Below are 144,179 nucleotides of genomic sequence, written 5' to 3'. Positions count from 1 at the left end.
ACATCCCAGAGCAGTAACACATTCCAAACCTGGAAACTAGAGACCAGGATCCAAGAGGTACTTTTAGAAGAGAATTTCTAATAAATAAAGGGATAGTCAGGAACCCATTTAGGAATAGGTTGCACTTATCTGTTCTTTGTTTATGTTTCATTAGGCACCAGTTTCTACAGAAGTCAGAAAGGGCCGCAGATTTGTGCAGCACTTCAACAGTGGAAACGCAAGAACGGTGTTGTCTCTCTTTTTTATTTTATCCACTTCCCCCCTTCCCTTGAGCTTCTGTTCTTAGTGCACTGTTTTAAAAACTAGTGTGCTGGAACAAGCAGTTTCAGGGTGGGGTCGGATTGTCTTCAACCTCCATCAGAACTTAACAAGAACTCAGGTGAGCTGGGCTTTGACACTGACTACACGAGCTACTACGTTTAAACAAAACCCAGGACAGAGGTATTTGGAACAACCATTCAAGTCACAGATACTGGCTGCTGTAGTTTGGCCACGTGGCAATTTAATGTTTGACTTTCCCATGAACTCAGTGCCACTGGACATTTACAACACCGCAGAATTGGAAGAAGAATGCTGTTCCCATTTCAAGTTGCAACATATGAATCTAAAAAAGGACTATTTCTGGGATTTAAAATGTCTAATGCGTTCCTCTTGCATTACTTTATGGATTACTACTTTATAGTTCATGAGTCCAAGCTTCCACTAGACAAAAGTACATTCTCGCTCCAAAAAGAACATAAATCAGCAGACTTATTTTGACATTTTTACATGCTATGCACTTTGTGATTTGCCTAGTACATGTTCTTTTCAGCAGGCACATTAACCCTCTGCACTACCTTATGATGACTCCAAGCTTCCACTAGACAAAAATAGACTCTCTCTAGAAAGAACATTAATCACCAGTTATTGTTACATTTTTACAATATATGCACTCTGATCTGCTAGGTACACGTTTTGTGTAGCAGACCCATTAACCATGTGTGCTACCTTATGATAAATCCAAGCTTCAACTAGCCAAAAGAATGTTCTCTCTCCAAAAAGAACATTATTCATTAGAGTTTTTTTGACATTTTTATATTATATACACTCTGTGATGTTTTTTGCAGCAGACATATTAACCCTCTGTGGTCCCTTATAACAAGTCCAAGCTTCCGCTAGATAAAACTATGTTCTCTCTACAAAAAGAACATTAACCCCTTCGCTGCCAGGCCTTTTCCATTTCTCAAACAGATGTCTTTTTTACACACTGTCTTACATTTGGAAGGAAAAAATATGGAGAAAGACAAGGAGTGTCACGGTGTTTTTTCCTCGGGATCTGCACGCTGCTGAACAAGAAGGCCCACCTCCTGGCGCCACCAACTCAGAAAGCTTTAACAGCAAAGAGTTATGATGAAACCAGGCGGGGGGAAGGGAATTATGGTAGGGAACAGCTGCAAGAGAGATCTGAAAAGAAAAAGGTTAGAACAAACATGCATATACTCATTAATGACAATCTAATTCACCATTAGACCCTTTGCATAAATGCATCTCCATAACACCAGATTGAAACTCTTTGTGATTGGGCAATAGCCCCTTCTGTAAATCACAACACCAGAATGAACTGAGACCTCAGAGTCCCAAGAAGACCAGAGTTTTAGACCTTGGACACTCTTAAATATCAGTCATAGAACCACTTATGCATTGATAAAACTCTAAACATTAAATCTCAGTTTAGAAAATTCGTAAACACTTAAAGAGGTCTTTTCACATAATATAAAACACCTTAATATGTATCTCACATATTATGCATCCTAAAACAATGAAACTGTGATTTCTTTATCTTTTAAACCCTTTTTCTTAAAATATTCTCCTGTACATGAAAAGCGCTTTAAGTATTGAGCCAATGGTGCTTTACTTTCTGTGAACTGAAGTGCTTTCAAATATTGTGTCCAAAGCACCTTTTTCTCCTCTGGAACTGAAGTGTTATGCCAATGCGCATTTATTCCTTTTGAGTGGAGCGCTATGTCAATGAGCATTATTATTATGAACTCAAGCGCTTTACTGAGCGCGTAGCTGCCGTGAACTGAATCGCTTTACTGAGCGCGTTGCTGCCATGAACTGAAGCGCTTTACTGAGCGCGTTGCTGCTGTGAACAGAAGCGCTTTACTGAGCTTGTTGCTGCCGTGAACTGAAGCGCTAAAATCAAATTGCCTAAAACGCCATGCTCCCTAGGCTAGGGGAATGCTGAAAGTTAGGGAGAAACAACTCCCTTCTGACTTGGGCTCTTCAGGACCTTACCGCTCACGCGTACGACCTACTCGTGTCTGAATTCCAAATGAAATAACAGGAACCTTTGAGTTTCTGCCAAGCTGCCTTTAAAAAAATTCTGCTTTGCTCCAGAGGAAGGTCCCTTGAGGTCTGACTGCATCAAAGTCTTAAAAATAGTGAGCCACGAGCTTGGGTGTGGCTGGGCTTTATAGCCAGCCACAACCCAAGATGGCAGCTGCCTCTAAAAACATGGGGAATGTAGTCCCTTCATAGAATAGCACTGATAAGTGCATCTTGACCACCAATGGCCTGAACCTGCAGCTATGTGAGCTTTACCACAGGGCAAACGACGCTGCTGGCCATTCTTGGAACAAGCGGGGATGACCAGTGGTGCGCATAAAGCTCTGCAAATCCGAACAGCGGACCTTCGGGTGGAACCTGGACCGCGCACATCCTTGATCCTGACATTACACCCCTCTCCCAAGTGCGGTCCAGGGCCTGGTTTTTCAAGATGGAGGAGATTAAATCGCCACACCAAACGTGGTTCATGGACATTTTTTGCAGGTTCCCAAGAGTCATTTTCCGGTCCGTATCCTTTCCAGGACACCAGGTACCAAAGAGAAGACCCCCGATATTTGGAGTCTAAGATAGCTTGCACTTCATATTGCCAGTGCCCTTGGACTAAGAAAGGAGCAGGTTGTGTGACACTTGAGGGAGAAGCTAGTTTAAGAAGTGAAGTGTGAAATACTGGGTGAATTTTCAAAGACAATGGTAACTTCAGTTTATATGTTACTGGATTCACTTGTCGTAAAACTTCATAGGGCCCTATGAATTTTGGATGGAACATATTTTTATTTTTGAACACAAAGGCCCTCATTACAACCCTGGTGGTAAATCCAGTTTTCTGCTGTGCTGAAGACCGCCAACATAGCGTTGCGGCGGCGGAATTCCGCTACAGGTATTACGACTCACAGCTCAGAATCTGCCACAATGCAGACAGCCACACAAGTCCTCCACACAAAAGGTCAGTGATAAACTGGCGATACCAAAACCCACACCGTTACGTCAACAAGAATACGCCCACACTAGCACGACCCACAAATCAATGCAGCGGTCATTCAACCACGGTAATCCATTGGCGGTACACACTGCTGCGCTCAAAATACACACACATTTTCAAAACACAACCACATTGAACAATTTGAAATACACACACCTGATACACATACACACACACACACACACAATTCAATATAAAGAACACACCCACAACACCCACAAACCCTTACAACCTAAAATTTGAAAGAAGACCAGAGAGAGATTAGCAAACACAACACCAGCATCCAGAGACACATAACACCATCACTCATACAACATCCACGCACCTCAAACAATACACACCAACATATCCCCTCAGACAGCAGCTCACACATCACGCACACCACATCATGGCACCTCAAAGACACCCCAGGCTTTCGGAGGAGGAGCTCAGGGTCATGGTGGAGGAAATCATCCAGGTAGAGCCACAGCTATTCGGATCACAGGTGCAGCAGACATCCATTGCTAGGAAGATGGAGCTATGGCAGAGAATCGTGGACAGGGTCAACGCAGTGGGACAACATCCATGAACATGGGATGACATCAGGAAGAGGTGGAACGACCTACGGGGGAAGGTACGTTCCGTGGTCTCCAGACAGCAGATTTCTGTACAGAGGACTGGCGGTGGACCCCCACCTCTTCCCCCACAACTAACAACATGGGAGGAGCAAGTCTTGGTGATCATGCATTCTGAAGGCCTCGCAGGAGTAGCAGGAGGACTGGACTCTCGTAAGTCATATCTTTACTACTATATCCCCCCCACCTGCATGTCATCACATACTCCCACCCTCAACCTCACACCCATCACCCCAACACCCGACTATCACAACCCACACATCCCAAAGCCAAGCCCTGCATGTAACACCAATGCATGGACACCCATCATCAAAGGATGTCCAGTAGAGAGACTCACTCATGCCCCATAATCACCAATCACACAAGGACCACAGCAATAATGCAAACACAGGAGTAGAGGTTAACTCACCCATTGCACAAGATGGCACACACAGATACTAAGATTGTGCATTCACACCCCAACAGGACACATACCCAATGTCACCGGACAGGGGGTGCCAGACATATCCAGTCCCCCCACAGAAGAGGCCCACAGTGATGACAGCAGCTCTGCATGCCTGGATCAAGATGACCAGCCTGGCCCATCAGGGACCTCGGGACAGTCGGTTCCCCTGACACAATCACAAACCACCACAGAGCCTCCCCCTCAGGAAACACCAGCACAGCATCCACCCAGCAAGCCCATCCCTCTGTCCCCAGGTCACGTCAATCAGCAGTCTGTCCACCACTACAGGGAACCCAGGCAAACCCACCAACCCAAGAAAATCAGGGACCTGGGATCAGTGGCAGTGGGCACAAGGTTCAGGGGACAGAGGCACAGGATTACAGGGAAGCTGGGAGGACTGCTGTGTGACAGAGGGGAGGACAGGCCCAGGGAACCGACACTCCACAAGGCACTATCCAACATCATGGGAGCTTAACACCATTCCCAGGATGGGCACGGTACTGGCCAAGTTTCAGGAGACCCAGCGGCTGCAGGAGGAACACTACCTGGGGATCAGGGAGGACTTGAAGTCAATTAACACCACCCTGGTCACCATTGCAGGGGTGCTGGCAGACCCTGTCAACATCATGAGGGACACAGTGGCCCCTGACACTAGCCTGGATGATGAACAACCATCCACCTCTGCCGGGGCTAGTGGACATGAGGCACTGCCACAGGAACACCAGTCCACCAGCACCCCACCCGCTGCAGAAGGAGAACCAGCCCGCAAACAGTCCCTGATATCCAGGAACAAGACAGAGAACATTGCCAAGACCCCAGCCAGGAAATGAGACCCCCCTGAATGTCACCCGTCTGTCCCACTTTGACACCATGTCCATCCTTAAACTGCCATTGCTCCACTTCCTATGCCCCTTTGGACAATGCACCTGTGAAACAAATAGACGGGACTCTGCCATGGGCATTCCTCCACCTTCCCCCCAGCCCATTTTATAATCCCCTCTACTTATGTGCACAGGAATAAACACACTTCAATCACAAAACAATCAGTCTGTGCTTTCACAAATGTGTAATTGCAATAACTATGGAATATAGCACTGTCAATTTACTTGTTCAATACCAATGTAACACAGCTGTAGGCCAGCAGTAAACATAGCAGAGGGCACAAAGTGGGACCCAAATCGGTGAAACGGAAAGTCAAAGTGACAAGTCAGGTTCCATACACTAAACGAAAATGACACACTTATGCTAGTTCCAACAATCGAATGAGATGTGGGAAGCAGTGGCATCTTCCTAACTGTGTCTCACTGGAAGTATTGCATAATGATGTTGTTTTGGTTGTCGATATCCTCTTCTTCTCCCTCCTCTTCTTCACTGTCCACAGGCTCCACAGCTGCCACAAGACCACCATCTGGCCCATCCTCCTGCAGAAAAGGCACCTGGCGTCGCAAAGCCAGGTTGTGCAGCACACGGCAGGCCACGATTATCTGGCACACCTTCTTCGGTGAGTAGTATAGGGAGCCACCTGTCAGATGGAGGCCGAAGGTGCGTTCGATCACCCTCCCAGATCACCCATGGGCCTCATTGTAGTGTTCCTCTGCCCTTGTCCAGGGATTCCTCACTGGGGTCAGTAGCCATGACAGGTTGGGGTAACCAGTCACCTGCAAATGTTGAGGGACAACTGTTAGACACACACTAACCCTTAGGAAATGTAGACACTCTATCTGGGTTCCATATCAATGATGTGCCTGACTTAGTAGAAATTGGGAAGTTGAGTTGTGTAGATGATGCCAGTAATGATACAGGTAAAGATAACAACATTTTGACTGATATGGGATTTGTTACAAATCAGACCACTGCCAGTATGTTAAAACCCTCCAGCAGATTCAATCCCCAATTACCGACGGGTAATATGATTGATATGTTCTATGAATTGGTTGTTGATGATATTGATCATTTTCGAAATAATTGGAAAAGCATCAAAATGAAAAAAGCTCAGAGAGTTAATTTTTCAGCCTCAGATTGGAAAGATCTAAATGAGCTTAAATCCAACAATACAATTGTCATCAAACCCTCCGATAAAGGAGGGAATATTGTTATTATGGACATTAATAGCTATATGAAGGAGGCTAATTATCAACTTTCCAATAAACAGCATTATCAAAAATTAACTACCAATCCTTCCAATGAATATCAAATCATCTACTGGGAGATGCTCGATAGCTGGCACACCAATGATCTAATTGACCAAAATGAATACCTTTATCTCAAAGTCATGTTTCCTAGAACTCCCTGTATTTATTTTCTACCAAAAATTCATAAAAATACAAAACATCCCCCTGGTCGACCTATAGTCAGCATGAATTCATCCCTATTAGAAAATACTTCCCGTTTTTTGGACCTCTTCTTATGTCCCTTTGTCACTGAATTGCCCTCCTATCTTCGAGATACCAATGATTTTTTAGCTAAGATCCATAATGTTCCATGGCAATCCAATTATTTATTGGTAACCATGGATGTGACTGCACTCTATACCTCTATCAAGCATGAGTATGGTATCCAAGCATGTTGTCATTTTTTGGGCACTCGTAAAATTGAATTCCTTCAACACACCAACATGCTAGTTAGCATGCTAAGATTCTGTCTCACCCACAATGCCTTTCTATTTGACAACCAACATTATTTGCAGAAACAAGGGACTGCGATGGGAGCTTCATTTGCTCCTACGTACGCTAACCTTTATATGGGCTGGTGGGAGAAGGAGATAGCTTGGTCTGACTCCACTAGTAAATATATGGAACAAGTGGTACTATGGGTCAGATATATTGATGATCTCTTTCTCATTTGGGATGGTGATGAAGGTTCCCTCAAACAATATGTTAATATCTTGAATAACAACGAGTTTAATATTCATTTAGATTTAAAACATAGGGCCTGATTATGACCCTGGCGGACGGCGGAGGCCGTCCGCCAAGGTACTGCCGCTGAATGACCGCACCGCGGTCAAAATACCGCGGCGGCCATTTAGACATTTCCTCTGGGCCGGCGGGTGCTCTCCAAAAGAGCGCCCGCCGGCCCAGAGGAAATGCCCCTGCAATGAGGACGCCGGCTCAGAATTGAGCCGGCGGAGTTGCAGGGGTGCGACGGGTGCAGTTGCACCCGTCGCGTATTTCAGTGTCTGCTTTAGCAGACACTGAAATACTTTGTGGGGCCCTCTTACGGGGGCCCTTGCCGTGCCCATGCCATCGGCATGGGCACGGCCGGGGCCCCCAGGGGCCCCGCGGCACCCCCTACCGCCATCCTGTTCCTGGCGGGCGAACCGCCAGGAACAGGATGGCGGTAGGGGGTGTCAGAATCCCCCATGGCGGCGCAGCAAGCTGCGCCGCCATGGGGGATTCTAAGGGCAGCGGTAAACCGGCGGGAGACCGCCGGTTTGCCTCTTCTGACCGCGGCCGAACCGCCGCGGTCAGAATGCCCTGCGGGGCACCGCCGGCCTGTCGGCGGTGCTCCCGCCGACCTTGGCCCCGGCGGTCAGAATGACCCCCATAGTGCCCAAACTATAGATTTCTTGATGTCCAGATTTCTGTACAAAAGGACAGTTTACAGACAACTATCTTCCGCAAACCAACAGCCTGTAATTCAATTCTGCATGGTAATAGCGGCCATCCAAAAGCTTTGAAATGGAGCATTCCATATAGTAAATTTTTACGGGCTCGTAGAATTTGTTCTAACGATGAATGCTTTAATACTGAAATTGTTAATATGACACAGAGATTTCTGGAGAGAGGGTACCCCTTAAAGATTCTCAAAGATGCCCATTTGAGGGTCTTGAATATGTCCAGAGAAAAACTGCTTTTTAAATCTGGTAGCATCAATAATCAAGATCAAAATGATGGATCTTCAACTAGACTGTTTCTGGAATTCAATTCCCAACATTCACATCTAAATAACATCAGACAAAAAAATTGGCATGTTTTGAGACATGACTCTGCTATAGAGGACAGTATAGGTCCTCATCCACATATCACATATCGTAAAACTCAATCATTGGGTGACCATCTCACCAGAAGCCTATTCCAAAGTTCCAAAGCTAATTTGTCTTGGCTAGCTAAGAAAAGTCTTGGTTTTTGGAAATGTGGACATTGCAAATCCTGTTTATATGCACAAAATACTCACACATATACTACTTTTGAAGGGAAAATCTGTGATATAACAGATCGTATCACATGTGAAACTGAATACGTCGTATATGTGATTGAATGTGGTTGTCATAAAAAATATGTAGGCAGTACCATTCATAAATTGAAAGTCAGGTTCTTACAACATCTCAGAGCTATCAAGAATCATGATCCATCTTACCCCTTAGCTAAACACTTTTGGGACGTACATGAAGGCAATTGCAGCTCTTTAACATTTTATGGTGTTAAAACCATTGCTGCCCATCCCCGGGGAGGGAACAGAACTGCGCATCTGAGACAAACTGAGTCTAAAATGATTTTACTTCTAGGCACAGAAAACCCCTGGGGTCATAACTTGGATGCAGAGCTTCATGTCCATTTGTGAGATTTTAGATTTCTTTTCATACATATATATATATATATTTATATTTTTATATATATATTTTTCCCAGTAGAAAACATGAAATTCATTTGACATTTAAAAATATTGCTTTTAGGATCCTTTATTGGTTAATGAAATTTCCGGATTGAAATTTAGTTCATTTTGTTATTTTATTTATCACATATTAATTCACTTTAGGGTGTTACACTCATCTAATTTACCTTTGTACTGTAATATATGCCCTTAGGGAGAGTCTAGCGGTGTGTATATATATATTCCTGTTGCTGAATTTGTTGGGTCTTGTTTGCAATTTCAAAATTAATGATAGATTTGCCTGTGATATGGATATAATAATTTTTTCCTTTTTAGAGTATATTAATATTCAGAGGATCAGGATAATTTTATGAATTGTATTATGATCTATTTAAAATGGGATTTGATATTGTTATTAAGAGTAATTGAGATATTTATATAAATTGTATAGAATTTTGGTTATTAACATCCATTTATATATTTGTCCGTCTTAGATATAACTTTTATTGGTATCTCTTTCTTAGAATCGATTGGATTTATTCTATTTATTTAGTCATTTATTTATAGCTTGTATATAGATTGATTGTATTGTAATTAATTTATCGTACATATATTTATATATTTATTTATTTATATATCAGGCTTTTAAAACTATTAAGTAAAAAGTGGATAATATGTCGATATTAAGAGTGAAAGGAAAAAGGAAGAGAAAGAGATAAAAAACCTTATACATGGGGCTTTGCTTTCCCTGCATTTAACAATTATCAGTTGTGATTATATATTATTCATGCATTTACAGGCGACCAGATCATATATGTGATATTGCAGTATAACATGAAAGAAACATACAATGTTATATTTGAAGTTTTTATCTCATCAAAGCACAGGATTATTAGTCTCTAACTTTCAAACTTAGAATTGCTACGTACCAAATAGGCCGCTCTGTTTGCACTTCCCTCGAGCTATGCAGTCAACAACAAAGAAGGACTATATGGTTTAAATAGTTGGGTGTAAAAATGTCTGCCAATGTCCTGTTGAAGGCTTCTGCTGAAACGCGTTGACATCTGGTTGGGACAGCGCGTGTTTGTTTATGGTGGGCACATTATTGATTTCCTTTTTGTGCTTTTTTAACATTTTATGCGGGTCGAATTTACCTGCATTTAAACCCTTTTCAATAAATAGCAGCCGATGAAATTATTCATAAGTGGTTTTTGACTCTACTATTTTACGAGCCCATTTTGGATGATGTGCAGCCCTTGGTGTGCGATTATAATGCACCAGTTTTCTTGAATATATAATATATATATATATATATATATATATATATATATATATATATATATATATACATATAAATCTACAATATGCGCAATTTGTGTTGAAACATTTTAAGAGTACACAGAAGATTAGAGTGTCTAGATGCAATGTTGTATGGTCCTAGTATGCATTCTCAAAAAAGGATTTATATGACTGGTTTAAAATTTAGTCAGAATGTTTTTCAGATTCTTATGTAAAGGAAAGTACTTGAATAGGAAAGTTTTCATTTAATCCATCTTGATTCCCTTACAGGTATCCGGCCATCTTGAAACTTAGTCATTTTAAACTTAATTCTTAGATTGTTCATCTTTTCAGAATGACTATGCTTAGAATCATAGTCTAGTATTGATTTCAGGAGATATAATTTTCATATTGTGTGTTCTAACCTTTTTCTTACTGCAGGTCTCCTTCCCAGCTGTTACCCTTCCTAACCCCCTCTTGAACTCTCTTAGCCTCTGTGATTTATCTATCAGAGTCTTGGACCTGTTCAGTGGTGGACGTGTTGGGAACATGCGCAGACCCAGAGGATCTGGTGACTTTGACAGTATGTGACCAGGATTTGTCTCTCTTCTATTGTCGACAGGTCCACCAGGGGTCTGTACACCGAAGGATGCCGCCATCTCATCACCTGCCCCAGCGGACGTGCCCTATGGAGGAGAACAGCGAGCAGAGAGTCATCCAACACTGATGTATCACAATGTCTTATTTTCAGAAACGTTATTAATCCGCATTGTGCTGGTATCTGTCTATATTCCCAGCCTAGATAGGTGTGACGCAGTTAAGATCCATCCCATGTGGCCTCCTGAAATGGCGCCTGCCTGACCTGTAAGGTGGGACAAGGGGATATGAGGTAATTGCGCTGGCATTCTACACCGTCCAGGTGTCCAGCAATTGGTTTTAGGCCTCGTACTCCATGGTCAGCTGAAATTTCTAGGAACTGTTAGTGCATGGCGTAGTGCAGAGGGCTGCTCCATGTGTGTTGTGTCCACCAAAGGTGGTGGTGTTGCATGCACTGAACATGTCTTTCTTCTGTCTTTCCTCCCCTTTTTGTGGTCTCCCTGTTCATGTGTGCAATAGCATCATCAGGCGGAGGAGCATTGGCACTGGAGCAGGAGGAAGCTGCAACCCACTTGGCCCTGGAGGGCGAAACAACAGAGTCTGAAGCCACCAGTGGGACGGAGGGCTAGGGGAGCTCCGCGGCGGGCACAGGAGCAGACAGCAGTGACAGCGACTCCTCCTCTGATGGGAGCTCCCTTGCGGTGGCGGTCACCTCTGTGCCCACCGCATCAACAGGTACAGCCACCATCCCCACTACCAGCACCGCCCTCCCAGCAGCCCCTCAGCGTGTGTCCCGTGCCCGCTCAGCCAGGAGGGTGGGCATCTCCTTTGCCCCAGGCACCTCAGGCCCTGCCCCGGTCAGCCCTGCTGCCCTCAGTGTGGAGGCTATTGACCTCCTGAGATCCCTCACTGTTGGGCAATCTACCATTGTGAATGCCATCCAGGGTGTAGAGAGGCATTTGCAACAAACAAATGCATACCAGGGGGGCATTCATTCTGGCCAGGCTGCCCAACAGAGAGCATTTCAGGCTCTGGCTTCAGCACTGATGGCAGCCATTGTCCCTGTGTCCAGCCTCCCTCCTCCAACTTCCTCCACCCAGACCCAATCCCCTGTACCTCAGCCTATCCCAAGCACACCATCAGACCAGCATGCACACTCATCAACACACAAGAGTGGCTCAGGCAAACATAAGCACCACACATCCCACAGTCACTCACACAAACACCATCCCCATGCAAACACAGCAACATCCACTGCCTCCACGGTGTCCCCCTCCTTCATGTCTTCCTCCTCCCTCCCTGTCTCGTCTCCAGTCACATCTGCATGCACTACATCCTCAGCCACTGCCTCCATCACCAGCACGCCCATCACCACACACCGCTCACGTGCACTCACCACCCCCACTACCATGCACATATACCCAGTGTCCTCTCCCAGTGTGTCTGTGATCCCTCCTGCCAAAGTACACAATCGCAGGCACACACCCACCCAACAGCCATCCACCTCACAACAGCCTCCGGCCCATGCACCTTCACCCAAATTCAGCAGACGTACACCCCCTACAACCACTACCTCTACCTCCACTCCCAAAACCCCTCCATCTTCCCATGACAGTGTGTCTAAGAATCTCTTCCTGGCTAACATTGACCTCTTCCCTACAACTCCCCCCCCTCCTTCCCCTAGGGCCAGGCTTTCCAGGTCCCAGCCCAGGACCTCAGCCACCAAATCCCTGGGCACAGTGGTGCCAGCAACTGCTGGGTCATGGAGTGCACCAGCCATCAGGGCTGCCAGTGTGCCACGTAGCAAGGGCAAGGACATTCCGCCACCTGCCAAGGTGAAGAAGGTGCCCATATCCCAGAGGGAGAAGTCGAAAGTACCAGCCACCAAGGGCTCAGCAAAAACCAAAGGGGATAGTGGCAAGACAACTGCTGCACCATCAAAGCTGGGGAAGGGCCAAAAGCTGAAGAGCAGGTCTGGAGAGGGCATGGTGGCACCGACTGTGGGACCAGTGTCACACTTTCTGTCCACGACCACGCCAACCTGTACGGTGGCGAACACCGCTAGCTGCTCCGCCACCACAACCGCCCCCACAACCGCCACCTGCACTGCCCCCAGCACCTCTACAGCCTAAGCGACAGTCCCCAGCCTCTTCCCCAGTGGGCAGCCATCCGGGGCTGCAGGAAACGTCCTGAGGTGTCCTTATGCAGGTGCTGATCCATGCACCGCCACCAGCACCGCCGCAAGCACCGCTACAACAGACACTGCCGGAAGCACCACTGCGACAGACACCGCCGCAAGCACCGCCACCTGCAATGCCCCCGGCACGTCTACAGCCTCAGCGACAGTCCCCAGCCTCTTCCTCAGTGGGCAGCCGTCCGAGGCTGCAAGAAACGTCCTACTGTATCCCTTTGCAGGTGCTGACCCATGCACCACCGTGAGCACCGCCGCAAGCACCGCCACAACAGACACTGCCGCAAGCACCGCTGCGACAGACACCGCCACAAGACCGCCACTGGGCCACGGCGTCCTTGGACACAGGCACCACCGCTGACATTGCTACCATCCCCAGTGGTCAGTCGTCTGAGGCTGGAGGAGAGTTCCTGGACCCTGGGCAGCTTTCATGAGTCATTTCTTCCATCACTGTTTACACCTGCAGGTGGAAGGAGCAGCCGCAGCAGTGTGGGGTATGTCGCTGCCTCCGTGGTGTATCATGATACCTGAACTTCGCAAATCTTATGGCACGCACACCCAGGTGAGTGAATTGTACCAGTCACACTGCACGTGGAGATCTCTGGGCACCAGGCCCCCTCCAGAACCAGTGGAGAATCACATCCACTACTCAGTCCTTGGCAGGATGAAGCACTTTGGGCACCATGCCCCCTCTACATCAAGTGGAGAATGACATCCACTACCTCAGTCCTTGGCAGAATGAAGCACTCTGGGCACAAAGCCCCCTCCAGAACCAGTGGAGAATGACATCCACTACATCAGTCCTTGGCAGGATGAAGCACTCTGGGCATCAGGCCCCCTCCAGAACCAGTGGAGACTGTTATCCACTTGAGAGACTGTGGCTTAGCACTCCCCTGGATAAAGCAGTGGGCAAACCACCCACTGGAGAGACTTGAGAGACTGTGGCTTTGCACTCCCCAGGATAAAGCACTGGGCAACCCACCCACTGGAGAGACTTGAGAGACTGTGTCTTTGCACTCCCCATGATAAAGCAGTGGGCAACCCACCCACTGGAGAGACTTGAGAGACAGTGGATTAGCACTCCCCAGGACCATGCAGTGGGCAAACCACCCACTGGAGAGACTTGAGAGACTGTGGCTTTCAACTTCCCAAGATAAAGCAGTGGGCAAAGCACCCACTGGAGAGGCTTGAGAGACTGTGGCTTTGTACTCCCCGGGATACATCAGTGGGCATGGAGCCCCCTCGTGCAGCAGTGGCGTTGTGCGTTCATCAGGCTGAGGTGCCCTCCTCCCCCTCCCGCTGAGGTGCCTGTATATTTTCAATCTGATACCCCAGCAGTGTTCTCTCCGTTTCGAGTCAGGTATCATGTGTGGGCCTCGCCCATGCATTTTGGGCCCAGTGGTCCACAGACAATGATTAGTACACTATCCGGAATTGTGTAGTTGATGTACATATTTGTATATGCTCTATATGACTTTTGAATAATGGATTTTTCTTGATTACAATCGTTACAATCATTTCCTTTTGTCCTTGCGTTCTTCCGGGGGAGGGGTGGATGTATATGTAATGTTGCTGCATGTATTTGTGTGTATGTTTTTGTGTGTGAGGGTGAGAGTGGGGGTGTTGCGTGTGTGTGTCACTCTGTTTCCTTCGCCCTCCCCTGTGTTGTAGGTGCAGTACTCACCGTGGTCGCCGCTGCCACCATTCGTACTCCTGGTAGAAGAGGAGGTAAACCAACATGGGCAGTACGTGTAGTTCAGGCTCCAAGGCGTCCTGGTTCCTCATTGGGTGTCGAGAGGTGAGTGCTTTCCCTTCTGTGTACTGTTTCTGCCGTGCTTTTGATAACGTTGGTTCCACCCCGGAAAAGGTGGCAAATAGGCCTCTTGTAATAGGGTGGCCGGTACTTTGTCTCCCACCTGTCTGTTGGCGGTGACCGCCACGCTGCTTGTTTCTACCGCCATGGCGGTCGGAGTGTTAAAGTGGCTGTCTATGTTGGCAGTTTCCGCCACGGTCGTAGTTCCATTTTGTTTCCGCCAGCCTGTTTGCGGTTTTACCGCCCCTTTAACACCGACCGCCAGGGTTGTAAAGAGGGCCAATGTCTCCCACAGCAACATCGGATGCGTCAGCTTCCACTATGAATGGTTTCTCCACATGGGGGTGAGCTAGGATGGGAGCTGTAGTAAAGGTCTTTTTAAATTCTTGAAATGCTTCCTCAGTTTCTTGGGACCAGTTGAAGATGGTCTTTTTTCTTAGCAATTTAAAGATTGGTGCCACCTTTTGGGAAAAATAATGGATGAAGTGTTGATAAAAATGTGCAAATCCCAAAAAGCATTGAACATCACGTACTGATTTTGGTGTGGGCCATTCAGATACTGCTTGAATCTTTCTTTCAGTCAGTTGCATTCCATTTGTTGTTAGAATGACTCCTAGAAATTCAACTTCTTTGGAATGAAATTCACATTTATTTAATTCACAGAATAAATTGTGCTTTTGCAGGGTTTGTAATACCTTTTTCACATGTTCTTCATGTATTACCTCTGAGTCTGAATAAATCAATGTATCGTCTATATAAACGATAACAAAGATGTCCAAATACACTCTCAGAACATCATTTAGAAAGTATTGCAAGGCTGCTGGAGCATTACATAGACCAAACAGCATCACTAGATACTCGAAGAGGCCATAACTAGTTTTGAAAGCCATTTTCCACTCATCTCCCTCTCAAATTCGAACTAAGTGATAAGCACCTCGTAAGTCAAGTTTGGTATAGATAATGGTGGATTTTACTTGGTCTAACAAGACTGAAATAAGAGGCAGTGGATAATTGTTTTTGACTATGATCCTATTGATTGCTCTAAAGTCAACACAAGGCCTCAAATCACCATTAGCTTTGGGTACGAAGAATAGAGGAGAAGCTGCTGGAGACCATGATGGCCGAATCAACTTGTTGGCCAAACACTGATCAATATATTCTTGTAGGACTTGATATTCTTTCTCATATAAAGCATAGATTCTACAATTTGGTATATTAGCGCTAGGTGCTAAGTCGATCTGACAATCGTACGGTCTGTGAGGTGGTAAGGAACTTGCTTTCTTCTCTCTGAAAACGTCAGAATATTCTGAGTATTGGGATGGCAGGTCAACTTCCTTTTTGGCTGCACTAGCAATGGAATGTTGAAACTCTTCTTCTTTGTTTCTCTTCATTTCAAAACATCTTTTTGCACAAGAGGAAGAAGCAAAACATAAAACCTGGTTGCGCCAGTCTATGCATGGATTATGTAACATTAACCACAGCATTCCAAGGATAAAACCATACTGGGGTGATTGTATTATATCGAAGCAAGTGATTTCACAATGGTTCTGGTTTTCATTAGCTTTACAAATCATTTGGATTCTTGAAGTTTGCTTAGTAACTGGGCCTCCTGCCATTTCGCTACCATCAACTTCATAAACAACTTCGGGAATCTTTTTCCTGACACTGGGTATCTGTAAGTCTAGTGCAGTCTGTTGATCCACAAAATTTCCTGTTGCCCCTGAATCAATTATAACTTGTACTTTATGTTTTTTTTCCTTGCACAGTCATTGGTACTAGAATTCGGAAATGTTTGACATAACAGTTTGTGCATGAGCACACTGAAGGGATTGTTCATTTGCCCAAGAGGTCCTCTTCATTTTTTCTTGGGCATTTTAGTTTTCCTGTGAGTCTTCCAAAGCAATAGATATCTTTTTCTTTGTTTCGAAAGTTGGGTTCATTTTACCTGTGAGTTTCTTTTGGCATTCCTTTATAAAATGACCCTTTTTTCCACAATATAAGCACTGACCATTTTTTCGTAGTTTGTCCATTTCCTCTTTGGTCAATGATGGGCGGACAGTTCGGATATCCATTGGTTCAATCATTGAATCTGAGGACGCTTGAAGATGTCTGGCCTTACCAGACACCAATTAGTTTTTTCCCATCTTCTCCTTACTCCTTTTCTTTCAGAGAGTCTATGATCTAACCGTAGAGTTAGATTAATCAAATCAGAGCAAGTTTCTGGCTGTGGTTCAACTTGGGCCAATACATCTTTCAGTTCGTCTTTTAACCCCTGATAAAATACTGCTGACCTTTTTTCCTCAAGCCAAGCAGTTTCCACAACTAGCTGGTTGAAATGGGACAAATACGTTATCAAATCTTTATTTCCTTGGCGCAATTCTAGCACCTCTTTGTCTGCAGACATAGTTATTGCGCGCCTATCAAATACTTTTTCAAATTCTTCCACAAAACGACACCAATTATACAACAAGGGATTGTCTATTCAAACTAAAGGCACAGCCCAAATAGCTGCATCACCACTCAGATACGATATCAGAAATGCAATTCTAGATTGTGCGTCCGGAAAAGCACTGGGACGACATGTAAAATGTAACCCCACCTGTGTGAGAAAATTTTTAACCTTATTGGGGTCGCCTCAAAATCATTCTGGTGCAGCTAAAGGAATCTGTGGTGGAACGTTCACAGCTATGTTAGTAGGTGTGGCAACCATGGGGCAAGTAGTAGAATCAGAACCATCCACCTTACTCTGTCACTTAGTTACTTTGCTAACCAAATTAGCTGTGACATTTTTTGAGTCTGTCAAATCTTTTTGCATCTGAGCTACTGCTTGCATAAGGGTGTCTAATGTGGCCATTCTTGTGCAGCTAACCTACAGACCAAGAGGAAAGTATTAAATCGTGGGCTCACTATTCTGTCACGGTGTCTTTTCCTGGGGATCTGCACACTGCTGAACAAGAAGGTCCACCTCCCGGCGTCACCAACTCAGAAAGCTTTAATAGCACAGAGTTATGATGAAGCCAGGCGGGGGAAGGGAAATAGGGTAGGGAACAGCTGCGACAGAGATCTGAAAAGGAAAAGGTTAGAACAAACATGCATATACTCATTAATGACAATCTGATTCACCATTAGATCCTTTGCATACATGCATCTCCATAACACCAGATTGAAACTCTTTGTGATTTGGCAATAGCCCCTTCTGTAAATCACAACACCAGAATGAACTGAGACCTCAGAGTCCCAAGAAGACCAGAGTTTTAGACCATGGACACTCTTTTAAATATCAATCATAGAACCACTTATGCATTGATAAACTCTAAACATTAAATCTTAGTTTAGAAGATTCGTAAACATTTAAAGAGGTCTTTTCACATAATATAAAACACCTTAATATGTATCTCACATATCATGCATCCTAAAACAATGAAACTGTGATTTCTTTATCTTTGAAACCCTTTTTCGATAAATGTTCTCCTGTACATGAAAAGTGCTTTAAGTATTGAGCCAAGGGCGCTTTACTTTCTGTGAACTGAAGTGCTTTAAAATATTGTAGCCAAAGCTCCTTTTTCTCCTCTGGAACTGAAGCGCTATGCCAATGCACGTTCATTCCTTTTGATTGGAGAGCTATGTCAATGCGCGTTATTATTATGAACTGAAGCATTTTACTGAGCGTGTTGCTGCCGTGAACTGAAGCACTTTAATGAGCGCGTTGCTGCCGTGAACTGAGGTACTTTACTGAGCGCATTGCTGCCGTGGACTGAAGCGCTTTACTGAGCGTATTGCTGCCGTGAACTAAAGCGCTTACTGAGTGCGTTGCTGCTGTGAACTGAAGCGCAAAAATCAAATGGCTTAAAACGCCATGCTCGTTCGGCTAGGGGAATGCTGAAAGTTAGGGAGAAACAACTCCCTTCTGACTTGGGCTCTTCACGACCTTACCGCCCACAAGTACGACCTACTCGTGTCTGAATTCCAAATGGAAAAACAGGAACCTTTGAGTTTCTGCCAACCTGCGTTTGCAGAAATTCTGCTTTGCTCAAGATGAAGGTCCCTTAAGGTCTGACTGCATCGAAGTCTTCAAAATAGTGAGCCACGAGCTTGGGTGTGGCTGGGCTTTATAGGCCAGCCACACCCCAAGATGGATGCTGCCTCTAAAAACATGGGAAATGTAGTCCCTTCATAGACTAGCACTGATAAGTTCATCTTTCCCACCAATGGCCTGAACCTGCAGCTATGTGAGCTTTATCACAGGGCATCAACGCGGCTGGCCATTCTTGGAACAAGTGGGGATGACCAGTGGTGCGCATAAAGCGTCGCAAATCCGTGCAGCGGACCTTCGGGTGGAACCTGGATCGCGCACAGCATTGATCCCGACAAGGAGCAATAACACTTGTTCTTCTATTCTGTGTTCCCTCAAGTCTCCCGATAAAAATTGCACCTCACTTGCGTGGGTAGGCCTAATGCCTGCGAGAGGAAACGCAACATGGACACATCAAACTTTTACATTGAAAGCTGACTTGTTTTTTGGAAAGTGCCTTGCTGTGGATTTTGGCCTCTAGCACCTAGGGAAATCTAGCAAACCTGTGCATTTTTTTAAAACTAGACAGCTAGGAGAACCCAGGGTGGGGTGACTTGTGGCACTCTCTCCAGGTTCTGTTACCCAGAATCCTTTGCAAACCTCAAAATGTGTCACAGAAAACTCTTTTTTCTCACATTTCGATGACAGAAAGTTCTGGAATCTGAGAGGAGCCACAGATTTCCTTCCATCCAGCATTTCCCGAAGTCTACCAATAAAAATAGTACCTCACTTGTATGGGTAGGCCTAGTGCCCGCAATAGGAAATGCCCCAAAACACTATGGGCCTGATTATGACCCTGGCGGACGGCAGAGGCCGTCCGCCAAGGTACCGCCGCTGAATGACCGCATCGCGGTCAAAAGACCGCGGCGGCCATTTAGACATTTCCTCTGGGCTGGCGGGCGCTCTCCAAAAGAGCGCCCGCCGGCCCAGAGGAAATGCCCCTGCAACGAGGACGCCGGCTCAGAATTGAGCCGGCGGAGTTGCAGGGGTGCGACGGGTGCAGTTGCACCCGTCGCGTATTTCAGTGTCTGCTTAGCAGACACTGAAATACTTTGCGGGGCCCTCTTACGGGGGCCCCGCGGCACCCCCTACCGCCATCCTGTTCCTGGCGGGCGAACCGCCAGGAACAGGATGGCGGTAGGGGGTGTCAGAATCCCCCATGGCGGCGCAGCAAGCTGCGCCGCCATGGGGGATTCTAAGGGCAGCGGTAAACCGGCGGGAGACCGCCGGTTTGCCTCTTCTGACCGCGGCCGAACCGCCGCGGTCAGAATGCCCTGCGGGGCACCGCCGGCCTGTCGGCGGTGCTCCCGCCGACCCTGGCCCCGGCGGTCTTAGACCACCGGGGTCAGAATGACCCCCTATGTGGACACATAAAAATTATCAAATGCAAAACTACCTGTTTTTGGGGGGGGGGGGGTGCAACTGGGTATTTTTTGGTCCCGGGCTCAGCAGCCATATAGGGAATCCTACCAAACTCAAACATTCCTGAAAACTAGACAGCCGAGGGAGTCCAGGGAGGTGTGACTTGCGTGAATCCCCCAGTGTTTTCTTACCCAGATTCCTCAACAAACCTCAAATTTAGCTAAAAAATCTAATTTTTCCCACATTTCAGTGTGAGAACACTGCACCAGGACAAGTTTACTACCACCCAACATTCCCCTCAGTCTCCCGGTAAAAATGATACCTCACTTGTGTAGGTGGGCCAAGTGCCTGTGACAGGGAAGAGCCAAAAACCTGTCGAAATTGAGGGGGATTCAAAGCGGGTCCAAAAGGGCAGTTTGAAAAAAAACATTTTTAGGCTGACAAGTGGGGCAGAATGTTTATCGGTATAGATACAACAATGCTGGGTGGTAGGAATTTTGTAGATTCCGGAAGGTTCCATCACAAAAGTGTGGGAAAATTGTAGCAAAGTTAGAGGTTTGCAGGGCATTTTGGGTACGGAAATGGGGCAGGGTGCATGTGAAGAGCACCACCCTGGACCCACCCAGATGTTTAGTTTTCAGATGTGTCTAGGTCTTGTAGATTTTTCTACATGGCAGCATCCCAAAATGCAAAAAGTGCAGCCCTCTCCATTCCAAGTGGGATGATTTTGGGAGTTAGACAAGCTCTCCTAGCCCAAATGTAAAACCAAAACCCAATATAATCAAATGTCCTCGTGCTTGCCTTGGGACAACATTTTTTAGTGTGCAGGGGAGAGCTGAAAGACTGTTACTCCCTTCAGATGGGGTGGGAGCATAACCATGCCCATACTGGTTGTAAGCAGCCACCCCACTATTTTTTTTTTTATAGTTCCCTGGCATCTAGGACGCTTTTTGCCCCCCGCCCCGCAGAGTGTATCGGAGGTAACTGCCCCATTTGCACACTGGTGGGCAGAACAACTTTGGTCCCCTTCCATTTCTGCCCATGGGACAGTGCTTCCCCCGTGGGCCGGTACTAGGACGAGTTGGTTACGTCTCTGGCGCCTGAGCACCACGGCAGGGAACGTAACCACGTTGTCCAAGGCACCCAAGCGGTTAATCACCAGAGTTATTTTTACATTTTTACATTACATGCACTTTGTGGTCTGCCTAGTACTCGTTCTTTGCAGTAGGCACATTAACCTTGTGTGCTACCTTATGATGAATCCAAGCATCTCCTAAACAAAAGTATGTTCGATCTCCAAAAAGAACATTAATCACCAGAATTATTTTTGCATTTTCACATTATATGCACTCTGTGTGATTTTTTGCAGCAGGCATAGTAACCCTCTGCATTACCTTATAATGAGTCCAAGGCTCCACTAAGTAAAAACTATGCGGATCATTACAACATTGGCAGTAAAATCCGCTTACCGCTGTGCAGAAGACCGCCAACACACTGCCGCGGCCACGGAATTCCACCACGGTCATTATGACCCAAAGGCCGGAATTCGCCAAAATCTAGACACCCACATAAGTCTGCCACACCAAAGGTCAGTGATAAACTGGCGATAAGAAATCCTCCACCATCACGCCAACAGGAATACGCCCACACTATCACGACCCACGAATCCACACGGCGTTCTTTCAACCGCGGCATTCAATTGGCAGTACACACCGCCGCGCTCAAAATACACACACATTTACAAAACACATCCACATTGGACAATTCGAAATACACACACCTGATACACATACATACACCACTCCCACACACCCAATACAATATAAAACACACACACATATCACCCACAAACCCTTACGACCAGAATTGCGACTGAAGGCCACAGAGAGACACCACCATCTACAAACGAGCATCCACAGGCACTCAGCACCATCACCCACATAACATCCAAGCACCTCACACAACACACCTCTAAATATCACCCCACACATCACAGCACACACCACCCCACACATCACCCACACCACCCAATGGCACTCCAAAGACACCCCAGGTTCTCTGAGGAAGAGCTCAGGGTCATGGTGGAGGAAATCATCCGGGTAGAGCCACAGCTATTCGGATCACAGGTGCAGCACACCTCCATAGCTAGGAAGATGGAGCTATGGCGAAGAATCGTGGACAGGGTCAACGCAGTGGGACAGCACCCAAGAAATAGGGATGACATCAGGAAGAGGTGGAACGACCTACGGGGGAAGGTGCGTTCCGTTGTCTCAAGACACCATATTGCGGTACAGAGGACTGGCGGCGGACCCCCACCTCTTCCCCCACAACTAACAACATGGGAGGAGCAGGTCTTGGCTATTCTGCATCCTGAGGGCCTCCCAGGAGTAGCTGGAGGAATGGACTCTGGTAAGTCAACTCTTTCATTACTTCATCCCCCACCCACCTGCATGCTATCACATACCCCCACCCTCGCCCTCACCCCCATCACTCCAACTCCTCACACATGTCCCAATATCACAAACCACCCATCCCATCACCAAGCCCTGCATGTAACACCAAACCATGGACACCCATCACCAAAGCATGGCCACTGCACATACCCATACATGCCCCCTAAACCATCATCACACAAGGTCCTACACAGGAATGCAAGCACTGGGGTGCACGGTCACCCACCCATTGCACACCATGGCACACAAAGATGCAATAATCATGCTTTTACACCCCTGCAGGACCCCTACCCAACGGTACCGGACTAGAAGGTCCAGACATGTCCACTCCACCAACAGAAGAGGCCCACAGTGATGACAGCAGCTCTGTCCAACTGGATGTAGATGACCAGCCCGGCCCATCTGGAACCTCGGGACAGTCGGTTCCCCTCACACTGGCACAGGCCACTACAATGCTTCCCCCCTCTGGAAACACCAGCACAGCACCCACCCAGCGGGCCCATACCTCTGTCCCCAGGACACATCAAGCAGCAGTGTGTCCACCACTACAGGGAACCCAGGATAACCCACCACCCCAACAACACCAGGGACCTGGGGGCAGTGGTAGTGGGCACACAGTTCAGGGGACAGAGGCTCAGGAACACAGGGGAACTGGGAGGGCTTCTGTGTGACAGGGGGAGGACAGGCCCAGGGAACCCACTCTCCACGAGGCCCTCTCCAACATCATGGGAGCCTACCACCATTCCCAGGAGACGATGGCAACGGTACTGGCCAAGTTTCAGGAGACCCAGCGGCTGCAGGAGTAACTGTATTTGGACTTCAGGGAGGAACTCAAATCCATCAATTCCACCCTGGACACCATTGTAGGGGTGCTGAAGGAACTCCTCAACACCAGGAGGGACACTGTGGCACAACAAGGGGCCCCTGACACTAGCCTGGACGATGAAATGCCCACCACCTCCGCCGGCGCTAGTGGACAGGAGGCACCGCCACAGGACCACCACACCAGCACCCCACCCCCTGCAGAGGGAGAACCACCCGCAAATGGTCCCTGAGATCCAGGACAAAGACAGCGAACGATGCCAAGACCCCCCCAAGAAATGAGACCACCCTGATTGTCATCCATGTGTCCCACCTTGTCACCCTGTCCATACTTAAACTGCCCCAGCTCCACTTCCTATGCACCTTTGGACAATGCACCTGTGAGACTAATAGACTGGACTCGGCCATGGACATTCCTCCACAATCACCCCTCACCATTTTACAACCCCCTCCAATATTGAGCACTTAAATAAACTCCCTTAAAGCACAAAACAATCTGGAGTCTGTCTGTGATTTTGAAATAGTATATTAGCAATTACAGTGCCAAAATGCTCTTTCAAATGTAATGTCAACATACCTATGTCACACAGCTCTAGTCCACGAGGAAACAAAGCAGATGTCACACAGTGGGACCCACATCTGTGAAATTGTAAGGGAAAGTGTCAACTCAGTGACCATACACTGGGTGAAAATGACAGACAGTAGAGAGGTAGTCGATTTAAATTAGATGTAGCAGGCAGGTTTGTCTCCTTACCTGTGTCTCACTGGAAGTATTGCAGGATCACCGTGTTCCTGTTGTCGATGTCCTCTTCTGATTCCTTGTCTTCACTGTCCACAGGCTCCACAGCTGCCACAACACCTCCGTCTGGACCATCCTCCTGCAGAAAAGGCACCTGTTGCCGCAAAGCCAAGTTGTGAAGCATACAGCAGGCCACGATGATCTGGCACACCTCCTTTGGTGAGTAGTATAGGGAACCAACCGTCATATGGAGGCACCTGAACCTGGCCTTCAGGAGGCCGAAGGTCCGCTCTATAATCCTCCTAGTTCGCCCATGTGCCTCATTGTATCGTTCCTCTGCCCTTGTCCTTGGATTCCTCACTGGGGTCAGTAGCCATGACAGGTTGGGGTAACCAGAGTCACCTGCAAATGGCGAGTGACAACTGTTAGACACACAGTAACTCATAGGGACATCCACAGACCCAGACAACTATTCCCACTGATTTGGGTCCAGGTGCTCACCTAATAGCCACTGTAGTTGCCCCATCACGTAAGCGATGCTGCTATTCCCCAGGATGTAAGTGTCATGCACTGAGCCAGGGAATTTTGCATTAACATGGGAGATGTACTGGTATGCCAAACACACCATCTGCACATTCATCGAATGGTACCTTTTCCGGTTTTGTACACCTGTTCACTCCTGCGGGGGGTACTAAGGCCACATGTGTCCCATCAATTGCACCTATGATTTTGGGGACATGTCCCAGGGCATAGAAGTCACCTTTCACTGTAGGCAATTCCTCCACCTGAGGGAAAACGATGTGGCTCTGCATGTGTTTCAGCAGGGCAGACAACACTCTGGACAACACGTTGGAAAACATAGGCTGGGACATCCCTGATGCTATGGCCACTGTTGTTTGAAAAAACCCACTTGCTAGGAAATGGAGTACTGACAGCACCTGCACTTGAGGGGGAATTCCTGTGGGATGGTGGATAGCTGACATCAGGACTGGCTCCAACTGGTCTCACAGTTCCTGGATTGTGGCACGATCAAGCCTGTAGGTGATGATCACATGTCTTTCCTCCATTGTCGATAGGTCCACCAGCGGTCTGTACACCGGAGGATGTCGCCATCTCCTCACATGCCCCAGCGGATGGTGCCTATGGAGGAGAACATTGAGCTCAGAGTCAACCAACTCTGAGGTACGTAAACACAGCTTACTCTGAACATATTCATAAATTGAAATTTGCCTGTATGAGTGATTAGGCAAGGCCTAGGTATGTGTGACACAGTCAAAAATAAAGCCATGTGGGCCCCTGAAATGGCGGCTGCCTGACCTGTAAGGTGGGACAAGGGGATATGAGGTAACTGTGCTGGCATTGTACACCGTTACGGTAGGCAGTCGAAGACCGCGGCGCAATTCTGCATTGGTTAACATTGGACGCTATGGGTCCCAGGAGCCAATGACGATGTACGCCGGCGGTGACGTTACGCACCGCCGAGGACGGGACCGCCATTTTCTCTCTGTTCAATCACTCGATATCTGATCTTCGACAGGAGAGGACCTACACTGCAAGTGCTGCTGTGACCTCAGTCTGGAAGAGACAATGGCTCGTGTGTCTGGGGAAAGGGCCCCTGCTTTCAGCACAGAGGAGTTGGAGAAACTCGTGGATGGGGTACTTCCCCAGTTCACGCTACTCTACGGTCCTCCAGACAAACAGGTAAGTACACTGTGAGCATGCTGTATGGGCAATGCCTGTGTGGAGTGGGGTGGATGAAAGATAGGGGGGGCGAAAATGAGGCATGCATGAAACGACGGTGAGTGCATGTGCGTCATGGCAAGGGTAGGGATGCAAGCCAATGACTGTGTCGGTGCAGTTGGTAATTACTTCTCTTTTCCCCTGTACAATTCCTGTAGGTCAGCGCCCACCAGAAGAAGGACATCTGGCGTGTCATCGCCAAGGAAGTCCAGACCCTGGGGGTCTACCACAGATGGAGCACCCACAGCCGGAAAAGATGGGAGGACATTCGCCGCTGGAGCAAGAAGATGGCGGAGGCCCAGCTGTGGATGGCCTCCCAACGTGGAAGGGGTGCCCGTCACACCATGACCCCCCTGATGTTCAGAATCCTGGCAGTGGCGTATACGGACTTGGATGGGCGCTTGAGGGCATCACAGCAGCCACAAGGGGGTGAGTACATTCTCATTCTGTTGATTCAGCACGCATTTTAGGTGTCTGGGTGGGGGAGGTGGTCTGTGGGTTCCCCTAGGCCCAGGCGAATTTGCTAGTTAAGTTCCCTTCTTCAGACAGGCCATGTGGCACCCCACCTGTGCACAGTGCCAACTAGACCTAGTCAGGCTCCTGTGGCATCCATGTGTGCAGATGTCGGCCATAGCCTTGTAGGCCATTTCCCAGGAATTGAACAGTGGACCCCAAGAGCGCGGCGTAGTGCAGGGGGCTTCTGTGTCTGTTGTGTCTGCCAACGGTAGCGGTATTGCATGCACTCAACATGTCTTTTTTCTGTCTCTCCCCTCCTTTTTGTGGTCTCCCTGTACTTATGTGCATTAGCATCATCAGGTGGAGGAGCAGTGGCACCGGAGCATGAGGGAGCTGCATCCCACATGGCCCTGTAGGGCGACACTACGGACTCCGAATTCACCAGTGGGACGGAGGGCGAGGGGAGCTCCACGGCGGGGACAGGAGCTGACACCAGCGATATGGACTCCTCCTCTGATGGGAGCTACCTTGCGCTGGCGGCCCCATCTGTGCCCCCCGCAACTACAGGTACTGCCGCCACCCCCCTTCCAGCACCGCCCTCCCAGCAGCCCCTCAGCCTTTGCCCCATGCCCGCTCACCCAGGAGGGTGGGCATTACCTTCGACCCAGGCACCTCAGCCCCAGCCCCTGTCACCCCTGCTGCCCTCAGTGAGTAGGCCATTGACCTCCTCAGGTCCCTCACTGTTGGGCAGTCTACCATTTTGAATGCCATCCAGGGTGTTGAAAGTCAGTTGCAACAGACGAATGCATTCCTGGAGGGTATTCATTCTGGTCCGGCAGCCCTTCATCGAGCTTTTCAGACTCTGGCCTCATCACTGATGGCAGCCATTGTCCCTGTCTCTAGCCTCCCCCCTCCAACTTCCTCCACCCAGACCCACACCCCTCTACCTCAGCCTATCCCAAGCACACCATCAGACCAGCATGCACACACCTCAACACACAAGGGAAGCTCTAGCAAACATAAGCACCACACATCCCACAGGCACTCAGGCAAGCATCACACACATGCGGAAACACCAACATCCACTGCCTCCACTGTGTCCCCCTCCTCCTCATCTCCCTTCTCCCTCCCTGTCTCGTCTCCACTCACACCTGCATGCACTACGTCTTCAGCCACTACGTCCATCACCAGCACACCCACCACCACACCCCGCTCACGTGCAGTCACCACCCCCACTACCATTCACGCGTCCCTTGTGTCCTCTCCCAGTGTGTCTGTGAGGTCACCTCCCAAGGTACACAAGCGCAGCCACACACCCACCCAACAGCCATCCACCTCACAACAGCCTCCAGTCCATGCACCTTCACTCAAAGTCAGCAAACGTGCACCTCCTACAACCACAACCTCTTCCTCCACTCCCAAACCCCCTCCAGCTACCCGTCCCAGTGTTCCTAAGAAACTTTTCCTGGCCAGCCTTGACCTCTTTCCCTCACCTCCCCCACCCCGTCAGTCTCCTAGGGCCCGACTCTCCAGGTCCCAAGCTAGCACCTCAGCCACAACAGCAGCAGGACCAGTGGTGCCAGTAGTCACCGGATTATGGAGTGCACCAGGCAGCAGGGCAGCCAGTGTGGCAAGGAGCCAGAGCACGGACAGTCCCCCACTTGTCAAGCATCAAAAGTTGGCCAGTGCCCGGTGGGAGAGAGGAAAGAAACCAGCCACAAAAGCCGATCCCAGGGGTACAGTTGGGAGTGTGGAGACAGCTGCGACACTATCCACGGTGGGAAAGGGGCACAGTAAAACCGTCAAGTCTGGAAAGATCAGCACGGTGGATAAGACCGCCTGCAGCCACACTGCCCAGGAGAAGATCGCCAGCAGCAGCCCCGCTGCCCAGGAAGCAACTGCCAGCAGCCCTGCTGCCACAGACAAGACCGCCAGCAGCAGCCCCGCTGCCCAGGAAGTGACCACCAGCAGCCCCGCTGCCACAGACAAGACCGCCAGCAGCAGCCTCGCTGCCCAGGAAGCGACCGCCAGCAGCCCCGCTGCCACAGAGAGGACCGCCAGCAGCAGCCCCTCTGCCCAGGAAGCGACTGCCAGCAGCCCCGCTGCCACAGACAAGACCACCAGCAGCAGCCCCGTTGCCCAGGAAGCGACCGCCAGCAGCTTCGCTGCCACAGACAGGACTGCCAGCAGCAGCCTCGCTGCCCAGGAAGCGACCGCCAGCAGCCCCGCTGCCACAGACAAAACCGCCAGCAGCAGCCCCGCTGCCCAGGACAACGCCGCCACCAGCTGAACCGCTGCCCAGGACACCACCGCCAGCAGCCCTGCAGGCCAGGACAAGACCGCCACCAGCTGAACCGCTGCCCATGACACCACCGCCAGCAGCCCCGCAGGCCGGTTAGCGCCAATGATTCTGACACTACTGAGTCCGCCACGGGCAGGATGATGCACTCTGGGCACAAGGCCCCCTCCAGAACCAGTGGAGTATCACATCCACTACCTCAGTCCTTGGCAGGATGAAGCACTCTGGGCACAAGGCCCCTCCAGAACCAGTGGAGAATGACATCCACTACCTCAGTCTTTGGCAGGATGAAGCACTCTGGGCACAAGACCCCTCCAGAACCAGTGGACAATGACATCCACTACCTCAGTCCTTGGCTGGATGAAGCACTCTGGGCACAAGGCCCCCTCCAGAACCAGTGGAGTGTCACATCCACTACCTCAGTCCTTGGCAGGATGAAGCACTCTGGGCACAAGGCCCCCTCCAGAAACCAGTGGAGACTGTTATCCACTTGAGAGGCTGTGGCTTGCCACTCCCCAGGATTGAACAGTGGGCAACCCACCCACTGTAGAGACTTGAGAGACTGTGGCTTTGCACTCCCCAGGATTGCACAGTGGGCAACCCACCCACTGTAGAGACTTGAGAGACTGGGCTTTGCACTCCCCAGGATTGCACAGTGGGCAAACCAACCACTATAGAGACTTGAGAGACTGTGTCTATGCACTCCCCCGGATTGAACAGTGGGCAAACCAACCACTGTAGAGACTTGAGAGACTGTGGCTTTGCACTCCCCAGGATTGCACAGTGGGCAAACCACCCACTGTTGAGAATTGAGAGTCTCTGGCTTTGCACTCCCCAGGATTGCACAGTGGGCAACCCACCCACTGTAGAGACTTGAGAGACTGTGGCTTTGCACTCCCCAGGATTGAACAGTGGGCATGGAGCCCCCTTGTGGCTCTGGCGTCGTGCACTCAACCGGCTGAGGTGCCTACCCCTTCCCCCTGAGGTGCCTGTTTTATTTCTATCTGATGCCCCTGCAGTGTTCTCTCCGTTTTGATCGGGTATTGAGTGTGGGCCTTGCCCATGCCTTTTGGGCCCAATGATCCACGGACTATGATGGTGGAATCCCTTGGACTTGTGTTCTTGGTGTATATAATTGTATATAGTATAAATGTATGTATTTGTAAATATTTTTGATGTATGTAATTGAATATATCACAATTATTCGACTCATTTAATTTTGTCCTTGCATTCTTCCAGGGGGGGTTGGAGGGTGTAATTGTTATGTATCAATATGTATTAGCGTGTGTGTTGTAGTGGGTGAGGGTGTGGGTGAGGGTGGGGGTGTTGCATGTGTCTGTCACTGTTTTGTCCCTCTCCTGTGTCGTAGGTGCAGTACTCACCGTTGTCTTTGCCACCGGTGTTCGTGCTCCTGGTAGAGGAGCAGGAAGATAAAGGCTGGCAGGATCTGGAGCTCGGGATCCATGGTGTCCTGATTCCTCGTGGGCTGTGTAGTGGTGAGTGTTTTCCTTCGAAGTCCTGTTTCCGTCGTGTTTTTGTTCGCATGGAATCCACCCCGGAAAAGGTGGCGGATTGGTGGGTTGTTGTAGGAAGTTGGCTCTGTATGTGCTATTTCAAAGTAAGGAATAGCATGCACAGAGTCCAAGGGTTCCCCTTAGAGGTAAAATAGTGGTAAAAATAGATAATACTAATGCTCTATTTTGTGGTAGTGTGGTCGAGCAGTAGGCTTATCCAAGGATTAGTGTTAAGCATTTGTTGTACATACACATAGACAATAAATGAGGTACACACACTCAGAGACAAATCCAGCCAATAGGTTTTGTATAGAAAAATATATTTTCTTAGTTTATTTTAAGAACCACAGGTTCAAATTTAACATGTAATATCTTGTTTGAAAGGTATTGCAGGTAAGTACATTAGGAACTTTGAATCATTTCAATTGCATGTATACTTTTCAAGTTATTCACAAATAGCTATTTCCAAAGTGGACACAGTGCAATTTTCACAGTTCCTGGGGGAGGTAAGTTTTTGTTAGTTTTACCAGGTAAGTAAGACACTTACAGGGTTCAGTTCTTGGTCCAAGGTAGCCCACCGTTGGGGGTTCAGAGCAACCCCAAAGTTACCACACCAGCAGCTCAGGGCCGGTCAGGTGCAGAGTTCAAAGTGGTGCCCAAAACGCATAGGCTATAATGGAGAGAAGGGGGTGCCCCGGTTCCGGTCTGCTTGCAGGTAAGTACCCGCGTCTTTGGAGGGCAGACCAGGGGGGTTTTGTAGGGCACCGGGGGGGACACAAGCCCACACAGAAATTTCACCCTCAGCGGCGCGGGGGCGGCCGGGTGCAGTGTTAGAACAAGCGTCGGGTTCACAATGTAAGTCAATGAGAGATCAAGGGATCTCTTCAGCGCTGCAGGCAGGCAAGGGGGGGCTTCCTCGGGGAAACCTCCACTTGGGCAAGGGAGAGGGACTCCTGGGGGTCACTTCTGCAGTGAAAGTCCGGTCCTTCAGGTCCTGGGGGCTGCGGGTGCAGGGTCTTTTCCAGGCGTCGGGACTTAGGTTTCAGAGAGTCGCGGTCAGGGGAAGCATCGGGATTCCCTCTGCAGGCGGCGCTGTGGGGGCTCAGGGGGGACAGGTTTTGGTACTCACAGTCGGAGAGTAGTCCGGGGGTCCTCCCTGAGGTGTTGGTTCTCCACCAGCCGAGTCGGGGTCGCCGGGTGCAGTGTTGCAAGTCTCACGCTTCTTGCGGGGAGTTGCAGGGTTCTTTAAAGCTGCTTCTTGAAACAAAGTTGCAGTCTTTTTGGAGCAGGTCCGCTGTCCTCGGGAGTTTCTTGTCGTCGTCGAAGCAGGGCAGTCCTCAGAGGATTCAGAGGTCGCTGGTCCCTTTGGAAGGCGTCGCTGGAGCAGAGTTCTTTGGAAGGCAGGAGACAGGCCGGTGAGTTTCTGGAGCCAAGGCAGTTGTTGTCTTCTGGTCTTCCTCTGCAGGGGTTTTCAGCTGGGCAGTCCTTCTTCTTGTTGTTGCAGGAATCTAGTTTCTAGGTTCAGGGAGAGCCCTTAAATACTAAATTTAAGGGCGTGTTTAGGTCTGGGGGGTTAGTAGCCAATGGCTACTAGCCCTGAGGGTGAGTACACCCTCTTTGTGCCTCCTCCCAAGGGGAGGGGGTCACATCCCTAATCCTATTGGGGAAATCCTCCATCTGCAAGATGGAGGATTTCTAAAAGTTAGAGTCACCTCAGCTCAGGACACCTTAGGGGCTGTCCTGACTGGCCAGTGACTCCTCCTTGTTATTTTCTTTGTTTCCTCCAGCCTTGCCGCCAAAAGTGGGGGCTGTGGCCGGAGGGGGCGGGCAACTCCACTAAGCTGGAGTGCCCTGCTGGGCTGTGACAAAGGGGTGAGCCTTTGAGGCTCACCGCCAGGTGTTACAGTTCCTGCCTGGGGGAGGTGTTAGCATCTCCACCCAGTGCAGGCTTTGTTACTGGCCTCAGAGTGACAAAGGCACTCTCCCCATGGGGCCAGCAACATGTCTCTAGTGTGGCAGGCTGCTGGAACTAGTCAGCCTACACAGATAGTCGGTTAAGTTTCAGGGGGCACCTCTAAGGTGCCCTCTGGGGTGTATTTTGCAATAAAATGTACACTGGCATCAGTGTGCATTTATTGTGCTGAGAAGTTTGATACCAAACTTCTCAGTTTTCAGTGTAGCCATTATGGTGCTGTGGAGTTCGTGTAAAACAGACTCCCAGACCATATACTCTTATGGCTACCCTGCACTTACAATGTCTAAGGTTTTGCTTAGACATTGTAGGGGCACAGTGCTCATGCACTGGTACCCTCACCTATGGTATAGTGCACCCTGCCTTAGGGCTGTAAGGCCTGCTAGAGGGGTGTCTTACCTATACTGCATAGGCAGTGAGAGGCTGGCATGGCACCCTGAGGGGAGTGTCATGTCGACTTACTCATTTTGTTCTCACTAGCACACACAAGCTGGTAAGCAGTGGGTCTGTGCTGAGTGAGGGGTCTCTAGGGTGGCATAATACATGCTGCAGCCCTTAGAGACCTTCCCTGGCATCAGGGCCCTTGGTACCAGAGGTACCAGTTACAAGGGACTTATCTGGATGCCAGGGTGTGCCAATTGTGGGATCAATGGTACATTTTAGGTGAAAGAACACTGGTGCTGGGGCCTGGTTAGCAGGGTCCCAGCACACTTCTCAGTCAAGTCAGCATCAGTATCAGGCAAAAAGTGGGGGGTAACTGCAACAGGGAGCCATTTCTTTACAGTTGTTATAGTGTGGGCGGTACATTGTCCTCTGCCTGTCTGTTGGCGGTTACCGCCGCGGTGCTTGTTTGTACCACCGTGGCGGTCAGAGTGTTAAAGTGGCTGTCTTTGTTGGCGGTTTCCTCCACGGTCGTAATTCCATTTTTTTTCCCTCCGGCCTGTTGGCGGTTTTACCACCGCTTTAACACCGCCCGCCAGGGTTGTAATGACCACCTATGTTTTTTCTCCAGAAAGAACATTAATCAACAGAGTTATTTTGACATATTTGCATTATATACACTCTGTGATCTGCCTAGTGCACATTCTTTGCAGCAGGCACATTAAACCTCCACGCTACAAATAGCCCGAACTAGCTTAAAACTTACGTTGCCTCAGTATTTAGTGCTTTAACATTTATGTGCAGCAGCCGTGTTACTGCATAGCGCTCTAAAGCTTTTTTTCTGATTTTAAGACAGTTGTGTATTTTGGGCCTCCAGGAATAATGAGTTATTGGTTTGAGTGCAATATTACAACATTACTGAACTCCTTAATAAATACCTTTGAAATTTGTGCACTCGGGCTGCTTCCAAACCCTATGCAGGCAGCCATTCCTAGGTCATGAGCTGTAGCTGTAGTCCGTGATGAAAACAGTCAGGTAAGGTGCTGAAATTGTGGCTTTGCCATGTTTTCACTGTGATACACTACTATTCAAGAGGGCATTCAAACTGTAATATCGTAAAGTTGGAAGCCAGCCCTTGGAATTGTCCAGCTCCTCAGTTCAAAACGTGAGTCGCTCATCTAGTTTATGTTTCTGCTTTGCATTCTGGGGCTCATAGTTTTATTTTTATAATGTGATACAAGCTGGAAACCAACCCTTGGGCTAGTATTAGTAGAGTTGTCCAGCTCCCTAGTTTGATGTGTGATTCAATCATTTAGTTTATGTTTCTGCTTTGCAATCTGGGACTTGTAGTTTTATTTTTTTATTTTTATAAAGTGATACAAGCTGTGAATACAAAGCAGAAACCTTACTAGATGAACTGCACATATTTGAGTCTGTAAAACCTGAGCTGCGTGTGCATGTATTTATAAAACTGACCTTGAGGAGAGGTTACAGTTGATTATGGTGTACAATGGTCTTTATTTTAAAGCTAGTACTTCACTTCTAGACTGACTGAGGATTATTAATATCATGTGTAATGGCTCTCCTCAAGCATGTGAAAAATCCTGTTTATTTTGTTCGACTCCCAAGACTGCAATAAAGGGACGGTGATCCATTCTTGAAGAACTATTAGTTATTCATTGCCTAGCAGGAAATGTCGCCTCCTTCAACTGCCAAGTAAATATGTTTTGCACCTGGGAGTAGTTTGTGTTTTAAGGGCCTTGATTAAAAAAATATTCCATTAGTCCTACTAGCCCTTTAGATCTATGCAGGGCCACTGGAATTATGTGGCAGAAAGGACCAAAATATGCGGCAGGTTGACTAATTAATGTGGCAAAAAAGTCCAGTTACGCATTTACAATGCCAACAGCTCCCAACTCAAGTAAATGCGAGACCTATTGCATTGTAAATGCTTTTTGGCTGTTTGTTGGCCTATTTAATGGTTTGCTGGGCAGGTTTTTACTTTAAAATTTCCTGATATTAAAACAGACATTGCCTGCAGGAAGCTCAAATCCACGCAGTTTTCCATTCCTTGCAAACCAAGTATACAGTGTGTCTTTACAAGTTCACAACTTCCCCAATTTGCATACATGGGCCAATGATTTTTAACTAATTCGCAAAGGAGGGCCACTTTTATTTTGGGTTCTGGGCCTATTTTCTGTCCCAGTCCCCGGACAGTCTGCTACTGTTAATCTACACGATACTTCTGGTCCTCCTGTGCGAGGACTCAGCCTTTCCCCAGCACTAACACAATACAATCATACATGCTCGCTAGTTAGCTATTTAGGAAACATTTTAAAATCTTACAACAGATTTTGCAATGAGTCTGCAGGGTAGGTACCTGGGACCCCGTGCGGTGAGCTGGTAAAATAGCTCAATAGGTTAATGCATCTTCCGCATATGTGGGTAACTCGGAGGTTATTACATTTATATCCTGGGAAAACTGCCACTGTATCTTAATGTCGTTTGAAAAAGGGAGATTGGGTTGAGAAGTATTAACATGTGGTTATAGGTTTAAAAGACAAGGTTTGGTTGTGTAAGGAGACAAGTTAATCAAGACTTTGTCCCCTTACATTGTCTTGACTGTGGTAGGTGTCTATCACAAGACGGGTTCCCACAAACAAAGGGCAGCCTCTGTGGACATAAGGTAAACAAACACTTTTTAAGACAATGTAGCCGGTCAGCCCATCATTGTGAAATGCATGCTATCTCTGCACCGGTGACCGGCCCTCCTTCACCAAAGAAGAGCCATGAGATTAGAATCAAAGTCCCAAACCAGGAATTTCCGCGTTTTCCCGCTCAGCGTTCTCCATAAATAGAGCACTGCGGGAGCTAGTGCTGAGTTTAGAGCTGGTAGCCCTGGGTCCCTGGGTGCCGGTGCGCCTGGACTCTGCTGCAGTCAGCCAACTCTGCAGCATCCCTGCATCTCGGCAGAGACATCCGCGTGCGCAGACGTTCTTCCTCCAGTGACAGGCGTGAGTATCCCGCAGAAGGGTGTGGACTAAAGCGGGAACACCAGAGGGGTATTCTAAGAGTCATGGTCCAGTGAAGTCCAGGGAAGGCACATCAGAGGGGCATTCTAGGGGTGATGGTTGGGTGCAGATCAAAGAGGGCACCCCAGGGATTCATTGTCCAATCGAGTGTCCAGTTCAGACCACTAAAAATATGCCTTTGTGGCATTCAAGTGGGGTTGTTAACATCAAGACAGGATGCACTGGAGGGGCATCATATGGCTGATTGTCCATTGATGACAAAATAAAACAACCACGAGGGGCATTCTAGGGGTAGTGGTCAAGTGTAGACCAGAGAAGACACATACGTGGCTAGAATACTACTGTAGAAGTGATGCTCCTGAACAGGCATGCCATAGGAGCACTCCGTGGGTGATGCGTCTGTGAATTCCATCTAGGGCACGAAAGGGGCATTCTCGGGGTGATGTCTAGAGATGCCAGAGAGAGCACAGTAGAGGCGCATTCTGTGGGTGACTGCTGGTATAGGACAGAGAGGGTCACCAGAGGGGCATGCATATGAATTGGCATTCTGGTACTGGCTACAGAGGACACACGAGGGCAACATTCTACGAGTGATGGGTAGTGCTGGGTAGGTGGGCATTCTGTGATGGTCCATTTTATGACATTTTCATGTTAGAGTGTGTTTTGAAGGTAGTGGAATTATTTGCAGTAGTCTGAACACACACCAGGGGATTCCAAGGAAAAAGTACCCTTTTCTGAGACACTAAACTAACACAAATGTGTGGCCACTATGTTGATATTCATTCAGGTAAATTGTGACAGTCTGCAATAGACAAACTTTAACAACTATGCAGTAAGTCTCTTAAAACGCACGGTGCCCAGTCTTCGTTTCTTGTCATATGGCTTTTTCCTGTGAATGACAATGAATTAGTTTGCCCATTCCACCCACTTTGAGGTGGTTCTTTAGTAAATCATCACTAGACAAATGCGATAGCTCTGTCACTCTGGGGTCGACGTTATCCCTTTTGGCATTATTAAAAAGGAGGGATCCTCATTGCCGACTAACTGCCTACTGCACAACAAAGTGCTTAATAGTGATGGTTCAGCAACAAATGAGGTAAGGCAGACTTAATGAAGGACTTATCTACTCAGAAGGGTGGTGTGTTTACTCATGCATCTCTGCATCAACAAACAGAAAAAACCCATGTGCATTAAATGATTTTTGTGTGAATTGCACAAGCATTCTGATTATTTTTGTGAATACGCATAAAAGTTGTAGTTAAAGCAGCCTGTATTGATTCTTCTGCATAAAAACAAATAGCCCCTTCCTTCAATAAAATCCTGTCTCACTCCTTTGATCTCTTTCATCTTTTGTTCCCTTATTATTTTCCTTACCTCTCATATCCATCGATTCCTCAATTCTGCCCTTCATGCATTTCCCCCTTTATGGTCACAGTTCCACTCATCTCCTCTCTATTCTTCTTTTCTTTGACTCACCCTTCTCTTCTCTACCCAACATTTCCTTACTCCTTTCCCCCTTTTCCTCTTACACCTTGTTTCCTAGGCTGTTCTTTGCCGTCTTCTCTTCACTCCATTCACCCTGATCATTCCATCCAGAGCTGTCATTATTTGATTTCATGAATCAGATACACCTTTCAGTTCTTTTTGTTCCTTAAAATCTCTTTTTAATAATTTCCTTATTTTCTAGACACATCTTCAGAATAACCCGCTGTCCAGGATGGGGGCTTTCGCTGTGTTGTTCCTGATGTTCCTCTGCATCCTTTACACTCAGCCAGCATCCAGCTCAGGTAAGATGTATGTATGTGGTATATGTGTAGCAAACACCTTACCAGAATGCACCAGAGGACTGTACAGGGCCAAAAGCAAGCTTACAGTGAACAAGTGACAGGAGAGGCAGCTGGTTTCTGGTAGCAGCAGACTTCTGCATTGTGATGTGATGTTCTTTAAAGACAGATGTACTCAGAATGGGCAATCTCAATATTACCTTTCCAAAATGAACTTTTGTGGTCACGCTGTAATGTGGGATGACATTCTTACCTATAAACAATTTATGACACGTATTTATTAAGAGAAACAAGTAGGACATGACCCTATAAAATTACAAATATAAGATATAAATGCCATAATGCAGATGGGTTTCTTTCAGACATCACAGTGTGTATTCACTTAATCAATTGAAGATTGGAAATGTAGTTATTCACCAAGGAAACACAATCCTGTTTGTTATTAATACAAAAGAAGTCTAGTTACAGCAACCTAGCTACTTGTCGCATAGTTGGGGGTGAAGGGGTATAGAGCGAAAACAGATGGAATAACAGAACATGCTGTAAGAGACTCTAAAAAGGAAAAGGGAATGAACAAGAGTGCACAAGGAAGGAAAAGAGAAAATAGAAACAAAAGAGTAGGGTGTAGAAGAATAGGAGACAGTAGGCATAAATTAGATGACAGAGCCCAAGTGCCCAGGGGGCACCGAGCTCCAACATGGCCCCATGTAATCATCCCAAAGCCCAGATCTATTGACAAGAAAGGAGCACAGATTAATTCAAAGATTCGTAGTAGGTTATTCAAACAAGGGATTAGCCTTTAAAGAAATGTCATCAACATCTGTCAATTCAGGCTGCTGCATCACTGAACCCTCTCATAATAGACCAAGCATAGTTAGTTAGTTAGTTTACTCGGTATAGGGCCAGATGACATGAGGTGTGTCAGAGTCAGGTTGCCAACATCTCCTGCAAGAAAAGAAATAGGGCTAAGCCCTACTGAGTTTAACCAGGACCATCACATATACCATTAGTGTAGTGTTTGAAAGATGCTGCACTTCAGATGGGACTCTTTCATGCTCTTGTTGTGCAGGAGAATCAGAGCGGACAAGGTATCTTCAGATTATGGTATGACATGATTGAGAAAGTCTGTCCTGCCAACAGGAGTGCAGCCTTTCTGGGTTTGTAGAATATCTCATTAATCAGGATAGTGCAGAGGACACTGTGATCCCCCTGTGCTGTCCTCGTAAATTCAGTTCCGCTAGACTGGCAGAGCAAAAGAAGTCATTCCCAGGTGGGATCCTCAAGCAGCTTGTAAGCTGAAGATTTCTCTATTATTGTGAGCATGTGCAACAGGATGCTCGTTAAGTCTTAGAAAAGCCTGACATGACCACAATGCAGAAAGTCCTAAGCAAATGATAGCACTCAATTAAATTATCATTTGTCAAGAATTTGCTCATGGACCCTCCAAATGGGGACTTCCAATTCATGCAACATGGCAGCTTTGTGCAGGCATCATAAAAATATTTCTGTTGCATTTTACTAACCATCTTGTTTGGCAAGATGACAAGTTGGTGGGCAGAACTGATGGAGTTTCGTTCAGTGGAATTCCGCGGAGTAACAAAAAAACTCTGCAAGATTCTGTGGAGTTCCACCAACAAGTGGAAAATATGAAGCTCATGCTGCAATTTAGCACCAGTAGCACGAACAGTGCTGAAAATCAGCGTGAACGGCACCATGCATTGCACAAGAGTGCACTGCTATTCAAGTTGATTTTGCTGCTGCTTGAGGAGAAAATCTACTCGAGTGACAGCAAATCTACTTGAATGGCAGCCCTCTAACTGCGATAGTTCACAACCACCCAGGACCCCCTGTGACTGGCCGAATTAGCAAAACATGCTAGGGGGAGGCAAATCTCACTCACCAGCTCGCATTTTCTGGAGCCTCACAAGATAAAACTTCAGCCACACAACAATTTGAAGAATTTGGCCAAATTCTGCATTAAAGAGTATCGTGGAGTGACCAAAATTCATCCATTCCAGGGGCAGAACGAAATGTTATCTCTCACCTCTACATATTATATTCTTATAGCTAAGCACAGTTACCTTTGAATGGGGATGATCTCTGAGAATGAGAAAAAAAACAGTCATGAGTCCTTATAAAGGCATGGTGTGAGCTAAAAATCACAATGATTGGTCTGCCTGAACACCAAGAGTGCAGAGAGGGCTGGAAATGTTTATTGTGAATATTATTATGTTTTTAAAGCACATGGGGCCAGATGTACTAACTGGGCATGTGTAGCTGCTAAAATGCTTTACTGTACACACTAATCCAATTTTAGGAATTGGAAAAGATCTTCTGGGATCCTGAATGAATACTAATGTGGTATCTGGGCGAGAGTTGTAGGCATCCCTTCCAAATATCAAATCAGTATCTTATCTATCAATATTCTGAGACTTAAATCCATTTACAAAACACTGAAATGTTACAGAAACCTCAAAGGAGGTGGTATAGCATTTGCAGAATGGAAGAGTTCCCCTAGGGAATATAAAAGATGGTGTCCAATTATAATGTCACAATTTGTGACCCACCTTATTAATATGTATCAGGTAGGTCAGAACAAACCAATTAGTACAATTATTAAAAACAATTAATAAAATCATTTACTGGTCAGAAAAATACTTGTTACAAACTGCAACCAGTACTTTGCAACCAGTAACTAGAACATCTGGCTGTTAGTCTCTATTTACGTAGCACTTGGATCTTAGTAACAAAGGGAGATACAGCTGACAACATTGAATGAAGAAGGTTCTTCCAAAGAACATGCCTTCCCCTTGAGTGGTCCAACATTGAGGTGGTCTTGTGAGTGTAGTGCATTCTCATTTTATGCTTGTGGACTTTTATCTTAATATGCATGATTGCCAACAATGGTCTGGCCTTGTATGGAATTAAAACGTAGGAAAGGAAAATTCTGTCTGTGGAAGGACAAGTGCCATTTCAACAGTGAACTGTGCCTTCAAGTGCAGTAAGTCAGGAGCTGGTAAGATATGAGCTTTGCAAATGCCAAATGGCTGCACTTTTGGGCTATCAGAGTGTCATGATGGTGTACTTGATGAAGGTCATATGGATGCACTTGAACAGTCATCTCACAAAAGAATCTAGTTCTGTGACACCATGCGTTCTTCGGGGAATAGCAAGATGATTCTGTCATTCCTTAAATAGAACTGATATTTACGGAACTAAAGTCTGTTGGGTGTGATAGAAATCTCTTAAGGTCTTTAGCCTTACAGCTAGAACCGGACTGGTTCCAAGATTGAGAGGCTAGACATTGTTGGTCCGGAGTTGAGAATGAGAAACAAAGACTTTTGTTGAGGTTCATCTTTAAAAAACTGTAACACATCCGGCTAGGGTGTCCTCAGTCAAGCTGTTGAAAGCTCTGGTCGACCGGTGCCTTGCCTGCCCACCTTAGACAGATTTAGGTGTCAACAGCATAGCTGCAGAATTCTAGGAATCACTGATGGGTGTATCCTATGCAGAGCGGGAAAGAGAGAATAGCCTGATGCCACTGGATTATGTGCCCAGAGCAGCATGGTTCCCTGAGGGTGGTTTTACTAGACAAATTAAACTTGCTTTTTGAGTAATTAACAAGATAATTAAGTTAAAGGACTGTGATTCATATAGTTGAAGTATATTTAGGTGAAGTGAGAGTTGCCAGTCATGGCAGACTAGATAGATTTACTCCAAAGGGCCACTAAATACCCTCCTGTAGTCGATGAAATGATAACGCTGTCAGAAAGCGTTACTTGCACAACCATTTATTCTTCATTAAAATACATTTGGTTGCGAAGCCCATCTGCTGACTTCCATTGAGCGCACATTCCAGTCATCAAGTGATCTTCCGTCAGAGATCTGAAATTCGAACGCCCGCGTACTGACGAGAAATTACAAATGCATCATCTAAAAACTATCATAATAAATACAGTTACAAAGACATAACACCTCCTCATCCTGGGGTGGTTAAAAACACCTCCATCCCCCGTACAAGTATTATTCTCAGTGTTTGTGCATTATCTCATGCTTATGCACAGCTACCCCTTTGGCACACAGTGATTATAGCACGACTCCAGGCCTCAAGCACTTTATTCACTCCATCCACGAGTTACCGCATTCATGGACGTTTTTCAGCCGACTCGTCATGAGGGTCTATGGCCCATATTTATACTTTTTGACGCAAAACTGCGCCAACGCAGTTTTGCGTCAAAAACATTTGCGCCGGCTAACGCCATTCTGAAGCGCCATGCGGGCGCCGTATTTATTGAATGACGTTAGCCGGCGTTAGCCGGCGGCGCTGTCTGGTGTGCGTTAAAAAAAACGACGTACACCAGGCAGCGCCGGCGTAGGGGGAAAATGGCGTATGGGCGTCCAGAAATGGTGCAAGTCAGGCTGAGGCAAAAAAATCGCCACAACCCGATTTGCGCCATTTTTTTACGACGCCCATCCCCCATTGAAATGACTCCTGTCTTAGCAAAGACAGGAGTCATGCCCCCTTGCCCAATGGCCATGCCCAGGGGACTTCTGTCCCCTGGGCATGGTCATTGGGCATAGTGGCATGTAGGGGGGCACAAATCAGGCCCCCCTATGCCACAAAAAAAAATACTTACCTGGACTTACCTTAATGTCCCTGGGGTGGGTCCCTCCATCCTTGGGTGTCCTCCTGGGGTGGGCAAGTGTGGCAGGGGGGGTCCCTGGGGGCAGGGGAGGGCACCTCTGGGCTCATTCTGAGCCCACAGGTCCCTTAACGCCTGCCCTGACCCAGGCGCTAAAATCCGGCGCAAATGCGGTTTTTTTTAGTCCCGCCCACTCCCGGGCGTCATTTTTGCCCGGGAGTATAAATACGACGCATATGCATCGCAGTCATTTTTTAAGACGGGAACGCCTACCTTGCATATCATTAACGCAAGGTAGGTGTTCACGCAAAAAAATGACGCTAACTCCATGAACTTTGGCGCTAGACGTGTCTAACGCCAAAGTATAAATATGGAGTTAGTTTTGCGTCGAATTTGCGTCGAAAAAAACGACGCAAATTCGGCGCAAACGGAGTATAAATATGCCCCTATGTCTTTCTCTAAACTAGCCCTGGACCTACATTTATTTAAAACACTTTCCCACAAACTTTAATCTAACTAGCATTCTAACTAGCATTTACCCCCACCCTACCCTTTTTGCTCCTACCCCTTCGCTAACCCTTCTACCTATGGTAACATTAACCCAAACATTGCCTCGCTCCTCCATGACATTTTCTCAGGAATGTTTTTGCAAATCGGTCTTTATATTCGCAGTTCATTTAAGTCGAGCAGAGCAGCTACCCAGACGCCCTAACATTTCTAAGTAAAATATGTAAAAAGTAGGTATGACTTCTCATAAAAGCTAGTTGACCTATGAGTCAATAGTAGTGGCGAATCTAAGAGCACAGCTCTGTCACGCGCCAAGCAACAAGTGCGATTTCTAAATGCTTTGTGACAGCACAACACTGTAAAATGTTCACCTTTGCACTTACCACTTTTCCAGTGACCCTGCTCCATTGTTAGAACCTGTGTAACAGAATAGCTAATTATCAGTGTGATATAGCGATTAGTAAATCCCTTATGGCAATACAAAAATAATCTAATTGATGATGGTAATCAGCCAGTGAACTTTAACTATAGTCACAGCAAAGGAGTGTATTAGTGGAACTTCTACCCATCAGGAGATAGGTCAGAGTCTGTGCTTGTTTTCTCATACAGTACTTGTGGGGAGCGTGGATCGTTTCACAGTACCCTTCACTGTTGCACTGCCCCTAGACTAGGTGGATAGTTATTTCTGCACACAATAAAGATTTGGAGAAATAAAATAGACAAATGGAGAGGCATGTTAGTCTACATTGTCAGTGAACTCTCTCTTTCCCATTTTCTGACTGTGTCCACGGAGGATGGAGGACCACCACTGTGGAGAGCATAATGTGATGCATTGCAGACTTTTGTTAACAATGTCTTGAATCATTGACAGTGTATGTTGACCTGCATTAAATCTGTTGATAGAATCTGTTTCTGATGTATTGTCTTATTGTTATGATGCAGATAAACTGGTCTATGCCTACACCACCCAATTTGAGGAGATCTGGAATGACAGGGAAAGCGGGGCAAAGAATGACGTGTCCATTTGGAGACCAGTGGCTTTTCAAGCAGGTAAGAAAGAGCCAGTCTAACTAGAGATATTTATACTAACTAGGTACAGCTGAGACTCAAGTGGGCAGAAAACGGTTTACATGGAACCTTTGATATCCGCTCCAAAGTGAATAAATGTTGGCAACAAGCTGGCAATTTGGCCTCTGCCTAAGGCAAACACTCAACTTTCTGTCTCTTTCATTCAAAGCCCTTATTCCTTAAATGTCCTGCTAGCTGTTCATAAAGGGCATCAATTGCAATACTCCCTTTTAATTAGATACCAACAAAATTGTCAACATCAGATACAATCCAATTGGTCCAGTTGGGTGCTATCTTATTGGAAATGTGTTTCCATCTCAACGGCAAGCTATGTGCAAGGCCAGATCAACAGACTGAAACAGATATTTAAATGACAGGGTAAGTGGCATGAACAAAACTGGCACTGCTCTGAACTGGAATCTGATCCATTTTTTGAAAAAATACATTTTATGTATGAAAACAGGCAAGGGGTCCGATTTAATGTTTGGCAGATGGGTTACTCCATCACAAATGTGGCAGATATCCTGTTTACTATCTTACAATTTCTATAGGATATAATGTAATTGTAATACAATAGACTGGATATCCGTCATGTTTGTTTCGGAGTATCCCCCCCCTCAAACTCTAAATCAGGCCAGGAGTTATCCCAAAACTGTGTCTTGGGATAAGTCAATAGAAACTTTGTTTATGTTCAGATTTTTACTAATATTGTGACAACACATTTCTTGTTATTATTGTGTTACTTATCGAAGTTGCAGAACAATGGTTTGATTGCCTTTTTAGGGGACTTTCCCAGCCATAGCCTGCTAGAGCTTATCTTTTCCTAATGATGTACTGCAAATTTATATTGTTCTGGATTTGCAATTTATATTAAGCACCAAATGTTATTTTGTAAATTGTGTGCAAGTTTCAATCAGATCACCAGCCACCTTTCTCATTTGATCTTAAAAGATCTTCTGAGGATTTTCACTGTGGTACATGGATGTAGACATAGAGAGGGTTATAGGTTTAGGAGGTTAATGACACATATAACATTAATAATAGTTCTCAAATAGGTGACAGTGCACATTTAAAATACACAACTGCACATAGGGTTGTTACATTACATTATTCTGAAGTCTAGTTTCAAGATAAAGAGTATATTCAAGAAGGGCAGTCAATCCAATACTTTTTTGGCCAACTAGTGGACCTAAGACACAAGAGTAAGGGCATCCAGACATATAGTATTTTCTTTCTTTGGCCAAAAACTGCCCATCACTGTGGAGCCTCCACCAGTCATGATTATGCTCCCCTGCCATACGTGAGGTCAAGTAAGAAGAAACAGTCATGTCATGGATGTAGCAGATTCATGTACCTCATCTCTGCAGGTCCAGGCAGACTCCCTGACCATTAATATCACTATGGTTAAGGGTTTGACTTTTCGATGTTGATCAAAGGCATTGTTTTGGTGTCTTTGGATGGGTAGTTGACTATTTTTCCTACCAATATGGCCACTGCTACAAGGAGCAATGCAGAGTATCAGTCTTACTGATTGTAGCTTTTTACAAACATCTTGATATTAGCGTAGTTCAGTTGAAATATATCATCTGCTGAAAGTGGACCAAGCATAGGAGCTAATGCTTCCTAATCCCAAGGGTACTCCTATAGGTCATTAGTCCATTGAAGACTACTGATGTGGACCCCGTGTCTCTACTTGTAAGGCAACGAATGGGGGAAGGTGCAGGGACAGCCTCACCACAGGTGTGGGTAAGCAGCAGAAGCAAAATAGAGCTAACAACACAGCTCCCTGAAGAGATCCACAACACAACCGTGACTAGAACACAACTCCCTTTGAGAAGCCTCTACCTTGAGAAATGTAGTCATGGTGAACCCCAAAATATACCATGCCAAACGTAGAGGTAACAGCTTGAGGACTAAGCTCAAGAGCTCTAGATGATTATGTGTGGCAGGAGAATATCTGGAGAAATGGCTAGCCCAGTATGCATGAAATGCATGAAGACAGCAAGCACCCAGCATAGGTGGTGGTGTAGTTGGTCAGGTGGAGAGGGTCTCTAGATAGCCTCCTGTAGGTGGTGGTGTAGTTGGTCTGGTGGAGGGGGTATCTAGATAGCATCCTGTGTCTTCAGATTGGAGCCCAGACAGGGAACTCCACTCCTCCCTATGAAAGGTCTGTTTTTCATTGTGAAACTTGTGAGTCTTATGGTGAGTGAAACAGGATTTATTACTCAAGATTTTATGGAATTCAGATGTTGCATCCCTTTCTGGGAACCACAGGCAAGCAGGTGCTATTGAACCTTAGTTGTGGGCTGGGGTCGCTTACCTATGATTTACCAGAATCTGTCCTACTATGGGTCTGCGAACAGGGTGAAAGAGGTCTCCTGATTTGGCATCCATCTTCTTAAGGTATGACTAGATGCTCATTAGGGACCCCCTTCCAGGCACCACTAGAGCTGTGTGTTTCTACTGCAAACTGCCAGCATGTCCATGCGAGGAGGAAATTGTTTATGGATAGGTACAGCTTGGAAGGAGATCTGTAACACAAAAGGTGATGTGGCTACTATGCTTCACTGAACCTCTTTCCTAATAGCAGAGAAATCAATGGCCAAATTTACAAGGCTTTAGGACCTCTTAGTGCCACCCTAGCCTCATTTTATCGACGCTAATGCGGTGTTAAGGAGGCCATTCTCCTTCGGCAAATTTACAAATTGGCACAATGCATGCATTGAGCCACTATGTAACCCCTTGTGCCACACTATGCCTGTGCCAGGCATAATGTATGCAAGGGGGTGTTCCCAAGCACCAAGGCCAGTAAAAATGCTGCAGTGAAATTTACATTTCACTGCACACTTTTTAGCGTCATTTTTAATGCCTGCCTAAGGCAGGCATCAAAATGAGGCGCCCATTACTTTCCATAGGCCTTCCTTTACTTTGCAGGGTTAGCTCCACAATTTATGGCGCTACTCCTCTAAAGTACCATAATTCCGTCATAAATTATGATGCTAGTGTCCTAACGTGCTCCATGGTGTGCCGTGTTGTAAATATGGGGCACACATGGCGACCTTAGTGGGCGCAGGAGGGTGCAAGAAATGCGGTGCCTAAAAGCTGATGTGCCACTTTCTTGAAAATCTGGCACCAATTGCCTTGGGTTACCTTGCATTCATGTGAACAACCCTGGCAGCTGTTGACAGTTTCTGGTCTGGCTAACGTAGTCAAAAATAGTTTATTTTGGGGTGTGATTGATTCTCTGAGGAGAATATAATGCAGATAAGGTTATACAGAACATAAAAAAGTGGTTTTTTTTTAACAATAATCTTACCATGCACTGCATGGAAATTAGGTAACACACCATCCTGGCATACTCAAACAAAATAAAAGTTGTCTCTCAATAAATAAGGGTCTATTTTTCTTCTTTGTGATCCATTGGTCCAAACTTTTTTGAAGTCACAAGTTTGTCTTTTCCATTATCAACTGGCTCTTTGTGCTGCACAAATACTCAAGGAAAGGGTTAACTTGGTGTTTGATATTTGCAAACTAGGATTAGTCTTCTTATAGCTATTTGTTCAAAAGTTTTGGAAGGATCATTAACAGCATGGCTAGTACACAAAACAAGACTTCTTGAGGAATGTTCACTTTTATAAATAAACAAACAACCAACTGACCTGACTGAATTGTTCTTTGACTTTGTGTGAAACTCCTTGCTGTCTGTAATCCCATGGAGAGCGAGTTTCTAAGATCTGTTTCAAAGAACCATGAACTGCGGTACTGCTGAGTAGGAAATTTTGTTACCACTTGTGCTGGTTTCTCTTTAAACTGAGCACATTTCAGTGCGTGTGGTTTCTTAATGCTGGTCCTCTCCCAAGATGTCCAACGCATTGGAATCCTGGGATATGTATCCCCTATCTAAGAAGCATCAAAACAAAGCACAACACCAACAGGAGTCATCCAAAGAATTACTAAGCCCCACCTGAATATCACCATAGCCTATAGTGCACAAACAGCACTTCAAACTGCACAGCGTTGTCTCTCTGGGAGAGAAGTCATGAAGTGTCGAGAGCAGTGCTAGAATGTCAGCAATGCACTCCCTCTGCATGTGAAAACAACCTCACCTCCATCATGTGCACATGACGAGGATAAGAGCATCCCATGCAAAAGGAATTCTGCAGTCCTTCCCTTCTCTACATTACCTGTATAAACACTGTATGCACTACATAGCCCACACACTTGGGATGTTAGCACAAGAATCTAGGTTAGTGCATAGAAGCAGAACTTTACAACAGTGGACCAAAAGGCCTTCACTCCATTGACACAGATAAAAAGATCTGTTCATAACCTCAACTACTGATTCATGTAACACAGTTTCACTTGCTAAATCCATGGAAGGAACTATATTACACGGTCAGTTAAATGAGGGCAGGTTTAGTTCATCACTCAGGAAAGAGATCCTCACTCATGTGAAAGTGAGACTGGGTATATAATAAAAAACAAGGATATCAGATACTTCCACTTGGGCATTCAGAGCAGTGTCACATGACTGTATACTGTGCAGTGAGACTGACTTTGTGACTGAAGCTTCACTGGTATTCAACACACCAGGTAGTTTTCTACCCAGTGTTGGTCCTTTTATGCAGAGTCAAAATTAATTTCTGACTAACGCTTTTCTGGCATTTAAAGCAGTAGTATCATTTTTGCCCAGTGTGTGTGATCGTATGGCAAGTGAGGCAACCAAAGTTTTTCTGACATTCAGATCACTCGTAAGGTTTCAACCCAGTGTGTGTTTCTCTCAATTTAAGTGAGTTTTCTTCTGTGGCTGAAATGTTTCTGGCAGCTGGAACAGTGATAAGGTGTTTCTCCAGGGTGACTCCTCTCATGGAAATTAAGATTTACTTCACGATTGAAGTTTTTCTGGCATTCAGAGCACTGACAAGGTTTTCAAGTGAAACTGGATTTTTGACGAAAGATCATCTGGCACTTAGAGCATTGAATTTTTCTCCAGTTTTCTGTTCTCTTGTGTTCCACATGTCTGACCTTAAGGCTGATGTTCTCTGTGGCAAAGCTCCGATAAGTTTTCCCACATGGGGGTTCCCTCATGTTGAGTGAAATGAGCGCTCTCTCTGATGCTTTTCTGACATTCAGAGCTTCAATTAAGTTTCTGTCCCATGTGGGTCTTCTCACACAGCACCAGAATGAACTTACTATCAAAGCTTTTCTGGCATTCAGAGCACTGACAGGGTTTCTCCCTAGTGAGGGTTCTCTCTTTTTGAATGAGACTGAGTTTAACACTGTATCTTTTCTGTCCTTCAGAACACTGATAAAGTGTTTCCCAGTATGTTTTCTCTCAGGTTGATTCTGATGGGATTTACAACTAGGTCTGTTTTCACATTCAGTGCACTCATAAGACTTTAATCTGAAGTTAACACCTCCAAAGTGGAGTTTGCCTTAAATATATCCCATGATAAGATTGAACCTTGTTTCTGAGAAAGAACATGTAATGTAATGCAAGGTAATGTTCAGCATTAAGTTTTCAGATACTCCATGGGTGCTATTCATAATGCTTGTGTTAAGTTAATGCCACTTCTGTTGTGTGGTCACCTCTACAAGAAGACTGTTATAAATGGGCTTTCTGGTTGGCTAGGGTATGCACCTAAACCAGTCAGAACTAACCACTCTAGTCAGGGCAAGTCAGTTACACACCAAAGATAATCTGTGCACACCCGCTGGTAGCTTGGTGCAGAGAAGACAGGCTTATCTTCAGAGGCAACGTGTAAGGCATTTGCACAACCTCACACAGCAACACAATGAATACAACACAAAAAGAGATTCCACACAGTGGTATATAAAAATATGCTTTCTACATTATTTATATTAAAGACCAAAACAGAAAGAGTAACATAAGTAAGGCAATTAATACAGGGTTAAAATGTCCCAGTATATACAGAAAATCACCATTGCATAACTAATACTTTACATGTGGGTCACATATGCAATTTCCCCCAGTGCAGAGTATCTTTTAGAAACAGTCACGTATATTGCAGGAAAAGCATGGGCACATGCGCAACTGCACTCTTTTTAGCAGTTATATGCTAATTTCTGTGTTGTCATAAACATAAGATAAAGACAATAAAAGTATCATACAAGTACTGTTCTAGTTATCACAATAAATGCCTGAAGGGCACACAGTGTTTACATGTGCATTCACTTCCTTAAGAGACATTACAACCTCATTAAATGTAACAAATACTCAACAAGCTCCGAAGCACCTTCCCTCCTACCTCGTCATTTATTGTTACTAATCGGAGGGGGGACAATGATCCCCATTAGGGATTAATCAAATCACTTCTTAAGGTGAGAGTGGGCAAATCAGCACCCAGCCAAGCCCTAATGATGGCACCTGTTGCCTCAACTGAGTGGCAGACAATGCTTAGCCCAAGGGGCCTCCCGGGATGGACACCATAGGCCAATGGAGCCAAGTATGCTCCACAGAGTCCTCCACCCCCAAGTGTATGAAGCAACCCTCCATTGGGATCAGGGAACTTAGGATAGCTCTGCCACCCTCAAGTGCTTATGGCGGCGAGCAGGCCCTGGAAGTTCAATGCCAAACACAGTACCTTTCTTGATGCAGATTCCCTTTCAGCAGCCTGTGCATGCACCACTGCTTCAATTTGTACATGGTACCTTTCCGGGTGTGATCCGGGTGACTGCACACTGCTGCTGGGGCCGGAACAAAGCGGCTTAGCTCAGTGAGAGGTTGGCGCAGCCGCACCACAATGGATTATGGGGCATATTTATACTCCGTTTGCGCCGAATTTGCGTCGTTTATTTCGACGCAAATTCGACGCAAAACTAACTCCATATTTATACTTTGGCATTAGACGCGTCCAGCGCCAAAGTTCATGGAGTTAGCGTCATTTTTTTGCGTGAACACCTTCCTTGCGTTAATGATATGCAAGGTAGGCGTTCCCGTCTTAAAAAATGACTGCGATGCATATGCGTCGTATTTATACTCCCGGGCAAAAATGACGCCCGGGAGTGGGCGGGACTAAAAAACCAGCATTTGCGCCGGATTTTAGCGCCTGGGTCAGGGCAGGCGTTAAGGGACCTGTGGGCACAGAATGAGCCCAGAGGTGCCCTCCCAAGCCCCCAGGGACACCCCCTGCCACCCTTGCCCACCCCAGGAGGACACCCAAGGATGGAGGGACCCATCCCAGGGAAGAAAAGGTAAGTTGTGGTAAGTATTTTTTTCAATTTTTTGTTTGGCATAGGGGGGCCTGATTTTTGCCCCCCTACATGCCACTATGCCCAATGACCATGCCCAGGGGACAGAAGTCCCCTGGGCATGGTCATTGGGCAAGGGGGCATGACTCCTGTCTTTGCTAAGACAGGAGTCATGTTAATGGCGTCTGGGCGCACACAAAAAATGGCGCAAATCGGGTTAAGACGATTTTTTTGCCTCAGCCTGACTTGCCCCATTTTTGGACGCCCAAACGCCATTTTTCCCTACGCCGGCGCTGCCTGGTGTACGTGTTTTTTTTTCACGCACACCAGGCAGCGCCGGTCGGCTAACGCCGGCTAACGCCATTCAATAAATACAGCGCCCGCATGGCGCTTCAGAATGGCGTTAGCCGGCGCAAATTTTTTTGGCGCAAAACTGCGTTAGCGCAGTTTTGCGTCAAAAAGTATAAATATGGGCCTATGTTTTCTGGGAGGCAGGCAAGGTAGAGATAGCGCTGACATCTCCTGAGCCCCCATGTTGCCTAGGCAACATGGCTCTTACTAGAATGCGGCTTGCCGGCTCAGCGTTTGCATTCAAAGCAGAGCAAGTCATAAAGGTGACATGCCCGTCTCAGGGGCCACACTTCATTCTTTAGAATGCTTGGGAGTGGCTCAGCAGGCCAGTACACAAAGCAAATAGTCCAAATGGCAGTTCCTCCTGGCAGCGCAAGAGTCCTATGGCAATGTGCAGTTTGTAGAGTCAGCAGCATCTGATTACATGTCCAATGCAGTCTCTAAAAACATGGGGTGAAAGCCCCAATACTTATACTCAAAAATCTCTTTGATGAAGGGATGACTTCAAAGGAACCCTTAGAAGTGCACAACAGTCCCTTTCAGCCCAGCTCTGCCTCCATATGATCAGAAAGAGGTAAATCAGCCCTTTGTGTGAGGGCAGGACACAACCTATACAAATGTAAAGTGTGAACAACCTCTCCCTCTCCCAGTCCAGGAAGACTATCAGTGTGCAGATCAATGCAGATGACTCACTTTTACACCCATCCCTTCCTGTGTTGTGGCTGCCTAGAGAGTATGCACAAAGTGTAGCTATCACCCAGGCCAGCCTTGGTTTGGAGACGGCCTGCAAAGCACACAGAGTTATAAGTACAGAGAAATGCTTCTTTTCTAAAAGTGGCAATTTCTAAAATAGTAATGTAAAGTCCAACTATACACCAGTACGTAGGTCGTATCATTACCATTCCAAAAATATAAATAATGACAAAGCTACTCCTTTCTCATCAGGAATTATCACTTAAATGTGTATAAGTGAATTCCCAAAGATAACCTATGAGAGGAGCAGACCTCACAGTAGTGAAAAACAAATACTCTGTTTGTCACTACTAGAACATGCAAAACATAAAAGTACATGTCCTACCTTTTACTTACACAGCACCCTGCCCATAGGGTTACCTAGGCCCTACCTAAGGGGTGACATATGTTTAACAAAAGGGGTGTTTAAGGCTATTCAAGTAGTTTTAAATGCCAAGACGAAGTGCCCATAGGCTGCTCACATAAGCACTGCAATGGCTGGCCTAAGACAGGTTTGAAAGGCTACTTCTGTGGGTGACACAATCACTGCTGTAGGCCCACTAGTAGCATTTAATTTACAGGCCCTGGATCTATGGTATACCACTTTACAAGGGACCTACAAGTAAATCAAATCTGCCAAAAAGTTGTAAGCCATTCATGCCATGTTTAGAGGAGAGAGCACATGCACTTTGGCACTCATTAGCGGTGGCAAAGTTCCCAGAGTCCTAAAGCCAACAAAAAGAAGGTCAGAAAAATAGGTGGAAGGAATGTAAAACGTTTGGAGTAACCCTGAAAAAAGGGCAAGGTCCATCAAAAACTATCTCAGTTGTCCTAAGAATGAACTTTAAGCAGTCCCTCTCGTCCATGAGGACTACCTAAGATCTCTTAAGATCTTTCTGTAAGCTTTCCCTTGCACCCAAGAGGACCACTGGCATGGAGTTATTATCTTTGTGTTATATTCATCTAGTTTCTCACATGCAGAGTTAGGATCATTTTGTGATTTAAGATTTACTTATTTTTTTAATAAACAGCTTGTAAAGAACAAATTACCTGAGTTTGGGTTTAGGGTTTACCTTTTTGTCTCATATGAGAATTGAGGGCAATTCAGCTCTTTTCACATTTACTTGCCCCATATCACAAAAAAGGGAGGAATGTAGGTGAAATACCCTTGCAAAAGAACAATTCCTCCTTCAGGACAAGAAATGATGAATTCTTGTGAGACCCAGAACTTTCAGTGGCATGCTTTTATAATGTAATGGTAATTACATTAAGTTGTTTCCAGTCTTTGGCCGCTGACAGTCCTCTCCAAAGAAACGTTCCCACCACGGGAGTTTGTGTGTGATGCCTGCCTACCAGGAGGAGCCTGCAGGGAGGCATTATACACATACTTCCCTTCTGGTGAAATAGTTTTGAAATGCATTATCAATGGTCCAGGCAATGTATTTATCTTAATGCAACTTGCATTAAGGGATTGTAATACCCGTTTCGTCAGGCCACTGCTTGGGTTTTACAATGTCTCCTGAGTTTGATCTTAAAATGAGTTTTGGTAATATGTGCTTCTGCTGATTATATCCCTCCTGTTTTACCACTTTATAGGTTTCTTTCCAGTGGGCGACACTGCTGTGAACAACTATTCGCCACCTCCAAACGCTGCCATCATAGTGAAGGATGTTGGGAATGGGTTTGTCAGACCACCTTCCAGTTTCAGGTATTATCCTTTTCCTTTTGAACACCATAAATTACACTTTACAAGCGGTAAACTTTGGTCTCTAAAGATTAAGATGTTGTCACATGTGGATCAACACTTAAGCTGTGAAATTGGAAATAAGTGCAAGTCCCAAGAGCCTTCTGCAGGTGCTGCCTGACAAATGCCGAAGGCGCTGAACCCCAAGGTTACCCTGTCTTAAACCCGCTTCAAGCCCCTGTTTTCCAAAGCCCTCCACTTCATGTTTCTCATTCTCAGATTTTCATCTCTGCTTTCTCCCATTGTTAGTTTTCTTGTCTTTCTCTATATCTTCATTCGCTATATCCTCATTTCTCCCATTCCCTCTCAAGCTCTGGCTCAAATTCTGATGATGAATATTAAGCCCCGGTTTCAAAAAGTGTGCCAGTGCCAGCCACCTGCAACCATCCGCATAAACGAGGCAATGGCAAGCACGAAGAATAGTGACGGCTTGTCTGTGCAGATCAGCCTCGTCATGGAAAAGTTCTTTGCTCCATTTTACTTTGGGGTCAACGAGGTCAATACTTAGACAGGCAGTCTTCTGTGAAACAACCCGTTTGGAGCAGTCAGCTTGCAAGAAATGCGATATAATAGGAATACGTTTAAAAACTGAAAAAAACACCTTTATACCACCGGCATCAGTCGGTAAGCAATTCATTTTCATGTTGTTTATGCGTTATTTTCAACAATGCATCTTTAATAATAGATTTCTTGATCTATTTTATCAGTTGCCATGACGCTCACCTTGCTCTGAGATTTGTCTGAATTGTTTCATTTACATTTTTTGGATTGACATGAAAATGCTGGAAAGCCACATTAAAATATTACGTCACACTTAATGTTGTTAGTTGTGTTATAAATTTACTCCAATACATCCAGCTTCCTATGTTTTACAAGGTGATGCATGGCTCACCACTCTAGGTCAATCTGCCACTCTAGGTCAATCCGCCACTCTAGGTCAATCCTTTAGCAGATCCCCACCAATAGGTTGATGAAGTCACTGGTCCATAGGGTTAACATATTCTTGTGTCTGCCATGATTAATTTGTACTGACTACAATGGTTCCTTTAGATTTCATTGATAACGAGGAGGTTTGATAATTCAGAGGTTTGTAAAACATTAGTGTTTAGAGCTGAGGATGCCCCTACCATCGGATTCTATGAATAAAAAAATTGAGGGCGCAGTTAAGCGTTGGTATACTACCTCTAATTTTGTGGTTCATGCTAACGCTTACACTACATACATGGTTCAGTCTCTTTTAAAGAGCTTTGTCTGTTGGCTGACCACGTGAATGAAGGAATTGGTGGCCATTCATAGGGCTCTGGTTCACTTCCTGCCCCTCATTCAGAGTCACCATATTTGCATTCAACCTGACAATCTAGTGGCATGGTTTTATGTCAATCAATAGGAGGGTAAGGGCCCTCAGAGCTATTGGGCAGAGATTCATCTCCTTTCTCTCAGGGCGGTTTATCTTCCAGGGTAGGAGAATGGGACTGCGGAATGCCTGAGTCATTACTTAACATCCTTTGTGATGATGTGCCTTTGTCTTTATTGGTTTCTTCAGATTCCAAAGAGATTTGGGACTCCAAATTGTGTATCTCTTTCCTACCAGAGAAAATTCTTAGCTCCCTGTATTTTGCAGACCACTTCAATCTCAAGGAGCCTCAGAAACCAATGCCTTTTCAATTCCCTTTACGCATTCCTTTCTTTCCAGTTGATTCCTAAGGTGATGAGAAAGATTCTGGAAGATCAGGCAGAAGTCCGACTGTTGGTTCCAGGATGTTTGTGGAGACCGTGGTATTTGCTTCTCCTACAGTTGTCCCTTTATCCCCTCTGGCTAATTCCCCTGTCTCCTCCTCCTTTTTGGCTTCCCCAGCTTTCCCTGGCCGTTCAAAAGAGGTTTAACCTGGGGGTTTGGAATTTCAAAGGTCAGCTATAATTTCTCATGGATTTTTCAGTGGAGGTCGGAGAGTCCATCCAGCATTCTAGGAGACAGTCTTCTCTCAAGCCATACTGTAGAAACTGGAAGAATTTTGAGGCCCAAGAAATGTTTCCCTTTATTCTTATGATCCTCATTGGTTTCTTGATTTCTTGAGGGATGGATTTATTTTGAGGTTAGCAGTGTTGACTTTGAGAAGTCAGTGGGATGCCATTCCAGCTCTTCAGCATTCAGACAATTCTTTGGCTGCACCTTTGGCTTCTTGCCTCTTGAAAAGTTTTTTTCTCTGGGGTCCGGTTATTCATTCTCCAGTTCCTGCCCTGGGCCTTCCCTTAGAGCTTTGAGCTCTGCAAGGGGAGTTTTTTGAACCTCTGTCCACAATGCATTTCCAGTTTTTGTCAGCCAAGGGATTTTTTCTGGTGACCATTTACTCAAGTTGAAGAATTGATGAGATCGGTGTTCTGCTGGCCTCTGCTCACTTTGTGAGACTCTTTCCTACCAAGGTAATTCTTCATCCCAGTCCTTCTTTTCACCGTTCTGAAGACATTGTGATACCTGTCTTTATCCTCATCCTCAGTTTTCAGAGGAATCTGATTTGCACACGCTAGATGTTCACAGAGCCTTGTGCATTTATTTGGCTTAAACTGCTTTTTGTAAATCTGACACCTTTACTGTTGGTCCTGAGGGAAAAGGTGTGAATTCTTCTTCTACAATTTCCCAATGGATAAAGTTGACAATTTCTACTGCCTATCAGTTGGCTGGTCGGGTTTCCCTCTTCTGCTCAGGGTAGGTCAATTTGGGCTGTTTCTTCTTCCTGGGCAGCGTTTAAGGTCATCAGTCTTACGGATGTATGTTGCACTGCGACTTGGAAAACACCTCATACTTCACATTATTGTCTCCAACTGGGTGGGGGAACAACACCAGAGTTTGGTATCCGTGTATTATCTTCAGCAACATCTGTTTGATTTGGAAATTTTGTGGCCATCTTGGAGGTAGGAATTTTGTCTGTGCTAGATAGCAATGTCTGTGGATCCAGAACAGATACTCATTCAGTAAGGACTGTGAAAAAGATGACTAGGACTCAGAATAATGAAGGTTCATTCACAGCCACTACTGTGTTTTTAAACAAACTTGTATTGAACTGTTTCTAATATCTTTTTGCAATAAATATCTAACATGTTTTTGATGTGTTTAGTTTTGCATTGTAGGTTCTATTTTATTTCTTCATGTTTGCAAATAAGGTCACTCTTGCATATAAAAGAGCAATGCACCAAGGTTTTAAGTGGTTTGTGGGAAAGGTGATGGTGTGACCATGTATTATTTGGGATAATGTACACCCGCCCTACATAATAAGGATATTGCAAGTCACCTCAGAGTTTCATAACCTTACAAAATAACTCATCCTCTGGCCTCGTTCCTCTATATGGTTATGGAACTCCGAGGTGACTTGCAATATCCTTATAATGTATGGCAGGGTATACTTTATTCCTCATGTAATCTGCGAATTGCGAATTGCGATGCACCTTGCCTCCAATAATAAAGAAAAGATGTCAGAAGTCAAGTGTAATACCTTATCACAGTTGAGTTCTGATGTCACGATGCCTGCTGTCAGAGCCAACAGCCAGGTGAAAGGCAGGTCATGGAGCATAATCAAAGCAGCTGTTTCAAGCAACAAATATGAAAGTTGCTTTTCTTTTTTCACCTCTATTTTTCTAGTTTACACTGAGAAGCAGAAAGTACGTGTTTATTTTTTGCACTCCTTAGATGATTATAGAAAAGTTAGAATCTTTCTGTCTGTTTCTACCCATTCGGCACTACTGCAGCTGTTTTCAAAAAGTAAAAATTGACTTGTATTGAACTAATTGTAATATGTTTTTTGCAACAGAAATCTAACAGGTTTGATGTGTTTAACTTTGCACTAGAGCAGGAATCCTGAATCTTTTCTTCAGTAAGAGCTACTTGTGTTCAATGAAAATCATTCTGAGATACTATTATTAGTTATGTATTACTGACCACATGAAACAAGATTACATTACTGACCACCCTATGCAAGTTTTACCAGAAGTAAACACATTGGTACATCAGACAGGGCTTTCAGCAGCAATGTAAAAAAGGCTTTGCGAATTTACAATGTCTCGTTATGAGTAATGCATAAAAGCCATAGCTGCAGTGTCTCTGGCACTGAGGTAATAATGTTAGTAATAAGTCTCCCCAATGCCACATAATTTATCAATCAATATCATATTTATATATATTTTGGAAATGTAACATTTCTCCAAACATCTGCTTATGAGTTCTGAAATGACACGTTTTTGTCTCAAATACACTCTTTTCAATTTTAGTATACATATATTAATTGATCCAAGCAAATGCTGATGGTTTATTAGGCTGGCTGCCCAGTGGAAAGCTACTTACAGGTATCTAGAGAGCTACCAGTAGCTCACAAGCTACTTTTTGGAGAAGCCGGCACTAGAAGTTTTATTTTTAGTCTTCATGTTATATGGGATAAAGTACCCCCTACCCTACATGATGATAATATTGCAAGTCACCTCAGAGTTGCACAACCTTACAAAGTAAGTTGGCATTCGGCCCCATTCTTCTATATATTTATGGAGCACTTTTGTGACTTTAAATGTCCTTATCATGTACGGCAGAGTGTACTTTATCCTTTATATTCTCAGCCAGTCTTTGACATCAATGTTGTATCATTCACATTTTTATTCTGGAGCCTACAGAATGGTTCAGTGGGTTAGCCCACTTCACCTGTTAACTAACTTCACTGTGAGTAATGACGTTCTTCCCTTTCACAATGAGCACATCCATGGACAAAGTGTTTCTGACAAAACCAGAGACTGCTGTGGTGATTTGTGCATTGTGTGCCAAAACAATTGTTTCATTTAGCTAATGTTTGTATTCGTGAGGGCCCAGCAGCTCCCCAAAAATAAAGTGTTACAAAAATCTTGACAAAGTAAAAGAAGCATGGGCAAAACCACAATTGTGTCAGCTAGACCTATTGGCTTTGGCAATACTTGCTTTAATGTACATGGCCAATATAATATTAATCATTGAGACTTCCACTGCATGGGAGAATTCAGCAGCTGTGCTGACGGTGATGACACTTACATCTACCATTATTTTGATGCTTATCTTTCGAAAAATCTAGTTAACTTTCAGGTGCTCTGTCCATGCCAAAAAATAGCTGCACAAGCACCACTACAAAATCTAGTTCTTATGCATGTTTCAACCTACAGCGGTCTACCATTTTGAATATCCATCAGGTGCCAGACTGGATCTAGAACAGTTTCCCTTAGCTCACCACTACCTCTGCGTTGCATCAAAGGACTCCAAGTGTGGCTGCATCAATCGTGGATTTGACACCATCAACCATTCAGCATTTGATACCTGTCAAGGACACCCAGGGTGCAGAGTGTGGGATCGAAACCTGATTTTGTTCTGCTGCCTGACACTCCTGCTTTTTAAGTCTGTCAAAGATCATAAAGCAAATAAGTTTTTGTCTCAGACCCTCAAGGAAATGTTTAAACAGTCCTTTTCCACTTCTTCAAGGAAGTCTTGAGAAAGTAAGCCGTCCCTCCAAAGGGACCTTCTGTAAAAGGCATTACACATCTCTGATGCCAGACTAAATCCAGAAATGTTTTCTAGTTTAATAGCTCTCTTGGACCACCAGGGGCTTCTAAGTGACACCAACTGAAATTCTGTCTAACCGCGATGTGACAACCTCTTTTAGGGCACGCTGGTAACAAATTTGAAGGCGCTGCTCAGCAAATAACCATTAGGATGCCCCTAGCAAGTGCAATAGAGCTGAACATCCAATCAATCTTGTTTAATTTAGTTGTGTAGCTGCTTCTCTTCATTTCATAGTGAGTAAGAGGAAGGGAGGATGTAAAAGTGATAGGAACTTGCTGATGTGTACAATGCGGACACACTTTTTGAATAAATTAAGAATGATCACGCAGAAGCATCTTTTCTGTTTTGAAACAGTAATTTGAGGTCAGGCGGACATGCCTGCTACTCCCCAAACTTGTGTGCTGAAGTGTTCAACATCAGTAAAACAGTATTAAGGTTTAAATATGAAAGGTGAACAGATGAGTTGAACAACAAAGCAACGTATTTAGGGTAGAGGCTGCTTGTGTATGTGCTAGCTCATACGTCTCGCTTGCGAGACTCTATTGTGTACAGTAAAGGGCTTGGAGCCTGCCTGTCACTTACCATTTGTTGCTTTGCTTGGCATTCTTCTTTACAGCCTTGTAATTCACCAAAACAGGCCTGGCATAATTACCGTTTTTAAGTTTGGAGCAGGGACCAAGCACTGATTGATTCAACCTAATTAGTGCCTGTCCACTGCTCTCAATGTGATCGAGGTACTATTTTGTTCTTTTTAAATTGTAGTGCCCAGCAAACAGAAGACTTGCGACTGGCAAAAATGTGCCCAGCAGGACAAAGAGAAGTGTTTTTCTTTTTTTTTTTAAACCAAGTTTCTTTTATTGTGCCAATTCACCTTTTATCAATTTCCACTCATGGTTTTTGGTTTGTTTTTGCTTGTGGGAACTCTTCTCAAAAGATGATGATTAACTCATTCAAAATATTGCAAAGCAATGTTGTTTCTTTATTATGTGTAATTTCTGAAGTGATACTTTAACACATTATCATGCAGTACACCCCAATCCACCCATTCCAACCTCCCCACTCCAATCCACCCCACTTTATCCCACAGCAATACACCCCACTCCAATCCAAACCACTCACACCAATACAACTCACTACAACCCACCCCACTCAAATCCTCCCAACCCACCACAATCTAATCTGAGTCACTCCAATTTGCCCCACTCTAATTAAGAACAATCTGCACCACTACAAAAAAATCTCCCCCACTCCAGTCAAAAACAATATGTCCACTGCCATCTACCCCACTCCAATGTGCCCCACTGCAATCCACAACAATCAGCCCACTCCAGTCCACTTCACTCCAATGAGCGCCACTTTAATCCAAAATAATCTGCCTCACTCCAATACCACCCCACTCCCATCTGCCCCACTTCAATCCAAAACAATCTGTCCCACTCGAATCCCCCTCACACCAGTCTGCCCCACTCCAATCCAAAACAATGTACCTCACTCCAATCCACCCCCACTCCAGTCTGCTGACTCCAATCCAAAACAATCTCCCCAACTCCAGCCCACCTCACTCCAATGTGCTCCACTTTAATGCAAAACAATCAGCTCCACTGCAATCCTGTTCCACCCCCATCTGCCCCATTTCAATCCAAAACGCTCTGCCCTATTCAAATCCACCTCACTCCAATCTGACTCACTCCAATCCAAAACTATCAACCCCATTCGATTCTGCCCAGTCCAGACCAAAACAATGTGTCCACCCCAATCTGTTCACTCCAATCCAAAACACTAGGACACCTGAGGGTATCCATGAGCTCTACAAGTGCTCTTTTATGGTATCAAATCCAACTTACCACAGTTCAAGCCATCCCACTCCATCCCAATTCACCCCACTCCAACCCACCCCACTCCAATCCACCCCACCCACTGCAATCCAAACCAATCTGACCCACTCCAGTTTGCCTGACTCCAATCCAAAACAATCTGTCCCACTCCAATCCGCCCAACTCCAATCTGCCCCACTCCAGTCCAAAGCAATATGCACCACTCCAATCAAAAACAATCTGCCCCACTTCAGTCCAAAACAACCTGCCCACTCCAATCCCAAACAACCCACTCTAGTCCAAAACAATTTGCCCCACTCAAATCCAATCCACCTCACCTCACCCCAATCCAAACCATTTTACTCAGCCCAATTCACCCACTCCTAGCCATCACAATCCACCCCACTACAATTTAGTCCACCCCACACCAATCCAATCCATCCCACTCCAGTCCATTCTACCCCACTCCAATCAATACACGTCACCCCAATCCAATCCATCCCAATCCACTCCAGTACAATACAGCCCACTCCAGTTAAATCCACCCCACTCCAGTCCAATCCACCCCACTCCTATCCATCCCAGCCCATCCCACTCAAATCTATCCAACCCCACTCCAATATACCCACCCAACTTCAAATAAACCCACTCAAATCTAATCCACCCACACCACAAATGTCCTCTGCTACTCAATCCACCTCAGTCCAAACCGATCCACCCCACCGCAATACAATCCGCTTTAACTGACCCCACTCTATTCCAATCCAGTCTACAATAATCCACGGTGCTCCAGTCCAATCCACCACACTCTAAACCACCATAATCGACCTCATTTCAATCTAACACACCCCTCTCCAGTCAATCAACCCATACCCATCAAATCCACCCCACCCCACACCAATCTAATCTAACCCAATCTAATCCAGCAGTCCAATCCACCACAATCCAATGCACCCCACCCACTCAATCCATCCCAACCCAATCCCATCCACCACACTCTATCCAGCCACCTTACCCCACCCTAATCCACCACACTTGTTCCAATCATCACACCCTAATCCACACCACTCAACCCAATCTACCCCATTCAATCAATCCACCTCACTCTAATCCACTCCACCCCACCCCATTCCAGTCTGATACACCCCAATCCAATCCACCTCACTCCAGTCCACCCCACTCTAGTCCAATTCACACCATGCCAATAAGTCCAATTCACCTCAATGCAATCCACCTAACCTCAATGCAATCCACCCCACTCCAATCCACCCCATCCCAATCCAAACCATCCTCTCCAGACCACCCCACCCCACCTCATTTCAATCCACTCCACCCCACTCCAATCTACTCCACTCTAATCCACACACTCTATCCCAATCCCAGTCCAGTCCACTGCATTACAATCCTATCCACCCAGTTTACCCCACTCCAATCCAATCCACCCCACTCCAATTCACCCCAATCCAAACCACACGACCCCAGTTCAGTCCACCCTACTCCAGTCCAATACATCCAACCCACTACACTCTAATCTACCCACTCCAATCCACTTGAATCCATTCCAATACACACCAATCCAACGCACCACACCCCACTCCAATTCAATTCAATTCACCCACTCCACTCCATTCTAATCCATCCCACTTCAGACCACCACACCCCAATCCAATCCATCCCTCTCTAATCCAGTGTACCCCACTTCAGTCTACCCCACCCCAATCCACCCCACTAACCCCAATCCACCAAACTCTACTACAATCTACACACTCTATTCCAATCCAGTTCACCCACCTCATCCCAGTTCAGTCCACCCCACTCCAATCTACTCCATCGAGCCCTCCCCACTCTAATCTATCGAGACCACTCCAATCCACCCCACTCCAATCCAATCCAGTCTGCCCACTCCAAGCCACCCCACTCCAATCCAGTTCACCCCACTCCAGTCCAATCCTCACGATTCAAGTCAAATCTAATCCAGCCACTCCAGTCCAATCTAATCCACCCCAGTCCAGTCCAGTCCATCCCAATCCAATCCACCTCATTCCAGCCCTATCACTCCAATCCAAACCAATCACCCCAATTCGATCTAATCCACCCCACTGCAATCCACCCAAATGCTATCCCCCTCAGCTCATTTCAATTCACCCCACTCCAATCCAATCAACCCCACACCAATCCACCGAACTCTACCTCAATCCAATCCACCCCACTCTACTCCAATCCAATCACTACCTCAATCCACTCCAATCCACTCCACCCTGTTCCACCCCACTCCACTCCATGGCACTCTCTGCCACTGAACCACGAAACTCTACTTTCCTTTACCCCACTCTGCGACACTCTACTCCCCATTTAACGTCATTCACTTTTAGCCATGCAGAACAGCAGCCACACGAGTGCACAACAAGGCAAAACGCCAAAACGCATTGCCAAAACCAATAGCTCTTGTATAGGCGAGACCCTTTGGCTTTGCCAATGCTTGTTTAATTGTAATGATTTTAGATGAATCTGACTATAAGGTGAGGAGTCTGGGGAAGATAATAGAAACTGCTAGAAACATTGCTACCAAAAGTATATAACGTGGTCATCTGGGAACACCTTTTATTTATTTATGTTTTTTAAAATCATTTGTGCCAGTCCAGAATTAATGGTGGAAAACCAAGCTGTTCTCTATGCCAGATCTATGTGATTCTAGAGAAAAGACAACTCTGTGGAACAATCTCTGATGAGCTCCTTCTGTCAAACCTGTTTCCTAAAAATTTTAAAATGAATATCCATCACCAAAACGACTACCCCAACTTGTTCATCTTGAACTGTTAAGGAAATACTTTGTGTCTTTAGGATTTCATATTCCCTTTTCCTGCTTCCTCTTGTCTTGTCCCTGCTTGCATTTAGCACCCTCAGTCTCTTCATTTTTCCCCTGTTCTTTTCTGGGTGTTTGGTGTTTTTGGTTAGCTGCCTATAAGGCATAACTGTGTGATATTATACCCAGTGCTATAGTTAGTCTAGCATGTTCTGCCGAAACTTGTTTTTTCAGTGGCAAGATAAAGTAAAAACAGAGCAAGTCTTCCAGTGAAGAAAGGATCAAGTAGCGAGCATTTATTTAAGTTAAAACAAGGAGTACATATTGTAGTGCACTACTTGCCTTGTCGTGTGAGGAGCGGGTAGACGGTGTGATTGTTGTGTAATATTCTGATACCCATATGTACCAGACATCAATACAGCTCTCATCCTTGTGTAACCCTGCAATGTTTGGGGCAGGCAGTGCCTCATCCCTGTGTGATCCTGCAATGTTTGGGGCAAGCAGTGCAGCCCTGGGTTGTGACAGGAGTGGCATTGGGTGGGTTAACATAACCAAGTGGGCGGAGCAATAGAGGAACTCACAGGGGAACAATTGACAGGTGAGTAGACAGGATTATTGGGAATCGTTAAGAGTGCGCCTGGTCCTTAATAAGTAAACTTACAAGGGGACGCGCATAGGCCGATTAACCTTTTGATTCGCATGGAGTATTTTAGCTATGATGTAACCAATACTCTCAGTTTTCAATACACAAAGTTCAATAATCATTAAACAGGTCATTAATCAATAATCAATAAACATCACACCATGACCTTTCAGTCATGAATAACCACAACTCGGTATACATTTTAGTAATTTTATTTCCCTATTAGTTAAAATACTAAGGGGGTTATTCTAACTTTGGAGGAGGTGTTAATCCGTCCCAAAAGTGACGGAAAAGTGACGGATTTACCACCAGCCGTATTACGAGTCCATTATATCCTATGGAACTCGTAATACGGCTGGTGGTATATCCGTCACTTTACCGTCACTTTTGGGACGGATTAACACTCCTCCAAAGTTAGAATAACCCCCTAAGTCATGAGGTTAATTCAACTCAATTCAATTCAATCAAAACTGGCAATAATTCATTACAAGGCACCAAAAACATAACCTAATCAAAATTTTGCATCAGAGTATATTCTAAAGCATTAGCATAAGTCAACAAATGAATCCAAGGCAATCAGTAAATTTGTGTCATGGAGTTCAGCAATTTAGTCCGTCAACCATTTGTCTCTGTAGTCTGTCAACCCTCATGGAAGAAAAACCCTCACCTAACCCAGATTAGCATCAGCATGTGGGTCTTCATGCAAAACAATTTAGAACAAGAATTTTGAAAACATCTAACTGAGAATAATACTACAACAGCGCAGTTGGTACCTAGTAAGGAAAAGCACAAGAATACAGTTCAGTCACCTTGTCATATCTACCTATCCACGGAATGGAACAGCAACAGAGTCAGTCTTCGTCCTCAGGTCATCAGTCGATCAGCTTCACATCAGGCTCTCAGTCAGATAGTATGAGCCCAATGACAGAATCTCAAATCTCTTCTCCCCAATATCACCTCAAAACTTTGGTGAGTGGCCTGCTCCCCTAACATCTGCTTCTCTTCCCTCTGTCACGTTATTGTATAAAAGTCACCCAGACTATCCCCCAATTTCCATTTGGTCATTAATCACCAGTTATGACTCTACCCAATAGTTGTACTATTCCAAATCTATGGTGGTCATTCTGACCTCGGCGGTAAAAGGCGCCTACCGCCGGTCGAAATCCTCCATAATTCCGCCGCGGTCGCGGTAATCCGCCACGGTCATTCTGACCCGCAGCAGCCAAACCTCCGAAAATCCGACAGCCACAACAGACCGCCAGACCAGCGGTCGGCGGAAAAGTGGAGGTGACCAAACCTCCACCGTCACGCCAACAGAAATACGCCCATGCCATTACGACCCACGAATCCACGCGACGGTCTTTCAAACGCGGTTTTCCATTGGCGGTACACACCGCCGCGGTCAGAATACACACAAACGAACAAAACTCAGCCACATTGGACGATTTGAATTCCACACACCTGATACACATACACACACCACTCCCACACACACAATACAATATAAAACACACACCCACATCACCCACAAACCCCTTCGACCAAAATCCAAAAAGAAGCACTGAGAGACACAGCAGCGATCACAGAACACCATCACACAGAGGCACACTACACCATCACCCACACAATATCCACACACAAAACAACACACACCACCACACTCAACACACTTAACTACACATACTCCACCCCACACATCATACACACCACTCCATGGCACCCCAAAGACACCCCCGCTTCTCAGACGAAGAACTCAGGGTCATGGTGGAGGAAATCGTTCGGGTAGAGACCCAGCTCTTCGGCACACAGGTCCAATACACCAGCATTGCCCGGAGGACGGAGCTATGGCAGAGGATTGTCGACAGGGTCAACGCTGTGGGACAGCACCCCAGAAATCGGGAAGACATCAGGAAGCGATGGAACGACCTACGGGGGAAGGTGCGTTCCATGGTATCCAGGCACAACATCGCCGTGCAGAAGACTGGCGGAGGACCCCCACCTCAACCCCCACAATTTACAACATGGGAGGAGGAAGTCTTGAACATCCTGCATCCTGACGGCCTCGCAGGAGTCGGCGGAGGAATGGATTCTGGTAAGTTGAAGCTTCAATACTGCTTCCCCCCCACCTGCATGCCAAATCATACCCCAACCCTCACCCCCATCCTCGAACCCCACCCTCACCCCCACCCCCATCCTCACCCCCACCCTCACCCCCACCACCATCCTCACCCCCACCACCATCCTCACCCCCACCCCCAGCACACCTATTCCCTGCCAATGTCTCACCATCACAACCCACACATCCCAAAACCTAGGCCTGCATGCGTCCACTAAGCATGGACACCCTTCACCAAAGCATGCCCAATGCATATACACATCCCCCCCACAAGCCACCCTCACCAAAGCCCCCACACACGAATGCCAGCACTTGGGGACACGGGAACCCACAGATACACCCATATGGCACACATTGAAACTATAACCATACCTCTATACCCCTGCAGGACCCGACCGCCAACACACCGCCACGGAGGGCCCAGAATTCTCCACACCCCCCACCCAAGATGCCGTCAGCGATGACAGCAGCTCTGTCGACCTGGACACTGATGACCAGCCCGGACCATCGGGGACCTCTGGACAGTCGGTTCCCCTCAGACAGCCACAGGCCACTACAGACCCAAACCCCTCTGGGAACACCAGCACAGCTCCCACCCAGCGGGCCCATGCCTCTGTCTCCAGGGCGCGTCAATCAGCGGTGTGTCTACCACTACAGGGCACCCAGGATAACCCACCACCCCAACAACAACAGGGACCTGGGGGCAGTGGTAGTGGGCACACCGGCCAGGGGGCAGAGGCCCAGGGAAACAGGGGAACTGGGAGAGCAGCTGTGCGACAGGGGGGGGACGGGCCCAGGGAACCCACTCTCCATGAGGCCCTCACCACCATCATGGGAGCATACAACCGCTCCCAGGAGACGATGGCGACAGTACTGGCCAGGTTCCAGGAGATCCAGGTACTGCAGGAGGAACACTATCGGGGGTACAGGGAGGACATCAGAGCCCTCACCTCCACCCTGGTTACCATGGTAGGGCTGCTGCAGGAACTCATCAACACCAGGACGGACACTCAACAACAACAAAGGGCCCCTGCCACTAGCCTGGACCAAGAACAGCCAACCACCTCCGCCGGCGCTAGTGGACAGGAGGCCCCCGCACAACAGCAGCCCACCAGACCCCCACCTCCTGCAGGAGAAGAACCACCCCGCAAGAGGGCCCTGAGATCTCGCAAGAAGACAGAGTAGGATGTCAAGACCCCCGCCAGCAAAGGATACCACCTGATGTCATCCCACTGTCCCACATTGTCACCCTGTCCATCCTTGAACTGCCCATGCTCCATCTCTCCACAGGCCTATGGACAATGCACCTGTGTGACTGTTACTCTGGACTCTGCCATGGACATTCCTTCACCATAGCCCCCACCCACTTGAAACCACCCATCCCATTTTGAGCACTGAAATAAACACCTATTTTGCACAAAACTATCTGGAGTCTGGCTGTGATTTCAAAATATTGTAATTGACATGACAGTGCAAATATGTCCTAGTACATAGTGAAGTCAACAAACCGCTGCCACAAAGCTGTAGTCCATGGGGAAACGAAGCACAGGACTCGTAGTGGGGACCCCAGATCTGAAATAGGGAGGGAAAAGCCACAACTCAGTCATCATACACTGGGGCAAATAGACAGGCAGCAGAGATGCAGGAGAGTAGTTTACATTTACTAAATTATGTTTGAATTGTTACCTGTGTCCTATTGGAAGTACTGTGCAATGATTCTGTCCCTGTTGTCTGTTTCAGCCCCGTCATCTTCCTCCTCGTCACTCTCCACAGGTTCCACAGCTGCCACAACACCACCGTCTCGACCATCCTCCTGCAGGAAAGGCACCTGGCGGCGCAAAGCCAGGTTGTGAAGCATGCAGCAGGCCACGATGATGTGACACACCTTCTTAGGTGAGTACATTAGGGATCCACCTGTCATATGCAGGCACCGAAACCTGACCTTTAGGAGGCCGAAGGTGCGTTCGATCACCCTCCTACTACGCCCATGGGCCTCATTGTACCGTTCCTCTGCCCTGGTCCGGGGATTCCTTACTGGGGTCAGTAGCCACGACAGGTTGGGGTACCCAGAGTCCCCCAATAGCCATACACGGTGTCTCTCTAGCTGTTCCATCACGTAAGGGATGCTGCTATTCCTTAGGATGTAGGCGTCATGCACTGACCCAGGGAACTTGGCATTGACATGGGAGATGTACTGGTCAGCCAAACACACCACCTGGATGTTCATAGAATGGTAACTTTTCCTGTTCCTGTACACCTGCTCACTTCCTTGGGGGGGAACCAAAGCCACATGGGTCCCATCAATGGCACCAATGACGTTGGGAATATGTCCAAGGGCATAGAAATCACCCTTCACTGTAGCCAATTCGCCCACCTCAGGGAAAAGGATGTAGCTCCTCATGTATTTCATCAGGGCAGACAACACTCTGGATAACACCTTCGAAAACATGGGCTGAGACATCCCAGAAGCAATTCCCACTGTTGTCTGAAATGACCCACTTGCCAAGAAATGGAGTACTGACAGGACCTGCACCAGAGGGGGAATCCCTGTGGATTGGCGGATGGGGGACATCAGGTCGGGCTCCAGCTGGGCACACAGTTCATGTATAGTGGCACGGTCAAGCCGGTAGGTCAGGATAATGTGGCGGGCTTCCATTGTCGACAGGTCCACCAGCGGTCTGTACACGGGAGGATTCCTCCTTCTCCTCGCCAAACCCAGCGGACGGTGCCTAGGAAGGACAACATGGAGCACACAGTCAAGCAACCCACAGGTACGTACTCACAGCTTGCACAGTAAACGATTCTCTATGCAGTGAATGGCGTGTATGAGTGGCTATGCAAGGCCTAGGCCTGTGTGACGCAGTTGAAATTGAGCCATGTGGACCCTCGAAATGGCGGCTGCCTGACCTGTGAAGTGTGACAATGGGATGTGAGGTCAATACGCTGGCGTGGCACACCGTGGCGGTAGGCGGTCAAAGACCGCGGCGCGAAGCCGCATTGGATAACATTGAAGCCTATGGGTATCAGGAGCCAATGGCGAAGTGCGCCGGCGGTGGCGGTACGCCCCGCCGCGGTACGCACCGCCGCGGGCGTGACCGCCATTTTCTATCTACTTATTCACTCGCGACTTGAACTTTCACAGGAGAGGACCTATACTGCAAGTGTTGCTGTGACCTCGGCCTGGAAGGGACAATGGCTCATGTGTCTGGGGAAAGGGCCCCTGCCTTCACTGGAGAAGAGTTGGAGAAACTTGTGGATGGGGTCCTCCCCCAGTATGCGCTACTCTACGGTCCTCCAGACCAACAAGTGAGTTTAATTCAATATGGATTTGGGGCCACTGGCTGGCCTGGGGGCCTGGCGGGGGGCATGTTGGGCCTGGCGGGGGGCATGGCGGGGATGGGGGGCATGTTGGGCCTGGCGGGGGGGCATGGCGGGGGGCCTGGCGGGGATGGGGGGCATGTTGGGCCTGGCGGGGATGGGGGGCATGGCGGGGGGCCTGGCGGGGATGGGGGGCATGTTGGGCCTGGCGGGGGGCATGGCGGGGGGCCTGGCGGGGATGGGGGGCATGTTGGGCCTGGCGGGGGGGGCATGGCGGGGGGCCTGGCGGGGATGGGGGGCATGTTGGGCCTGGCGGGGGGCATGGCGGGGATGGGGGGCATGTTGGGCCTGGCGGGGGGCATGGCGGGGATGGGGGGCATGTTGGGCCTGGCGGGGGGGCATGGCGGGGGGCCTGGCGGGGATGGGGGGCATGTTGGGCCTGGCGGGGGGCATGGCGGGGATGGGGGGCATGTTGGGCCTGGCGGGGGCATGGCGGGGATGGGGGGCATGGTGGGCCTGGCGGGGGGGCATGGCGGGGGGCCTGGCGGGGATGGGGTCATGTTGGGCCTGGCGAGGGGCATGGCGGGGGGCCTGGCGGGGATGGGGGGCATGTTGGGCCTGGCGGGGGGCATGGCGGGGGGCCTGGCGGGGATGGGGGGCATGTTGGGCCTGGCGGGGGGCATGGCGGGGGGCCTGGCGGGGATGGGGGGCATGTTGGGCCTGGCGAGGGGCATGGCGGGGGGCCTGGCGGGGATGGGGGGCATGTTGGGCCTGGCGGGGAGCATGGCGGGGGGCCTGGCGGGGATGGGGGGCATATTGGGGCTGGCGGGGGTCATGGCGGTGGGCCTGGCGGGGATGGGGGGCATGTTGGGCCTGGCGGGGGCATGGCGGGGGGCCTGGCGGGGATGGGGGGCATGTTGGGCCTGGCGGGGGCATGGCGGGGATGGGGGGCATGTTGGGCCTGGCGGGGGGCATGGCGGGGGGCCTGGCGGGGATGGGGGGCATGTTGGGCCTGGCGGGGGGCATGGCGGGGATGGGGGTCATGTTGGGCCTGGCGGGGGGGCATGGCGGGGGGCCTGGCGGGGATGGGGGGCATGTTGGGCCTGGCGGGGGGCATGGCGGGGATGGGGGGCATGTTGGGCCTGGCGGGGGGCATGGCGGGGGGCCTGGCGGGGATGGGGGGCATGTTGGGCCTGGCGGGGGGCCTGGCGGGGGGCATGGCGGGGGGCCTGGCGGGGATGGGGGGCGTTGGGCCACTGGCAACGAAAATGCAGACAAACTTGAACGTGGTATTTCTCCCTCCCTGTACGTGTCACATAGGTCCGCGCCCATGAGAAGATCGGGATTTGGCGTGCCATCGCCAAGGAAGTCCGGACCCTGGGGGTCCACCATCGACGGGGCACCCACTGCCGCAAGAGGTGGGAGGACATCCGCCGCGGGACCAAGAAGACCGCCGAGTCTCTGCTGGGGATGGCCTCCCAACGTAGGCGGGGTGCCTGCCGTCAACTGACCCCCCTGATGTTCCGGATCCTGGCGGTGGCCTACCCTGATTTGGATGGGCGCCTGAGGGCAGCACAGCAGACACAAGGGGGTGAGTACAAGCATAATCTACTCTGTTGTCGCGCAGTGGAGGTGTCTGGGTGTGGGAGGAGGGCTGTGGGTCCCCCTAGGCCAGGGCGATATCTGTAGGCTGGGCAGCCCCGTAAGCCCCTGTGTCCCCAGCCACCACCCTCAGTAGTGTGTCAGTACAGCCATCCCTGGGCCGTGTCATCCATGGGTGCAGTTGTCAACTCTAGGCGTGTAGGGCATGTTCCACGGAATGCGTAGCGGACCCCAAGTGCGCAACTTAGTGCAGGGGGCATCTGTGTCTGTCATGTCCGCTAACTGTTCCGGTGATCCATGTCCTCAAAATCTCTTTATTTCTCTCTCCCCCCCCCTTTTTGTTTGTCTTTCTGTGCTTGTGTGCATCAGCATCATCAGGCGGAGGAGAAGTGGCATCGGGGCAGGAGGGAGCTGCATCTCACATGGCCCAGGAGGGCCATGCCACAGAGTCTCACTGGACCAGTGAGACGGAGGGCGAGGGGAGCTCCACAACGGGGACGACTGGACCCTGCAGCGACACGGACACGTCCTCGGAAGGGAGATCCCTTGCGGGGGGGGCAACATCCGTGCCCCCCGCCATTACAGGTACAGCCGCCACCCAGCGCACCATCTCCGCCCTCCCAGCAGCCCCTCAGCGTTCGCCCGTGCCCGCTCTGCCAGGAAGCCGGGCATCTCCTTCGCCCCAGGCACCTCAGGCCCTGCCCCTGTTACCCCCGCTGCCCTCAGTGAGGAGGTCATTGACCTCCTCCGAACGCTCATTGTTGGGCAGACTACCCTTTTGAATGCCATCCAGGGGGTGGAGAGGGAGGTTCATCGCAGCAATGCGTACCTGGAGGGCATTCATTCGGGTCAGGCTGCCCATCAACGATCGTTCCAGGCTCTGGCCTCAGCACTGACGGCAGCCATTGTCCCTGTCTCCTGCCTCCCTCTACTAACTCCCTCCTCCCAGTCTCCTGTTCCTCTGCCTGTCCCACCCACACCATCAGACCAGCCTGCACACACCTCAACACCCAAGAGCAGCTCATCCAAACATAAGCACCACAGATCACGCAGACATTCACACAAGCAACATTCCGATGCAGATATGCCAACAGTCACTTCCACCTCTGTGACCCCCACCTCCTCGTCTCCCTCCTCCCTCCCTGTGACGTCTACACTCACACCTTCATTCACCTCACCATCAGCCAGTGTTTCCATCACCAGCACACCCACCAGAACAGTCCGCACACGTGCAGTCACCACCCCCACTGCCATTTACACGTCCCCTGTGTCCTCTCCCACTGTGTCTGTCACCCCCTCTTCCACACCACACAAACGCAGCCACCCACCCACCCAACAGCCATCCACCTCACCACAGCCTATCCCTCCTGCACCTGCACCCAAAGACAGCAAACGTCACTCACCTACAACCACATCCTCTCCCTCCACTCCCATTCCCACTGTACCTATCACTCTCCATTGTCCCAAGAAAATCTATCTCTCTACTGCTACCTTCTTTCCTGACCCTGAGCCCCCCCCCTCCTTCTCGTCGGGGTAAAAAGAGCACCTCAGCCACCACCAGCCCTGCACCACCAGCTTGACAAGGGTGCAGGGGTATTGGAGCCCACCAGCCCGCATGTCTGGATCTTCGCCCAGCAGCAAGGGGACAGGCAGCCCACCCCCTGGGAAGAGGAGCAGAAGGCGGAAGGGCCGCCGCAGGAGCCCGGGTTCTATATCCCCCCAGGACACTAGCCAGCCACCGTCAACAGCCACAGCTCCAAAGGGAGGAAAGGGCCACAGACTCCCGACTAAGGAGGGCAAGGGCAGCAAGGCGGAGAAGTCAGGCAGCAGGCCTGCTGCCCATGGAGGACCCGTCACAGCTGCCCAGGAGGAGCCCACAACCCCCATAGCCGCTGCCCAGGGAGGAACCGTCACAGCTGCCCAGGAGGAGCCCACAACCCCCATAGCCGCTGCCCAGGGAGGAACCGTCACAGCTGCCTAGGAGGAGCCCACAACCCCCATAGCCGCTGCCCAGGGAGGAACCGTCACAGCTGCCCAGGGAGAGCCCACCAACCCCATAGCCGCTGCCCAGGGAGGACCCAGCCCAGCTGGCCAGGAGGGCCCCACCACCCACAGCCCAGGTGGGCATTGAAGGAGCACCATCCCCGCTGCCCAGGAGGGCACCACCAGGCAATGAGCAGTTGGCCATAGAATGGCCGCCGTCTCCAGCACCGCTCCGCTGGGGACCGCCGTCTCAAGAACCGCTGAACTGGGCCCTTCAAGGCAAGAACCGCTGAACTGGGCCCTTCAAGGCAAGAACCGCTGAACTGGGCCCGCCGTCTCCAGCACCGCTCCGCTGGGGACCGCCGTCTCAAGAACCGCTGAACTGGGCCCTTCAAGGCAAGAACCGCTGAACTGGGCCCTTCAAGGCAAGAACCGCTGACCTGGGCCCCGCCGTCTCCAGCACCGCTCCGCTGGGGACCGCCGTCTCAAGAACCGCTGAACTGGGCCCTTCAAGGCAAGAACCGCTGAACTGGGCCCTTCAAGGCAAGAACCGCTGAACTGGGCCCTTCAAGGCAAGAACCGCTGAACTGGGCCCCGCCGTCTCCAGCACCGCTCCGCTGGGGACCGCCGTCTCAAGAACCGCTGAACTGGGCCCTTCAAGGCAAGAACCGCTGAACTGGGCCCTTCAAGGCAAGAACCGCTGAACTGGGCCCTTCAAGGCAAGAACCGCTGAACTGGGCCCGCCGTCTCCAGCACCGCTCCGCTGGGGACCGCCGTCTCAAGAACCGCTGAACTGGGCCCTTCAAGGCAAGAACCGCTGAACTGGGCCCTTCAAGGCAAGAACCGCTGACCTGGGCCCGCCGTCTCCAGCACCGCTCCGCTGGGGACCGCCGTCTCAAGAACCGCTGAACTGGGCCCTTCAAGGCAAGAACCGCTGAACTGGGCCCTTCAAGGCAAGAACCGCTGAACTGGGCCCTTCAAGGCAAGAACCGCTGAACTGGGCCCCGCCGTCTCCAGCACCGCTCCGCTGGGGACCGCCGTCTCAAGAACCGCTGAACTGGGCCCTTCAAGGCAAGAACCGCTGAACTGGGCCCTTCAAGGCAAGAACCGCTGAACTGGGCCCTTCAAGGCAAGAACCGCTGAACTGGGCCCTTCAAGGCAAGAACCGCTGAACTGGGCCCCGCCGTCTCCAGCACCGCTCCGCTGGGGACCGCCGTCTGAAGAACCGCTGAACTGGGCCCATCAAGGCAAGAACCGCTGAACTGGGCCCTTCAAGGCAAGAACCGCTGAACTGGGCCCGCCGTCTCCAGCACCGCTCCGCTGGGGACCGCCGTCTCAAGAACCGCTGAACTGGGCCCTTCAAGGCAAGAACCGCTGAACTGGGCCCTTCCAGGCAAGAACCGCTGGCCCTTTGGCAGACGTGGCAGGGCAGGATCTGTCTCGGGCAGGGCTGCAGGATGTCCTCTGGCCAACATGCCTCCTCCAGTGGCAGTGGAGTCTGTTATGGACTGTTTGGACTGTGGCTTTGCACTCCCCAGGATGGCCCAGTGTGCAGGCCACCCACTGTATGGACTGTATGGACTGTGGCTTTGCACTCCCCAGGATGGCCCAGTGGGCAGGCCACCCACTGTATGGACTGTATGGACTGTGGCTTTGCACTCCCCAGGATGGCCCAGTGGGCAGGCCACCCACTGTATGGACTGTATGGACTGTGGCTTTGCTCTCCCCAGGATGGCCCAGTGGGCAGGCCACCCACTGTATGGACTGTATGGACTGTGGCTTTGCACTCCCCAGGATGGCCCAGTGGGCAGGCCACCCACTGTATGGACTGTATGGACTGTGGCTTTGCACTCCCCAGGATGGCCCAGTGGGCAGGCCACCCACTGTATGGACTGTATGGACTGTGGCTTTGCTCTCCCCAGGATGGCCCAGTGGGCAGGCCACCCACTGTATGGACTGTATGGACTGTGGCTTTGCACTCCCCAGGATGGCCCAGTGGGCAGGCCACCCACTGTATGGACTGTATGGACTGTGGCTTTGCTCTCCCCAGGATGGCCCAGTGGGCAGGCCACCCACTGTATGGACTGTATGGACTGTGGCTTTGCACTCCCCAGGATGGCCCAGTGGGCAGGCCACCCACTGTATGGACTGTATGGACTGTGGCTTTGCTCTCCCCAGGATGGCCCAGTGGTCATGGACTCCCCTCGTGGATCTGGCGTCGTGTACTCAAGTGGCTGAGGTGCCCCCCATTCCCTTCCCCCTGAGGTGCCTGTCCTTTTTTCTTTCTGATGCCCCTGCAGTGTTCTCTCCGTGGAGTTCTTGTCGTGGGACTGGGCCTTGCCCCTTTGCTCAGGACCCCTGTGGCCCACGGACAGTGGTTGGACTACATATAGTTGATGTATATATTTTGTACATAGTTTATTTATTTATTTGGATTACTGCTGTCCATTTTTCAATATATCTGCCCGTTTAAGATCTCTTCTTTTGGTCTTTGCATTATTTCGGAGGGGGGGTTTGTGGGTTGTGACAGTGATCTGTGGGAATGCATTGATGTGTGTGTTGTAGTGGGTGTGGGTGGGTGGGTGTGTGCCGGTAATCTTTTCCCTCCCCTGTGTCGTAGGTGCAGTACTCACCGATGTCTTCCGCGCCGCCGGGCGTGCTCCTGGTACAGGAGCAGGTATAGGAGTGCGGGGATGACCTGTAACTCGGGTTCCATACTGCCGTAATCTCGCGTGGAGTATGTGGAGGTGAGCGTTTTCCCGTTCGTAGTCTGTTTCCGCCGTGTTTTTATCGGCGGTGCTCCCGCCCCGGAAAAGGTGGCGGATTGGTGGGTCGTGATAGGGTGGGCGGTACATTGTCTGCCGCCTGGCTGTTGGCGGTGACCGCCGCGCTGTTTGTTTGTTCCGCCGTGGCGGTCGGAGTCTTAATGCGGCGGGCTGTGTTGGCGGTTCCCGCCAGGGTCAGAATTGCATATTTTGGACCGCCGGCCTGTTGGCGGGTTGGCCGCCGCTTTATCACCGACCGCCAGGGTCAGAATGACTCCCTATGTATTCTAATATTTCACAGTTCACATGTCGTTGGTTGGTCTGCTTTATGATGTTCTCATCATCCGGCTCGTCAGGTATCAAAAATGTTGCATCTTCTTTAGTCAGTGGTTCATTGTTCGAGTCCTGGGAAAGTACATCTCATGCACGTTATACATTATTGGTTACATTGCTAGAACATCATCCCCTGTCTGTCAGTTCTCACAGAAGGTCTGGTTAAGCATTTTATTAAAACAATGAGCAATTCACGGTCAGTCCATTTTGTCATCATTTTCCATTAGACGTTAGGAAATTCAGCTTTCTGCATGAGGCCTTGCAAGGCTAGGCCAAGACTCTGTAAGTTAAGGCCTACAATTATACAGAACCCAGGTTATAATTCTTAATATGACATATTACTACATTAATCTAATACACTTTCAATATTTCATTTGAACTAATTATATTTTTGTACATTTCCTGAATACTGATGGCCAATCTCCGAGGTCACAATTTCAAACGTACACATTATTTTTCTACGTTAATTTATTTTCTATCATTTGTAATTTTCATTATTCAAACTACATGAACATTCATTAACAAATTTCTAATTAAGACATTTGCGTTAACAAGAGCATACAACATCATCAAGGTTTTATAAACACCATCAAATATCTGCACTGCAGCCACGGGCTGCTTAAGGATTAGGACATCTAGATAATGAAAGGTGGACAGCAGGGCTGACGTGGTTTTAGGGTTAGAGAAGGCGTGATAAATGTTGTTAATAAAACAGCAAACTATTTGGCATATCTGAGCTCTGTTTATAAGAGTTGTTTAATGTGTTGTGCTACCTTCTGTTATATTGGGTGATAGTGTTTGATAATAATGGTAGAGTGGTGGGAATTGCCGTTGTGAGAACACTGATTGCCATAGTTTAGGACAAACTGTATTGTTATGGACATAAATTAATATTGTGTCGATGTTGTGTCGAACATTTTGAAGAAAATGCTGTTGGGAGACGTGTTATTTCATGCTGTGCAGCATACGTACGCTGTATTAGATTTGTGAAATGCCGTCTTTTCATAAATTTCGAAAATTGTTTTAAAGAAACAATACTCTAAATTGAAATCGAACTATGGTGAATATATTAGGTTGAACCTTAAAAGCAGAGATCCTCAACCTCCACATTGGTGGAGATTTATAACTGTTTGAAAATCACAAAAATTCTAGATCGTGCCTGCAAACCTGCTCTAATTTCTTGAGGTCATTCTGAAAAAGAGATGTGAATTCTTATTCTGGGGGGGATAATTATGTGAACGTATATTTTGCATATGAAAAAACAGCGCAAGTGCTAAAACTCTTGTTAACATTTTATTTTTTAATTTATTGTCAAAATAATTTTCAAAGAAGAGGAACACTCCCTGTTATGCCTCCATCAATTTTTAGGGAGTTTTCTTTACCTTCCCACATTGATGGTAGTAAATCTGTGTACATTTCATGGGAATCAACGAGGAAGTAGTTTAGGAATACTTCATATGTGTAAGTGTGAAGGTGTTCTGCAGGGCAGTACTGTCAGTCCTTAGGTTGTGCAGGTGGTGGCAGCAGCATTTATTTTTATGGATTGGGAAATATTTATCATCACCAGAAGTTGAGCCTCTTTCTGCCCAAAGGAACACTCAGAAATCTCTTTTAGATGTAAGCAAATACATTTAGGAGTGTGGAACCAGATTTTGACAACTACAGAAGGGGCTCTGCTCATGTAAATGAGGCTACTTGGCCTGGTAAGTCAAACTAACACCAGCAATTGAGTATGTCATCGAAGCCCTTTGGCACCCTCAATGAAAGGTGGCATTTTGCTTAAAGAAGACACTGCCACTGAACAATCTCCCTTTGGATTGTGTACAATTCCCTTTTACCAAATGCATAAAATATTGGAACTGAAATTCTATACCACAAACTTGTGTTTTTTAAATCTGTGTATTCGCACTTCTGAAAGCTTTCTGCTTACACATTATTGTCACGTTCCACCCATTTCTTTTTAAAAAGTAGTCAGTTTGCAATCTATTTTCATGTTATTGCTTTTGTCTTTCCAGAGTTATTTGGAAAGATACAGGGAGTGGAGCAGCAAAAGATGTCACCATTTATCAGATGATACCACCCTCTGGATACGTCTGTTTGGGGAATGTGGCAGTTGGCAACTACCACCAATTGCCTAACGCCAATGCCTACAGGTAAGTAATACGAAGAGTGAAACCGATGTGTTAACCTCCAGAATCTAGAATTGATGTGGGACAAGAGCACAATGGTTCATGGAAAACAAACAGGCTAGGTAAATAGCCCATTTTGTAAAATGGTGGAACTGTGATTAAATTTGGTGGGTGTGTCCCCCGAATATTGATGCACAGTTTTGATGGGGCACAATATTAACGACAAACTATTGAAAACAATGTATTGAGAGGTTAGTAACTCTAGAGTTTCAATCCCTAAATCAACATATATGTATCTATGCAGTGCATATATCTTCAAGGTACGTGGACGGGGAACGAGGAATAGTAAATCTATACTTCCCTAATCTCTACTTACTTTTTGATATTTTTTACCTCAAAAGTCTTGTACCACCATATTGTTGATGTCAGTATTCAGTACTGGGTGGGCTTGAGTTTGATATCAAAGTTACACAGTGTAAGGTTAGATTGTTGATTTACAAGCCAAAAGTACATATTCACATGGACACACTAGAGTCAGAAGTTACTCAAAGCAGACCATTGATAGGGAAAAGAAACATTTTAAACAGTTTAAATCATTCCAAATCAAACAAACAACCAAAGGATAGTAAAGGTAATTATGTAAAGAACTGACAAAATAGAGCCACACCTAACAATATTCTTCGATAGTGAGGAATACCAAAACTCCATGGAATCAAAAGTGTTTATGTTCATTTATTTTGATATTTCGAGACCAGTTTCGTGTTCAACCAGGTCAACATCCTCAAAAACTACAAATCAAATTTTCTCTTAAGACGTCAGAACATTCTATCAGTGACTTTGTGTTATTCGATACTTACTTCATCTAAGCTATTGTACAAGGACTATCATTTTAGCAAATTGTTTATCAAAGACTTGCCAGTAGTGCTTCTCAGAGACACAGGAAAATGTCATATTCTTACACAATTGTACATTCTATTCACTCAGTGTAGTGGTTCTGTTTGGGCCACAGAAATTCTGCTACCTGCCATGCCTATGTATATAATGCATTGAAATATTATGTGCTTTGTCAGTGTCTCAGTACAGCCTTTCAAGTTTGGGTAACAAACTTAAGGTCTGAGATACTGTTAATCAGAAGAGTGCTTAATAAGAATGAAAACACCAGTGGGTTTGCCAAACAGCAATTCCTTGAATGCCTTTCAATAAATACAAATAGTACTGACTATAAGAGTGTGAGAACTTTTAATTGAGCATGCTCGTTGTAAACAATCAGGAAAATTCAACCTATGAGGTAGTAGGCAATTTCACTGTTTTCCTTCAGCTATGCAATAAGCATTAGCAACTGCCCAGGCAGTGCTCCCTGAAACCTCCTCGTGTTCAATTTGAACATGCAGCCTGTACCCAACACTCTCTGCTTGATGTCCCACCCATAGATTTCACAAAGCAAGAAATGGTGGTGAAGCAAGAGAAACTGACAGTGGTCTGATTCCCCATCCACCCTTTCTTGCTCCATGATGTCCCTGGGCACAGTATCAATCAAGCTGAAAAAATTGAACAAAGGCTGATGTCTCCCAGTTAACGGCTGGGATCTCGGAGCTTGGGGTTAGGACCCTCGTTTTGTGGCTTGACAGGAGTTCACTGTATTTTGTTTTTCAAAATTGGCCTCACTAATACTCCCTCAAACACTTACTCTCTTCCCCCACTCACTCTAACTCATATTTTCTCACTCATTGCAACTCATACTCCCATTCGCTGTTACACACAGCCATACTCATACTCACTGGTTCTTATCATCACTTACTAACACACTGACACTCACTCACTGACTCTGGGCCCCGGTGAGACTGCACCTGTTGCACCATTGATAGCTACACCCCTGACACACTTTCACTCCATCTCACAATCTCCAACCAATCACTTCTTCTAATACAATACTATTTCACTCACCCTCTTATACTCACTTTCACTTATTCATAAACACTCTCAAACTCAGATTTTAACTCACTTTCAGTTTTATTCACACTCTCAAACACATTCACACATTCATATTCACTTAACACCATTCACTCTGCCACACACTCATCTGGTCCCAACAGCGGAGATGACACTGGAGCCAATGCTGGACCTCCACTCCCTCTCAGGATGATGCAAGACCCAGTGACAGTATTCCTTGATCCCGTGAAGGGGAAGGGGGAAGGGCCAAAATAAGAATAAAAAATTGATGGTACTGGATATGGTCAGCGACAGTACTAATCTGTATAACAGGATGCGTCGCTCCAGGGACCTTTCGGGTATGCGAAAGTGGATGTTTACAGGACCAGCATCTCTGGTTTCATGAAGATACAATACACTGAGAATAACAGGAAGAGGCAATTACCATCAATACACCAGCACGTCCCTCTGTAATTTACACTGCACTGCTTCAATAACCAACACTTACAGGTTTCTTCTAAATCACAGCATAAGAGCAGAATAACCAGATTCCTGGATAAGAATCTTCTGAGACTCTTGAGGAAGAACTTGGAGCCTCTGGCACTCCAAGGGTAAACTTGGATCATAGATTAGAGTTACTGGCACTCCCAAGGTTGCACTTGATACATGGATTGGAGGTAGGGACACCACCAGGGCATAGTAGAGACAAGGTTATTCTCGATACATAGGTTGGAGTCACTGACACTCCCAAGGTTACTCTCTGTACATAGTTTGGAGTTACTGACACCCCCAAGTTTATACTTTGTTCATAGGTTGGAGTTAATGACACTCCCAAGGTAGGCTAGAAACACAAACTAGAAGTTATAAGGATCATACAAATATCAATCCCTTCTAAAAGAACATTCTTCTTGACACTTCTGTTCAATGGAAAAACACAGAATTAAGTCTCTGGTCCAGAAGCAAAAACAATTCACATGCCAAAGTTGGAGAGAGGGTCTGGAGTAAGGACAAGCAAGGAGCGCTGAAGGAAAATTACAGAGAAGGAACTGGAGGCAAGTCTAGAGTCTTAAAGAGGCTGACAGTCAGGCCTGCTTACTACTGTGAAGGATTAGTGTGCACTAACCTGAAGAGAAAGCTGCTTAGACTTGTTTAAGTAGGAATCAGAAGGGGGCAGGAGGCTCAGTGCAAGACACTCAAGATAAGGCGGAATTATAGCTCACAAGGACGACACAAGAAGCATTGCAGAATCAAGGGTCCTGGAATCATCTGGAAGATTTGGAAGATTTGAGCGCTGGAAGTTCCAGGCAACTCAGGAGCTGAGTGAAGGGGTGAAGCTTGCGAAGGACTGGAATGCTGGACGATCCGGGTGACTCAGAAGGTGAGTGCAGGGAGGATGCTTGCACAGGACGGGGATGAGGCCAAGTGCTGATGCAGGTTCAAATGTGGTATATTAAACTGGAAGAAAGGTTGTTCCATGAAAGTTCGTGGCCTCTGTGGCAGCGTGGAAACTTCCAAATGAACCTGGGGAATATCATATATTACGTACAATGAATGTGGGACCCTGCAGGTGGCAGGTGCAAACGGTAATTGGAAATAATTAACAAGTATAACGGAACCCTAGTCCATGATAGGACAGTTCAGTGGGGCATCAAGGAAGCATACTTATCCTAAAAAGACACGTGATAATCTGTAGGTGCAAAATGGACTAAACTTGCATAGCAACAGAACAGGAGGGCCAATTGTTCAGGCTTCCTGTGAATGTAATCATGGAGTGCTCCAAACAGGAAGGCACCTCGAGGGAAGCATGACTTGGAGGACTTGGGGCAGGGAGGCACCACAAGGGAAAGGTGACAGGAGCCCAGTGGAGTAAAACCTACCACACATGGGACACAAGATGGAGTCGTGACATTCTCTTAATCACTCACAAACATATACACGCATACATAAAGAACTACACTTTTTTTACATACTTGCTTACTTAGCTGGCAACACGGAGGCTCCAATGAGGAGCCATGCAGAGCAACAAGAGCAGGTTTGAAATGGGGAAGACCCACCTCAGTCTTTCTCCCAGCTTCTTGATAAGAATGTAAGCACAGTCCTATAAGAAGCTGGGATAGTGTTGGATATTCTGCCCCTGCTGCTCTTTGTGACTTTTCATTGGTTTCTTGGAGGCAATGAGGGCCACATTTTAGCAGATGCACTGTTCTTTTCGAGGCATAGGCAGTGTGTCTACTAATAAATTAGATTGTGCATGTGTTAGAGGATTGTATTTGAACTACCCCCCTGTAAGGGGGGACTATTGGAAACTTTAATCATTAATATTCAATCTCAAAAGGGAACATGACATTCCCACACACCACTAGGCTCTAAAGGTTGGACCTTGGGAGCGAGTACAAATTAAGCAGGAGCTGCAGATCAACAGTCATTACAAATACCATTTGCATTTGATGAGAGTCAATAAGATCTGAATGTAAGTTTGAAAGTGTTATTAACATTTTTTAGTATTGCTTTCTTAGTTGAAAATATCAATTAGTCAATGAAAATATAAATACAATACAGAACAAAGCATAAAGTGTGTTCATATAAGTAAATCCCTATTTTAAGTTGATGAAGAGTGCAAGAAAGAAATCACTTAGAACTCATAAAGAGTTCTTAGTTCAAATGTGAACACATTTGCCTTCGGTTAAATTGTAAGAACTTTCATTAAACATAGTTTCCAGAAATTCATAGGTGGCATAGAGTTCAGGCAGAGGAAATATAGGACCTCTTAGTGTAAAACTGAGAAGTGTCAGCAAAAGATTTGCAAAGGTTCTGAGCAGGTTCTCAGAGTTTCTTTCTCGACAGCCTTCCTAAAAGTCTCTGGATGTGTCTCTCTACTTTAGGAACAGAAAGTTTTTATGACTCTGGGATTTGCTGGTCTCAAGACCTCTCAGTGCTTTTCGGGGTGCGTGCAAGAAACAGTGAAGCAGCTTTGCTACTCCACGGGAGTTACTGGTTCTGGTGCAAAGGCTGGCAATCCTCCTGGGCTTTTGGAGGCTCAAGCAGCTGCAGGATGAGGAAAGTTTGTTGCAATTGTCAAAGTCAGCAGGCAGGCGGACAGAGATGGCACAGAGTACGCCACCAGTCTTCACTTCTTGCTTTTACCTCTCTGGAGTGTCCTTCTTCTTTAGGTCTGCAAGATCTGTTTTTCTGGTGCGCAGGATCCCCGAAATACTGTACTTAGAGACGTTAGGGGAGTGTAGGGTAGTAGGCACTAGACTACTTACCCCTGGGGTCACTACACCACCCTATATGCCGACTTCCTGTAGGAAGTAGGCATAACTTTGTCAGAGAATAGATAGTTCTGCCATCACCAAGATGTCAGACTTTTACATTAAGATGTCAGACTTTTACATTTTGTGTGCGCTCACCACCCAAGTGATCCACCAGAAAAAAGTGGTTTATCAAAAGGTTACTTAAGTCCCTCTTACCAGTCAATTCTCATCCTGGGCTGGAGATTTCAGAGACAGGTTTACACACAACAGATGAATCATCAGTGTTATGGGAAGTGAGAGCAGCACTCTGATCTCAGTTTGGCTCTTATCACAGGAAGCAGTTCCCCATGGCAAGTTTCAAAGCAGCTGAACCTTTAATGAATGATTTTGAGCAGGTTCTTCACTTTGTTGACAATCTACTTCCCTCCCTGCTCACCTCTTATATAGCAGTCTTTCTCCTCAGTACAACAGCCTATCTGTAATTCTTAAGGGAGCAGCATGGTGTCCTCTCTCTGGTCTACTCTATTCTTCTGTCCTAAGGCACACAGTTTTGCTGAAGTTAAAAGTGAACTGGGTGTCCAGCCCAAAGGACCAGTACATCTACCAAAGTTTTGAGAGTTAGGGTCAGGCCAGCAAACACTCAGATCTTGAGCACTTTAAAAATGTGGAAAGAGGCAGTCAAAATCTTTCCTTGCTGGTAGCTCAGTCACATTGTTGCAAGGCATTCCATAATAGGGCCTGATTTAGACTTTGGCGGAGGGGGTTACTCTGTCACAAATATGACAGATATCCCAACTGCCATATTACGATCCCATATCAGCCTATAGAAATTGTATCCGTCATGTTTGAGACAGAGGAAACTGTACACCAAACTCTGATTCAGGTCCATAGTGTCTCCGGATCAATGCTGATGGAAAACATCCCATAATAGTATTAGGAGATACACATTTACTCCACGAGACTTAGTCAGTCAGATGCTGTTGTTAGGGCTGTACATCAACTTCCAGAGCTGAATAGAAAGTGTGGGGGTTGGTCACAACGCATTGTTTTTGTTTCATTTTAGGGTATATGGGCATGTCCTTGCCTTTCTTTTGGACATGTCGCTTTTTTGTTGCTTACAGCATGGCCTTCTGAATTTAGCTAAAATCTGGAGGAAATTACATAGGTTTCTTTTATGGTTGCAATCCAGACTAATCTATATTTCGAAATTCAATGTAGACACACCAACCTGAAGTACACTTCTCTGTGCAGTGAGAGAGAAGATGTGCAACAACAGGTAAAATGAGATGTAACAGAAAGGTCTACAACTGCCTACAATGTATGTTAACCAATCATTATGCCTGTAAAAACATGGACCACTTATCGGGATGCCACAGTAGCTCTAGTGCTCATGTATGCTTATTACAGTCATCTTGCACTTGTGAAAGTAAGAGTTCCCTGTCATAAAAGGCTAAATGGATTTTACCTGGGAGAGACAGTAGGCTGTTTCCCCACAAGGTCTACAACACTAAACCATAATCTTCAGCCTTCAAGTAAAGCTTTTGTCATACTTGAGGATTTTAGCCTCACTTCAATAATGGACTTTGTGGATCTTCAATTTCAAGCAGTTGAGGCGTCTACTAGAGATGAAAATGTACAATCACTGTGAAGCATTTCTCAGGGAACTCATGCTACTAGTCACATGAGCAGGAAAAAGAGCCAGATCAGCCAGAAATGGATACATTTCAAGAAGGGTAGAACAGGTATGCTATTCAATTGACCTCTAACTCCTCATTCAACTAATGAAATACATTGACGAAGAATATGTGCAACTAGAAGACAGCACTTCCATGGGTTACAGTAAGGACCATAAGACCAGTTCTGCCATAAAGAGCACCAAACCAGAGCCTACCGGTCACACAGAAAACACAGCAAAAAGGCAAAGTGAAATTTCACAGTACCTGACATACACAGCTCCAACTGGAGACCACAGCGCTACACAAAATCTACACAGCAACCATTTGCAATACAATGGGTCCCACGTTTGCTTGAGTTAGAGCTATTAGCGTTGTAAATTTGTAACTGGACTTTTCTTGCCAATTAAATTGAAAATGAAAAGTAAAACAGTTGACATAAGTGAGCGGATTCAAAGCACCATGGCCGCCGTGAGCATGAGCACGAATGATAGACACAAAAAGAAAAAGGCGTTTGCTTGCAGTCAAAACGTATTGGCAATCATGCACTTATCCATGTAACAGGGACAGTCTGCAAGGCGATAACAAAACCACCCCAAGGAGGGGCAAACATGAAGCATTTACCAGTGATTACAAAGGATTTTTGAAAGGTAAGTCCAGGAACAAGTGAATGCCCACAATACCTACAACAGGTCAAAGTGCTTCCGCGCTCGACCTCAAAATGACATGGTTTAACAGTAACATTTAGACAAGAGAGACATTTATGAGTGATAGCTATGAGACTACTTATGTTCTATTTCAGCTATAAACAACATCCTGAAGAATATGAATGAAGCTTCAGAATATTTTTCTTTTTCATGGTTTAATCTATTTTTTACAAAAAGTCCTCACAGTGTTCTTACATCAGTATTAATTGTTACAATAATAAACAAATCTAACTAGAGGCACACAAGTAAAGTTTAGTATTGAGAGAATAAGGGCTTGAAGGGCTGAAATGAAAGGGAACCCTCATCAAAACTATCTACATATTATGTTTGTAGATAGGACGAAAATATAAACAATTCTGGGCAAAATATATCCTGGGACATTAGAACTGAAAACAACGTAAGGAAACCTCTGAATATATTTATACATGAAAATAAGGAAGTCAGACATTTAGCAAAATATATTTCATGATTTCTTTTTAAGGCTGGCTCATTTCAAATTCTGTATGTGGTTGCTTATCCTTCTCTCCACATTTGGTCGGAACTAAGCCTTTTGTTAAAAAAAGCAAGAGTAGGTTAGAACTCTTATTCTACAAACGTCTCTAACATCAAGCATTGTATTTTGCCTGTTTTAATTCATCATCTACTATGCAGCTCACAAATAGTTGTATGTAGTCACTTTATGATGAATTTAATATCTATCAGTTGAGACTGTCCTTGAGTTGCCTATCATAATGGAAGGTAATATTGAACCTGGTAAATAGGAATAGTGCTGGGTGCGATATTTACAGGTAGGATTGATACTCTCACCTTGCAATGGAGGTAACATAGTAACACTATTTCTAGCTTGAAAACTCAGCATATGTAACATTATCCTTGCATAATTTCTGTCAGGTTTTATTCGAAATGAAAACATCTCCGTGTTAAATTTACACACGTTTGTATGCCAGTCTCAAAATTCTATTGCACAACACAGGATTTGGCAAATAATGAACTTGTTCATAATAATAAGAAGGCTCTTGTTACCATTAGGATCATAACATCTAATTTAATACTCTAGCAGGGGTTATCAACCTGATTATAGTGATAACAGAGGTTGTTACGTTGATAGTAATGAAGATCTGATTTTCATCAGAGCCAAGTACATTGTTAGGAAAATCCTGTGTTGTACAACAGAGAACATGGGCAATTTATGCCCAGATATCCCAATTCAACAAGGAGATCTTATGTTGAATTAAATTGCAATGAAGCCTCAGCTAGTGAGTCAGAGTTTGAAAATAGACACTATAAAATAGGATCAGTTTTTGGAAGCTCCCCACAAATGAGGGAGCTAAATATAGAAAAAATAGCCTAAGACAGCTCCGCATTAATGTCGACGGAAGTATAATTTTCATACAGTAAAGTGACTCCTCCATTCTCTCACTTGCCTTGTGTGTTTAATACAAGGACCAGACTTGTTGGTCTGAATTGCAATGATATATTTTATGACAACAGTTTTCTCTTTTATATCAAAGATCTAGTTTTTGATAAAATTGAGAGATGTACTTATTATTGTGTGATGCTTCTTAAGATAGTACTCACTACACGGGGAAGTAAGAAGTTAGAGACACTTGTAGGTATCACGGGTATTTCCTCCCAAAGACCATATCTGTCACATAGATACCATGACACAAAAACAAATTGTACCAGATGTACTTATATAATAAGAGAGGGTGCAAAACAAAACAAGTCTTTTACCACACTTAAGGCCAGATGTAGCAAAGGGTTTTCCCATTCTGTGTCAATGGGAAAATGTGTTCGTACATATGGCCCTTAATACTCTATACAGGAGGTCTTCCCTCAAAAAAGAAGGCGGCCCTCAGACATCAAAATTGCATGTTTTATCATGAGCTCTCTCGTGGAGTTCTTGAGAACGTTGAAGAGTTTTTAGGCCTCCCTATTGGTGCAATGACTAAGATTTATTCAGATTAAACATGTGTGAGTTATGGTGTATGGTTCAAGCCCTTTGTTTATTAGCCTCCTAAAGAACAAATGAAAACAGTGTACTGAGGAGCCTGTACAATGCAAATCTTTAATAGATATGCTTCTGGACTATTGCTCATGGCCTTATCCAGATCCACTTTGTTCATCAGGACAGGTCCTACCCTCCGCCAATCCTAACTTTTAGGAAGACGTTCCACAAAACCAGCTAATTGTATTATATCCTTTAATTTAGGAGCTTAACGGTAATGCAACTACCGCCTGGCAGATTAGACTACCTCATGTTCCAGAACTCCTTCCCATTACTAGGCAACATAGAACCACCTAGTCGCTGCTATCTTAACAACAATAGAACATAACATATCCCCCTTTTTATATACACAAAGAAAATGTAACAGATACACCTGAAATGATTTACAATACATTAAATGAATGATTACTAATTTGCCATTAATAGCGTAGATGCAACATGCAAAAACTATGTGTATAACAAATTCAACATCTTATTTAGGCTAAAATAAATTAATACTCCCAATCGTTAAACATTACTGTTTTTTTCGTTATTCTCTTACACACACTGCTCATGGATTTTTAAGGCTCCCTATCCGTACTTCCATTATGTCCCACTTTGGCATTTAAATGCACATTTTCTTCCATGCTGCACCTGGTAAACTTCCTAGCATTTCACTTGCTTCCATCATTTAACCAGACATTATTTCCCTTGACTTTTCTAACTTTATGACGGTTCTACCACCTCAACATTTTGCCATCATTCCTGGTTTTCACCCAATTTCTTTCTTGAAATTTTAGGGAGTATTTCCTTACCTTCTGTTATGCCTGGTGACGTATTTAACTTGATATACTTCCATTTGCTCCTAGAGTATATCACTGTCAATGTGGTACTCATTCTTCTTTCCATCCAAGTAGGTGAACTTTAATACACGCCTCTCTGACGCTTAACAAACTAAATGACATCACATTGGTAGTTGTGTGTTTTGATAACTCATTCCTAACTCTGATTCCCTAGCCAATCGTACACGTTCTTTCAATACTCTGTGAAATTGTTTTACAAGACCATTCCCCCCCAGGATTGTACACTGCTGATCTATGATGATTTATACAATGACCTGGAAGAAACTTTTGGAATTCCTCAGCTACAAACTGTGGTCCGTTGTCTGTGACTAACCATTGCGGGAAACCTTCCCTCCTGAATATCTCCTTACAAATCGTTATCATCTCTGAAGATCTTATATTCTTTGTGACTACCACTTCCAGCCACTTAGAATAGTAATCTACAAGCACTACATCATACTTGCCTTCAAGCCCCTTGCCATAAATGTCAATTGCTATTTGTTCCCATGCCTTTGGTGGAAGCTCAATGGCTTTAATAGGAGTGTCTACTGTCACTCCATGCACACGCACAACAATATCTTACAAGCCTCTCTATTTCTCTGCCCATTCCAGGCCACCAGAAATCAATTTTCGCTCTTCTCTTCATAGCAGACACACCTCTGGGTCCTTCGTGTATTAGTTCCATAAGCCTAGAAGATAATTCCCACATCTCATGGCTAGTCCATCCTCCACTGATAACTCAGACCATACTTTAGCATAGTCGCACAACCCGGGCCAATCTTCCTTGTTAAACCTGGGATGTAATATGTTCAACAAAATGGATTGCAAAATGTTATCCCTAGACACAGCCTCTTTTCATTTTTGTTTCGAAATAGCTCCCTTAGACCCATCCTGCACCATCAGCACTACCACCCAATCACTCTGAACAGGCAAACGAGACAAACAATCTGCATTTGCGTTCTTTGTGCTTGGCATGTATTTAATCTTAAAATTGTATTCTTGCAGACGGAAACAGCCACTTAGTTATCCTGGGGGTTGCCTTTGCAGCTCCGCTTGTGGAAAACAATATTACCAACTCAGCTCAAATGACATCCCCCAAAACATATGTTCTAAAGTGTTGTACACCCCACCAACAAGCTAACACTTCCTTGTCAACTGTAGAGTACCTTCCCTCTGCTCCTTTCAATGTGCCTGATGCAAAAGCGACCACCCTTTGTTTATTGCCATTCTGTTGCAATAATACATCCATCAGTCCATACATACTTGCATCTGTGACTATTATAGTCTTGTCTTGGGGATCAAAGGTTTTCAAAACAATTGCTTCTAAAATGGCTTTTTTAACATCTATAAATGCAGCCTGAGATTCTTCAGTCCAGTCATACTGTTCTCCCTTTTTCATTAACACACGCAATACTTGCACTTTGTCTGATAATCATTCCACAAATTTAGAATAATATTCAGCCAGACCCAGAAAAGATTGAAATTGTTCCCTATTCATTGGTGGAGGTGATTTCCTGATGGCTTCTACCAACTTAAATTTGGGACAAATTCCTTCACTTGACAAAGTATGTCCTAAGTATTCCACCTCTAGAACACAAAATCTATGTTTGTCTTTGCTTACAGTTAATCTTGTTTCTTCGAGCTTCTGTAACATAGAATTTAACACTTGATTGTGTCTCTCCATGTCAGGTTCCAACACTAGAATGTCATTTTGAAAATAGAAGACATTGTTTACACCTTGTAAAATGTTCTGCATCATCCGGTGAAACACCGCTGATGCAAAAACTAAACCAAAAGGCATACGCACAAATTAGATTAGATTTAAATAAGAAAGCTCCTTCAGGGGTGATGAATGAGGTGAGGTGTTTTGATTCACTGTGCCATTTCACCTGGTAATAAACGCTGGAGAGATCTAGTGATGAGAAATATTTTGCATCTCTTATGTTCATCACAATTTCGTTCATACATGGTAAAAGATGTCTGTCTATCAATACGTACTCATTAAGATTTCTGAGATCAACACACATCCTGAGTTTACCATTTACTTTGGTTGCTAATACTATTGGGATTAACCACTCAGATGATTCTATAGGTTTGATGAGGCTGGCACCACATAAGCTGTTTAATTCTTCTTTTAACTGACTCCTTAGTGACAGTGGTGCATTCCTGACTTTGTGCACCTTTGGGAAGCTGTCTTTTTTCAGCACAATTTTGTGCTCAAGTTTTTCTAAACAGCCAAAAGGATTTGCAAATAAATTGGTTTACTTATTAGTCCAACATTCCCCATGAAAGATTTCTTTGTCTTATTAATAATAAACACTTGATCAGAATGCTTAGGATCTAGGATCATATCTAAAGTTCTTTGTTCCTTCCATCCTAATAATATTTTTCCTTTTTTAACTACATATACCGTTGCCTTTGCTGTGCGGCCTTTATACTCCAAATTGGCTTCAAAACACCTCACAAAGGTATTCTAACCCCACAGTAACCTTCCAGTTTACATCAGGAGTGACAAGATCAGCCCCTGGTGCTCCATCCCACATTGCCCGGTCAATAGTGGTGTATGGAGAACAGGAATCTGCCCACATATACATCTCCTTACCATTTCCTTTTAAACAGCACTCAGGAGGTTTGTAATCACCTTTGACATTCGCAACAGTGTAATTCTTTTGACCGCCATCATTTACCACCAGCATTTCTACCTCAATGTCGCCTGATGAACTCCCATTCAAGTAGGAACCCGTACTACATTCTGCTTCATGTACTGCATTCACTTTTCTATTGTCACTATGTGCTTCCCGTTTACACATTCTGGAGAAATGTCTAATCCTCTCACGTTTAAAACACCTGGTTTTAATGGGGGGACACGAGTCAGATTCAGCGATATGCCTAGTGCTTCCACATCAATAACACTGACGTTTATCAGGATGCCCTTTATATGACTGCCTGGTACCGCCCTCATCTTTCACAGACACTGATGACCTTGACGTTTTTAGTACCAAATGAACATCATCAGATTTGAACTTTTCTTTTGCTTGTCCTTCATTCAACTCCATTACATATCTAGTAGTATTCTCCATACGCCTAGCTATCCTTTTAGTTTTATCAAGCAATGGGTTTTTCTAATCCTAAACATTTCTCTTGAATCTTCATGCAATTTGTTCTGTTAATAAATTGATCCCTCACAATCTTTTCTTGTAAATCTTTAAACTTCTATGTGCTTGCTAGTGTTCTCAAAATAGAAATGTACTGTTCCACAATCTCCCTGGGCTGCTGCGCCCTGGAAAAGATTTATGTTGCTCAACTACTGAGCTTGTTTTCTTTCCAAAATTTTCTAAAGCTTACATTACGTTTCTGTACTCATATTCTAGTACTACATCTGACCCTGAAGATTCGTCATCTTCATTGTTAGTATTGCTTGTTGGTATGGGTATAATTTTTAGTACTTTCCTCCCTTCAAAGCCCAAACTATGTTTTAAAATTACTAACTACCATTTAGAATAAAATGCATCACCCCCTACAGCCTCCAGGTACGTTTCAAACTCCTCTTTCCTAATCTTCCCATGGCATCATGGGATGCCCTAGATTTTGTAAACATTTTGGAGGTGGTGTGATTGATTGTAACTCAATGTTTTCCACTTAATACCTACTTATAGCGAGTGTTACTACTCCTATACCTTTAGCTACATATATTCACACACCTTGAATTCCAATAATGGAATAGTTAAAATAATGGATTAAAATAATAAAAGTAGACACCGTAGTCTCTGTTTTATTTAAAACAATGAACTAAAATTTTGAAAATAGCCACTGTGGTCTAGGTGCTAGTTGTAGTCCTTTTTCTATAGCATCCACATGCTTGACAAGTCTTTTGTTTATTTCTGCACAGACTTCCTCTTCTGGGTGGGGTTTCTTCTCTGCTAGACAGAGAAACAGAAAGGACTCCCTTGTATTCTACTGAGAAATTACTCTCAGGGTCTTTTTTTTTCCTTTACATAAAATTTCTTCTTTGACACCTACAATGTCTTCAACACGCACACATTGCCACCAGTAGCACGCTGGTCTCAGCGTGGGCTTTGAGTACCATATACACATGCTCTGCCTTCAGTGCGAAGCTTAATGCTACTGTAAATGGGCACACGCTGCCTTTAGTGTGAGGTTCATGGTTAGGCATGCGCTATCTCCAGCGTGAGGTTTGTGGTTAGGCATGTGCTGCCTTCAGCATGAAGCCTGATGCTTCAGTCTAACAGCTCACAGGCATCAACAGTGGCATCTGAAGTGTCACAATCTTTATGCTTCGGCCTACGTATATGCTTTGGCCCAGCGTAACCACATCGCACCTCTCACAATTTACATTTCTTTGCTGATGCTGCTCCAATACCTGTCACTTCTCCTCCAGTTCTGAATCCGCTTGTAGAGTCATTTCTCTGCCCGTTGCCACGCCTGCGATCAAAACAATTCTTCAGGAGTTGGCATTCACTTTCTGGATCCCATCCTCCATCACCAATTTTAAGAAGACGCTCTACAAAATCAGCTGAGTATTTTATATCATTTAATTCAGGAGCTTAACGGTAAATTGACCAACCCGTGAGAGATTTGAGTCCCTCATGTTCCGGAACCTCTTCCCGTAACTAGGAGACATAGAACCACCTAGTCGCGTTTATCTTGACAACAATAGAACATAACACTAACCTTACTTAGTAATGTGTTGTTTCTCTAATTTTGTATGTGGCTAGGAAGAGGAAGAAAAAACATTAATAAACAACTGTACCTGCACTGAAATACTTTGATATCTGGTTTTGTGGCAGATCATAAATGCTTGAATAGCCACAAAGCGTAAACTGGGGTTCTTGTGTGTTGTTCATTGGGCATACACCACCCTTGTCTCACCGGTCTTTCACATCTTGGGGGAACAATGTGATTTATTTTAGTATTTTACAAGTGCATGTTATCCGTTTATTGCCTAACCTTTAAATTTCAGTGAAAATCATCTTGACTGAAGTGATGAAAACTCATATACTCATTTTTCTACATATGCTGAAAGATTAACACAAATATATATAGCAAGAATATATCTTGATGTATTCAGAATAATTTAATCAGTGACGTTAGGTGCTAATTAGGAACCACTTAAATCAAAATGAAAATATTGCATCCTTTAAAAAAACACCACTATTTAATTTAATCTGCCAAATCTCATTGTTGAACTTTATCATAATTAATTACTAGTAATTCTCATTGTGTGTTCATAAAACTAAAATGGAATCCAGATTGCATTTATTTGTCGTGCAAGATATGTGGTTCAACAGTGAATATTCTGGGAAAGCGCAGATTTCATTACTAGGACTTCAACAAAATAAACTGTAAATTTTCTTTAACATCACATCTAGGTTTTAAATAGCCCAGTGTTAAGAATACAAGTACTCAGAAGGAAGATGGTTATTCACTTGCTGTGAGAATGTAATCCAAAGTGGGCTTGGGCTAAAGTGGGCGGGGGTGTTGAGGCCTGTGTTTCTGGATACCCTTTGGACCTTGCAAAGGGGGCCAACTTTTAAATGGAGCAAGTTTAATTGCCATCACTGCCATATACAGCAGGTAAGTCAGCTGAGGACAGTGACCTGATGAGCTGTTCTTTGGTGTATTAAATTATCTGCATGCAGAAATGTGTTCTTCCATGCTGCACCTAGTTTGTCCAATGCGTACTGGTTGTAATGCATAGTCCCTTCTGTAAACATGCACTTACTGAGTTAAATTTCCCCTGTTTATCCTCTATTGTATGTGAATTTAGTTTACTATTTAGCTTCATTTCAATTGGTTATGTTTGTTGTTTGAAATGATTTTGTATGTGCCTTATTAATGTGAAATATTAATTCAGAAAATCCATGCAGAATTGTAACACAACTTACAATGTTTCATAGGTGTGTCCGGTCAGATCTGGTTCAAATTGGATTCCTTTTTCCTATCTGGGATGATAGAGGATCAGGTGCCAATGCTGACGTTGGTCTTTGGAGAATAGAGAATAACCCTGCTCAGCCTGGAGGTATTAATTCATATTTAAGAAGCAATTAACTAATTTTACATTTTGTACAATGTAGTGCTGTTACAGTGCGCATGACAGAGATATTGGGGAAGGAATTAACAATTCTGTCCAGTATCTCTCTCCAAACTGTGAGCATATCGAGTTGCTGAACCTTAAATGTGAAACAACATGTGGTTCTAGTCTTACCGAGTCAATAGAAACAGACGTATCTCTATTTTCTGATTTATGCAAGTGGCAAATGGGAATTGGGGCCACAGTAGATCACAATGTGGAGAGGTTATCAGGTGGCAAGGATTGCTCCTTAGATGCTGGAGGAATGTTTCAAATGAATCCCTCAGAACTATAGGCATTTGGAGGGTGGCCTAACTGTGCAAATACTTTCAGCCATTTTTCTTGTGCTGACAGGGGTTTTACCAGGTGCAGATCCAGTCCTGGTAAAACTTGGCTGAGTGTTTCCGCACCAAATGCCTCATCAATAAATGCTCAGCCTCTTGTAAACCTAGTGCCCATCAGCAACCATACTCCAGCTATCAATTCACTTCTCAGTCCTCCACCATAAAGGAAATACCCAGCACTCCCCATTTCAGTGTGCAAATAATTTATTTCATGCAAATAATATAAACCTGCTGTTACTCTTTGGTCTAGTGACTCATTACAAAGTCCACACTAGCACCTATCTATCTCCCTGAAGTCCATTGCATTTGCCTGTCAGTTCAAAAGAGGAACCTGAATCATCATTAGTTCAGGCTTAAAACAATATAAAAGAAAGATATGGTGCCAAACACATAGAAAAACTGAGCATGGGAGTTTTTGTGCAAGTGATTCTTATCTTTAGCTCTAGACTATAGAATATAGGTTAATAAAGAGTTGTTTGGAAATCTGTTGAGACTGCATATGCAGCTATTTAATCCATCACAGCACCTCCAAGAGCCCTTAAATTGTGAATAGTTTTCCACAATATTGGGAAAATCGTCTAACCTGGCTATCAGTTGTTATATTAGAGGCAACAGGAAGAATTGTCTGGGTCATTTCCATCTCAGCAGAACACAGTACAAATTCTAAAGTGAAAGCTTGATTTAAGATTGACCTCCTAATGCGAAATCCGTCCTTAAGTAAGTGTTCTTCCGTTGGTCCAGTCATTGATCTTTCCCGCATAATGCTTTTAATATTAGTTCTATTATATTTTATCAGAGTTTCCGAGTCATCCTATCATCAATTAGTAGATCTGGACAATTTACAGACCCCATCATACTGTAAGTTATGTCCTTTGTAGCAATCACAAATACTTCTTTTTTATAAAATACATAGAATTGAACAGTAATATTCAAAGTGGTTTTGTTGCTATTTATTTATACAATGAGCTGATATATGTCGAGTAAATGAAACATATTGTAAAGAGAAAAAAGGGGGGAGTCCCAAAAAGAAGTCATTCTGCCCACAGAAGCATGCATGCCTGATTTTGGATGACCTCCAGTCATTTTTCATCACACTCTAGGAGTTGCTCTAACAGGAGTTATGTCTCATTTGTGCTCATGTGATACTACTCTGCACCATCAGCACCACTAACCTCCTAATCTGCATCAACTAGGTTCTTGCAATCACCCAGATCACTGCCAGTATCATTTGTGTCTCTATTTTGTTCATTTTTTCTATCTGAAAATCTAGTATTTTTCATTTCACGGACTGGAATACAAGACACTCAGTACAACAGTCCACGGACTTATAATTACATGAAAATGCAGGAACTGTGAAAGACCACACTACCATGTGGGAGGCATGACTTCCACTGGGAGAGGCAGAATATGTGGCACACCCACAGAGGATTTGGCACAAAGGGTTGAGTCTTTACGGGGCAAATTAAGATCTCTTGTTCAGGGCGAGACTAGGATGCACTACAGGAACATGCATAACTGGCTATATGAGGCAGGCAATAAGGATGGGAAAATGCTGGACTGGTTTTCCCAGGGAGAGGAATGCCAACAGTGGATTTATAAGGTGTCTAGAGAGGGTGGGGGTACTGCAGAAGCACCAGGTAACATCTCACAGACTTCTACGGATTACCTTAGCCAGCTATATAAATCAAGGCCTAGAGACATCTGGGGTGACATGGATAGCTTAATTTGGGATATTTCTGTACAGAGTCTTGGGGATGACACCAAACAGTCCCTGAAGGGGAACTTAATGGAGGTGCAAATCTTGGAGGCCCTGGCACAGATGAAGTGGAGCAAGACCCCAGGGGCAGAACAGCTTCCCCTCAGAGTTCTTTAAATATGTGGCTTCCCTCATAGTGTGCCCCATACAGAACCTGTTATCCGAAGTCTGGTAGGTTGCCCAAAGACCTGCTCAAACCCAATATTGTTCTAATAAACAAAGTGGGAAAGCCGACTCAAGAGTGTGCTTCCTATAGGCCAAGCTCACTGCTTAATGTGGAGACCTGTGGAGACACAGTGGTGGCTCCAGACCAGTCAAGATGTATGGCCTATAGGTCAGCAAGACATTACCAAAGACATTTGTTTGGCTGCCAGTCTCGATGAGAATGCAAGCCAGTGATACTGATGGCCTTGGACACTAAGAAAGCATTTGAGTGGCTTTACTTATTCAGAGAACCACAGAAGGTTGGCTTTGGCCCGTCTTGCGTAGGCTGTGTCCAGATACTGTATTCCGAATCCTTGGCTTGAGGAAAGGTTAATGGGGCAATCTCTGAAGAATTCAGACTAGGGAGAGCTGCGAGACAGGGATGTACCTTATCCCTCCCTGTTGTTCACAGTGGCGATTGAGCTATTGGCGAAGTGGATATGGAGGGATGTACTAATCCGTGGTTTGCAATGGATACGAATTGGGAGGACTTGGTCTGTCTGTCTGCAGATGATATCCTCCTGCACCTGGCTAACTCAGAGAGATCGGTCCAAAGAATTCTGCAGATACTGGAAGTGTTAGGCATATATGCCAGGATTCACTTACTGCAGCAAATCTGTCCCCTACCTGCTGGCTGACTGGGTGTCACGGGTCTGCCCCTACAATGGGAGATGGTAGGCTTTGCATACCTGGGTATATATGTAACAGTGGACAGTGAGTTATTCCTCTGGGAAAATCTGGGGGGTAATCTGGATGACTACTGGAGAGATGTGGAGCACTGAAGAAAGCTGCCTTTGTCTATGCTGGGTAGGGCCGCATTGTATAAAATTATTTATTTACCAATGTTTGTTTGCATCATCCAGAGCACCCTGTTCAAGGTGCCTGACCCCTTGTTCCATGAGGTGAAGTTGGTGAAAAGACTTCTGCTCTCGGATGGAGGGATATAAATAATTGCCTTGAGCTTTCTGACCAGAAAACCTCATAACAGAGAGTATATATCCCTAAACCTATGTTCATACTACCGGGTACCTCAATTGAAATACCTGGCTAAGGTGATCTGAAAAGATCTGTGTAATGTCGCCCAGTGTTTCTGCAGTATAGCCACCCTCTCTAGGCACCTTATAGATACACTGTTGGCCCTCCTCTATCTGTGCTAAATAGGCCAGCATTTTCCCGACCTTAATGCCCGCCTCATATAGCCAGCTCTGCATGTTCTTGTAGAGCATCCTAGCCTCGCCCTCAACAAGGGATATAAATTTGTCCCGTAGAGACTCAGCACTCTGTGCCAAATCCTCTGTGAGGTATGCCACATATTCCGCCTTCACCAACACCAGTCAGTCCTCCAGGGCCCTGCATTCCCTTTCTTTCTCTCCCTTTTTTTACACAGAACCTATGTAATCAAGTGTCCCATCAGCACAGTTTAGTATGCCTCTTACATGGTGGTGTGTGAGTCCACAGTTCCTACATTTTCCAGAAAGTATACGTACGTGGCCTTCTGTACTGAGTGTCTCATATTCAAGTCTGTGGGCTCCCAGGGATCCAGTCTCCAACCCGCTTGGGTCCCATCCTATTCTGAGTACAGTGTTGCAGTCATGGGGGAGTAATCTTGTCACACTTATTACTTTCGTATTTTCAAAAAGAAAATCCAGGAGCTGGTGGCAAATGGTTGGGCTTTCACAATGCAGCAGGAGCTCTCCCAATTAGTGGACAGGAGAACAATGGACCCAAGAGATTACCTTGGCCACTTCTATGGGTCGGGTGGGGCAACTCATATGCCAACCCTGATAACAGTGGTGGTTTAGATCCGCTGACAGGCAACGACCCTACTGGGATGGAAGGGAAAGGTGATATCAGGGATTCCCCACTGGGAATCAGAGTCACTGCAGGGACTGCAAGCAGTTGAGGGACATAGGATATGGAATCTCACTGGCATCTCGAAGGTGGGGGACATCTGGCGTAAGGGGGACATGATCCCATTTGCAGACCTTTGGCAACAAGTTTAAGTAACTGGAGGCCAATTTCTTATCTATCTGCAAGGGTGACATACTGTCTGGGGGTATGGGAACTTACTAAATGAGGTGATGGAGGAGATGCTGTTGGAATTTAGACTCCTAAGCCCCATGTCACATAAACAGGTAATTCTAAATAAACATGGAATTTTTCAATTCTATGCCACCCTTCTTGCCAACAGCCTGCCTCCCCTTGACACACTTAAGAGAAAAGTGAGAATGTGACCTGGATGTTTTGGAAGATGATGCTAGGGAGAGGTCTGCCGCTGTTCCAGTGAGATGGCCATGTTCACAGGGTTCTAGCTGATACAGCTGAAAATATTCTACAGTGCATACTTCATACGAACACGCCTGTTTGTCATGAGGAGGTCCAGCAACGGAATGTGCTTAAGGGGGTGTCAACAGAAGAGGCCTCTTATGCACAGTCTGTGGAACTGCCCCAAAATAAGGGATGACTGAGGAAAGATAAGCAGCAAGATAACCCGAGTGATCGACTGTACTCTGGTCCTAACATCCCACTTGGTGATGCTGGGTATCTGGGGAGGAATACACCCTGGACAGGTATGCCCTAGGATTCTGTAATGTGGCATTGATGGTGGCACAAAAAGACATAGGGCCTGATTTATATTTCGGTGGTCAAGTTACTCTTTCTCAATAGTGATGGACATCCCGACCACCGAAATATAAATCCCATAAGATATAATGGAATTTTTTTTTCGGCGGAAAAGTTATCGGTCACCATTGTGACAATGTAACCCATCCACCGAAAACTAAATCAGGTCCATAATCCAGTACTGGAGGGATGCTAAAATCCCAAAAGTGGCTGATTGGGGGACAAAGGTGACTGGTGTATGAGGGCCAAAAAGCTGGTTTACCAAGTCTGCGGCTGCCTGCGCAAATCAGAGAAAGTTTAGGATTAATAGCTGAATTCAAGAGAATTCGACTACTGTATGGGATTGGAGGTCAAATTCCTGAAGTCACTCCTACATGGGGTTTTGCCCCCACTGGACTCTTACTCGTGTCGGTAGATGAATGTTACATCAAACCATACCATAACGTAATGGTGGGGGCAGGGGATGGTGCAGGACTATGTGGCTTTTTAGTTATGGTTTTTGTTACCTACTTGTTTGTGGCATAAAACCAAATAAGCAGATTTTCCTAAAAGGTTGGATGGACTGCTCCCTCATGTTAAAGAACCCATGCTTCAAACTTAAGAAAGCATTGAGGAGCTGCCATGATACGGTTTGTGCCACTGCTTCATAAATGGCCACCAGTTTAACAGTCATTTCTAAATTTGGCAGGCAGTTACTCCGTCAGGGAGACGGAGTAATTTACTCTATTGCACAGAGTATTACTGTCCTGCCTGAGAGGTCAGAGCAAGGCAGCCCTAAAGTGGTGGGAGCGTGTGCAGTTTCCTCCATGGCGCAGGAGGGGAAAGAGTGCGAGACAGATGCTGTAACTGCCACCAGCTTCCGCAGCTGTGAAGACAGGTCTGTGTCTACTTTTACCGGACACAGTAGATCTAGGCCTGAAGAGAACAGCAAAGATGAATGACACAGTGCAGTATTCACAGCACCACCATCTCCCTCCTCCCTCCTTGGGTGTGCTATGGACCACTTATAACAAGGGATAAGTTCCAGAGTAAGGAGAAAATGAGCTACAAACGGAATTGCATGTAAAATGTTGACAAGGGAGAGGGAAGGATAAAGCACATATCAAATGATTTCTTTTAGCAGAGTACATTGTGCACTTGCACTGTATGACCATACACAGCAGTGTAAGGAACTAATGTTCAAATGTTCACCAGTAGACTGACAGATAACGTTTGTGCACATTATCATTGGTGTCCATTTTATTTGCTAAATCCTGCCATAAAGCATGACACAAAATGTAAAGCTTAACAAATACTTCAGCTAACTGGTTCACAATTCAGACAAACACACATGGACTCATTGAACCATAAATATTGTGGAACTAAAGCCTCACATGTCAGGTGTCAGGGGATGGGTGGGAAGCATCCACAGCACATAGGATGTCTTGGAGGGGAGAGAAGATTAAATTGAATGACATGAGCAGCCAGCTGTAATGCTGCCATGTCTCAGCCGATTACATTGGACACAACAGTCCCCAGGTTTAAGGAGGCTGCTTCAGAGGGTGTATTGCTGCCATCATGGCGTGTGGTTTGTCCCAAGGAGGGCAGAAGCCTAATGCTGAGGAGCACCGTGGAGGCACAGTAGGATGATGAACAAGGAGAGAGACATGCAACAGGTTGCTCCACCAAGATAGGACCAACCAAAGGCAGGGATAGCAAAGGGAACACAGGCGAGCCCAGCACACCAGGTGGTAGGTGCTGAAATTCACCAACTGGCATGGCATGGAGATGCCTACTGTGGGGTGCACCTCCCTTGGAGCAGAGGAGTTTTGACGGTGGGCAGCAGAAGGGGCTTCTGCACCACCAACAATCAATGTAGTGAGGCTGGAAGGGAAGGAGGTGAGTGGTCATGGGAGCAACAGGGTGTAGCACAGAAGGCAATAGCAGCGAGGGCAGGTCCCCAGGGCATTTCCAGAAAGTAGGTCATCAATTTTGGAGGAGCTTGGGGTACTGGGGTACTGAAATGCCACTGTGGCAGAAGGACCTAGGCAGAAGAGCCGAATGGAGCACAGAACTGCCGGGTCAGCATCCACCCCTCTGACTAAGCTGCAGTCAGGCTTGGACTCAATAGCAGGGTGAGGATATTAAAGTGTCAGCAAGGCTTGTGCTTCGGTCTAGCAATCCTACAGGGCAAGCTGCCAAGAAACATTTGGAAAGGACAATAGCCAAGGATAAGCATCAGAAGAGGGGGAAGCTGGAGCTTCAAGAAGTGAGTTGGAAGAAATGCAAGATGAGAATTAGGAGCAAGGGAATGCTGAAAAAGTTGTGGAGCATGAGACTTCTACCAGATCAATGATGTCAGAAGAGCACAGACAAGGGAAGGACAGCAGATGGCAGCAGCTCACAGTTTGTGTGATGGACAGGGAGGAGGTGGTTTTCGAGGCAGATGAGACCTCAGCTAGTGAAATTTCAGAAGACCTGTCACACAGATACCGGATGGGGTTGGATGACTTGGGGGGCAAGAGACAAACATACAGGAAGTTTCAAAGGGAAAACATGCTAGAGAGCAAAAGGTGGTGTTACGAGGTAAAAAGGTCACTAGGACAGAAAGACATGTGACAAAGCTCATTTGAAAGGATAGAAGATGAGAAGCCATGGAGAGAAAAATGGCCTGGGAGATCAGAGAGCTGGGGGGATGGAATGGGCTTATAAAGGGAAATGGCTGGGAGCTTGGGGAGACCTGTGGTCCCTGGTGAGTAACCATGCCAGTGGGAATGCAATTGGGGGAGTATTCTGCAGAGTGATTTGAAGTCAGTAGGGTTTTACAGGTATGCAGTGAACACTTTTGTCAGAATACGTGTCTAGTGGTTTTCCCTTGCTGTACCTGCTATTTCAGGTGTGTCCCACCTAGGGGTGGGTAGAATTGGCAGAGTTTTATTCAGTGGAATTAAGTGGAATTACATTCCAGTTCTGTGACATTCTGCGGTATTCCGCAAAGTGGGCCCTGCAATGTGCATACCACTCAGTGCCCTTAGATAATTATGCAAGGGCACCGGGGAGTAGGCTCTACTGTGCAGTGGTTTAAAGAAGGTAGAAGATGAAGCAGTTCCTCTATCTATAAATACCACTGCAGATTAAACTTTATCTACAGTGTTCTGGTTTTTTTTTTAGAAATTTTGTATGGTGGTTTTGAGATGTAGAGAAAACATTTCAAACTCCAAAATATCTGAGTGGAAGAGAAATTGGGTCTAATATCTTGTTTGGCAGTACTTTGGAAAATATGATCAGAGTATGGTGTATATGTGAGTGCTTGTTGTCGTGTATGTCGCCGTTCTGTATCATGAGTGTTGTGACGGTCAAGGTAGGGATTGCCCCCTCTTCCAGCGCTGTCAAATTAAGAAAACACTGCAGATCACTTCTGTTGGCAGAGTGGTGGAATTTAATTAGTAATTCCAGGTTACAAGAGTAACAGGGAATTACCAAATTCCTTCGGTTCTACCGGCGGAAGTCAAAGTTTGTTCACCCTTGGTCCCATCCTTTGGGTTGGGGTGGGATGTGCAGTCAGAATGGTTCCAAAGGGATCCTGCTGGAATTTTATTCAAGGGGCCTGTCACCAAAGTCCATGTTGCTTTAAAGATGATTGCAGTGCGGGTGGGGTGGGGGGCTGGGCAAGCAGGGAGTTGGCAGGGGTAAGGGAGACAGGGGTGTGGTGGAAAAAATTAAATACACCGGTAAACCATGGGGTCATGAGACTGGAGCTGCTATAGTACCCTGATAGGGAAGCGACAGTGTTTCTGTGGGTAGGGTTTAGCCAGAGTTTCAGGATTCCATACAAAGAATCTAGGATGAAGAGGAGATTGGAATCTTTTCGATCTTATAAAGAGAAAATACAAGTGGTTGCAGACAAACTGCAAAAGGAGTTGGAACATGGCAGGATGGCATGCCTATTTCTGGAGCCTCTGATGGAGACTTCCTTGTTTTGCCACTTGGAATAGTGCTGAAGAAAGAGACAGGCAAGTTCTGTGTGAGACTCCGCCTTTCATCGTCAGAGGAAACTTCCATAAATTCCTTTATTAAGCAGTGTGAGTGCTCAGTTCATTTTGCCAGCAAAATTGGGATGTCAGTAAAACGTTGGCATTTGGGTTTATACCACTTCATCCTGATGGCTGTCAGTTACTGCATATACACTTTCAAAGGAGATACTATGTTGAAAAGGAAATGTCATTAAGGTATTCAGTAGCCTATGTAGTGTTAAAAAAATGTCAGCACTTTGGTACAGTGGGTGATAAACCAGGTGGCAGAAAAAGAGCAGGTGATACACTATTTGTCCGACAGTTGGAGGAGTGGTTGCATGGCGTGATTATGGGAGTTTGATTGAAGCAGCGGAATGGGTGGCTGACTAGTTTGGCATGCCATTGCTTGTGGAGAAGACTGAGGGCCCATTCACCCATTTGACATTTTTGGGGATTTGATCTGGACTCGGTTGTGATCATGTCAATAATACTTGGTGACAGGTTGAGGGTAGTGATTAGGACTAGTGTGATCTGCGGAAATTGCAGCAGACGCTCAGAGCCAGACCTTTTTTGTACAGATTGATTTCCCCCAGCAGAGTGTTCAACAGACAGCTGGCCTTTGCCATGAAGGGTGAAACAAAAACGCATTACAGGGTAAGAGTGATAGCAAGGGTAAGGCAAGATTTACAGATGCTGGTATTATTCTTGGAACAGTACAACAGCATCATGCTTTGGTTCCAGACTGACCCGGTGACTTGGATGATGGAAATCTTCTCTGATGGGTCAAGTGCAAGAGGTTTGATGAGTGTTGGAAAGGGCAATGGTGATATTTGAAAACAAGTGTCCATGGCCGGATGTGGTGTTGTTGCACTTGGTGAGAAGGATTGGGTTCATTTTACAGGGCTGGAGGTGAATAAAATGATGAAGAAGGATTTTTAGTTTTCTGAATTAGAGGTGGATTGCTATAGAGATTTGTTTGATATAGCTGTTATCTTACAGAGTGTCTAGAGAGAGGCAAAGGAAGCATCTGCAACAGACAGAGCTCATAAGAGATTAACAGAGAAATGTCAGGGTGTTTAAAGGTCAAAGTGTTGACAATTACCAAATATTTTGAGATTGATTCCCTGGTGTTGTTCTGTCATGATGGAATACATTTATCACTGCTCAGCAACAGACTGTACCTTGAAAACCAAACTGATGGAGAGGACAGGGGAATGGATGGCAGTAATGAAGTATGTGTGGAGGAGGCACAAAGAATACCTGCAAAGACATTTTGTCATGTTGCAGAGATGGTTCAAAGAACGGAGAGCTTGAAAATTGATACATTGGCACACAGTGGAAAGGAGAGCACATAAGTAAGTTAAATCAAAAGGATGGTGGAAGTCAGAATTGTTGGGCAGAACAGGTGATGGGTGTGTTGAGGTGGAAAACTGTTATGGGAGATGGATGGGTCAGGAGTAAAATGTTAGGATGGTGTTTAGGGCATGATAGTTTGTGCTGCTCAATCAACAACTCTTTGGAATAGCCCAGTTTACACCCAATAAAGTGGCCTTTTGCACATTTTAAATGTAGTGTTGTAGTGTTTCCCCTTGCAAATTCAGCTTTGTGGCCAGTGAGCTTCTTAATCAGGTTTCAACATTTCCCAGGTGCATTTTGGGACAAATAAACCTTCACTGTAGACCTAGGGTGCAAAATGGTGCTTTCATTGCTGAAGGGGCCTGCTTACAGAACTTACAGACAAGTTGAGTGCACTGGAATGGACTTGTGCTCACACCCACACTAACAAAACTATGGAAGAAATGTCCTATTATACAAGGCCAGATTAGGGCTTTGGAATTGGATAGAGTGGCAAACCTTCTAGCTCAACTCAACAATAAATATTATACGAGGGAGCAACCAATCTGGCAAACATTTGCTAACCTCCTCAAAGTGTGCCCAGCCAAAAACCTAATCTCTGAAGTTAAATCCACAGATGGGCGAGTACACACCCATGACTAGGAGAAGGCTTGATGCTACCACAAGTATTACTTACAACTTTACACTGATAAGTCTACTGATCAGTGGACTTGAGCCACTTACCTAGTGGGCGCTACACTATCAAAAACTGAAGCATGCAGATAGGGAAAGCCTGAACAAACCAATAACAAAGGAGCAGATCCTCCTGGCAATATCCAAAATGCACCCTCTAGGGTTCAAGGACCGGATGGCTTTGCAGTCTCATTCTACCAATGCTTTGCACCTTCACTTCTCCCTCTGCTACACAAGGTCTATCAAGAAATGATAAGGGAGGACCAAGTGACCCTTTCACACCTGAGTCTACCAGTGCTGATGGGAAAACTAGCTCATCTTAATCAGTCAGGCTTTATGCCAAACTCTCTGCCAAGGAACAATACCAACGAGGTCTTACACCTTAACATTGAGGCAACTGGGACTAAACAGTCACTCTTAGTCACCCTGGAATCAGAAAAAACATGCAGCAGGGTAGACTGGGAGTTTATGGCTGATACACTGAGAATAATGGTTCTGGGGAGGGGCTTAAGCCACTGGCCTCTGACACGGTACCAGGAACCCACGGCCAGGACACATGTTAATGGGCTCTATCTGCAGTAGCTGACAATCATTTGAGATTTGAGGCAGGGTTCCCTGTTGTCTGCCTTTCTCTGTGCCCTGACCCTTGTACTGGTGACCCAGTGCGTTTGAGCCAATCCTAACAATACATGCATTTTTGGCAGGTTGGTCTAGAGGTGATGAGTGTGAAAAGGACTGGGACGGGAATGGGGGAAGATACATATATTTTGAGGGATATAGATAGATTTTTTAAGGAATAGTGTCAATCGTGGGGTAGCCTTTTGTTTTTGTACAATGGGAGACCATGGACTTTGGAGCGTGAATCAGGCCATCTGACGACCGATAAGGCCTAATGCAAATGTGTCTAGGTGAAGAGGAAAAGTTGTGGAGAATGGGGGCTGTTAATGGACAAGATTATTGACTGTACGTGTGAACTCCTGACAGAGTAATACTAATCTCGAGAGTTTTGTTGTTTGCTTTGGAAATAAAAAAAGAACTTCAACATTTTTTATTTTTAAAGAATAGCACATCTTTATTTACCTCATTTTACTAATCTTCAGGATATACTTGTTGTTGATATTATTATTATGATATTTATGTAGCATGATACTTAGAAGTTTATATTCTGGCAGTGTACCCCTTGGAAAAAGTCAAGTCAATGTCACTCACTACGTTTGCTTGCTTTGTGCAGCCTGGGATAATTTGATCATTTTACCAGAGTTGATTTTGGTTTCCAGTCCTGCACTTTCAGCCAGACTTCCTGCCCGGTCCACAGAGCTTCTGCAAAGTAAAAGTAGTCATGTATACCTGGGAGTCGAGACCAGATTCACAAACAGTGCCAGTTTCTATCCGCTCAAACAGTGATTCGGAATGGTATAGCACTTACAATATGGGTCAAAAAGTACACAACTCCCATAATGATTTCAGTGTTTTTTCTTTGCCTGCATTAAACATTTTTTCTTTTCCAGGCAAGTCAGGAATGTTGTATAACTGTCAGCATTTTTGGGGGAAAGTTGAACGATGAGAAATTAACTTGCATCATCTATGTTTTCCATTTAAAGGTTTGACTTCAGAGTCCTTCATATCCGTTAGCAACTATAACAGACCTTCAGATACGCCGTACATCCTGAATTCAAATAAAATAACACTCCCATCACAAGGAGACTCTGCAGACATTGCTCTGGTTCTTTATCAGACACAAGAAATGGTCAACATTTGGGATGATAGAGGTAAGGTCACAAATCTTTAAAGTCACTTTAAATCCCTGGACACTTCACAGATTAATTTAGGCAGATGAGGGCTGGCATATAGGTAATTGGGAATTTCTGAAATTCTGGTGACCCTGATTTGCTCCTGTGACTAGTAAAAAGTCAGTCACAAGTTAAAACATTTCGACACATGAATGATGTGGCCCCAGTCTTTTTAGAGGCACCAGCTTGGCCCGAAATGTTGAACTCTGATTAGTTTGTTGAGTTTATTATTTACTTCAAACTGCAATCTGTAGCTGACATATAGCCAAACAGTCTATCCTACGTGTTGCGCATTTGTATCCGCATATTTTGATGAAGCTTTTTTTTCTCAAAAGCAGACAATGATCACGCTGATGGCCTCTTCATTTGCGACCATTTAAACTGTTTTATAGAGTGTTTTGAGTTTTCATAAGTGTTGATGGTGTAGTTCCTTGCTGCTCGCATCCTTCATTTCAGCGTATTACTCCAATAAGTGCCAAAGAAGTACACTTCTTCAGGAGAATGTTTACTGATTTTAACTATCTTGATTGTGTACCTTTCCACGTTTCCAAGTCACCATGTTAGTCCACTCCACAGGTTCAGTACACATATCTGCTAACTCTCCAGCTTGCCTCCAGACAAAAAAACGTCAAGAATAAGTTGGCCATGTGAATTTCAATAGGATCTGACATCTCGTAACTGACACCTTGAGACACCTTGAGAGGTGGACACAATCTCCTACTACTGTCATTTTATTTATACTGTTGTGGTTCAGGACTTTAGGTCATTTGCATTTCATCTGCAGCTTAGATGAAGGGATATCTATGTCAAATTGTGACATAAGGTTTTTAATATAGCCTTAGAACCCGCCGTAGCGGGCTCTACCGGCTATTAAAGGCCCGCTCCCGAGTTAAATGCCCGAGCCGAAGGCGAGGGCATTTAACAAGGGAAAGGGCCTTTAATAGCCGGTAGAGCCCGCTACGGCGGGTTCTAAGGCTATTAGAACATTCTGCCACTCAGGGCAGAATGTTCTCTTAAAAAAAACAAATTGCTCACGGAGCCCGAGGGGATTAGAATCCCCTCGAGCTCCGTGAGGCTTTGTTCACAGCTGCTGCTGTGAACAAAGCCCATTGGAATGTTGGCGCTGCGGGCTTTTACCGGCCAGTAAAAGCCCGCAGCACTCCATTGTTTTCAATGGAGCTGCCAACTTCCAATGTTCTAATTTGCTTTATCCCACACAAGCCTCAGTGGGTTGGTGATACCATTACCAGGATTTGGCAATGCTTGCTCCCCAGGGCACTTACAGCTGCACTGGATGTCAGTTTATAATTACAAATGGCTCCCATCTGGAGCATGAATTGTTCGCTGGGATGCAAAGCATTAAATTGGAGCAAATTATAAAATTCCCAATAAAAGAAGAATTAATATTCGTAACCATATTTCAGGGAGCCTTCTCACCCCAAGAAGAGATTCAGACTTAGAAGACGAAAAAGTTTAAAACAAAAAGGCTGAAGGCATGTAAGCAATTTTTTTAACCTGGGATGAGAATACATGTTCCCTTGTGAGGCGCTATGGAGTGGTGGTCAAGCAAGTTGGTCAAGGATCTCAGGTATCAGCTCTGGATGAGGTTTGTTTATGCATTACTTTAGTTGAAATGTCTGACATTTAAATAGAGAGATAATATGCTGCTGGCCTCCAGGCCACCTACAGGTGTGCTACAAACATCAGAAGATAATTCACTGTTTAGAAAAAGGTAAAACAAAAAAAGTCACAGGTCAAAGGGTGGAATGAACAGAAATGTGTCAAGTGAGGACTTTACATATATGTGGTTTGACGCAAATAAACAGCAACTTTGCTAGGCTGCTGGTGGACTATGTCTGCATACTCCGAGCATTTTTATCCCTTGGCCCTCATTCACCATTTCATTTCAAAAAGTATTTTAAAGATCAACTCCTAAATTTGGTGTTCACAAGTCATACCTGTATTGTGAGTTCCTATTGCTTGCGTTCCTTGTTGATATACTGGAAACATCACACAATGAAGAAGGAATTATGTGATCTTCTAAGGCATTAATAAGATCTGGAAACTTTAAAATATAGAAGACAAGCTTCTTAAAACAACCATGATTTATAATACCAACATGTTTGCAGTATCAGTGGGACTGTATGAGCGATGGACTCATGTGCATTTGTCTTGTTTTTTAGGGAGTGGCGCAAATAGAGACGTCTCCTTCTGGAAAGCTGACCACTGCTGCAGCCTGGGCCACATCGCCGTTGATAATTACAATAAGCCATCTGGAGTATTTGCAAAGGAGATTAAGGCAGGGACTTTGGTGAAGCCTACCTCCTTTGTCCAAGTTTGGACGGATAGGGGCTCTGGAGCTAAGAGGGATGGTGCTGTTTGGCGTCCTGTGTGTCCCCCCGGTTATGTAGCCCTTGGGTACGCAGCTACGGGGAACTATGCACCACCTTCTGCTGATGGCTTTTGCTGTGTTAAAGCAGAGTATGTAACTCCAGGACAGTGGACCTGGGTTTGGAATGATAGAGGAAGTGGGGCAAGGGATGATGTCAGCATCTGGAAAGCGTCTCCAATAAATCCAGAAGGTCAAACCCTCAACGCTATGTCCGGTATTAAAAGGCATGGGGACATGGATATCCCAGCATACGTGCTGAAGAGCAAGTACGTTTTAGTCCACAATAGCAAGCCCACCAAAAAAGTAGTCATTTATGATGTTAAATATAACTTCAATGATAAGAAAATATTGAGAACAGAGCCCTTACAATTGAGTGCCAGAACCAAAGTGCAGAACTGCGCTGCTCCCAAAGACAGCCCACCTGTTTATGCTGAAAGGCAGCTGTCCTATACTCTTGAAACAGAATCTAGCTGGAGCTTTGAATCCTCGGTTGAGATAGGGGTTACTGTTGAGGTAAGCGCAGGCATCCCAGGTCTTGGAGATATATCTGTTTCCTCTTCTGTCACCACCACTTTTACTGTGGGTACAGCAGGTAGGCGGATGGAATCAAGGACCGACTCTATTAATGCCAAAGTAGAAGCTAGGCCCAAGTACTCTGTGGACTACTTTGTCACAGGGACACGCTACACTGCTGACATTCCCTGGACAGGAAAAATGAAAACTATCTTCGAGGATGACACGATAAACATTGAAAATGTAAAGGGGGAATATATTGGGGTGCAGGTGGCTGAGATTATTGTGACTGCTGATGCACCAATCCGCTGTGGATAAAGAAGAACATCACACCTTAGCAGCTTTAAATCATTCCATACAGGTCAGGACAGTTTCTTGACATGTGCATGGTCACCTATATTTACTTATGAGTACCTTAGAGGTGCCTTTTCTGTTTCATACGTGATCAACCCTGTATCGCCTAGTTGTGACAACCGATTGAGGTGCACACACTCTCTGTGCAGCTTTCACTCATTGTCCTGTTTGTATTTTTACCTTTAATATGAAAACACAATGCGCAGTGCCAATAAAATATCAAGTGACATTTACAAAATGTGTGTATGTGTATGTTGTTGGTGCATTCACTTCAATTACATAGTATGCGTTTGCAAAAAGACTAGTTTGTTGCAGTTTGTATAGAGAGTACATTCGATGTATGAGGCTCTCTAGCGTATCCTCTGTAGACTCTAGTTGAAATTAAAAACAGTGGTGCTCAAAAACTCTCAACTGATGCATATGCATGATCTAAATCTATGCAGATCCTCTGATCGGATTGGGAATACTCAGCAGTGAGGCCGCGGGATGAGGCGTTCGTTACTTGTGAAATGTAGCAGTTGAAATATTTTTGCTACATCAAATGTAACACACAAATAGACAGACTGCGTGGAGGCATTCCCCGATTTTTTTTTCAGTGGCAGTTCAGTAAAACCTGAAGACCACAAACTAATGCTCAAAATGTATCCTCAACTAAGTATGCCTTTAGTGCGTAGACTGCTTGAGAAATGAGGTGAAGGAGAATTTATGCAAGAAAGACATAACAGAAAAGATAAAATGTTCAAAATAGATAAAGCCAGTGATTCGACAACATAACACTAAGAGAAAACTGTGGATGGTGTTGACCTCCACGACCGTAGTATTGCTAAGGTGACAACCCAGATAGCTACCTGTCAGTTCACATTACAAGAGTTCTCCCAGCTGTGCATGATGTCAGTAGAAATTGCCGTTGATTCAATATGCCAAGGATTGGTCCGAGGAGGAGGGGGGAAGGTAAAGAGTGTGAAATGAGTTCAGTGACTTCTTGGTTCGGAAGATCTTTATCCCGAAAACCTATGATAATTAGATTTACAGGACAATGGAGACTTTCGCAAGGTTATGATTAGTATAAGGACATTGAAATGAAGTTTAGAAGAGTGGCGAGGAAGATCAGGGGATGGGTTTGCATGTGGCATAAAGATTTTTGCATCGAGGGGGGTACGTATAGAATGCATGCTCTCCTGGTAGTTCCAATGGGTTTGAGAATGGATTTCCTGGGTCTAGCACACAGAGGCACATCGGTATGAGAGCAAAGAGGGGTGAAAAGGCAAGGTTTTACTTTGCCACAATTGTCAAGGCAGTGGAGCATTTTGTGTATGAGTGTGTTATATGTGCCTTTAGGGATATTAGGTGTCAACTGGTTTCACTTTGATCCCTGCTGGGGTGGAATAACTATTTTTAATTGGGAAAATTTAGCATTTTTAAGTTTGCAAACACATTGGCACATGCATTTACAGAATCTATAAATCCCATAAGGCACACAGTTTGATAATAACTCCTTATATTATGAAACAATAACTGAAAATGTATATGTAATCAAATTAATTGCTTCAATATTTCAGACAATCGTTTTGTCCCTTTCTACCGTTAACTTTTAAAATGCCAGATTCAGTTTCGTAATACTGGAACATACATGCCCACCAGTGCTCATCGAAGGTGGAAATTAACTTATCCACTCTCGGGCAAACCATGGTCAGTTCAGCACTCAGCATGTTTTAGACATTAAGCTCAATAGCGATATTAAACCTTTGGGATAAACATCCAGCACCTTCGGGTCAATAATCACATAGCATTGAGCACATTGTTTGCACTCTCCGTCTTCATCGCAGGCATTTGGAATTCCCTATACCAATGGTTCTTAACCATTTGACTTCTGTGGATCCCAACTTATTACTGGAACCAGGGATCTCCAATAAACTATGACTGGAATCCCCCCTCCCCCCCGATTGAGTTATTACTGGATGCCTGGAATTTCCGATTATTTGAAATACAAAAAAATACACAAAAATACAGATACAGACATTCATCAAACAAATACACAAAGGTGGCATATCTTATTTTATTCACAAACAAATAAAAAAAATATAATTTTAATGGGAAGGTTGGAGCTTTTCTAAATTCAATGGAAGTCACTCATCATCCATAGTATATTCTGTTTGATGCACTTCCTCTGCTCCGACAAATCAGAGGATTCTAGCTTATGTTTTAGCCTCCAATTTCTTCATGTTAACAGAATGTTTATTTTTTATATTATTTTATTTTCTAAGGCGATGCAGACCCCCAGAGTATGATTAGTGTGCCCTTCTACTTGGACGTTCTATGCAGTATTAATTTAACATTCAAACAGTTTTACATTTTTGTAATTTAGATCTAGCAGATAGTAGCTGCGGGCAAGCCCTCGTATATCCTTGTTTAATTTCATATGAATTAATAGCTGTCTCGATCTTTGCAGACCATCTTGCCACCAAACGTACTAAATAATACTGTCTTAAGGTGGAAAGTATACAATAATATTCGAGAACTGGAATTTTAATCTTAGCTGAATATACAAGCTTTAACACAGTGGTTCTTAACTTTTTGACTGCTCTTGGACCTCCACTTATCATTACCGGAATCCTGGGACCACCACAATATCAATATTGGAATTTGGGGACCTCAATTGAGTCATTATTGGAACCAAGGGATCAGGGCCTAAGCAATTTTAAAGGTTTGAACTTCAAAACAGTACTTAATTGTAATGAATTCACAAACAATATGAAAACAAAAAGTTAGAGCTTTTTCAAACTAAAATGTGGCCTCCAATAGTACTTACTAAATTCCATTTGATGCACTTACACTGCACCCACAATCAATATGAGGATACCAACTTAAATTTTAGCCTCCAATTAAAAATTCGTTCACATTTACAAAACGTTTTACAATGTTCGGTTTTACACTTTGCTTCTCTCTTCATATGCTCCTTATTAATGTTAGTATTATTTCATTTTCTAAGCAGTCACAGAACTCCTGATTAAGGGTTGGGGACCGACTGGGTCCCCGGACCACAGGATAAGAGCCACTAACAGATAAGGCTGATCTGGACACATAATCAAACTTTTACTACATCTGAAATTGGCCCAGAACAGCTGATATGGAGATGCTTTGATGTGGCAAATCAAATTCTTGAAAATGTTCAGCAAATGTTCGAAACACATTGTTTGTAAAGGGCTGACCAGCACTTATCAGTTCACTTGTAAACCATTTTTTCATGTGGAATTAAATGGTAGGAAAGGGAGGATGGTCCCAAAATGTTGTATTAATTCATTGCAGTCATTTCAGGTCTTTTTACACAAATTGCCTCATATTTTCCTACAGTTTCCACACATAGGGACTGATTACGACCTTGGTGGATGGGAAAATCCATCACAAACGTGACGGATATCCCACCCGCCGTTTTACAAGTTCCATAGGATATAATAGAACTTGTAATATGGCGGGCGGGATATCCGTCACGTTTGTGATAGAGTATCCTATCCACCACGGTTGTAAACAGGCCTACACTTTGAAGCTCAGTGCATTTTGCATAGTTCTGGTGTTTCTTCAGTAGTATTTATATGTGATACACTGTATTATTAAAAATTGAGGGGCAATGCTCGCTGGATACAGCTGATTCAGTTTTGTGTGATTTTCCTGCTGTGTCAGATGCCATGAAAGTATACTGAAACCACTAAGAGTGCAACACCCTCCCATAAACAATAATGAAGACAGAGCCTCAGAGGAAATAGTAATAAAATAAATTAATTCATTTTGATCTTTTTAAAATTCATATAAATTGAACTTACCAGTAAGCAAATTATATATAAATACAAAGTAAATATTTTATTTAATGAAAAATATTTTAATAACCTTTTTATATTTAAAACTAAATGTAGCTTTAATATTTTAGAAAATAATTAAATTAATTTAAATTAATATTTTACACAACTTTTTGTAATGTCTGCTAGATACCAAATAAATATAATATATAATATGATATACAATATAATTTTTTACTTGTGTGATTTTTTTAAATTAATCTTTAAAAAATAATTTTAATTTAATATGATATATTTAAATTAATTTTATATTAATTTAAATTAGGTCGATACTGCTATAGCATTTTTTATGTTTGTTCTACATTTAAAGTAAGTATGTACAAATCTTTTACATTAATAGTTAACATACAAATTATTTTTGTAATTGTTCTTTTAAAGCTTGTTAAACCTTTAAAATTTTCCCTATTCTCTGCCATAGTGAGATCTTCGCCCCAGTGAAGAAGACCACAGAGGCACAAAAAGGTGCAAAATTTCACTGCCTGGCTGCCATCAGTCCAAATGATGGGGTAGTCAGAGAAATATACATAGCCAGTGGCACCTAAATGCTTCCTTACCTTTCACAGCAAAGTATTTAGACTCACCTCTCACCCCTACCCATGCATTAAATGGCATGTCCGGAAAAACTAATCAGCAAGTAATTGCTAGGTAAAACGCTTCATAGAATATCCCTGTTCCTATTCCTCTCACTTCAGTGTATAGTTCTCCTCCCTTCAGCCACAAAAATGTGAGCAATACTTTCCTTTGTCTGTGAGCACAGTCTTCACCCTCCATCTTGTGCAAGGACAGGCTAGGAGAATCAAAAATGTTCTCCGTTACTCTGGCTCATTCACACACAGCATACATGTACCACACAGGCTACATATATCAACATGCCTAATGTGCTTTGTGGATGTTGGCGCAAAGCACCAGAAAAATAGCAGAACTTTACACCAGTGTGACAGTAGGCCTCCACTCCAGTGACTCAGATAAAAACTTCTGGTTACACTGAAGAAGGTATAACATGGAATGTTGCCACCACCACTACATTCTAAACCCAATGACAGGAACACTGGTCCTCTGTCTAGAATGAGGCATGATTGGTGTGCCCCTCAAGGTCACAGAACAAGTCATGGTCAGGAAATGGGCACAGGCTTATGTGCTCACACTAGATTAATATGACATCTGGTCCAAAAATCAAAAGCTGGATACTCCCAGACATGCAGTCTGAGCCGAGGAACACTCTACAATAACCAGACACAGGAAATTCACTTCCCAACAATAGAGCAGTTACAAGAATAGAAATGTGCCGGCCTTCAATCACTCTGTCAAGCCACAGAACATCAAGACCATAATGGAATGTCCACTTCCACTATTATGAAGGCAATGCAAAGTTTTATATGCTTTGCTACCTTCTGCAGGTACTTTCTTCCATGTCTTGAAGACACATTGCCTCCATTGAGACAGCTCCAGATTTACTCCATCCATCTCCTGAGAAACATTTTACTGTGGAAGTCGATGCTAGTTAAGTGGTAATGTATAGACTATTTTCATTCATGCTGCCAGCTACTTGCTTCCCTCGACGTCCTCTGCATAAGCTGGACAGAGCTGCGATAATTGTCATTTCAGTGTCTTTTCTCTCTCTGTTTCCCTCTCTATTTTGTGCAAAGATCCTTGCTTCCCTCCAGGTATTTTTTGAGATTGAGGTACCTCCCTCCAATGAGCATGTCTGAATATGAGACATTTGAGAAGGGCCAGGAAGGTTATGGTCCCACGGGAGGTGAGAACTATTATTATGATGAGGGCATGGAGGAAGTTATTGATAAATTTCTTAAATTTCTTCCCTGGACTAGAAACAAGCATCCTAGGACCGTTTTTTTTTTTTTTTTTTTTTTTTTAAGTTCAAAAACTTTATTCATCCCTTAAAAGACAGAATACATGTTAGCCAATCCATGTTTCAGGTGGCACGACATTGGACCAGGTGAAAAACCGCACACAGTGCCAAGGCCAACACCAGGTTAACATCTAGATGTTAATGCATTCAAAATTAAAAGAAACTAAAAGCATGAATAATTAAAAGCAATGGGATAAAATAAAAAAGTCAAAGATCAATCCCAATGAACACAGCAACTCCTGTGTGAGAAAAAAGCCCAAACCCAAAAATAAACCATCCATCACCCATGGTCACTCCAACACCACTCCAAATAGGTAGGCACTTTACCCTTCAGACATATATCTTTACACAAGTAATTGTGGACCAAAGAACAACCAAGAACTGGAATGGCATGACAAGCATAAAAACCTGATGGATTAAACCCAGATCTGTGACTGGGGGTGAATGTTTGATTTGCTCTGCATTCCGTCCATCATCTGTTGTTTTTGCATTTGCATTTGCCACCAGAATCCAGCTAGCCTGGCTGATGAAGGGTGATACCCTGAAACCGGTCCCAGGATGCTTTTTTCTGGTCCAGGGAGGACCTGGCCTGGCAGTTTGGGCTTGACTGTTTCTATCGGCAACAGGGTCAAGACTGATTTGCATATGGCTGGGTCCAAACTGGAACGGCATGACAAGAAAAAAACCTGATGGATTAAACCCAGATCTGTGACTGGGGGTGAATGTTTGATTTGCTCTGCATTCCGTCCATCATCTGTTGTTTTTGCATTTGTTGCCCCGAGTGGGAAGGGTATGCCCCGATGGGTCCGTACTTGCTATGCCAACAGAATCAAGCTAGCCTGGCTGATGAAGGGTGATACCCTGAAACCGGTCCCAGGATGCTTGTTTCTGGTCCAGGGAGGACCTGGCCTGGCAGTTCGGGCTGGACTGTTCCCATGGGGAACAGGGTCAAGACTGATTTGCATATGGCTGGGTCCAAACTGGAATGGCATGACAAGCAAAAAACCTGATGGATTAAACCCAGATTTGTGACTGGGGGTAAATGTTTGATTTGCTCTGCATTCTGTCCATCATCTGTTGTGTTTGCATCTACAAATATCAGCATAACTGCCTGACTTGTGCTCCTGATTCAGCTTCTCTTCTGGCAGCTGGTGATGACTGATAAGCTCCTGAATGTAAGCCTCCTTTGGGAATTGTCAATGAAGGCTTTGTGATTTATGTGAGAGTCATCTGAGAGTTACAACTCTGTACTTACTTATAGACAGAGATTTCGAAGGAACAAATTACTCAATTTATTTTGTGAAAACTAGTAGAAATGTCAAGTTGAAGATAATTTATAGAACAGATTAATTCTGAGATGTGATAACAGAAATTTTTGAAAGGATGTTAAGTGAAAGTTAATTTACAGAAACTGAATATTTCTGAGATGTCACAAAAGTATTTTCTTTTTAAGAAGGTCAAGTCAAAGTTAATTATTAGAAACAGACTATTTGTTATAAAAGAACCTTTTTGAAATAATATCAAGCTGAAGTTAATTTACAGAAACAGAATATTTCTGAGATGTGATAAAAGACCCTTTTTGAAAAAATATCAAGCTGAAGTTAATTTATAGAAACAGAACATTTCTGAGATGTGATAAGAGAGCATTTTTAAAGAATGTCAAGTGGAAGTTAATTTACAGAAACAGACTATTTTTGAGATATGATAAAACAGTGTTTTGAAAGACTTTAATCAGAGAATCACAGAACATTCCTGTATTTTGTAGAAAGAGAACACAAGTGAATTTACAAAGTGTGGACAAGCTTGAAAGCAACCAGTGCTTTCTTTTTTGTGAATATTCTTTTGGTGATTTTTGTCTTCTGGTATTTTAAAAGACTAAGGCCCTCATTATGACATTGGCGGTAAGTGCTGCTTACCACCATGCTGACTGCCCCCAACATACCGCGACCGCAGCAGTATACTGCAACTCATATTATGACACACACATAGAAATCCACCACTATACAGACACACACACACACAAGTCTGTCACTCCAAACGTCAGTAAACTTCACACTTGTATAGCACACTACTCACCCGTTAGGGTATCAAGGAGCTGTATGCATACCGCTGTGGAACCCCTCCTGGCTTTTCCCTGTGAGGCACCCACTCCTGGAGAGCCCCAGGGTGAAGCCAGGCACTGTGAGGGCCATTGTGGAGATTAAGCAAGCTATTGCCCAGAGTTACAGAGTGTGACCCATCAATTAGATTAGGCACCGAGGTGAGAATTATCTGGTCCAAGGGAATTGAGCCCAAGACCCACTGAGGTGGGAATTGAACCTTGGTCCCGGGCCAGATCTCTGCATCAGGGTCTGCCACTATAACCATTGTGCCACACTTCTCCACCAGTGATAAAATGGCGGTAGCAAAACCCACACCGTTACAGAAATACGCCCACAGCATTATGACCCACGAATTAACATGGTGGACATTCAACCACGGTAAACCATTGGCAGTACATACCGCTGTGCTCAAAATACACACACATACAAAACAACACCACATTGGTCAATTCAAACTACACACACCTGGCACACATACACACACCACACCCATGCCACTAAAAACACACACACACATTACCCACAACCCTTTACCACTACAATTTACAAAAGCGAGAGAGACATGCCAGGAGCACCCACAGAAACAGAGCTACAGAACACCATCACTCAAATACCATCCACACACCTCACAGCACACACCCCAGCACATCACACCACACACCCTCACACACCACACACACTACACCCATGGCACCACAAAGAAACCCCAAATTCTCTGGGAAGGAGCTAAGGGTCATGGTGGAGGACGTCATCCGGGTAGAGCCACAGCTATTCAGATCACAAGTGCAGCAGACATCCAGTGCTAGGAAGATGGAGCCATGGCGGAGAGTCGTAGACAGGGTAAATGCCATGGGACAGCACCCAAGTACCAGGGATGACATCAGGAAGAGGTGGAATGACCTAGGGGGAAGGTAAGTTCTGTGGTTGCAAGATACCAGATAGAAGTACAGAGGACTGGTGGTGGACCCCCACCTCCTCTCCCACAACTAACAACATGGGAGGAGCAAGTCTTGGCAATAATGCATCCTGAGGGCCTGGCAGGAGTAGCAGTAGGACTGGACTGTGGTAAGACAAATATTAACTACTTTCACCCTCCTACCAGCATGCCATTACATGCCCCCACCCGTACCCTCACCCCCACAACCCCACCACCTCACATACAACCCACCCCTCCCAGTACCCAGCACTGCATGCAACAACAATGCATGTATTCCACTCACAGCCCTGCATTGGCATACATCACCACAGCATGCACAGTAGTGACAATCATTTAGCCAACCAAATGACAACTCACACAAGCCAAAGTTGCCTTGGTAATAACAACCATAGAGGGAAACACACCCATGCACAAGATGTCACACGCAGTAACAATAACACTGCATTTACATACCCTTAGGACCCCCACACAACGTCACCAGATAGGAGGTGCAAGCAACATCCATTCCACCCCCAGAAGAGGCCCACAGTGATGACAGCAGCTCTGCACGCCTGGATATGGATGACCAATCTGGCCCATCAGGGACCTCTGGACAGTGGGTTACCCAGGCACAGTCACATACCACCACAGAGCCTCCCCTCTCAGGAAACATCAGCACAGCACCCACCCAGTCGGCTCATACCACTGTCCCCAGGACACGTCAATCAGCAGTGTATCCACCATTACAGGGACCTCAGGCAACCCCACAAACACAGGACTATCAGGGACTTGGGGTCAGTGACAGTGGGCACACGGTTCAGGGGACAGAGGCACAGGACAACAGGGAAGCTGGGAGGACTGCTGTGCAACAGGGGAGGACAGGCCCAGGGAACCCACTCGCCATGAGGCACTCACCAACATCCTGGGAGCATACCACCATTCCCAGGAGACCATGGGCCAGATACTGGCCAAGTTGCAGGAGACCCAGCGGCTGCAGGAGGGACAGTACATGGGGCTCAGGGAGGACCTGAAGGACATCCACACCACCCTGGTCACCATTGCAGGGGTGCTGGCAGACATGGCCAACACCATGAGGGAGGCAGTGGCACACCAACGGGCCCCTGAAACTAGCCACACTGATGAACAGCCTTCCACCTCTGCTGCCCCTAGTGGACAGGAGGCTCCACCACAGGAACAACAGGCCCCCAGCACCCCACCCCCTGCAGAAGGAGAACCACCCCGCAAACGGTCCCTGCAATCCAGGCAGAAGCCAGACAACATTGCCAAGATCCCCGCCAGGAAATAAGACTCTCCTGATTGTCACCCTTGTGTCCCACTCTGTCACCCTGTCCACCTTGAACTGACATTGCTCCCCTTTCTTATGACCCCTTGGACAATGCACCTGTGGTACCAATATACTGGACCCTATCCTGCACTCTCCTCCACCATCACACAAGCCCATTGCACATCCTCATTTACTTCTCAGCACTGAAATAATCACCCTTGGAAAAAAACAAGTATGGAGTATATCAAATGATTTAAGGATGTAGTTGTTTAACAATCAGTAGACATTGCAAATAGACAGTACAGGTATGTATACATAGTTATGACCTGTAATGTGCTGCAGTCAATACACCAGGAGCCACAGGAGGGCACAAATATCTGCAAATAGACATGTTAAAGGGTACAATAAGTGTCCTTTGTAGTGGGAACAGCAACCAGCCAGAGAAAATTCACTTCACAATGGAAGGTGAGGTTACAGTGTCTTACCTGTGTGTACTGTTGTGTTATAGTTGTTCTGTTGTCCACATCCTCTTCCTCTGCCTCCTCTTTGTCACTGTCCACAGGCTCCACTGCTGCAACACGACCATCTCCAGCCTCATCCTTCTGCAGAAAAGGCACCTGGTGTCTCAAGGCCAGGTTGTGCAACATGCAACGATGATCTGGCAGACCTTCTTGGGTGAGTAGCACAGTGATTCACCTGTCAGATGGAGGCATCTGAACCTGGCCGCCAGGAGGCCAAAGGTGCGTTCAATGATCCTCCTTGTTCACCCATGTGCCTCATTGTAACATTCCTCTGCCCTTGTCCTGGCATTCCTCACTGGGGGTCAGTAGCCATGAGAGGTTGGTTTAACCAGAGCCACCTGTAAATCTCAAGGGATACCTGTTAGCTAGACACTCACCCTAGACACTCAACCCCACACCCATATACCAACAGACACTGGGTGGGGACCATGGGCTCACCTATTAGCCACACCCTGTGCCTCTGGAGTTGAGCCATCACATATGGGATGCTGCTCTTCCTCAGGATAAAGGCATCAGGCACAGACCTAGGATACTTTGCATTCACATGGGAGATGTAATGGTCCACCAGGCACATTATGCGCACATTCATAAAGTGAAAGCTCTTTCTATTTCTGAACACCTGCTCATTTCCCCGGGTAGGGGGGGGCAAAGGCAATATGTGTACCATCAATAGCACCAATGATGTTGGGGATATGTCCCATTGCATAGAAGTCAGCCTTCGCTGTGGCCAAATCCTCAACCTGGGGGAAAACGATGTAGCTGCGCATGTGTTTCATCAGGGCGGACAACACTCTGGTCAGCACATTTGAGAACATAGGCTGTGACATGCCTGCTGCCATGGCCACTGTCACTTGGAAGGAGCCACTTGCGAAGAAATGAAGCACTGATAGGTCTTGCACAAGAGGGGAGATCCCAGTGGGGTAACGGATAGCTGAGATCAGGACTGGCTTCAATTGGGCACACAGCTCTTGGATTGTGGCCCTACCAAGTCTATAGGTGAGGATAATGTGCCTGTCCTCCATTGTTGCCAGGTCCACGAGGGGTCTGTACATGGGGGTATGTCTCCATTCCTTATTCATCCTCAGCGGTTTAACTCTAGGGTGAAAAACGGTGAGCAGATGTTCAAATTCATACATGTCCTCAGAATAAAATGACTTGCATGTTGTGACAGAAACAGTATGTGAACGTGTAGTTCTGTAAATGTGTCTATGTCTGCTGTGACGCAGTTAGGTGCCATGGCCTGTTCCCCCCTGAAATGGCAGACGCCTGGCCTGTGTGGAGGGACAAGTGGAAATGAGGTAATTCCAATGTTGCAGGAGGCGGTCGATGAACCTATGGGTTCCAGTAGCCAATGGTGATGTACGCCGGCGGTGACGGTACTCACCGCTGCGGATGTGACCGCCATTTTCTATCTGTTCACTGACTTGCTACCTGACCTTCAACAGGAGAGGACCTGCACTGCAAGTGCTGCTGTGACCTGTGTCTGGAAGCAACCATTGCTCGAGTGTCTGGGGAAAGGACCCCTGCCTTCACTTCAGAGGAGTTGGAGAGACTGGTGGATGGGGTCCTACCCAGTACCATTTACTTTATGGTCCTCCAGACCAACAGGTGACTACACTGTGAGCACGATGCATGGGGAATGAATGCATTGAGTGCTGTGTGTGTAAGCCTCGTGTAAGCGGGGGTGGCTGAGGGGTCCTGGGCAGAGTGCTGCATGTATGGTGGTCAATGTCTGTGCGTAAGAGGATGGGAATGATATGGTGGGCCATGAGTGTAACTGGCCAGATGGTATGACTAATACCTTTTTCTATGTATCTTTTTCTGCAGGTCAGCGCCCATCAGAAAAAGGTTATTTGGGGTGCCATCGCCAAGGAAGTGCAAACCCTGGGGGCCTTTAGACAGGCGGAGCACCCACTGTCGCAAACGGTGGGAGGACGTGCGCCTCTGGGCAAGGAAGATGGCGGAGACCCAGCTGGGGAGGACCTCCCAACGAGGAAGGGGTGCCCATCGTACCCTGACCCCCCTGATATTCTGCATCCTGGTGGTGGCCTATCCGGAGTTGGATGGGCGGTTGATGGCATCACAGCAGCCACAAGGGGTAGAGTACTGTTTCAGATTCTTAAAATTGTGCGTGTTGAGGTGTCATCTGGGTGGGAGATGTGGTTCTGTGGGTGCCCCTTGGCCAGGACGAACATGGCAGAGTAGGTTCCATGATGGGCAGGGTCTGATGCACTCCAACCCCAACTATGCTAGTGGGCATCTACTACGGGTTAGGGTCCTGTGGGTTTCAGCTGTGCTGCTATTGGCGTTAGGAATTGTTCTCCATGGCATGGTGACCAACATTGTAACTGGTAGTGCATGGCCTAGTGCATAGGGTTGTTCCCTGTGTGTTGTGTACACCAACAGTGGTGTTGTTGCTGGCATTGACCAAGTGTATCCTCTGTCTCTTCCACCCCCCTTTTTGTTTTGTCACCCTGTCCTTGTGTGCATTAGCATCATCTGGTGGAGGCGCAGAGGCACCAGTGACGGAGGGAGCTGTATCCCAGATGGCCCATGATGCCGAATCCACCGACGGTGAGGGCACCAGTGGAAGGAGGGTGAGGGGAGCACCACGGTGGAGACTGGAGGGGACAGTTCAGACAGCAACACCTCCTCGATGGAAGCTTCCTGGCGGTGGCGGACACCTCTGTGGCCACCCCAACTACAGGTACCGCCACCACCCCCAGTACCAACACCACCCTCTCAGAAGCCCCTCAGCATGTTTCCCGTGCCCGCTCATCCAGGAGGGTGGGCATCTCCCCTCACCCCAGGCACCTCAGGCCCTGCCCCAGTCAGCCCTGCTGCCCTCAGTAAGGAGTCTATTGACCTCCTGTGATCCATCTCTGTTGGGCAGTCAACCATAGTGAATGCCATACAGGGTCTGGCAGAGCATTTACAACAAACAAATGCATTCCTGGAGGGCATTCACTCTGGTGTGGCGGCCCAACAGAGATCATTCCAGGCTCTGGCCTCCTCCCTGATGGCAGCCATTGTCCCTGTCACTAGCCTCCCCCTCCAACTTCCTCTACCCAGTCCCATTCCCCTCAATCCCAGCCTTACAAGCACACCTTCAAACCACCACACACCCAAATCACCACACAGAAGCGGCTCAGGCAAACACAAGCACCACACTTCATCCCACAGGCACTCACACAAGCACCATCTAGATGCAGACAAACCAACATCCACTGCCTCCAGTGTGTCCCCCTCCTCCTCGTTGCCCACATCTCTCCCAGTAGCGTCTCCACTCACACCTGCATGCACTACATCCTCATCCACAACCCCCATCACCATCACACCTATCACTACACGCCCCTCACTAGCAGTCACCACCCACACATCCATGCACACGTCCCCTATGTCCTCTCCTACTGTGTCTGTGCCCCCTCCTCCCAAAGTACACAAACGCAAGCACTTAGACACCCAACACCCATCCACCTCACCGGCAGGCAGAAGCAAGGAGGCACCACTAACTGGCAAACGCAAGGAGGCACCACCAGCTGGCAGAAGCAAGGAGGCACCACCAGCTGACAGAAGCAAGGAGGCACCACCAGCTGCAGAGGGCAGGAAGGGAACACAAGCTGCCAAGGGCAATGACAAAGGCACAGACGCCGCAGGCAGAATGGATATGGAGCCTGGTGCTGGAGCAGCATCTGGACAAACAATACCAGCCATGGCACTTCAGCCATCCGAGGCTGTTGGGGAAGGGCTGGAGCCTCCCTCCACCACAGGCAACACTGCTGCCAGCACCACCACCTGCACCGCCACCAGCACCACTGCCAGCAGCAGCAGCCCCAGTGGGCAGCCATCTGAGGCTGCGGAAGAAGGGCTGGAGCCTCCCTCCACCACAGGCAACACTGCCGCCAGCACCACCACCTGCACCGCCACCAGCACCACTGCCAGCAGCAGCAGCCTCAGTGGGCAGCCATCTGAGGCTGTAGGGGAAGGGCTGGAGCCTCCCCCCACCACAAGCAGCACTGCCGCCAGCACCGCTACCTGCACCACCACCAGCACAACTGCCACCACAATTGCCAGCAGCAGCAGCCCAGTGGGCAGCCGTCTGAGGCTGGGGGGGAAGGGCTCGAGCCTCCCCCCACCACAAGCAGCACCACCACCAGCACCACTGCCAGCACCACCACCAGCACCACTGCTACCACCATGCCAGCAGCAGCAGCCCCAGTGGGCAGCTGTCCTAGGCTGCAGGGGAAGGGCTGGAGCCTCCCCCCACCACAGGCAGCACCGCCACCAGTACCGCCACCAGTACCGCCACTGCCACCACTGAGCAGCCGTCACCTCCGGCGGGCAGTGTGTAGTCGTGCCTCCATGGGCTGTAGTCCGTCCTGGCCCCTGCAAAAACTGTAGGTGTGACACCCAGGTGAGAGACTGTAACCTTTCACCTCCAAGATCTGCATCACTGGGCAAAAGGCCCCCTTCAGAACCAGTGGAAGAAGGCATCCACTCACCCCCTCCTTGCCAGGATGAAGCACACTGGGCACAAGGCCCCCTCCAGAACTAGTAGAAGAAGGCATCCACTCACCCCCTCCTTGCCAGGATGAAGCACACTGGGCACAAGGCCCCCTCCAGAACCAGTGGAAGAGGGCATCCACTCACCCCCTCCTTGCCAGGATGAAGCACACTGGACACAAAGACCCCCCGGCATCCACTCACCCCCCCTTGCCAGTATTAAGCACACTGGGCACAAAGCCCCCACCAGAACCAGTGGAAGAAGACATCCCCTAGAGAGACTGTGGCTTTGGACTACCTAGGACCAAGCAGTGGGAAAACCACCCACTTGAGAGACTGTGGCCTTGCACTCCCCAGGACCAAGCAGTGAGCAAACCATCCACTTGAGAGACTGTAACCTTGCACTCCCCAGGACCAAGCAGTGGGCAAACCACCCACTTGAGAGACTGTGGCTTTGCACTCCCCAGGACCACGGAGTGGGCAAACCACCCACTAGAGAGACTATGGCCTTGCACTCCCCAGAACCAAGCAGTGGGCAAACCACCCACTTGAGAGACTGTGGCTTTGCATTTCACCAGGACCAAGCCACTTGAGAGACTGTGGCCTTGCACTCCCCAGGACCAAGCAGTGGGAAAACCAGCCACTTGAGAGACAGTGGCTTTGCACTCCCCAGGACCAAGCAGTGGGAAAACCACCCACTTGCGAGACTGTGGCTTTGCACTCCCCAGGACTAAGCAGTGGGCAAACCACCCACTTGAGAGACTGTGGCTTTGCACTCTCCAGGACCAAGCATTGGGCAAACCACCCACTTGAGAGACTGTGTCCTTGCACTCCCCAGGACCAAGCAGTGGGCATACCACCCACTAGAGAGACTGTGGCGCAGCACTGCCCAGGACCAAGCAGTGGGCAAACCATCCACTAGAGAGAGTGTGGCTTTGCACTCCCTGGGACCAAGTAGTGGGCAAACCACTCACTTGAGAGAGTGTGGCTTTGCACTCCCCAGGACATCGCAGAGGGCATGTAGCCGCCTCCAGGAGCAGTGGCGTTGAACCATCTTCCGGCTGAGGTGCCCCCCCTTCCTCCTGAGGTGCCTGTGTATTTTCAACCTCATGCCCCAGCACTGTTCTCTCCGTTTTGAGGCAGGAATAAAGTGGGGCCTTGGCCTATGTGATATGGCCCTGTGGGCCACGGACATTTGGACTACATTTGTATATATTGTAGATAATGTTTTGTGCTTTGAGGATGTATTTCTTAAACTTTATATTATTACATTGACTTTACTCACTTCCTTTTGTCCTTGCGTTATTCCTGAGGGTTATGGGGTGGATATGTAATGTTGTTGCATCTGTTTGTGTGTATGGTGTTGGGGGTGGGGATGGGGGTGTTGCGTGTGTGTGTCACTCACTTTTTCCTCCCACCCTCCCTTGTCTGCTAGGAGCGGTACTCACCATGGTTGTCTTCACCGCCGTTCGTGTTCCTAGTGTAGGAGGAGGTATACCAGCCTGAGTAACACATGTAGTTCGGGCTCCATGGCGTTGTGGTTCTTCCTTGAGTGTCCAGAGGTGAGTTGTTTCCCTTTTGTGTACTGTTTACGCCGTGCTTTTGATGGCATTGGTACCGCCCTGGAAAAGCTGGCGGACTGGCTTGTTGTAACAGGATGGGCGGTACATTGTCTTCTACCTGGCTGTCGGTGGTTACCGCATTGGTGCTTGTTGCTACGGCCATGGCAGTCGGTGTGTTAAAGTGGCTGTCTGTGTTGGCGGTTTCTGCCGTGGTCATAATTCCATTTTTGTTACCGCTGGCCTGTTGGCGGTATTACCGGCGCTTTATCACCGACCGCCAGGGTTGTAATGAGGGCCTAAGTGCTATTTTAAGGAATCCCGCATAATTTGTTTAAAAGTTAATACAGTTTCCGAACTTTTAAGTTACAGTAATATAAGACTGTATATTCTTGGGAAGATAAGAATAGAAACCAAATTCCCTCAACAATCCTAAATTACCCGGTATTGGAAAGTAATACAACAAACTACAGATCTTGTTCATTCATCATTAATCCAACACATGAGAGTAGATTCACACAATCATGCCTGTTGAAAGAATATCAAGCCATTTAATATATGACATCTGATTTCATAAGGGGTCATTACAACCCTGGCGGACGGTGTTAAAGCGGCGGTAAGGCCACAAACAGGCTGGTGGGAAAAAAAAGGGAATTATGACTGTGGCGGAAACCGCCAACAAAGACAGCACTCCGACCTCCACGGCGGTACAGACAAACAGCGCGGCGGTCACTGCCAACAGACAGGCGGGAGACAAAGTACCGGCCACACTATTATGACAGGCCAATCCGCCACCTTTTCCGGGGCGGATTCACCGTGGATAAAAACACGGCGGAAACAGCCATTTCAATGGGAAAACGCTCACCTCTACACACTCCATGAGGAACGAGGGCACCATGGAGCCGGAACTCCAAATACTCCCTGCGATAGTCTTCCTGCTTCTGTACTGCACCTACGACATAGGTGAGGGGGGAGGCAAAAGTCAGGGACACACACACGCAACACCCCCACCCCGACCCTCACCCACTACAACACACACACCAATGCATATCCAAACATAACAGTAACAAGCCCAAAACCCCCCGGAAGAATGCAAAGATAAAAGGAAATGAGTGCAACCATTGTAATGTATCAAAATACAGTAACCTAATATATACAGATATATATACACATTCAACAAAATATACATCACGATTAGTAGTGCAGGTATGCACCATTCAATGTCCGTGGACTACTGGGCCCAAAATGCATGGGCGAGGCCCACACACGATACCTGAGCAAAACAGAGAGAACACTGCAGGGGCATCAGATCGAAATACACCAGGCACCTCAGGGGGAAGGGAGAGGGGGGCACCTCAGCCGGATGACAGCACTACGCCAGATCCACGAGGGGGCTCCATGCCCATTGATGTATCCTGGGGAGTGCAAAGCCACAGTCTCTCAAGTCTCTGCAATGGGTGGGCTGCCCACTGTACCACCCTGGAGAGTGCAAAGCCAAAGTCTCTCAAGTCTCACAAGTGGGTGGGTTGCCCACTGTACCATCCTGGGGAGTGCAAAGCCACAGTCTCTCAAGTCTATACAGTGGGTGGGTTGCCCACTGTTCAATCCTGGGGAGTGCAAAGCCACAGTCTCTCAAGTCTCTACAGTGGGTGGTTTGCCCACTGTACCATCCTGGGGAGTGCAAAGCCACAGTCTCTCAAGTCTCTACCGTGGGTGGGTTGCCCACTGTTCAATCCTGGGGAGTGCAAAGCCACAGTCTCTCAAGTCTCTACAGTGGGTGGGTTGCCCACTGTTCAATCCTGGGGAGTGCAAAGCCACAGTCTCACAAGTGGATAACAGTCTCCACTGGTTCTGGAGGGGGACTGGTGCCCAGAGTGCTTCATCCTGTTAAAGATTTAGTTAGTGGATGCTGTTCTCCACTGGTTCTGGAGGGGGACTGGTGCCCAGAGTGCTTCATCCTGTTAAGGATTGAGGTAGTGGATGCTGTTCTCCACTGGTTCTTGTGGGGGACTGGTGCTCAGAGTGCCTCATCCTGTTAAGGATTGAGGTAGTGGATGCTGTTCTCCACTGGTTCTGGAGGGGGACTGGTGCCCAGAGTGCCTCATCTTGTTAAGGATTGAGGTAGTGGATGCTGTTCTCCACTGGTTCTGGAGGGGGACTGGTGCCCAGAGTGCATCACTCTCCCCGTGACGGTCCCAGTTCCGTCACTTCCCCTGCCACACATGGGCTAGCGGTACTTGAGTTGGCGGTGCTTGCCCTGTTCAGCGGTGCTTGCCATGGCGGTCTTTGCCCTGTTCAGCTGTGCTTGCCCTGTTCAGCGGTGCTTGCCATGGCAGTCTTTGCCCTGTTCAGCGGTCCTTGCCCTGTTCAGCAGTGCTTGACTTTGCTGTCTCTGACCTGTGCAGCGGTGTTTGCCATGGTGGTCCCTCATTGCCCAGCGGGCCTGTGGCTGCCGGGGCCCTCCTGGGCACTGACTCTGGCGGTGGTCTCCTGACCAGTGACGATGGGACTGCCCTCCTGGAAACTGACTCTGGCGGTGGTCTCCTGACCAGTGGCGATGGGACTGCCCTCCTAGGCACTGACTCTGGCGGTGGCGTCCTGGCCAGTGACGATTGGGCTGGCAGTGGCCTCCTGGGCAGCGGGGATGGTGGCGGCATTCTCCGCCGTGCTGCTCTTCCAAGACTTTGGTGCTTTCTTCTGCCCCTTCCCCACCTTGGTAGGAGTCACAGCTAAATTGACACTCCCCCTGGGACCCTTGTGAGCGGCTTTGCCGGCTGGAGTCTTCCCCCTATCCCGTCGGGCACTGTCCAACCTCTAGTGCTTCACAGGGGGGGGACTGGCTGTGCTTTGGCTCCGTGTCACACTGGCTGCCCTGGAGCCCTGTGCACTCCACATACCTCTAACAAGCACCACTTGCACCAGAGATTTTTCGGCTGAGGTGCTAGTACGGGACCTTTGAATTGGAGGGGGTGTAGTAGGAAAGAGGTCAACGTTGCTCAGGAAAAGTTTCTTAGGAACACTGGTACGGGTAGCTGGAGGGGGTCTGGGAGTGGAGGAAGAGGAGGTGGTTGTAGGAGGTGTAACTTTTGATGATTTGGGTGCAGGTGCCTGTTCTGGAGGCTGTCGTGAGGTGGATGGATGTTGGGTGTGTGTGTGCCCGCGTTTGTGTACTTTGGGAGGGGGCATCACAGACACACTGGGAGAGGACACAGGGGACGTGTAAATGGTAGTGGGGGTGGTGAGCGCAGGTGAGCGGGGTGTGGTGTTGGGTGTGCTGGTGCGGCTCCTAGTGGCTGTAGTGGTAGTGCATGCAGGTGAGAGTGTAGACGACACTGGGAGGAAGGAGGGAGACGACGTGGAGGGGGACACAGTGGAGGCAGTGGATGTTGCTGTGTCTGTATGTGGGTGATGCTTGTGTGAGTGCCTGTGGGATGTGTGGTGCCTATGTTTGCCTGAGCTTCCCTTGTGTGTTGACGTGTGTGCAGGCTGGTCTGATGGTGAGCTTGGGATAGGCAGAGGTACAGGGGATTGGGTCTGGGTGGAGGAAGTTGGAGGGGGGAGGCTAGAGACAGGGACAATGGCTGCCATCAGTGCTGAGGCCAGAGATTGCAGGGTTCGATGATGGGAAGCCTGACCAGAATGAATGCCCGTCAGGAATGCATTAGTGTGTTGCAACTCCCTTTCTACTCCCTGGATGGCATTCACAATGGTAGACTGCCCAACAGTGAGTGACCTGAGGAGGTCAATGGCCTCCTCACTGAGGGCAGCAGAGGTGACAGGGGCAGGGGCTGAGGTGCCTGTGGCCAAGGTGATGCCCACCCTCCTGGGTGAGCGGGCACGGGGTGAAGGCTGAGGGGCTACTGGGAGGGCGGTGCTGGTGGGGGGGTGGTGGCTGTACCTGTAGAAGTGGGGGGCACAGATTTTGCCGCCACCACAAGGGAGCTCCCATCGGAGGATGAGTCCGTGTCGCTCGTTGCTGATCCGGTGACCGCCGTGAAGCTCCCCTCGCCCTCCGTCCCACTGGTGTATTCCGAGTCTGTTGTGTGGCCCTCCATGGCCATGTGGGATGCAGCTCCCTCGTGCTCCGGTGCCACTGTACCTCCGCCTGATGATGCTGATGCACAAAAGAACAGGGAGAGCACAAAAAGGATGGGGAGATGACAGAAGAGAGACAGGTTGAGTGCATGGCTTACCGCTACCGTTGGCGGACAATCCAGACACAGCAGCCCCCTGCACTACGCCGCGCTGTTGGGCTCTACTGATGCAGTTCCTGGGATATGGCCTACATGGCTATGGTGGACATCAGCACACAGGGGCATGTATACCTGTACTTGGCACTCTACAGAGGTGGGGTGGAGTGTCACATGGCCTGCATTACGGAGGGGCCTAGCCTACGGAACTCGCCCTGGCCTAGTGAAACCCACAGCCCTCCTCCCCCACCCAGACACCTTCACTGCTCGCAAAGTCCGCAGAATGATGTTGTACTCACCCCCTTGTGTCTGCTGTGATGCCCTCAAGAGCCCATCCAACTCAGGGTATGCCACCGCCAGGATCCTGAACATCAGGGGGGTCATGGAGAGAAGGGCACCCCGCCCACGTTGGGACGCCATCCCCTGCTGACCCTCCGCCGTCTTCTTGCTCCAGCGGCGAATGTCCTCCCATCTTTTCCGGCAGTGGGTGCTCCGTCTCTAGTGGACCCCCAGGGTCCGGATGTCCTTGGCAATGGCACACCAAATAGCCTTCTCCTGGTGGGCGCTGACCTACATGACATGTACAGGGGAAGAAGAGAAGTCATTACCAACTGCACCGTCGAAGTGAGTGGCCCACATCCCTGCCCTTGCCATGTGGCACATGCATTCCCAGTCCTTCATGCTCGCAGAACTCTGCCCCCTTCCTTCTTACAACCAGCCCTCTCCACCCAGGCATAGCCCATACAACTTGCACCCTATGTACTCACCTGTTGGTCTGGAGGACCGTAGAGTAGCGTGTACTGGGGGAGGACCCCGTCCACGAGCTTCTCCAACTCCTGTGCAGTGAAGGCAGGGGCCCCTTCCCCAGATGCACGAGCCATTGTCTCTTCCAGACCAAGGTCACAGCAGCACTTGCAGTATAGGTCCTTTCCTGTCGAAGATCAGGTATCGAGTGATTCAACAGATAGAAAATAGCAGTCACGTCCGCGGCGTTGACGTCTGCGGCGGTGCGTATCATCACCGCCAGCGCACTTCATCATTGGCTCCTGGGACCCAATGCAGCATTGCGCATCGGTCTTCGACCGCCTACCGCAACAGTGTACACCGCCAGCGCAGTTACCTCACATCCTGTTGTCCCAGTTTAGAGGTCAGGCAGCCGCCATTTCAGTGGCCCACATGGCTTCATTTTCAACTGCATCACACATACCTAGGCCTGGACTCAACACACTTACAGACAACTTTTTGGATTATGTTTCGTGTTCTGTGTAGCTGTGGGTACATACCTCTGAGTAGCTTGACTCTGTGGTCGCTGTTGTCCTGCCTAGGCACTGTCAGCTGGCACATGTGAGGAGATGTCGTAATCCTCCGGTGTACCGACCACTGGTGGACCTGTTGACAATGGAGGAAAGACATTTAATCATCACCTACAGGTTTGACCGTGCCACAATCCAGGAACTGTGTACCCAGTTGGAGCCTGACCTGATGTCAGCAATCTGCCATCCCTCAGGAATCCCCCCTCAAGTACAGGTGCTGTCAGTGCTCCATTTCCTTGCAAGTGGGTCTTTTCAAACAACAGTGGCCATGGCATCAGGGATGTCCCAGCCTATGTTTTCCAACGTGTTGGCCAGAGTGTTGTCTGTCCTGCTGAAACACATGAGGAGCTACATAGTGTTCCCTCAGGTGGAGGATTTGGCTACTGTTAAAGGTGACTTCTATGCCCTTGGACATATCCCCAACATCATAGGTGCCATTGATGGGACCCATGTAGCTCTGGTCCCCCCCCACAGGAGTGAACAGGTGTACAGGAACCGGAAGAGTTATCATTCCATGAATGTACAGATGGTATGTTTGCCAGACCAGTACATCTCCCAGGTAAATGCTATGTTCCCTGGCTCTGTGAATGCCGCCTACATCCTGCGGAATAGCAGCATCCCTTATGTGATGGGTCAACTCCAGAGGCACCGGGTGTGGCTATCAGGGGACTCTGGTTACCGCAACCTGTCATGGCTACTGACCCCCGTGAGGAATCCCAGGACCAGGGCAGAGGAACGCTACAATGAGGCCCATGGGCGGACTAGGAGGGTGATCGAACGCACCTTCGGCCTCCTGAAGGCCAGGTTCAGGTGCCTCCATATGACAGGTGGTTCCCTATTCTACTCACCAAGGAAGGTGTGCCAGATCATCATCGCCTGCTGTATGCTTCACAATCTTGCTTTGCGACGCCAGGTGCCTTTTCTGTAGGAGGATGGTCCAGATGACGGTGTTGTGGCAGCTGTGGAGCCTGTGGACAGTGATGAGGAGGAAGCAGAGGAAGAAGACATTGACAACAGGGACTCAGTCATCCAGCAATATTTCCAGTGACACACAGGTGAGAACACATTCTTGCCTACTACAAGTACTTTCACACTTCTACCTTTATCCTGTCTGTCTATTTCAAGCAGTATTTGGTAACTGAGTTGTACATATCCATTACGGTTTCACAGGTGTGGTTACCAATGTGTGTCGTCTGCTTGCATCCTTCATGGACTTGTGATGTGTGACATAGGTATGTTGGCATTACATTTGAAAACGCATTTTGTCACTTTCATTGCTAATACACATTTTCTAAATCACAGACTGACTCCAGATTGTTTTGTGCTTCAAGGGTGTTTATTGAAGTGCTAATTATTGGAGGGGGTGGTAAAATGGTGATGGGTGATGGTGGAAGAATGTCCATGGCAGAGTCCAGTCTATTAGTCTCACAGGTGCACTGCCCATATGGGGATAGGAAGTGGAGCTGGGGCAGTTCCAATATGGACAGGGTTACAAAGTGGGACAGTGGGATGACAATCAGGGTGGTACCATTTCTTGGCAGGGGTCTTGCCATCGTGCTCTGTCCTGTTCCTGGATCTCAGGGACCACTTGCAGGGTGCTTCTCTGTCTGCAGGGGGTGGGGTGCTGGTGTGGTGGTCCTGTGGCGGGGCATCCTGTCCACTAGCGCCGGCGGAGGAGGTGGGCAGTTCATCGTCCATGCTAGTGTCACGGGCCCCTTGGAGTGCCACAGTGTCCCTCATGGTGTTCTGTATGTCCTTCAGCACCCCTACGATGGTGCCCAGGGCGGAGCAGATGGTTCTGAGTTCCTCCCTGAACCCCAAATACTGTTCCTCCTGCAGGCGCTGGGTCTCCTGAAACTTGGCCAGGACCGTAGCCATCGTCTCCTGGGAGTGGTGGTATGCTCCCATGATGGAGGAGAGGGCCTCGTGGAGAGTGGGTTCCCTAGGCCTGTCCGCCCCCTGTCGCACAGCAGCCCTCCCAGTTCCCCTGTGTTCCTGGGCCTCCGTCCCCTGGACCGTGTGCCCACTACCACTGCCCCCAGGTCCCTGTTGTTGTTGGCGTGGTGGGTTATCCTGGGTTCCCTGTAGTGGTGGACACACAGCTGATTGACGTGTCCTGGGGACGGAGGTATGGGCCCGCTGGGTGGGTGCTGTGCTGGTGTTTCCAGAGGGTGGAAGGTCAGTGTTGGGCTGTGCCTGTGCGAGGGGAACCGACTGTCCCGAGGCCCACGATGGTCCGGGCTGGTCATCTGGATCCAGTTGGCCAGAGCTGCTGTCATCACTGTGGGCCTCTTCTGTGGGTGGGGTAGAGATGTCTGGACCCTCCTGTCTGGTGACATTAGGTAGTGGTCCTGCAGGGATGTAAAAGCATGATTATTGCATCTGTGTGTGTCATGGTGTGCAATGGGTGGGTGAGTGTGTACCCCAGTGCTAGCATTCCTTTGTGGGGGCTTGTGTGATGATGGCTGGGGGGGTGTTATGGGTATGTGCAGTGGGCATGCTTTAGTGAGGGGTGACCATGCTTTGTTGTGTCATGCAGGGCTTGGTGTTGGGATGGGTGTTTTTTTTTATTAGTACATTAGTGAGGAGTTGGAGTGATAGGGGAGGGGGTGAGGGTGAGGGTGGGGGTGTGTGATAGCATGCAGGTAGGGTGGGGGATATGATAGTTAAGATTTGACTTACCAGTGTCCATTCCTCCACCGACTCTTCCGAGGCCCTCAGGATGCATGATAGTCAAGACCTGCTCCTCCCATGTTGTTAGTTGTGGGGGAGGAGGTGGGGGTCCGCCGCCAGTCCGCTGTACCACGATGTTGTGCCTGGAGACCCCTGAACGCACCTTCCCCCATAGGTCGTTCCACCTCTTCCTGATGTCCTCCCGATTTCTTGGGTGCTGTCCCACTGCGTTGACCCTGTCGACTATTCTTCGCCATAGCTCCATCTTCCTAGATATAGAGGTATGCTGCACCTGTGATCCAAATAGCTGTGGCTCTACCCATACGATTTCCTCCACCATGACCCTGAGCTCCTCCTCGGAGAACCTGGGGTGTCTTTGGCGTGCAATGGGGTGGTGTAGGTGAGGTGTGGGGTGGTGTATGTGGTGATGAGTGTGGTTATGTGTAGTGGTGTGGAGTGTTTTGTGCGTGGATGTTGTGTGGGTGATGGTGTTGTGTGCCTCTGTGTGGTGGGGTTGTCTATGCTGTGCTCTCTCTCTGGCCTTCGTGAATCATTTTTGGTCGTAGGGGTTTGTTGGTGATGTGGGTGTGTGTTTTATATATTGTTGGGTGTGTGGGAGTGGTGTTTGTATGTGTATCAGGTGTGTGTATTTCGAATTGTCCAATGTGGTGGTGTTTTGGAGATGTGTGTGTATTTTGAGTGCGGCGGTGTGTACCGCCAATGGAATATCGCGGTTGAAAGACCGCCGCGTGGATTCGTGGGTCGTGATAGCATGGGCGTGTTTCTGTTGGCGTGACGGTGGAGGTTTTGTTTTCGCCAGTTTATCACTGACCTTTGGTGTGGCGGACTTGTGTGGGTGTCTGTATTTCGGCGGATTCCAAGATGTGGGTCATAATAGCTGTGTCGGATTTCTGCGGCCGCCGCGGTGAATTGGCGGTCTTCTGCATGACGTTAGCTGCTTTTACCGCCAATGTTGTAATGACCCCCATAGTCTTTATTATTGTCATAGGTCTCCCTCCCTGCAGTACCCTCCCAAAAATCCCTTCCCCTCATCCGGCCACTCCGAACCTCTGATAGCTATTATAGTCGCAGAGTCGGTGCTGCCAGAAGGTGGGCATTGGAGGGTACTGCTCCTGAGGAAAGTGCTACCGACACTATTAGCTATGCTGAACAGCAGCCATACTGGTGTATAACATGGCAGAACACATTGCCAAGCCAATAACGTATATGAGTGAGACCTACTGACTTTGCTAATGCTTGTTCTACCTTGACAAGGCCCTTGCCAGACCCTTGGCATGGTGGGAGGGACAGATGCATGTGATTGTTTCTACAAAGAGAGGAAAGCTTCACTCTGCTGCTCTTGCTGCTGAAGTGCTTATTGAAGCTTCAACCAAGTGTCTTTGTTGATGAAGTGCTTATTTAACAGCCTCTTGCATGTGCTCAGCTCTCTCAGGTCGAACAACGTGGTAGATTTCTTTTTTTTTTTCTGTGTGAGTCATTCACACTAAAATTCTGCTCTGTCATCCGTCCTATCAAAGACTAACCCTAAGCACTGTGCATGGAGCAGTTAGAACCCGTACCTCTTACTGTAAAGGGAAAAAACGAGTCAATATGCCTTGTAATTTGATGGCCTGAATAGGTAGTCAAAGACATTCAATTACCATTTTTCTTTATTTCAAAAACCCGTTGATTTCTACATTCTTGAAGGAATTGCCTGTTTTAAGACTTGTGTGAAAGGGAGGTGCACGTTTCTGAATGGTCAGCACAGCACTGGTGATAATGGGACACCTGGCCTCTGGGTTGACCTTGACGGGGGCAGCAAGGTCTCTTGGTCGGCAGCAAGGTCTGGGTCATGTCTGATACAGTGCTTAATTTGTAAATAAAAACGTGCCAGTGCCCAAAACCCTCCTCTTAAACATGCGGCTGGTGCAATTAAATATCTGAATACAGAATACTGAGGTAGCGTAATCCTGAAACAATTTCTGGTCCTTTAATCTATTTACAACCACTCCCTGCCCCTTCAGCTCACTCTTGCAGCTTTCTCCCATTGTGATACTCTTTCGTTTTTCTCCTCTTCCGTCTTTCCCATGTGTTTATTTTGCTTGCAGTAAATGCTTGAGACAGAAGAATAATCGCCGGCCCTGAAAAATAAGTGCCGGTGCTCTGCACCGGAAACAACAAGCACAAATTAAGCACTGATCTGAGCCACACCAATGCATGTGTATTTATCTGACTGGGGTACTAGAGCTCAATGCTATTGATAAGGGGTCCTGAAAAAGACGAACATTTGAAATGTAAAAGGTAAAACATTCTTTACAGCCGTTGAAGGTTTGGAATGCAGTTTGCCAAATACAGGGATGGGGACGGGGTGGAATTCAATCCAGGCCTGCCGACATTATAACAAATACATTCTGATGTGTTCGCTATAGTTTGCTTTGTCTTTCAGTGATGCCAATAAATAAACAATTAAAATAACTACATTTTTTGCTGGCTTTGGCAAAAGAGACTTAGAGACACTGAGGGAAAAACGGCTGATACATTGGAATAACCTAAAGTAGCAACCCCAACTGTTCACCACCTCAGAGGCCTGTGTTGGAAGCCACGCACAAGAATTTCTGATTTTTGCTGGACAATGGAAATTAAACGTTGGAAACATATCCAATCATCCTCATATGAAAAGATATACAACATCCTTCTTTAATGTCACTTTTGAGAGAGAAAAAAAGCCGTCATGTGCCCCAGGATTATGAATCCCCGATTAAGGCTCGTTAGAGCATTTCAACATTACCTTCAGAGAATTGACGACAGTCTGAGGACCCTGAGAAAATGCAATCTCTCAAATCCTGTTCAGCAAGTTAAGGCACAATTCACTGAAAACAAAGAAACCTACCTGCCTAAAGCGTTCGCGGTACCAGTAGCAGGATCCGCCTCACTTCTCCAGCACTACAATTATACCTATTTTCAAAGAAGATAAACAGAGGCCTTGCTGAAGATGACTAAGAAAAAATTCGCATGCCATCACGTAAAAGATATTCGATGCACACTAGTGTCTCGAAACGGCATTGCTAGTTTAAAAAAAAATATTCTTGCCAATCCACATTTGGGAGTCACGGGGCAATCACAATAATCTACCATTTGGATTTGTTCACGTTTTTCTACTAATTTTTCACCGCCTTCCTAATAGTGTTTTATCAAAAATTCATGTTGCCCAATGACGTTGACCATATCCAGAGCAGAAAATCTACAAAACATAATTGCACCAATCCCTTTTTTACATGCTTAAAAAATAGAATTTATTTTCTCTAATGCACGAGCTTTTCCTTGCCATCAAAGTTATGCGCATTTATCCTGAAAATCTTCCTCTTTCGAACGAGATCTCAATCTATAATGAGTCAGTTGTTTGGGTGCCTCGGGTATTTTTGTTCGGGGTTTGTTTACCACAAAAGAGTTGCCACCTGCATTGTCTGGTACTGAGACTGCCCACATTTAGAAACCTTGGAACCTATGTTTTGCGACCATAAACTAATTTTGCTTTCTATCCTATTACTAATAGGTCAGTTCGTAAAATAAGGAATCGGGGTGGTTCACTATCTGTCCAACATAATATTCATTAGAGAGATCTCTCTCTGGTCACAATCACAGTGATGGTGGCCTTTAAAAGTCAAGAGCCCTCCATGCCTTTGTTTGCTTTTAAATAAATAAAACCTGTGTAAGAAGCACAATGTCTTTAAAGTAAAGAGAGTTGTTTTTTAAAAAATTTTAACAAAAAGTTTTCTTTAAAAAAAATGTTTTTAAGAGCATACAGTTGCCCCATTAACAGCTGCCTACATCCTCTTACACATCTACCACAATTCATTACAGGAAGCGGTTCAACAAGGATCCATACCCTTTTGTGAATCAGTTGCCACCTCTCAGTAACCTTTCAATGTTTTGTAGCTACTATTATGGCTGTAAACCATTAATACATGCCAATAACAACCACAGCATGGTAGGGACACTCACAGCATGTCCCTTCCAAATAGCTTTTCATAATCCATTTCTATATCCACTTTAGCACTCAGTGAACTTTACTGACACCTCAAATAAATGGGTTACGTGGATAATATTTTAGCAGTCATAAGCTAATACATTTAGCTCATTGCAACTGCTAAAAAGGTTTAGTACATCTGGTAGTTGGTTTCCAAGTGTTCCTGCAAGGCCATTGCAGCAGATGTACTGAAGGGAGTGGGGGATACTGAGCATTCGTCAAGTTTGTCTGACTCTACTCTGCATTCTATTTTGTTTTTGTGATACGAAGTCCCAATTCATTTGTGTCAGAAAAACAAAACACCAATGCCCCTAACATGCAGCGACTTTTCTACGTATGCATCAAGGCCACTGTTTGCTTGTCCCACCATACCTTGGTTGGCAGCAGCAGGCAAAGAAAATGAGTGATGGTTGCCCTAGCGCAAATGGCTGCCCCATTAGAGCAAGTGGTGGACAGACTTTCGGGTCGTGGGTTTCCAATGGCAGAGTCAGCTCAGACTGTGATGCTAAAAATCCTGCGGTTTCTTCCGACTCTAACTGAGGTGGGCAATTGTGAGTATAACGGATTACGAGCACTGCTAATTTACCACAGTGCGCTCGTCTCCCCACACTGTAAGTGAACCCCATTTTTTATTTTTTTAAGTTCAATAATGAATTAAGATGTACTAGTATAAATTGTTTCAAAACTGCTCCGCTAAATGAGGGGACACTGCCTTTCTCGAAGTGCAGCAGCTATTCTGCACAGTGTGAATTAACAATTAAGCATCTACATGTTCACAAATGTATGCCACATAAGCATTGCATTTCCGCTTCAAGTTTAAGAAAGTTCAGCTTGTTTGCTTTATTATTCCACACCTTTGCAGAAGTTGTGTCTTTTGACATACAAGGTCACATACCACGTGTTCAGCAAATCTGATGGAAACAGGCTGCTCTAGAAGGGTGATATGATTGATTCCGAAGTTTTCATGGTACAGAGTCCTTATTCTGCAAAAGACAACACTAGGCTCAACATTATGGAGAAAGGCATAAAATCACTTATGTGATGTGGTGTTGGAGTATTCTTAGTGGCCAGTTCTGGGCATGAGACTGGACAGAAGAAGAACATGGGAAATAGCCAAACTTTATGCCTCTGGTACAGTTGTTGCTTTGTACTGGTGCACAAGTCTAAAGTCGAAAAGTGGAATTGGAATCCTGTCTCTCGGGGCCAGCTTCCTTCCTTAAAAAGCTAATGTCACGCCAAATAGCCTATCCGAATTGAAGGCTTGGAATTTTTGAGGTATCTAATCAATGCAAAGTGCATCTTCCTGCAAGTGCAGTTCAATCCCATCAATGCCAATGTGCATTTTTGCTCTGGTTGGTTGGTGAAGGCCGGTATCCCATGAAGTCCACTGTTTGTGTACCTAGACATTTCCGCAGGTAACCAGTTGCTGTGCTCAGATATCTTTGTTCACTGGGTACAGGATCCAAGTGGTGGGCAGCACATCTCTGTTGCTGAGGTGTCTGGTATCGAACGTACCGTGGCCACAGGCCTCTGGCTTGATACAGGAAAGGTCAACATAAATATCTTTTTTATCTATCGATATGCATGTTAATTCAGAACCAGACACACAATAGCTGTCTTTCAACGGCTGGTGCAGGAATGGGAGAAAGACAGACAGTGTTATGGTTCTAGTACAGAATTAATGTGGTAGGGATAAGCCTGTATTAGGTAACAGGTGTAGAAACGCCATGTTATAGTAACCCCCTTAATCATTACTGATCTTAATTTTAAGTGCACCCTGATCGATAAGCAAGAAGGTAAGAGTTAATGTGGATCACATGTATCCAGCTTCTGGAGTTGGAGACGTAAAATGACGAACAACCATTTCCATAGTGAGCTAGCTTAATAATTGGGCATACTTATAAGTGTGGGAAAGGTATATTTAGCAACGTAACAGAGACAACATGTTAGAACCTATGAGCAATATTGGAGTACTAGATGGCAGGTGAACTCTCTTTTTGAGACGATGAGCAGATAAACCTGTCAGTATATAATTTGGGAGTCTGATAATTTCTGCAGGAAAGAGTACAGATCTTTGAGTTTTATTTTGCTATCATGAGAGATCTTCATTTTGGCAGGCCTTCAAAAGAGGAGACGATGTTAAATGACTTGAGCATTGAGCGGACGGCCAGGAATTGTTTCCTTTGTGTCACTATAGGTTTTGCAAAATCTCATGAGATTCCAATTCTATGTCCATTCCATGATTGGTTCCTGATCTGCTTAATTCTTTCCAGAATCAGTTCTGTGTGATGGTATTGGAGTGGACAGAAGATAATTGCTGTGGGGTGTTTAGGTGACGTGGACAACACTTGACATGGGACCCTGTGGGATCTTTGAATTTCAAACTTGAGATCAAAAGTTATCTCTGGAATTTGGGGAATCCAAGATTCAAAAAACACTGCACAGGATTTTTCTCTGGCTTTTGTGTTCTCTGGTAGTCCAAAAATTTACAGATTTCCTCTTCTGTTTCTATCCTCCAGAGCAGTGAGGTCCCTTTCCAACACTGTAACTCTTCATGTTAGGAAGTCAGCATTTATGACTGTCGAGCTTAGATTCTCTTCCAGTGTGCTAATTCTAGACTCTGCTTCATCCAGATGGTTGGTGAGGGATTGCATATCTTGACCTAGGCCCACAATTTCTGTGTTGGCTTTGGTCAATTAAGAAACAATTTGGAAGATATTGAGTTTATGAAGTATCATTTCAAGATGACTGGCTGGGTCTTGTTTGTCCTTAATAGGTGAGCCCGGTGTTGGAGGGTACTGCTTTATATGCTTCTGTGCTGGCTTTTGCTGGCTTTGGTCTTTTACACCCCTGGTTTCATCTCTCCAGTGTTCAGATTCATTGTCTGCCATGTTTGGAGGACTTATTCAGGTATCTCGTTGACTAACTTGACCAATATTTATTAACCTATTATGATAGTCTGGCCCCCTTTTGAGATTTTGGGCAGATAAATCTACTCATACTAGGCCCATACCTGCACCCTAACAGCACTATGGGTCAATAAGCAAGTAACACCAATTCACACAACATGTGTAACTACGAACTTGGGGTGTTCCAAGACTTAATATCAGAACAAAACTCCAAGCACCCAACCCAAAATCTCAAAAGGGAGCCAGACTATCATAATAGGTTAATAAATATTGGTCAAGTTAGTCAACGAGATACCTGAATAAGTCCTCCAAACATGGCAGACAATGAATCTGAACACTGGAGTGATGAAACCAGGGGTGTAAAAGACCAAAGCCAGCAAAAGCCAGCACAGAAGCATATAAAGCAGTACCCTCCAACACCGGGCTCACCTATTAAGGACAAACAAGACCCAGCCAGTCATCTTGAAATGATACTTCATAAACTCAATATCTTCCAAATTGTTTCTTAATTGACCAAAGCCAACACAGAAATTGTGGGCCTAGGTCAAGATATGCAATCCCACACCAACCATCTGGATGAATCAGAGTCTAGAATTAGCACACTGGAAGAGAATCTAAGCTCGCCAGTCATAAATGCTGACTTCCTAACATGAAGAGTTACAGTGTTGGAAAGGGACCTCACTGCTCTGGAGGATAGAAACAGAAGAGGAAATCTGAACATTTTTGGACTACCAGAGAACACAAAAGCCAGAGAAAAATCCTGTGCAGTGTTTTTTTAATCTTGGATTCCCCAAATTCCAGAGATAACTTTTGATCTCAAGTTTGAAACTCAAAGATCCCACAGGGTCCCATGTCAAGTGTTGTCCACGTCACCTAAACACCCCACAGCAATTATCTTCTGTCCACTCCAATACCATCACACAGAACTGATTCTGGAAAGAATTAAGCAGATCAGGAACCAATCATGGAATGGACATAGAATTGGAATCTCATGAGATTTTGCAAAACCTATAGTGACACAAAGGAAACAATTCCTGGCCGTCCGCTCAATGCTCAAGTCATTTAACATCGTCTCCTCTTTTGAAGGCCTGCCAAAATGAAGATCTCTCATGATAGCAAAATAAAACTCAAAGATCTGTACTCTTTCCTGCAGAAATTATCAGACTCCCAAATTATATACTGACAGGTTTATCTG

At 46.4% G+C, this 144,179-nt stretch overlaps 1 protein-coding gene across 1 annotated transcript; it reads left to right on the top strand.

The window, feature by feature from the left end:
- Positions 1-35,513: 35,513 nt before the first annotated feature.
- On the top strand, positions 35,514-111,503 carry LOC138300076 (uncharacterized). The gene is made up of 8 exons (XM_069238950.1): positions 35,514-35,659; positions 37,365-37,464; positions 43,554-43,661; positions 53,571-53,682; positions 78,674-78,811; positions 95,098-95,219; positions 107,818-107,985; positions 110,190-111,503. Exons 2-8 carry the CDS (start codon positions 37,395-37,397, stop codon positions 111,227-111,229), a joined length of 1,758 nt encoding a protein of 585 aa, XP_069095051.1. The 5' UTR covers positions 35,514-35,659; positions 37,365-37,394; the 3' UTR covers positions 111,230-111,503.
- The last annotated feature ends 32,676 nt before the right edge of the window (positions 111,504-144,179 follow it).

Source organism: Pleurodeles waltl, chromosome 6, assembly GCF_031143425.1.
Source record: "Pleurodeles waltl isolate 20211129_DDA chromosome 6, aPleWal1.hap1.20221129, whole genome shotgun sequence".
NCBI classification, from domain to species: Eukaryota; Metazoa; Chordata; class Amphibia; order Caudata; family Salamandridae; genus Pleurodeles; species Pleurodeles waltl.
Note: the sequence above shows the minus strand (reverse complement) of the source record. Positions and strands in the feature narration are given on the sequence as shown.

Excerpts from the sequence above, each read along its gene's own strand:
- LOC138300076 (XM_069238950.1), top strand. The coding sequence starts at position 37,395 with ATGGGGGCTTTCGCTGTGTTGTTCCTGATGTTCCTCTGCATCCTTTAC. Across the intron at positions 53,683-78,673 it reads AGACCACCTTCCAGTTTCAG|AGTTATTTGGAAAGATACAG; the intron begins GTATTATCCTTT and ends TTGTCTTTCCAG. Across the intron at positions 107,986-110,189 it reads CAACATTTGGGATGATAGAG|GGAGTGGCGCAAATAGAGAC; the intron begins GTAAGGTCACAA and ends CTTGTTTTTTAG.